This window comes from Dioscorea cayenensis, chromosome 16, assembly GCF_009730915.1.
Source record: "Dioscorea cayenensis subsp. rotundata cultivar TDr96_F1 chromosome 16, TDr96_F1_v2_PseudoChromosome.rev07_lg8_w22 25.fasta, whole genome shotgun sequence".
Taxonomy (NCBI): Eukaryota; Viridiplantae; Streptophyta; class Magnoliopsida; order Dioscoreales; family Dioscoreaceae; genus Dioscorea; species Dioscorea cayenensis.
In genome coordinates this window covers 23,682,608-23,804,503 of record NC_052486.1, presented here as the reverse complement: position 1 = coordinate 23,804,503, position 121,896 = coordinate 23,682,608, and the positions used below count along the sequence as shown (strand labels likewise).

Sequence of the window (121,896 nt, the reverse complement as noted above, 5' to 3'; positions counted from 1 at the left end):
TATATATATATATATATATATATATATATATATATATATATATATGTTTATATTTAAAAATGGAGATAAATGAAATTTTGTTTTGCAATCTTTTTCAAAATAAAATTTTTGGAATATTTTTTTGGATGATTGGTTATACCCATTCACATTTATTAATTATCTACTAAAATTGTTTCCCCATGTAGTCGAAATGCGGATAATACCCATCATTAAATTTATCCATCTAATTAACAAAATTTATACATGCCATTTATTCAAAATTACCATAAATATAGGGATATTAGCGAATCCAATTAATAAAATTGTGGAATCTTAATTGTATAATATTACAAATATTGTAAAAAAACGTAGCTAATCCTGCTTTATTAAGAAAATTTGATCTTAAAGTATGGATCAAAATATTTAGTACAAATCCACACTAACAAAATAAAATGATAAATAAAATAGAAGAATATAAGATGCACTTATAATGTCCTGTATTTTTTTTTGTACCTGTTTGTTCTCTTCTAATAAATCAGGCTCATTCATTTTTATCAAAACAAATAATTAAATAAATAAAAATAATGCACTCATAACCAAACACCAATATAAATTCAATAAATCTGAGGTTTATCAAAAAAATAAAAAACAAAAAACAAAAAAAAAACAAAAAAAAACAAACCAATATGAACACATAAGCTATATTCAACCATGTTGATCGTCCATATTTTGTTGTTGTATCTGCATGGTTATCACCGCCACTTTTCTACGTCGAGTTAACTTGAGAATATCAATATCAGCAGAAGTTGGGATCATTTGATCAAACACGTACTATTAATAATAGTTAATTAATTAATTAGTTAATTTTTTAATATTGCCATGCAAGGGGCACCTATTTGTTTTTCATTGATCTTTTCTTCATATTCCCACAAATGACCAAATCGAAGCCTTCAAGCTAGCAAATCATTCATGCATGCGTTGCGTGCACATTGGGATATCCATATCCGTATATACTACAAACATTGCCTTAACAATTAATGATTCATTGAGAGACATTCGTTGAATCTTCACAAAAGCAGAAACAAATAGCCACCAATATATTCAGTTTCCATATTCTCTTCACCTTCCTATCCCTTCATCTCCCTCTATATGTTTTCTCTATATAAGGACGTACATATATACCTATAGTTCGCCACCGTACCGTTGTATTATATATGTATATCTCTCACTACAACGTAATCCAATTCCAACCATATAGCATGGCTTCTCTCCTTCTCTCCTTGTTAATTCTCTTCTCCATCTTCTCTTTTAATATTGCATACAGTGATAGTTCTGCAGGGATGAGCATGAATCTCATTCACAGAGACTCATCTCGCTCTCCATACTACAACCCATCTCTAACGTCCAAAGATCGTGCCCGTGCCATTATTGACCGTTCTCTCTATCGTGCTCATTATCTCTCGTCCCTCATCTCCAGTTCAACTTCATCACCTTCATCCATAGAAGCAAAGATAATTCCAAACTCCTTTGAATATCTCATGGAGTTCGAGATAGGCACTCCACCATTCAAAGTCCTTGCCATCGCCGACACCGGCAGTGATCTTATATGGCTCCAGTGCAAGCCATGCATCCAGTGCTACCATCAAATCCCACCCATCTTTGATCCCAGAAACTCGTCCACCTTCTCTACTGTTTCTTGCAAGACAGACAGCTGTGAGGCAATCCCCACTGCAGGCTGCGGCAAGGGTTCATTGTGTCAATACCAGTACAGCTACGGCGACCAGTCTTTCACCATCGGCGACCTCGCTCAGGAGACACTTACCTTCTCGTCCAACGCTAGTGGTGGCTCCTCCTCTCTCCCTAAACTCTTCTTCGGCTGTTCCCATAAAAGCAACGGCACTTTTGACAAGCATGGCGGCGGGCTGGTCGGTCTCGGAGGTGGTTCTTTGTCATTGGTGTCCCAGTTAGGCTCATCCATTGGTAAAAAGTTCTCTTACTGTCTGGTTCCATACGGTGAGAACGCTACTTCAACTCTCAACTTCGGCAAGGACGCAACTGTCAATGGCCCAGGCGTTGTATCCACTCCCATCATCCCCGGCTCACAGGACACTTTCTACTTCCTCAGTCTGGAGGAGATCACTGTTGGAAAAGATGATAATAATAGTGTGGTTGCGACTACTACTACTACTCCATCCGGAAGTCGGAAAAAGGATGACGTTGAAGGTAACATCATAATCGACTCTGGCACGACCATCACCTTCATACCTTCCACCATGTTGAAGCCTTTGGTGACCACCTTATTGGATAAAATCAAGCTCACCAGAGTCGATGATCCTGATGGTTTCTTCTCCCTTTGCTTCAAAGACGATGGTTCGTCGGTTTCTGATGACGCATTCCCAGACATCACGTTCAAGTTCACTGATGCGCCGGTGGTGCTCTCGCCGCTGCAAGCGTTCGTACATATAAGTGATGACGTTGTTTGTTTGGGCATGGTTTCTAGCGATGATATGGGAATCTCTATATACGGTAACGTAGCACAGCAGAACTTCCATATTGGCTATGACCTCATCAATAAACGTCTTTCCATTGCTCCTGCTCAATGTTCTAATTACTTATAGCCGCCTTGTTTAATCCGTGTTTCTATAAATTAATTGTCTTATTTCTGTTTCATATAATATTTTTTTTAGTTAAATATGGATAAATCATACATTTATTATGTTTCATATAATATTGTCTAGAATTTTAATATTTTAACATTAATTTTATAAAACTTTTTAATTTAATTTAGAACTGTGTATATCTAAATATTTGTTGATTTCCCCCAAAATAAAAATAAAAATTTAATAATAATAAAAAAATAAACCAAAGAGACCCATGATCTAATTAATCATCTCTAATAATATTTGTTGTACTTAGTTTTGTTCTTCACCTATGATGAGAGGACTGTTCTACTAAATTCTTCGCTATTTCAATAAAACTGTGGTTTATCCATATTTTTTATTTTAAAAAAAAAATCATCTCTAACTAAGAATGTAAAGGACCGCAATCCTATTGATTACGCCACCTTTGGATTTGGATTTGGATTTGGATTCTCCATGCATAACTACTTATCATAATCTCTGTTGTGGTTCCATCTCTTACTCTAACTTCTACAACGTCTCCGTTGGGGAAACCAAAAGGAATAATGCCTCTTCATCTACACCAACTCCATTGAATGACACAAACACACATGTACACATAACGAGTGAGATGGAGAAAACAAAAGAAAATGCTCCAAATTAATAACCAATTAATTAAGAAATTACAGTGCATTCATCATTAAAGATAAAAAGGGAAAATACAAATACTCAGTCAGTCCAGGCTTTGAAGTGGTACTATAGTACTGGTGTTCAGCTTCAGTCAAATCATGAGCCGTTCTCTCTTCTCTTCTCCTCCATTGACAGACACGAATACAAATCCAATGGGCCAACAATCATTATTATACAACATCATGACAACCTGTAAGCCAGCTCCCAGTCACGTGAACCAACCCCCAGCCTCTTAATTTTTAATTGCAATACCACATAACTATCATGGGTAATTTAGTCAATTCACAACATATGAATCATAAATATATATATATACATAAGTAATAACCATGGAGTAGAAGAATATCGGCCCGGTGGGTGCTGAAGAAAATGAAAATGGGAAGCCAGCGTCGGTCACACGCGCGAGTCCCATCATCTTTAACATTAGATCCAGACAATGACACGTCACACACTCACTCTTCTCCTATTGGTTTTACCCGTGGGCCCCCACCGACCGCCTCTTCTTGACTACTACCCATTTCTCTCTCTCTCTTGTCTGCTGCTCTTTCTCTCACTCTCCATCCCGCTCCTCCTCCGGACGATATCTCCTCGCGGACAAATCTAGGGTTTTCTCTCTCTCCAATTACTCCAAAGCCCTCCATAGATCGATCCATTCTTCTAGGTATTGTTCATCATTCTTTTTCTTCGGTTCTTTTTCTCCTCTCTTTTCCATATTCTCACTGTGTTTCTCTGGAATTCCGACTTTCATGACTGTTTTCTTAACTTTAATGGCCATTCAAAGTTGTTCCATTCTTCCATTGGTTGTAGTGCTTTTGGAGCCAATTGACTCCCTTCCTTTCCTTTTTCCTTTTCCAAGTGCTTCTTGCTTGTGTGATATTGTATTTAAAAGGAATTTGTAGATTTTATTTTATTTATTTTATTTTTTTATTTTTGGTTTTTGGGTAAAGAAAGATCTTGCTGATTTGTTAGTTCTATTACTCAAGATTTACTGTTTGTTGATTTTTATTGCTTGGTTTACTCTGCAGATGCTAATTATCAAGTGAGTACATTGTTATGTGTTGATTAGATGGAGATGCTCAGTTGTGGTGGATAACAATGAGCTTGGTTCAGGATTTTGAGAATTTGTTGCATGTATGATTAGCTATATCTAGTATTCTTGTGTGGGAGGAGCATCTCAATGGCTTCAGGTCTGATGAGATGCCAGAGACTGCTCTTGCTTTCCGCTTTGCTTATTTATGCTGCAATGCAGGAGATCAGTGCGATAACTTCAGATGGTAGGGTTTCAAATTTTTTGTGAGAATTATCCTTGAACATGTCTTTTAATCGTATTTCACAAATCTGTGTTCTCTGACAGGTGAAGCACTCCTCAGTTTTAAAACTTCTATTGTTGGTTCCGATGGTATCTTCCAACAATGGAGACAAGAAGATTCTGATCCTTGTATTTGGAGTGGAGTCACTTGTGACAATCACACTAGAAGAGTAATTCGCTTGTAAGTGAAGAAATTATCACAATGGTGTGCGTGTTCTTAGTTCAATGCAATGCTAGTCTCAATTCTGTTTTATATTTATAACTGCATGGATTGTAATTATGACACTTGAGGTTTTTTTTTTTTACCGATACTGGTGTTTGGAACACTGCTAGTGCTTGGTTATGAGATATTCTTAGAAGTCTTCCTCTTAGTTAATATCTGGAACCCTCAAGTAATATAATTTTATCGTCCTAATCACTAGTTAAAAATTGTTGTTTCCATTTTAAAATTTAATATTCAGGATTGTTCTTTTCTATCTATCAGCCACTTGTAACTATGGTGTTTTAAAGTTGCATCATCTTACTTGCCTATTTACTCAGGTCACTTGACAGAACCTTGCTCTATGTAGTATATGTGTTGAATCAATTTGTTATTTTAGGATTTTTATTCTTTTTCTTATTGTAATTTTAAGGTATTGTTTTTAAGTTTTTTAGTGGCCTGATCATTACAAGATGTTAGCTGCTATAATTTCAGATTTTATTTGACTTATAAAGAACTATTTCATTCACCTCTGTATGTTATGTCTTATCTGACCTTTGTTTGGTTCTGACTGTGTTTTTTCTCCATGATATTTTACTCATATTCTATTGTGCATATTCAGGAATCTTTCCTACCACAAGTTGATTGGGTCTATATCACCAGATATAGGGAAGCTAAGTAACCTGAAACTACTGTGAGTGGTTGCCAGATGGAATTTTTCTTCTAATATTTTTATATTTGTAGTCTTTATGCTTTTGCATAAAGGATACTGCATTGATAGCTGTATTTGTTTTATCAATTTTAGAGCTCTGCATGGCAACAGCTTATATGGAAATATTCCACCGGAGATCGGAAATTGCACAGAGTTACAACATGTGTAAGTCTATCTATCGTTGGTATTGTAGATACTTTTTACTGGGTAAACTAGCCATTGTATAATTATGCTCTTGTTCTTGTTAAAGAATGAGTATAGCCTTTTCCCATGGGCAATACTCTAGACGGGTATTGATTTTTTTTTTTTTGTTTCCCTTTAGACATCTGCTTCTCTGTGTTGAAATATTTACATTTAATGCCTGAATGTGTTCATCTCAAATTTAAAACTTCTCATAAACAGCCCTTTCGAAGTTTCTATTTTTCTAAGACATTTAATTTTCTTGGAAGATGAAAAATGAACTCATTGTATGCCTATGTTGTCTTATTCTGTTCGTCTTATGCGGTTATTGTGCTGATAAATGATGCTATGTAGCATCTGGAGTGCATCACTTCTTGACTCCTCTTTCCTCATATTTCTCCTTTTCTCTGTCCCTTTAGTCTTTATGCCTATGTTTTGTTTGTTTTATTGTATCCATGATCTTTTGGTTTGCACAAAGATCTTATGCTTTCCCTTTCTGCAGATATTTGCAAGGAAATTACCTAAGTGAATCTATCCCCCCTGAGTTTGGTAACCTTTGGGAACTTGAGACACTGTGAGTTTTATTCTTCACTATTAATTTCAATATTCATCTTTAATTTCCACAATAACTTCTATTGGGTTATAGACTTCTATTACAAATTCGTTACCACAATAGTATCATTTTTCTTGAATTGTCAGTAGTTTTTGTAACTTCTTTATGCTAGATAACTTTGACATAAGCCAATATTCTCGAGCAACTTGGCTATCACTTATTGTATTTCTTCTTTCTTATAGGGATCTCTCCAGCAATACTTTGAGTGGGTCTATTCCTGTTTCCCTTGGCAGATTGACCAAACTTACTGAATTGTGAGCGTGCAAGTTTTGGTTGAAGTTTAAATCGTAATATCAAGTAGACTATATTTTCTAAGCTGATGTCAAAACTCACTTTTATTTTTTTATTTTTAATTTTTACAGTAATGTATCAACAAACTTCCTGACTGGATTAATACCTACTGATGGCACTCTCTCCAAATTTACTGAAAATTCGTGAGTGTGTTCCTCTGAATTTTTTTATGGTTTATTTGTGTTTTTCTAAGTTTTTTTTTGTCTGCCATTCCACTAGAATATTTACTATCATGATGCTAGACACTATTCTGATCTTATTGAAGACCTGTTCTTGGTATTTTTCTACTTGTTTCCCATAGTCGGAGGTTGTTCTTTTAATTTATAATTATGAAAGTGAGAGCATTCTCTGATTAGAATGCCCAATATCATTTTGGATTTGGATCTTTGGAAGTGAGACCCCATTTTAAATTAACCTTCCGTCTGAATTGCATCTCATATAATAATTTAGTTCAAGGCTTTGGACATCTCTTTCTTTCTTTAATACCTTTCTTTTGCAGTTCCTTGTGTTACATTTGTTATTTCTTTAGTCTGCTTTCTTTAGCCAACATCGGCAATCTTATTTACCTTTTGAAGGTTTTTATTTATTTGCTTCCACAATGATTAAAATGTAGCAAGAAGGAAAAAAAAAAAACTTGTAGCTATATTTGCTGATCCCACTTGGGCATATACCTGCAGCTTTATTGGAAATCGTGGCCTGTGCGGGAAGCAAATTCATGTTGATTGCAAGGATGAATTTGGTTCGGCACCAGGAGGTAGTGGAGCACCCTCCTCAGGTAGCTGGTTCATGGCTTTGCTGTTTCCTGTTATCATTGTTTAACTTCTTTAACATCTATGGACTACTTTTGATTGGAGTAGTGCAGATCAGCAATCTCATGCTGGAAGTATTTTCATTTTAGTTTTTTTTTCCCGAATTTCAAAATTTTTAATATGTATTACCCGGGAAGGGTGATTTGCATCTTTCATAGTTTCAAATAGTTTCTTTTGATGATAACTCTAGTTAGTTCCTGTAACACCAATCATGTTATATTTTCTGTACACATAATAAATATTCCTTCATTCTTGTTTCATATAATTGGAAGGATTGTACTGTCGCAGATAATCCAGGCAATAAGAAGCCTACAAGAAATTCAACTAGGCTTGTTATAAGTGCAGTAGCGACTGTATGTGCTCTGTTACTGGTGGCGCTGATGTGTTTCTGGGGCTGCTTTCTCTACAAGAAATTTGGGAAAAATGAAATTGGAGGTCTTGCAATGGATGTTAGTGGAGGTACAATACCTTTATCTCAGCCTCATGGCCTCTGTAATAATTTTTACCAATTTTGCCATAGTTTTCAAGCCAATGCAAGTTGTTGTACTCCAGAAGTGGGATGATGCCTCACGGTGCCTTTTGTTTCAGGTGCGTCCATTGTTATGTTTCATGGGGACTTGCCTTATACAACAAAGGATATCCTTAAGAAGTTGGAAACTTTAAATGATGAGAACATTATAGGTTCTGGGGGTTTTGGGACTGTATACAAGCTTGCTATGGATGATGGCAATGTATTTGCTTTGAAAAGAATTATTAAGACAAATGAAGGATTAGACCGATTCTTTGATAGGGAACTTGAGATTTTGGGAAGCATCAAACACCGATATCTGGTCAATCTACGTGGTTATTGTAATTCCCCTTCGTCTAAGTTGCTACTCTATGATTTCTTAGCTGGTGGAAGTCTGGATGAAGCTTTACATGGTGAGAGATGTTCCTGTTATTACTTTTTTTGTTTCTCTCAAACATATGATTCTCTAAAATGAAGTGTAATATCTGTTATTTTTTAAAGAAAATATGCGTATGTTCCATTAGCAAATTTTTTTTGTTTAGGTTTTAGAATTAAACAATTTTAGTTTCTTATGTTTTGAATTCATCAAATTCTTAGACGACTTCCTGTTGTGCTTTAGTGCTGTTGATCATCGACACCTTTATTTTTATTTTTATTTTTATGGTGCTATTCTCATGGTTTTGCATATTCAACTTAATGTGTATGTGTATACATGATTAAGCAAACTCTGTGATATTTAACTACAAATGTCAGATGCATTCTCTCATTTTTTAAATTCCTCATAACTTCTTTGTCAAGCATGCACTTGAGTTGAATTTGGTCAATAGTTAACAATTGCCTAGATTTTTTGTGAGTGCAGAACGTTCTGAGCAACTTGACTGGGATGCGCGTCTTAATATAATCATGGGAGCTGCAAAAGGTTTGGCATATTTACATCATGATTGTTCCCCTCGTATCATACATCGTGACATTAAATCAAGCAACATATTACTTGATGGCAATTTGGACGCCCGGGTATCTGATTTTGGACTGGCAAAATTATTGGAGGATGAAGAGTCTCATATCACTACAATTGTTGCTGGGACATTTGGTTATTTGGCTCCAGGTATGGTTTAGGAGTAGATCAATCAATTACATCCAAAGAATGGAGTTTCTCTTATATTTTGTCAAAGCATGTTATCTTGAAGCTTGTAGTGCTCGTGATTGCTTGAATGCTTGTGTTCATGGCCTTCTGGTATGATTTGTTAGAGAAGTTCAATTGAACCAGAAACTTGCATATTTCATGTTCTAAGTACTTGTCAGCCGAATCTAGTAACAACATTAGCCTAGGAAAGCTGTAACATGCTGTTGCTGGGCCTGCCTAGTTCCTCCTGAGTGTACATTTTTGGGATATAGATGTTTGAATATCTACTTGCATGATTGCATCAGTGGGGAAATATTCAATTGTTTCATTCTGGAATGTTGGTTTCTTATGATTGTTATCATTATATTTGCAGAGTACATGCAGAGTGGTAGAGCTACAGAAAAGACTGATGTATACAGCTTTGGAGTACTAGTACTTGAAGTAATAAGTGGAAAGCGCCCCACGGACTCATCCTTCATTGAGAAGGGTTTAAATATAGTGGGATGGGTATGGCTCTATTTTATTATTTAAGTTATCTGCTGTGATATATATATATATATATATATATTTTACTTTCCATGAACTGTGTTTGGATCCTCGGGTGATAATGATGTCTGCCTTAGTTGTTAAAATTGGATGCCTACATTGCATGTTTCATTATTACAGTAGTGCACTAAATCTAAGTTTTATTCATGCCATTGCATCCATTCTGTTCAATATTTGGAGTGATTTGAAGTAAATTGGAACCTTGGTTGCAGCTGAATTTTTTGGTTGTGGAGAACCGGCAAAGGGAAATAATTGATCCACAGTGTGAGGGTGTGCAGCTAGAAAGCCTGGATGCACTACTGTCGGTTGCCATTCAGTGTGTTTCATCCAATCCTGAGGATAGGCCAACTATGCACAGGGTGGTGCAGATACTAGAGTCAGAAGTCATGACCCCATGCCCAAGTGATTTTTATGACTCAAATTCAGAGTGAAGCCAAGTTCCAGTAGGCATTCTTTTGACTTTGTAACAGTGCATGTTCCAAAAGCCATTATTCGGAGCATCCTGTTCAATTATTATTGTTATTATTCTTGTTTGTTTCTGTAAATGGAACTACTTCTAGCCACCATCATTTGTTGTTGTTGTTCCATATCAACATAGATATATGTAATATGTTAGTCAGTGGAAGCTGTTTCTATATATATATTTTTTCTACTTTTCTTTTAAAATCTTGGAAATCTCAATCTGATAATATCTGTCAAAGCTTTGTATTTGAAGGGGGTGAAGTGTATGGCTAAAAAGCCAACGTTTGGATCATTCCAAGATTCACATCAGATGTTAAAAAAGGTGGAAAAAAAGGCCAGTCTTTCAGTTTGTCTGTCTTCAATGTTTCTGCAGTCAATAATCAAGAGTAGTGGGATGTTGTTACCTCAGCCCTCAGCTTGGATCATGCCTGACGGAGGTGTTAACAAGCTTCTCTTCAATTTCATGCAAACAGAAATGAAATACGACTAATTACGTAACTTTGTTTGTATTCGTTGGTCAACAAACTTCTTTTATGGGGATGTGACCGGTTGCGCTTGATTTTGACGTAGTAGATCTTTAATGACTGGCGGCATGGCATGGTCAAAACTCAAAAAATCTACAAAATTATGTAATGTGAATGAACAAATTTACCTTCAATTAGTTATTCTTCTTTTGTAGTATTTTATTGCTAAAGAACAATGTGAATAAACTAAGGTCTCATCTCGCCCGTGCGGAAGTTTCAGAGAATTCTCAATTTCTATGCCCGCTTATTTTGAAAGAAGTTAAGAGCATTAATAAAGACATTTTAAATACCAATCAATATAAAAATAAAATAAAATAAAATAATTGGCCCCATCTAGAACTCCACATGCGACTTGAATTATTTAGACATGGATTCATAACTGATCCATCATTTAACCAATTTAATTATTTAAAGTCAAAAGGAAGAAGATTTCATTCCTGAACTAGGTCCCCAAATCACAACTCTATTGACTTTCTATCAGATTTTGATCAACTCATCATGCATCTAGAACACCAACTGTCACAATGTAGACTTTCCTTTCTTTAACCAAAAAAAATGGAAACCTCATCATGCATGTAGGATTAATTAATTTCAAAACAAAGAAAAAACGAAGCCAAAGTCTTCCAAATTTTTAAAAAAATATATATATATATATAATCTATTTGATGTAATGCTCTTCTTTAACAAAGAAACAAAGAAACAAGAAGGAAAGAAAGCTCATGGAGATCGAGATTGAAAGCCCGGGAGATCCCAGTTGTTCTACTGACACCATGGAGAAGAAGAAGAAGAAGAAACAGCAGCACAACCCTAATACAAAAGAAAAGAACAGTTTGGGTTGGTGTTTTTTTCTAACTGTAATTATTATTATTATTACAATTATTATTGTGAATGGAACTTTCTTTATGGTTTTTGTTCATCTTTTGCTGCATAATTAAATTAAATTAAATTAAATTTATTTAGAGCAACAGAACGGTGAGCATCTGGGAACCAGAGAACATTATGCTAATCCAAACTGCAAACATGCGTCCAATCCTTATCATTCATGTGGTCCATATTGCTCTCCATCTAATAATTCACATCCAACCCAATCTAGAGGTCAGTTTTTATAATTTTATTATGTACCTATCTATTTATTTAAAATTATTCAATATTTTTCAGTTACTAATATGAATGAAGTCCTTGCAAATCAAAGAAGAAAAGAAATAGCAAAAGGAAAAGCCATAAAAGCAGAACCAGGTTTTGCATCCCTTTGTCAAATGATATGTTCTGAAAATTTAATGTCATCTTTCCAATTTTGAATCAAGTTGAATTCTTGCAGGAGGTGTTAATGGTGTTAAACAAGTGATTGTAGACAAGAAGATTGCGAATCCTAATTGCAAAAATGCTTCCAATCCTTACCATGTATGTGCTGAATATTGTTTGTCAAAAGCCTCTAATCAAGGACAAACCAAGGGTGTCACAGTTGGCTCAAAACAACCATCCAAGTATTTGAATATAAAAGGAGGAAATTCAAATCCAAATTCCAATTCCAATTCTAATATCAATTTCAGTGGCAATTCCAAATGCAAAAATGCATCCAATCCATATCATAAATGTGCTGAATATTGCTTCAACACTCCTAACCATGATCAGCAGCCTAAAAAAGGTTGGTCATTGTTGTAGTAGTGTTCTCAGGAAAAACTTTAATGTATTTTTCTCTGTTTTCTTAACATATTTGTGTTGCTTTTCTGTAGAGATAGAGAAAATGAAGAAGAGGAATGGGCATTCTAGCAGTGTTGATGCATTTAATCCTCCAAAGAATCAAGTGAAGGCCATTGAATCAAGTTAGTCTCCCTTTTTTTTTTTTCCTAATTATTAGGATTCTTCTTTTGATATATGAGAGGTATCTTATTAATTGTTATAATGATTTTAGATACAAAGGAAGGTGATGAAAAGTTAATGGACAATGACAACAAGAGGAATTCATGGAGTTTTTATGAGGAAGATCTAATAGAGAGAGGTGGACCACAATTTACAAACACTCTTTGTTTTTGAATTAATTATTTAGTATTACTTGCCATCTTAATAACAATCTGCTTATGTTAATTACAGTCAGCATTTTGAATGGAAGTGAGCATGATTTAGAGGCATCTTATGAGAGGGATTTACACCTTCAAGAAATAGATTCATTTGATTTTCACTCTCAAAGTAAGTTGCATATTTTCATTAATTCAGTTAGTATAAGTTTGTTTTCTGCTTTAATGTTCTTTAATTTATCTAAGTAGCTCTTCATACTGTTTGTAGAGATAAGTAAAGCTGAGGAAAATAAGAAAACAGAGGAGGTGAAGATGGAAGTACTGCAGCAAATGAAGATAAATGCACCAAATTCATACAGTAATAGTGTCCCAAATTTGCTCAAGAAACTTCCTAAAAGTGATAATCAATATAAGAATAGAAAGGCAATCTCATCGCCATGCTCGCCGTTTCACTTTGGTTTGTTGCTCATTTCTGTTTTATATTACATAGCACATGTAATTATCACTGGTGCTGTTTTCCCGGAAGGAAAAACATATGCAAGAATAAAGTACAAAGAATCAGAGGATATCAAAAGAGAAGGTATAGATACATCCAGTTTCTAGTATCACAAATGTAGCACATGAATGTTGAGTTAATGATTGTTTTATGTACAATACCACACTTTTGTTACTACTTGTATCTGTTTAAGTTGTAATAACTTCATTTCTCTTTGTTAGTTAGATCTGTTTCTTTTCTTTGTTTTTAAGATAAAGTAATGTAACTTCCCAGAAAGTAACACATCTTTCTACCACACTATTACAAATTTATTAGTAAGCTTTCTTTATTTTTATACAATTCTCTTCATTATGAAAAAGATTGCCGACTCATCTATACTTTGTAGTGCTAATATAATGGGAACATGATAACTATGTGGTGCACCATGTCATGTATGAATGCACCAAGGCAGCATGGCTTGTGATCAAGCCTTGAGCATCACATTTATTTTTCACATTGTGTTGATAAAACAGTTTCTTTGAAGTGTTGCTTTCCATCAGTTCAAGTCTCAGAACAATTTTCAAACATGACTACTAATGAGAAAAATGAAAAGTATGGTGACTTTATTAGCCACCTTTTCTTACATTTTTATAATCTATTTATCTTTCTAAACAAATAAAACAAGCATTACAAAGACCAATCAAAATAATTTTCTGTTAATCATATTGCACAAGTGACCATCCAAAAGAAAAGGGAATTTCACATTTGCTCTCTCATAAACTATAGTGTTCTTTTACATATCTCTGGAAAATACTTAAGAACAATTACAACACAAGCAAGAGTTTCTAATCTGACCATAAGCAAAACATTATCACAAATTGCTTGGGTGTAAAACTAATCTAACTCACTGATTATTGTTTCTCCTCAGCAGATATACTAAAAGTATTTTTGCAATGTCTGCAAACTATCACTCTGTTTCACTGACTGTTTGATTACTATAGGCCTTCTTGTATGAGTTTGTTCAATAGAGTGGTTAGGAGTACATCCCTCTTCTCGGCTCGGGTCTCCTCCCTGATCCTCCTCTGCTCCTCTCTTTCTCGCCATGCCTGCTCCAGCATCATTCTCTCACGCTCAAGCGTCTGCATTGACTGCCTCCACTCGTTCTCAAGCATTTGACGCTCTTTTGTTCTCCTATCCACCATTGCCTTCCACTGAGCTTCCATGCGCTGTTGTTGCTGTAGGAAATCTTGCAGTATATCATGCACACTATTTGATGCCTTGGACTTGTCTGCTGCTCTCTGCTGCTGTTGTTGTTGCCCTTTGTCTCCCTTCTTCTTTCTGCTTCTGGATAGACGCTCATCGTCAGTATCTTCATCATCCTCATCATCCTCAGACAATTCATCAGATGATCGATCTCCACTAGGCCTTTTCAATCTCTTCTTTGCCTGTGGTGGTCCTGATTCAGACTCGTGGAGGAGCTGCTGCATGCTTCTTGCACGTTCCTGGAAGACAGCATGCAACTCCTCAAAGAAGGGGCATTGCTTGCCATTTTCAGGGTCTGATGTCTCTTTGCCCTGTTCACAAGGAAAATGCCAGACTGACTGTTCAACTCAATGGGGGATATAATCAAACAATTGTTAAACTTGTTTTTGGATTAAAACACCAAAATAAAACAGATAACATTATCCACTAGCATAGTCTCATACTTCAACTAATATTCAGAAATTGAAAACCCACATTAATGAGATAATATTTGCTTCCTCCTAATGTCACTAGCCAACAAGCTCTTTGATCAATAACAGCAAAGACGGTAAACATGGCATAGTTCTAGACTGACTTCCCGTTGATGACTTAAAACTGTAGTCTTCTTGGAAACAAATTAGACTTCTAACTTGTTCTAAACGTCCCAAATGCTAACTCAAAGCAATGACCCTGATATTATTTTCACAAGTGCCATGAACCAACCATAAAATTAAAATCAAGTAAAACTAAAGGACTCACACAATTTTTAATTAATAAAGGTTCCTGTATTAACCTAAATGTTAGACTGTTAGTGCCTGTTGGACCTGTCAACTAAATAATATCCTACTATACGCCATAGTGGAGGACCAGTTCCAGATTCTATTAAAATCTTAAGCTGATTAGATAAAGTTAGGAAGCACCAATAATGAGCCAACCCTGTGTATCATTTGAGTACTTAATCCTTTCAGATCAACGTCTAAGATCATCATAAATCACAGAAGCAAGAAAAACAATAATGAACTGACGAAGGCTTATATTTCTTTGTTTTGATTGTTGATAACAAGTAGCAACATTAAATTTAAATGACAGAAATGTGAACCAATAATATTGAGGTCTGCAAGCATGGTTTAATTTGTTATTCTAGCAAGCTACAATATTACTCAGCTACAATCCGTAGAAGGCTAATAGGTTCTAAGAGCATACCATAATAAACACACCAAAACACATCCCAAAAAAGGGTTCAAAATTCAACTAGAAAACCATAGAAAATTCAGGGAAATAAAAACTAGACTCTGAAATCAACAACAACCAAAGTTATTAACAATTTAGCAAATTTTAGCAAAAGGGATTATAAACGGAGAGATTGAACTGATGCATGCTTATGGAGCTTGAAGAAATCGGCATGAAATGTATGCATTTAAAAATTAATCTTCAAATCTAAACAAATTACAAAGCAATGGAGCATATCAAACATCAGAGAAAGAAGACTCAACCAACAGATTATACCCAACAAATTAAAAAAAAAAATCACAATTAAATAATCTGCAGCTCAATCTATCCACATCCAACTTATCAAAAATTCATCTTCAAAAGAACAAGAATACCAAAATGCAAAACTTGAGAGAGAGAGAGAGAGAGAGAAGAACCTTGTAGCGATTGACGAGGTTCTTCCACTTGCACTTGCACTGCTCGGGACTGCGCCGATACCCTCGCTCACGCATTCTAGCGGAAACCACCTCCCAGAGCGTCTTGTTCCGCTTGGAAACAGTGAAATCCCGCTCGAGCTCCGCTCTTATGGCTATGAACTCCTTCGTCTCCGCATGACTCCACTGTGGCACCCTCTCCCCCTCTTTCCCCCTCTGTTGTTGATGTTGTTGAGATCCCCCTCCGCCGTCCGCCGCCGTCCCCACTACCGCCATTTCCGCAGCGTCAAACTGAAGCGGAATCAGCATCCCTATTCCATCGCCTCCCAGTCCAAGCATCATCTTCGCATCCAATCAAGCACCCTCACCCTCGGATTTCTAGGGTTTTCCCGTGGCTTTTGCTCCGATTGGAAGGAAAAAAAGAGCTCCTTTTGAGGACGATGGGAATTTCACCTGACGGACATTTTATATTTATATATTCTTGTCTCTCTCTTTCCTATTTACCACTGTTTTTTCATTAAATTGCAAAACTGCCACTTTCTTATTGTTCCTAATTATATCATTAAAACATTAAAAAAATGATTAAATTCATTATAAATGTCAATCGTATGATATTAAATTCAAATACATTGGAGTTGGCCATGTATTTTGTGCGGTGAAAAATTCATTAATTGATGGACGTATACGGTAAGTTGATATTAATCTAGATTAATTAAGTTAATGATCTCTATCTTTTGGAAATTGAATGGAAGCATGTATGTATTGCCTTTTATATTACTGTAATTTTTAATAAAAGAATTAGATTAAAAACTAGTTGACGTGTTACACAGAGACAAGAGTTTGTAAGATTGCGGATTCTCAATTTGTTAACTTTTTTTTTTTTAATTATTATTTTAAGTTGCTATTCTTGTCAAAGAAATTGTCATTCTTGCCTTAAATTTCAAATACAAGTCATCAAAGCAGAATTATAAATTATTAAAGAATAAATCGTCAAAAGTGGGTTGTTGTTTAGGCTTCTAAATTCATAGTTATTTGGTTTGTTGTATTAGTTATTGGGACCAATGACAACACCAAAAAGCTCAATAATAAATTAAATTATTTAAGTCTATCAGTGACCAAGTTCAACATTCAATATTGCTCAGCATGAGCAGTATCAATAAATTCAAAAATTAGTTAAACATATATACCTTAATAAATACATAGTGAACCTTAATTTTTGAAAAGATGTTGGGAAATATTCAAGTTAATTATGCTTTGATAAACAGTATGTGGGCATGTGAAACAAGAGGACATTTGTGGAAAGTCACAGACGAGTCTGAAGTCTTAACATCTAATAATGGTTTCTTAGTTTAGCAGGTCTTTTTGATGTAAGACTTTAGAATGTGAATGCATTGTGCCAGTTAGTCAACAAATCCTAATATACTGTTTTATGTATAATTATAAAATCAATTATCAGACTTGTACAATTTAATTAATTAATTAATTATAAGCGTGATTTGAGTGGAAATAAATGAACATTATTAGAATGAGTGAGCATGCTCAGACTCAGAGGCATGTGCTTGGTGCTAACTCCAAGTCTCCAAGATATGAAAGTCTTCGGTTGGGATGTTTGAATGTTTTTATACTACGGTTTAAGGTGGACAAGAAGTCAACAACAAGAAGCATCAAATGGATGGAGCTGCTAACCATTGTCATTGGTTCAAAGTTCAAACATTCTACACTGTAAGATGTGCATGTGCAGGTGCAGGGCTGGGTGGTGGATAATTATGTAGTATTCCAAGGCTCTGATACTGTAGTAAGTTTGGCAGAAATGTTGGACTAAAATTAGTTGACTTGTCTACACAGAAAAAAAAAATTAAACTAAAATAAAATAGAATAAATCCCATTACTTGTTAGTGTCTAACTATTTGTATTACCATTTAAAATTTAAGTATATATATATATATATAGAGAGAGAGAGAGAGAGAGAGAGAGATGGTTATTGGTCTAACATACATTGTACATGATGATCATGCAACATTCCATGTTCCTGACCAATGACCAAATGGTCTATTGGTATACGGGTCGCCGATAGAGCTCTTCACCAAGTGGTGAGAGTTTGATTCTCGGTTGAGGGTACATTTCTGGGAGATGTGAGCAGTGGTTGTGTGCGGGTGGTTTCAGCACCCATGTATGCGCGACTCTGCCCCCACTTGCTCCATCGAAGCTTGTACACGCCCCTGACGGTTTAGCATAGCCTTCGAGCTGTCTGTTCCTCTTGTCAAAAAAAAAAAAATAAATAAAATTTTCCATGTTCCCACCGTCTTGATCTATTTTGAGTGTATGTACCAGCAGATAACTGTTCTCATGGGAACGTGAAATAACTTCAACAAATTTGACTCTCATGTTACACATGAACACAAACACAACGAATGATGGCAGACATGAATCAGATTGATGTAAAGTGGGAACTGATCATCTTCACAAGAAGCATGTTTCAATAAAATGAAGATGGCACATATCTTCATCAGTTGAGTAAAAACCAAATGAAAGGGATTCTGAGAACATAAGTTATTGGAAGTGAAAATAATATCACGTTACAATATACATTCAAGTCCAAAATGAAGACAGAGCTAAGCCTGCAGTGAGAATCCCACAAAGCTATAACCTTATTATTGAATAGACTAAGACAAAATTATTACTTTGTTTACAATGCATTACATAACCCAATTACATAGGCAGACAGTTGCTTTGGATGTTGAACAACACATGTAACTTGCAAAGAAGGTAACCCCCACACTGCAAATAACTTAGCTCCCTGCAGATATAAAGACAATGATTAGTGGAAAGGAAAGTTTTATTGCGTCAAAGCCCAACTTTTTCTATTCTTTGATCCGCCTGTTTTTTATTTTCAATATGCATAAACCCAGCAAAGTAAACAACAGCATTATTTTCAATCAGGATGATGTTTAACAAAAACTACAACAGGGTTTTAGATTCCAAGGTTCAACTTAAGGACGCTAATGAGGATCAGTAGATTAGAGAACAAGACAATTGGTTATGATCAAAAGCCTCTAATGAACAAATAGAGAAATGTGCATATATTAGATCCATGCAGGGGATTTGTCGGGCAGTAAAACAAGCTTATGCGTCTATAGAACAAGATAATCAATTTCATACACGAGAAAATGTGAGAGGTTTATATACTGAAATCAATATTATGCATTGGAAAAAAATGCCGAGCTCACATTCCAACAACACCAGGGAGAGTACTGAGCACAACTTCAAAATACCCATGCTTTCTTTTAACCTTCAAAAGTTGGTTCACACTACCGATTCTTGTGAATGATTTGTGGTAATTCAACAAGTAAAAATTTATTCTAAATAGAAAACAAATATGAAGTCATGAGTTCTGTTAGGGTGATATGTTAGATGTATATTTTTTATGTATGTACATTGTGTATGTATATGTGTACATACATACATATAGTTATATTTATATATTTATTTGTTCTATAAATATGACCCAAAGAGGTCATCTATGGTTATACACTGTGACAACCAGAGTGCCATTAAAATTGCTGCAAATCCAGTCTTTCATGAATGTATGAAGCATCTTGAGATCGCTCTTCACTTTGTTCGTCATCATTATATTGCTAGCAATATTATTCTTCCTTATGTTGCTGTGTATATGTTGCCTCTACACAGCAGCTTGCTGATATTTTCACTAAGACACATACAGTCTTTAGGTTTCAGTTTCTGATTGACAAACTCTCGGTTTATGACCCACCGTGAGTTTGAGGGGGCGTGTTAGAGTGATATGTTAGATGTATATTTTTTATGTATGTACATTGTGTATATATATGTGTATATACATACATATAGTTATATTTGTATATTTATTTGTTCTATAAATATGACCCAAAGAGGTCATCTATGGTTGTGCTGGCTAAATACATATCCTCTTCTTCTATCAAGTTCAAATATATAAATATATACATCAAGGCCCGGTATGGGAACAGCTTGCAAAATGCAATACTTATCTTTGCTGAAAAAACCCAGAAAAACCGGATCATGTGGGTTTTGGTTTTTCAAAGACAAATATGATGGACATGAAATAGTCAAATGGATATATAAATAGTTTTTTTTTAATATATATCTGGTTTCCTTGAGGAAAAGGACCGACAATCATGAGCATCAGCAATGTAATCACAAATGTAAAACGCACAAGTTTCAATACTTTTTTTTTTACTGAATTTCACAAAGAAAGAAATGGTATTTAATTCAACAGAATCAATCGGACAACTAACAACACGTGACTGTTTGGTGTAATTGACACGAAAACTTGAATGTAATCAATAAATAACAGACTTACTGTTGTTTTTTGCATTGAACTTCTCGATGATAGTAAACCAATTCCACTGGAAGCACAGACCTACAAAGCGCATAAAACCTGCACCAAACACCTCAAAAAATGCTGTCAGGTAAGAACTCTGTGGTGACAAACCAGCAGTTGCTATAGCTAGCATGACTCCTTCAAAATTGCATGAAACAATAAATGTTCCAGATTTGATGCCATCAAGGGCCTTCTTAGCAACAGCATCAGCCTTCATTCCGCCTGAAGATGCAACAATCAGGTTGGTAAGCTCTGGTCTTCTCTTCTGCTCTGCAGTCGATACAAGCTACACGTCAGCAGAAAGGTATAACAAACCAATAATAGGCCAAAATTGCATCATCGCTAAATCCATTTCCGAATGGCTGTTCTAAGTTTAGGTGAAATATAAACTCTAGTTATCAATTACAGCAACTGCATCACCATTTATATGTAAATCTTGAATACACCCAGATCATGTGACATATTAAACATAAAATTCCATGATGACAGAATTTGGAAACTCAAATTCAATTGAGTGGAAATCAATAGATAGATAGCAAACTATTTCATTTAAAGAAAACCATCATGAACAATGATAAGAATATTCCTTAGTTGTATCTTTGAACCCACAGTCTTTAGTTTATCAAGCTTAAACTGAAAAAACATACTTACATCTACATAAAGCACAAAAGAACTCTAATAAAATAGTGTTTAATCGCCTTCTAACTCTCACATATGAAACCCACAGGATTTAGAAAAGCTAAATTTAAGATAAAGAGATTCTTGATTTTAACCAACAAAATACAGGCTAAACATAATTTATCAAGAAGACTAAAGGAAACCTATGGGACTAGATTACAGGTGAAATGGAATAGTTAATTCCTGTTCATCTTTCCCTTCAATGGTACCAATTGAACCTAACTCCTTTTTTCTTATGGTGCTTCCCATAATATTTAACAGGTAAAGAAAGAATTTTGAGACAGTATATTTGATATAGAGATGGGACTGTGATTGGCAAGAACACCTCATGTATTTGAGTTTGAATAGATGCCAAGAAAAACTACTATGAAAAATCCAATGACAGGCAAAATTGTCATTCTAAGAAATGACAACTAAATTTTGATCTTGTTAGTAACAGACTTTAGCGAATTAGAAGTTGTAAGCTAATGAAAAATATCGCTACTAATTCAAGGAAGAACATCTATATATAGATAAGTGTCACTTGCATAAAACATAAACACAAAACTACTTTAAGAAAACCCAAATAGAAACACCCAGACTAGACCCGAGACTTAGATAAACCATAAGGTTCAGTTGATAAATCTGCTGTCCATTTACCTTCAGCCAGACCAGGAGTCTCTGTATCAGGAGGAAACACAAGGGAGACATGAATTTTGTCTGAGATAACCTCATGCTGCAAGGCCTCCGCCAAGCCACGAAGAGCAAATTTACTTGCGGAATAAGCTGTGTATCCATAAACACCCACCTACAAGAGTGATTCAAACAAATGACTTTCATTCTCAAACAACCCAATCCCAAAACATGGTTTTCAATAACAGATGCATTCACTTGCTGTGTGCTATGCCAAACTTTTCAACAACTAAACAATTACTTCCAGCAAAATCCAATAAGATGAATAACAAGAAACTGATTCAATTAGGAAAATTTTCCAAATAATTCATGCCACATCCCCAAAAAAAAATGAAGCTCATGGGAAAAAGAGATTCCTGGTAGAGGCTAGAACATAATGTAAGTTATATTGATCCGTATGCTGAATGGTTATGATCAATGGACATGAAGTTTGACCTCCTAGTAATCCTAGGTCCAATGCAATCGAGACCGTCTTAAGAGATCAGATTCTCCACCCCCTCAAAAAAAGGAACAAATTTAAATTTTTAGAAGGATTTTCACGGTTGTATAGGCTTCAATAGACAAATTATTGCAAGATCCATCAATCATCAAGACATCGACCGGAATCAAAACTTGAAAAGAATTTCAGCAGAGCGTACGCTCACCAAAGTAGCAAGAGAAAAGCTCGAAATTTCACCAAAAAAATGCTCAGAGCTAAACAAAACAAAAGCGTAAAAGAAGGTCATACCTGTCCGGCCTGAGATGAGATGATGGCAATGGACGCCGGCAGGCCCGTCTTCCTAGTATTTTGCCTCATCCCAGGAAGTGCCGCCTTGATGAGATGAAACGTGCCCATGAGATTCACCTCAACTTGGAACCTAATTTCCTTCATGTCCTGCAGTTCAAGCTCCTGAGGAATGAAAACGCCTTGGTTGGCAATTAGGATATCAATTGGCCCCGCCTCCTCAATGGCCCTCGCGACAGACTCAGCGTCCCGCACATCAGCACTGAGAATGGTGACCTCCTTTCCAGTGGCGAGCCGAATGGTATCGCGGGCCTCTTCAAGCTTGGCCTGGTTGCGCGCCAAAATAGACACACGAGCCCCCTCCGACGCCGCCTGCAGCGCCATTGCTAGCCCAATCCCCGACGATCCTCCGGTAATGAAGACATGCCGTCCCTTCACCGGAACCTTCGCCGGCCGTGGCCGCGCCAAGAAGGCGAGAACAAGAAGGAATATAAGAGGCAGCACAGGGATCAAGAGGAGGAGAAGGAGATAAGGGGAAGCCATGGAGTGAAGACGAGAAGAGATCGATGAGAAAGCGGAGAAGAGATCTAGGGTTTCGGTGGAGAAGATGGAGAACATCGATGGTTTTCGCGGGTGTGAAATGTGAATTAATAGAGCGCGACGCCTGCCGCACTAGACTTCAGTGTTCACTGAGCGGTTGGCCGTTGACCTTGATCGAGTACAGCCACCGTTGCGGGAAGCAATGGTGCAATGCGGTTAGAAGCATGACACGTGGCTTTGGAAAATTCTATAGATCCTCTTAATTCGTGTATTTTTCTTTACATTTTACTTTCGAAATTGAAAATTTCTAACTTAATAAACACGGTCCATTGAGAATTTCTTACTTAATAAACACGGTTCCAAGTCAATTTTGGAGGGAAAACAGCGCACAAGAGAAAATTTGAGTATGATGGCGAGAATTTATTTATTTTTTTTCTCTTATAAAATAATCATAATTTATTACAAAAGAAAATAAATCCATACATCGAACAAAAATGAATAAAGACAGACTGTAATAGTAAGTGATAAAAAAAGCAAAATGAATAACTATCAAAAAAACTAAATTATGAGAATCACTCTATGGGTTGTTTGGTCTTCAGGAGCAGAACCAAAAGTCTAATAAAATTAAGACTCCTTTTGACCATCAAAGAAACTTCTAATGTAGTTTTTGAGAATTTGAAATTATATTTATCAAAGCAAGAAATATATGGTAAAATTTTTCGTCAAACAATAGAATATATTAGTACTGTTAATCACTTATTAAGATAACTTAAATCACGCAGGTCAAACAAATTAGCTCGTCCATTGCCCGGGTCAAGATATGACAGCCATTGTGTCAAGAGAACCAAAAATTCCATACCTGATTTATGCGATTTCCAAATTGTCAAAATAACTGCAAGGAAAAACTAGTAACATATCTACTTACAGACAAATTGGTGTTCAATGCCAATATATTTAATCGCTTCAATGACGTTGGAGCAAGATCTCATTTGGAAGTTTATATTTGTTAACAATCTAAACGTTGCATTTACAATAGACTGATTTCTGAATTTCCAAAGAGTGATAAACGAGAATGCCAAAATAACATCATGTTGAGAAAACTCTGTCATAATACATTCGAAAAGAATTGCCGAATAAACCGCATTCTCTGCCATGCGTTCATCATCATAGTTTGAGCTTGCCAAAATCAAGTTTTTGAACAGGATATGTGTAGGCTTCATAATTTATCTCCTGGCCAAGGGAGCTTAGCTTTGTGAGGGTTGTTATCAGGTCAACCTGCATGGAAGTAAGAAACACAAGAAATCAACATCAAATAGCTTGACATTAATGGAAGGATTCAAAGCTGCAGCTCTGGACTTTTGCCAAGTGTTTAATCTATGTTCAAACTGTTCTGATGAGAACACCATTGAATATGACCATCTTATTTTATTACATGATTTGTGAGACCAGCATATTAACTTCTCAACTAAGAAAATTAGCATTGAATTTGTTGGCCACTATGAATTTAATCAATAAGAAAGAATTCCCACTTATCACAGAATTTGCCATATTAAAAGAGCAAAGGCACCATTAGCTAAAGTATCACCTCATAATCAGTTTGTGACACAGTTTCTCGGCTTCGCTGGTATTTATCAACCCAGGGGAGAACCTGTGGATCCGATGCCAAGAGTTTCTCTGTTGCCAGTTGATCAGGACCAAGGAATGCGGACATCACAGCTAACTGTAAATGATTTAATCCTTCATCATTTAAATCACATATAATTTCATAAAAGTACTATGTTTGTAGTTCCAAATGAAACTGATTAACAAAATGATGAGAATAACGATTAATTAAGAATGGCTAGCTAACGGGAGAAGCCAGCAATCGTGGTTTGCATGAAAGTACAATAAGTTTAGTAGAGGTATCTGATGTTAGCAATCTGTATCAGATGGAATGACCAAATCATATCCATCATTCAAGTTTTCAGTTTCAATGATAATACTGACCAAGATAAATGAAACAAAAGTTTATTCAGTAACCTTAGCAACTAAATCAATGCTGATACTAAACAATGCAAGAAGTACCTGGCGGGGACCAAATCCGATAGCAGAGAACTTATTTTTCATTTCCTGAACTGTAGCTTTGCCCCACTGGGGGATCCTCCCCTCTGGATCAGGATTTTCAGAATCACTTCGGCCAAATTGTCTATCAAATAAGCCCCACTGATGGCATATAATAACAAAATAACAACCCAAGTCACAATTTTATAACATAACACCAAATTCAGAAAAAAAGAAAAGTAACAAATAAAGCACATGATAACCAGCTTCCAGGCAAAAATACACTTCTTTCTAATGTCTTATGAACAAATTAATAAAACTAACAGCGGAAGTCTACACAGGAAGTATAAAAAACAACAGAAATAGATTTGAATAAAAACTAGTTGGCTAACAAAACCAAAATAGGATTAGTTAACCGTTGACTGGAAACAAAAAGTGCTTGCACTGATTGAAATAGGAAAAGACTAAGAACAAAGTATTACAAAAAGCATAATTAGGTGCCCCGACTAAGCTTATTCTCTACTAGGAGGGTAAAACATTTTATGATAATCTAAAATCCTTGAGGAATCCCATGAACTTGGACAAGTATAGAGCATGACTAAGAATAAGGTGAAAAAGCAGCCCAGACTCACAAACAAAAAGTACTTGCAGATGTTTAATTTCAAAAAGCACCTGACCGTTTGAGCCATATGCTGAATACAATAATCTTCCTTTCTCTTCATTTCCACCACATTTCCTAATAGCAGAATCCAAGAAGGTTTTCTTTACAGCTGCTTGGGCTATTCACAGAAAATAATACTTCGAATCAGAATTATTGAATTGTGTTTAGTTGTTACATTACTCTAAATGAACTCACAGACAAGATACTATACATAGAGACACTGTATTTAAACACTAGAATGAGTTTTTTTTTTCCTTTTATATATTGAAAAATCCTTAGAGGGAAGAAGAAGCTTGGAAATAGGAAGTGAAGGGTTGAAAAGGCAGGGGCTGTGTATGGCAACAATTTACCTACATAGAGCTCAATTCTCAAATCCCCTTCAGCAAAGACTGGGGAAGCTCATCAGAGGTTCCAAAATATAAAGAATGAATGGATTTAGCCCACCATCGTGCCTTAATGTTATTCTTTTCCAAAGAGAGTTGATGTAGGATTCTATTTTCAAACTAAAAGAGATGAGAAAAGGTGGTGGTCCTTGCATCATGAGTCATATGACAAGAGCATAAAATAAGTTACTCACCCGATTTTACCCTTAGATTATTAACAACCACAGGATAACAAATTGTGTGTATCAATATCCATGATAAATTTGTAGGCTTGAAATTATTTTCTGAAATTGAAAAGCTAACTCACCTGCATATTGGATAAGGTCAGAAAATGATATAGGACCTCCCTTAGAATAAGAATCAATTTCCTTTTTCGCTTCCACCAAGAGATCCATTGCAGGAGAAAGCCCGCTATTTTCAGGCCTTCCAATCTCAGACCTTCAACAAGATGCGAAAAAAAAGGGAAAAGAAACCAGTTAAATTACCCGATGCAAGCAATTCTAGAAATACTTAAATGAAGCACTACCCAAAAGACCATAATAACTATCCATGAAGAGATACATGTACCTCAGCCGAATTGATCCATTTGGACCTCCAGATTTTGTAGCCTACAAACTTAGTTCAGAAAGAATCAATTGGCACAAATGATGGTCACTAAGAAGGTCATGTGCTAAAGTTTGGTGCTGACCTTGTCATATGTCATAGCATCATTCAGCGCAAGAGTCAGAATGGATGGAAGGAGCTCTGGGTATCCCTTCATAAGAAACCGTTTCCAATCAAGCATCAGACTAAATACATTTTCTAATATAAAAATGCAACCAATTGAATTTTCATGAACTAGAGTAATTAGCAAGAGTTATACCTTTAAAGCTGTGAAAAGGGTTTCTTTTACTTTTGCTGCATCAAACGATTAAAATTAATGTACAGGCTTATTTAAAGCCAATCAAACATATAAAACATACACTGGAATTCAGAACGCTGTCTTCGCTGAATCAAATCAGCAGCCATAGCTCTTTCTGTAAATGGTCCTGAACTTGATATCACTTCCTGTAAAGATAATCAAAACTGGCAAGAACTCATCACCATATCATTGATCATAATCAAATTATCAAACACATTCCAACCAACAGAGAAGAAACCCAGAGGTAGCTTAGAATGCATCCAAACAACTTAGCCAAACAAAAAAGACAATTTTTTTTTTTTTTTTAAAAAAGTATGTAACATACCACAGTCATAGCGGCACCAAAGCATCCGACCAAATCTCTTCTCTTAATCAGACAACCTCCACTAGAGATTTGGGATTCATCCATTGATTGATGGCAAACAAATGAACCCTGTTTTCAATCAAAGCAATTCAAGATAAGAACACTGTAAGCAAAGATTCATTACCAGTAAACACTCACATTGGTGCGTTTGTGGGGGAGCAGAGGGAAAGAAGGCTGGGGAGGCCAAGCCAGGAGTGATGGAAGGGTTGAGATGAAGGAGATTGGAGCAGCCATTACCGTGATTCAAGCTCCTCTTGCTAGCTTTCTCTCTTCTCCTTCTCCTTCTCCTTCTCCTTCTCCTCGCGCTCTCTGGTGGAAATGGGACTCAAAAGCGACGTTTATCTCCTCAAAGCCTCGATAGCTGATAAGGTGGAAGGCATGATGACCATCCATTTTACTTCGAGATCGTAAACTATCTAGTCATTGGAAATCCAATCTCGAAGCAATATGGACGGTTGATGAAACCATTTGTGATCGGATCGGGTTCTGACCCGCTAAGCTTGGGATCCGATAAGGCTGAAGAAGAGAGAACTGATCCTCCATCGACTGCTCCACGGTCATCACCATCATCATCACCACCGCCTCCGTCGCCGTCCCGGACCCCGATCACAGCGCCGATCATCTCCACAGGTATCCATCTTGCCCCGCCGATCTCTCCTTATTCCTCCGTTTCTCCCCATTTCTCTCACGATTGGTCCATTTTCAGGCTCTTGCCGGGTGCTCATCTAGTCCAAAGATCAACGGATCTAAAGCAGAGAATTTTTTTCGATCGTTTCTCCGACGCTTTTATCGAAGAAGAAGAAGAAGAAGAAGAAGATTGCTCTCGTTGTGAGTTCAGATCTATCGGTTTATTAGTCTTATAGTGATTCCATTAAGCACATAGTTCTTCCCCTTTATCTGTGTTATTCTTAGTTTTGCATTTGCTAGAGCGAATTTGATGATGTTTATTGTTTTATTGTTATTCTCGAGCTATTGATTACATTGATTTGAGGTATTTGTAGTGAATCAGAGGTTTGGTTCTTAATCAGCAGGAATTAAAATGCGATTTATGTGTTTTGTGATCTGTGGACGAGTTTCTGATTCATGTGCTGTCTGTTTAATGTTGTTGTTTCCTTCTTTTTCCAATTGAAGATGAATTGTTGCAAAATGTTTTTATCTTGTTGTTGTTGTTTTAATGTTTATCAGGTTATTAAGGTTTGTTTTTTCACTTTCAAGGTAATGGCGACTACAGCATGTTTCATCATTGTTAGCAGGAATGATATCCCCATATACGAGGCTGAAGTTGGCTCTGCGATTAAAGTAGGTTTCTTTGCCCAGCTTGATTAATCTTATCACTGCTTCAATACTTGTTTTTAGCTTGTTTATCTTTTATCTTGTTTCTTTATATGTGTTTCCTGTTGTTCTGTTGTTGCGTGCCACTCCCACTTCATAGCACCATCAAATGGACTAATCAGTTTTCTCTCGGCTGTATTTCAATAGTTCTTTCTATATGGACAATGTTCAGCTTTCTTTCCCAACCCTAGTTGTTTTCCTTCATTAATTTCTGTTTTTTTTTTTTTCCAATTTTAGTAAGGTTCAAGGACATTCAATAGTAATTAAAAATGTGACAGGCCTAGTCACAGAATGGCTTAATTATTTTTTCACCATGACTTAGAGCTTATTTGTATTCTGACCAAATTTGTATCAGATAATTTCTGATAATTGGATCTAGAAGCACAGAAAAAAGCAGATTGGCCTAAGAACTTTTAACCTAACATACCATTTGGTTGGCATAAAGGTGGAGAGAAAAAAGTGTGTGTAATAATGGAGTGGAATTGAGGAGATTGAAGGGGAAGATGATGTTAGTTACCTACTTCATTTGATTTCAATGAAACTTCTTTATTTTTGGAAAGCTTCAGCATCATATATTAAAAAAATATTCTTTTATCCTATCATGATTAAATGTGATTGTGTTAGCCGCCCAGGTGTTAAAGCGGTTGGTGACCCTTAACATGGTAGTGTAACAACCTAAATCACACTTATATATTCTTGTACATATGGCAGAAAGAAGAAGCAGCTCACCAGCACCAGTTTATACTGCATGCTGCCTTGGATATCGTTCAAGACCTTGCATGGACCACAAGTGCCATGTGAGTTTCAATCTTGTTCATTTTCATGGGTTGATGGTTATGTGATTAACTCTCTGCACTTTTCTTTAATATTAAGAAGATGATTTCAGTGATGACATGATTATGCAGGTTTCTGAAGGCAATGGACAGGTTCAATGATTTGGTGGTGTCAGTTTACGTTACTGCTGGTCATATCCCACCTATGCTTGGATTTTTTTCCTTTTATTGTTGTCATGTTATATGACTGTAGCTTAAGTTTTAAATCATCATAAACTGAAGTCCACAAAATGAGCTATTTGATTGGTCATGGATTAATAAACTTTAATTGAATCGCAAGCCACAAGAATCCCATGTCACAGTAAGATCTATTGAATCTAAAGTAATATATATGCTTCCTTTTCAAAATATGTCAATTCCATCCAGCAGGTCTAGTGTGTGAGTCCAGTAATTTGACATATTCTTGTTTTCCCCAAAGCATTCATAACCTTTTTAATGAGAATTGATTATTCATGTTCTTATAACTCATTATTAAGTCAAGAGTGCAATTTCTGAGAAGTAGGGAACATTTCTCTTAGTTGATGTATGGTTTGTGCTGCATTATTTTTTCTGTTTGAGTCTCCTTTGTTTCCTTAACAAACAGTGTCATACATACTAGATTAATGTTGCTTCATGATTCACGCAATGAAGACGGGATTAAAAGCTTCTTTCAAGAGGTTCACGAACTTTATATAAAGGTAATGTTACTGCTATCCTTTTGATCTTCCAGTTGTGACAGTAATAATTTATTATAGTCCTTTCAACACAAATCATTAGGAGAGAAGCAATGCCACTTATGTTCTTACTTATCTGGAAGTGCAATATTTTCAAAGAGAAGACATTCTTATAGTTTTGACTGTTAACTTTGAATTTCCTATCTAGAAATAGTATTTCTTGTATATTTTCATGACGAGTGCAAATTGTGTTCTTCAACATATGTATCGCTAAATCCGCCTTAGTTTGAAAGCCTTGAATTTACTGATGTGATACCTTTAGCTTTTGCCTTTAAAACAAAGCTAGAGATTGGATGAACCAATAAGGAATATAAAATAATCAGATGCCCAGCTGTACATTTTTTTCTGTATTTGCAGTATTTAGTAGCTACCCAGGTCTGTATATGTTTCCTGTATTCACACCAAGAATGGTCCATGTACCTTGATTTTCCTTATCAAAAGGGTATCTCATTTTCCTTGACTAGAGTTTAGATTATTATTTAGAGAACCTCAGTTGTTAAACTAGATTATGAGTGAACTTGACTAAAAGAAGTTTTAAATAATCAACCTGATTCTCATCTGCTAAACTACTCTATAGGCCTCCATGACTAGCTTGCACAAGACTTAATATATTGATGGTCAACCATAAGATTCCTAACCTTTATTTACTATGCTTACATCTTGCAGCAAATCCCACCACTCGCATTGATTTTTTAGTGCCTGATTCTAGGAAATCAACCAGATGTAAACATACAACATGAGCTGGAAAACAAAAAAAAATAATTCAGTGTGTTTAAAGGACACAGTAAGGCCTCCTTACAGTATATTTTACAAAGTATTTAATTTCTTAATGTGCCATGATAATCATCAAGAAATGTAATTGCGAAAAATATAATATTAGTATTCTTTTGTGGATTACTATTCACTGATTGCATAATGAATATCCCATAAATAATCTAAATCAGAAATATATTTTTTTTAAGGATTTTTAACAGCATCTCCATGTGTTTTTTTCTTATACTGTTTTACTTGAACAGATTCTGTTAAATCCGCTCTACTTGCCTGGATCTCGCATTACATCGTCGCACTTTGACACAAAAGTTCGGGCTCTCGCCAGAAAATATCTGTAGCATTACATTTCATATCTTTACATGATTTTGGTTCATTGGGTTACTGTTCCTGGTGTGGAATATTGATCATAGTTGTATTTTTTTTAAAATTAAATTCTAAATGTTGCGTTTTTTTTTCTTCTTTTAAATAGTCCTTTTTTTAATTGTTTAAATGGCTCTAGGTTTATTTTATTTGTCTAAGGCTGCATCTTGTCCAGGTTCAATTAGCATCTAGGTACTGACTGAACAATTTTATGAACTTAAAAAAAAGTGAAACTTTTTTTTGTTTTTTTAAATACGAAAGTGGTCTGGTTTTGTTAGCTTTTGTTACTTGATCTTTTTTGGAATCATAAATAAATAAATAAATTATTATTGATTTGTCAGTTTACTCTCTTGTTCAAAATTATTAGAAGGGGAAGAGAAATTTACATGTTTGAGTAAATTTTGAAAAAAATTAAAAACAAAGCAGTTGAACAAAAAAATATGTTTTAGAAAAATGTGAAAAAAATGCTTTATATTTTAATAATATTATATTTTTAAAATAAATATGCTTTTTTAACAAATTAAAAAAATTTCAAAAAGCAATAATAAGTTAAAAAAAAAAATTAAGTTAAATAAAGCCAAAAAAAAGGACTACTTCTGTAATTATAAAGAAAACAAAGATATATAAGAGGAAAGAGCCTTTTATGTGCCTCTTTTCACTTGCATTAATCATATAACTTTAGATGCAGAGTGTATTTTATCCCCTTTTTTTTTTTAATAGGAAAATCAACCCAATTAGATATCAAAAGTATTGAGTTGAATATAAATTATTTAGCCCTTGTATATTGGATATTAAGCAATTTGTTTTTTTTTTTCTTTGAATTCTAAAAGAAGATCAGAAGCAACTTCTTCTGATACTTTTTTAGTTAGTAATGGGATTACATGAAAAGGATTAAATAGCAAAGTGGTCCAAGATTGTTTATTTATAATTAAGATGTCAGAATAGAAAGAATGGTGTATCCACATGGTAATCAGCACATTTTCAGGTCACATTATTGGATTAATTAACAAGTTTATATAGTCCATGGACAAAACTTAGGGCCACTTTGATACCAACTCTTGCTTATTATAGCAGTATTTGATATCTGCATTCCATAATATCTTATGCTTTGGTCTAACTTGATCATCTGTGTCACTTTTCGGTTATCTTATGCTTTGCTTTAACTGGATCACTGGTGTCACTTTTCTGTGACCCTTGAAAGGAAATGATAAAACAAGACGTAAGTTATCCACAACTGTCTTTTTAAGCATGTTTACCCCATTTTGGATATTATATATAATTGTAGTTAGTCTGTTTCTTGCTCATTGTTTTCGCTTTAAGGTTGTTGATAATGAAACACTATGTTTCATTCATTTTCCTCTATATCTGATCATTTGGTAGCACCAATAGCTAGTTTTTTGTCTGCATCCTTTCGTTGTATATATATATATATGGTCATCTTATCTTGTTATTAAACAAAACAAGTGGAAATTAATATGGAATTATATATATATATATATATATATATATATATATATTAGCATTTCAGCTTACTATTATGTTATTATTCTTTACCGTATTTCTTGCATCTAATCATGTGACAACATGCTCCAAGGTCAAGTAACACACCATTTAGATCATGTATAACTGCAACCAGAAGTCAGATATCTAGATATAACCATCACAAGTCATGAATAAATTAGAACTCCGCCGTGTCGTGCTTCATGTGCTTAGCTTAAATTTAGTCTCAAATTGAGAACGTCGTAAGCACTACTTTAATTATTAATTTATTATTAGCCTTGACTAATTAATTGGCCAACCTGTTATACATACTTCACATAGAATGCAAAACCAGAGGCCTTACATCTCTCTCTATATATATATAACATCGTCGATCTCCTAGCTTTTAGCTTATAAAGCCAATTCCATATATATAGCAAAAAGAAAAGATGCTCATCTCCTACCTCTTAGCATTCCTTTATGTTTCAAACTACATACATCTAGCCAAGAGTCTAAACCAGCCATTACCTTCCTTGAAGCACACCACCACCATTAATGCCGCCCAAAAAACCTCAGTGAGTCTGCACCAATCTGTAACCTGGAAACAGAATTCATCTGGCCTGCAAACATACATTGTCTTAGTACATCCACCATCAGAAAATACACCCAATGGTTGTGAAAAATGGTATAAATCTTTCTTGCCTGCAACCAATTCAAAACTCATTTACTCCTATACAAATGTTGTTAGTGGTTTCGCCGCTAAATTGACTCATGAAGACGTTGAAGAGATGAAGACGAAGCCGGGTTTCGTTCATGCGTACCCGGACCGTCTTCTGGCGCTGCTAACAACACACACACCTGATTTCTTGGGCATTAGCAGTGCATCTAGCTTGTGGAACGGCTCCAACTTCGGTCAGAGCATCATCATTGGTGTCCTAGATACCGGCGTCTTACCGACACACCCCTCATTCAATGATCAAGGCATGCCTCCTCCCCCGGCAAAATGGAAAGGGGTGTGCCAGTTCAAGAACTGCAACAACAAGCTCATCGGAGCCAGAAACTATGTGCAAGGACAATCGAGCAAAGCACCATTTGATAATGTCGGCCATGGCACGCACACAGCCAGCACGGCAGGCGGCATGTTTGTGAAAAATTCAGACATAATTGGACAAGCAACCGGCACAGCAGCAGGCATGGCTCCGTATGCTCACCTTGCCATGTACAAAGTTTGCACTGATATTGGCTGCTATGATTCGGACATTCTAGCTGGAATGGATGCAGCTGTTAGTGATGGTGTCGATATTCTCTCACTCTCCCTCGGTGGTTCTTCTCGTCCTTTCTACAGTGACAGTATAGCCATCGGTGCATTCGGGGCAGTCGAGAAAGGTGTTATTGTTAGCTGTGCTGCTGGAAACAGTGGCCCATCCTACGGTACATTGTCGAATGAAGCTCCATGGATTCTCACAGTCGGTGCAAGCACGATAAACAGAGTTCTTCGCACAACTGTGAAGCTTGGCAATGGCCAACAGTTCAACGGAGAGTCGGCTTATCAGCCACAAGGCTTCCGGTCCATCCCTCGACCTTTGGTGTATCCTGGTTCGATCAATTCAAGTGCGGCAACTTGCAAAATTGGCTCCCTCAAAGGTATTAATGTTCGAGGAAAAGTTGTGATTTGTGATGATGGTGATGTAGACAGAGTGTTGAAAGGATCAGTTGTCAAGAAAGCCGGAGGAGTAGCTATGATTTTAGCTAATCAAGCCGTCGAAGGATACACAACATTGGCCTCAGTCAATGTGCTACCAGCCTCGCATGTTAGCTATGAAGATGGATTGGAGATCAAAACATACATATCTTCTAATCCAAAACCAATGGCATCCATCTTCTTCCAAGGTACTCTGCTCGGCGTGACTCCGGCTCCGGTCACGGGGTATTTCACATCTAGAGGACCAAATCAAGCAGACCCTAGCATTCTGAAGCCAGATATCATTGGCCCCGGTGTGAACATTTTAGCTGCATGGCCATTTTTAGTCGGAGCAAAATCAAGATTCAACATGATATCCGGAACATCCATGGCTACTCCTCATCTTACCGGGATTGCGGCATTGCTAAAACATTCACATCCGGATTGGTCTCCGGCTGCGATCAAATCGGCGATCATGACATCTTCAGAAATAACAGATAATGATGGGAATGTAATCCTTGATCATACACTGAACACTGCTGATTTCTTCACTGTTGGCGCTGGTCATGTTAATCCTTCTAAGGCCAACTACCCTGGTCTGGTCTATGACATCAAGCCAATTAGTTATGTTAGTTATCTCTGTGGATTGAATTACACGGACAAGCAAGTCAGTGCTATCACACGCCGTCCTATCATATGCTCAACAATACAGAGTATCTCTGGTTCTGAACTGAATTACCCTTCATTTATGGTGTTCCTAACTGCATCAAATAACTACACAACAGTGGTACACAGGACAGTGACAAATGTTGGACTTCCAAAATCAACATACACACTAGAGATTACACCACCACCAATTGGTGTTTCAATGATTGTAAATCCAAAGAGTTTGAAATTTACAAAGGCCAAGCAAGAGCTTCAGTTCTCAGTGACATTCAGCAGCACAAACAACAACACTGGAGGGTTGTCATTCTTTGAAACACTATTGACCTGGGTTTCTTCTGATAAGAGTATAACAGTGAGAAGTCCTGTCATGGTAGGCCTCAGTTGATTCATTAAAGTCAAACATGTGTTATTGAAGTTACTATAAAGGTCATATAATAAAACCAGTGTGTGCCCCATCTGCTATTTATTCAAATTATTATTACATGACTACTAATCACTAATCAGAGTGGACGATTACGTGACTGCTTACATTATCATGCAATGCCTTCTCCTCCACGTCCTCTGCTAACCAATCACGTTCTGCCACATCATTCAAACTCAAACATGCATCACTAAGCGTTTGGACTCTCATGAGTCATGACTGGTCGGCTCAGCACTTTAGCAAGGGTTTCGGATTAAGTATTAAGAACTTTCCTCTTTGTTACTTGCTCGCCAATCCATCATCCCTATCTATATATTAATATTATTAATATTAATATTAATATTAATATTAATATTAATGTATACAGGCATGATCCAAAAAGTCCAAGCATTGACAAATTATTAACCAAAAAACTAGCAAACATGGAAGCTGAAATCCTTATCATCCCGTTCCCTCATCCCGGCCATATCTTCCCGGCGACTGAGCTGGCCAACCACCTCGCCGGACGTAATCTCCGTATAACCCTCCTCCTACCATCCACCTCTTCTTCCGTCTCTCTCCACCCTCTGATCCGCATACATGAGTTCTCTGTTCCCTCTCTAATCCGCTTCCGTCCTGGCCTTCTAGAAGAGATCATCATCCCCCTTCTCACTAAGCTTTCTTCTTCTTCTCGTCCTCTTTGTGCCATCGTTGACGAGATGATGGGCTGGATTTTTGACACATGCCAAGAACTCAAAATCCCAACCGTTAGTTTCTTCACCTCCAGCGCCTGCTCCGCCGCATTGGAACACGCCACGTCGAGGTTTCCCAAGGACGAGGTTAACCCTAGTCGGCTTCTCACTATTCCGGGTCTGCCAGATGATATGGTCTTGACCGCATCCGATATGACTCACCTGGGCCCGCCACCACGTTTTCAGAGAAACACTGGGCCCGGTGGACCGGATGGGCCGTCCCGTAATCATGGGCCGAGGAAGAGGGGCTTAGTGGCCTCAAGCAGCACGGTGGCTTTCCTTATGAACACGTGCGACGAGCTCGAGCGTGTGTTTTTGGATTATTTGGCGGCGGAGGCCGGGAAGCCGGTCTGGTGCGTGGGTCCTTTGCTTCCGGTCCGGTTCTGGGAGACGACGGGGTCTGGTTTGGTTCGAGATGGGGAGGTGCGTGCCAAGCTCGAGTCAAGCGTCAGTGAGAAGGACGTGATCGAGTGGTTGGATGGGAAGCCACGTGGGTCGGTGATCTACGTGTCATTCGGGTCCCTGGTGGCCCCCACGGAGGAGGAGTTGATCGAGCTGGCTGCGGGGCTTGAGGACTCGAACCAGCCTTTCATTTGGGCCGTCCAGGCTGGGACCGAGATCGTGAAAAATGGCTTCTTCTCTCGGGATGAGTTCGCACACCGGACTAAAGGAAAAGGGCTGGTGATCAATGGGTGGGCCCCGCAGCTCCTGATCTTAAGCCACGTGGCGACCGGAGGCTACGTGTGCCACTGTGGCTGGAACTCCACGCTGGAAGCACTCGGTTGTGGGGTCCCAGTGCTGACGTGGCCAGTGCGTGGGGATCAGATACTCAACGCCAAACTGATGACGAACCGTTTAAAGGTGGGATTACCGATCAAAGCCGAAGCCGACGCGGTGGTGACACGTGCTGACGTGGCGAATGGCATCAAGAAGCTGATGGCCGACGACGAGGTCAAGAAACGGACAGCTTCCATCAGATCCATCTTCTCCCAAGGATTTCCCAAGAGCTCCTCTGCTTCTCTAGATGTTTTTGTTAATTTCCTCACTACTAGTACTAAGTACTAATTAAAAAAAGAAAAAAGAAATATGTTTTTTCAAGCTTTTTCTTTTATTTATTAATTACCCAAAAAAATTAAAAAAAAAAGTATATTTACACAAGTAATTCCTTGTTTTTCCTCTATTTATATTAAGTACTAATATTTGTTAGTTTTCTCCGAGTGTGGGACCTACGGAAGCCCAATTTGAGACGTGGCTTGTTACGATTGGCCAGCTTTAGACCAACCGCTCTTCTTTTGAACAACTGCCACCAGTGAGGCTTCTTGCCGGCGTTCCCCAATCGCCTCCACTTGGTCTGGGCCATCCTCCGCTGCTGCGTCCCCCACACGTGCCGCAAAAGCGCATCCAGAAGCACGTGCAAAAAACCCAGCCGCTGCTGCTGACCTGGCATCCTCTCAGCCACACGTTCCCTTCTGGTCCTCGTTGTCACCTTTCTCTTGTCTTCCTTGCTCCTCCGACGCACCATCCGCCGTAGATATCTCCACGTCGAGGCATGATTATTATTATTATTATTATTATTATTATTATTATTATTAGTATTATTCCGATGAACCTCAACCTCTTCATCACGGTGGTTGTGGTGGTAGTGATGGTGGTGATGATGGTGGTGAAATATCACAGCAAGCTTGTCTTTGAATCTCTTCAATCGTCCTCCCTTCTTCTTCTCTTTGCTAGTGCTCCTCCGAGTTGGACTCACCCTCTTGTGCTGACTCAATGTCCTACGTGGCCTCTGCTTTTCACCATGAACAAGCATTGGAACTCTTCTCCGACTAACAGTGTCGTCCGACTCGGAGGTGCTCCGAGTTCCAGTGAACGTTGACTCGGATCTAGACGAGTAGTACTGCCTCATTGGCTTCACCCGTTTTATTTGGTATCTGGACGACGAGTCCTTCTTCTCGGTTTTTGGCTGGAATAGAGCAAGCCTCTTACTCACAAGACTCGGGCTGGTTCCACTCAGCTTTCTTCCACGATCTCTCCGGTGACTCAGTTGACTCTGAACAGAGTTGGTCTTCCCAACTCGGCGATGTCGAGTCAACTCGTCAACAGGGCGGAGCACTTGACGAGTCCGAACCGGCGCGTCAACTCGGGTACGCTTTGAGCTCCTCCCGAGTTGGCTAATATTTCGCATCAAGGAAGAGGAGGACCCACTTGGTCTTAATCGGTTTGGGTCCCCGGATGATGAAGGTTGGTTTCGGGCTCGATGGCGACGAACATCAGGAAGCGGGTGTTCGGATCTTTTGCGCGGTTTGAGATCCGAACCCGTTTTCATCGTCTTACCGGATCTTTGGTGTTGTTTTAGTTCAGCCCGTTTGCATGCCTCCTTTGCCTCTGTTTTTCCTTGTTTCTCTGCTTCTTGGATCCTTCCCTCCAAAGTATTAATTGATGTATTGGTGTTGGCCTCTTCTTGAGTTTTTTCTGGCGGATTTACAAGTTCAAGGGGTTTTGAAATCATCTGAGTATTCATTCAAGAATATATCATAATTCAATTTGTTGTTTTTTTCTCATCACTCACAACAAATAAATAAAATAAAATAAAAGGTCTAATTGCATGTAATTATTTACCTTGGAGTGACATTGAATAGCTTCTTGGGTAGCCACGTCCAACAGCTTCTTCAACAATTGTCTTGATTTCTCATCCATCTGAGAAATTGAAAATCAGTAGTAACATTATTATTATTATTATCAAATCCAGTGCAATGGTAACATAGAAAACAACTCTCTTCTTTGTTTCATTATAAAAAAATAAACTGAGAAAAAAAAAAAGAAGAAATAAAAAACCATATACTTTTCCTTCACACATCACTCTCAATCAAGTGAAATGAACTTACAATGTTAAGGCATTCTTGCTGAGGGGTCATCAAACCATCAGTCCTCTGAAGAAGCCCATAAAGTCTCTTCAATGTATGAAGATCTGACCATACATCCTCAAGTACTTCAATCCCTTCAAGCAATTCAGCATTAAACATTCTTCTTTATAACTTAAAAAAAAAAAAAGGAAAATTCAATTGCAAACTCACCATCTTTGTTCCCAGATACAGAAGAACTCTCCATCCCTCAGTACTTTTTAATAAAACAATATGTCTGAACTGATAGACAAAGCAGGGGTGTGTGTGTTTGTTCCAATGTTTGGGCGGTTACACAAATCTAACCGACGTTATAATGAAATCTAAACCGTCCATCACTCACACCTAATGGTCACATCTTACCATCATGGCTCATGTTAGTTGATCAAGTCCAACCATGAAAGTTCCATTTTATTATTACAATAAACTATTAAATAAATGCTTCTCATGTCTTGTTGTATACCTTCATTTTACAATTAATTTGTAAAGTTTGCATTTTTTTTTTTAACTCATTGCCAAGATAAATTTTGTCGTCTTTCTCAAAATAAGAATAATAATGTTTACAAAATTAATTTAATAAAAATATATATAGATAAATAAAATTTAAAGGAAAAAAAATGAAGTTTTAATAGTTTAACAACTTCCCATTTTAATTAGCTCGAGGATTTAGTACGAGTTTGTTCCGACGCGCTTGTTCTTCTTCGCCAGATCCGACCCGCTTCCTCTCTTCTCTCGTCTCGCTGCTTCGCCGGCGCATCGTGACAAGATCTCCGATCACCTCGCCGCCGACGGCTTCTCTCTTTCCCCTCAGGTGATGCGCCGGCGGGTCGCATGCCGTCGGTATCCTTCGTATAGCCTTTGATCGCCTCCTTGTTTGTTGAATCTCCGGGCGCTGCTTTTAGATTTGGAGAATGGCGACGAGGAATCGGACTCCGCTTTACAGGAAGTACCGCGACGCCCTTCGGAGTGTCCGGATCCCATCGGTGCCGTCTCCTTCTTCATATGCATCCGCTTCATCTTCTTCTAGAAATGGGCCGGTGATCGAGATGGCTACCACTTCGTTGTTGCGCCCCAATCGATCGTATACCCCTCTCAGCACCGAAGACCCGTCGAATTCCAGGTTTTACTTCCTTCGTTCCCAATTCCAATCCATTCTAAGATTATTTTTATTTTCATTTTTATTTTTTTTTTTGGTTCCTTTATTTCTCGTCTGTTGTCAATAGCTAAATTATCCAGCTTTTAGATATAATGGTTAAGATCACTTCACGGACGAAGCTCAGGGGTGAATTTTGATTCGCTGTATATGATGCCCTAGTTTGCAATACTTAGTTTTTTTGATAGGCTGACCTATATCCATAACTTTTGCTATGATTTTTAAGAAAAAAAACATCTGAAAAACTGTGAAAGTTGTTGTTGTTCTTATCTTAATTTTAGACGTTATTGTTATATCAATGGGTTTCAGTAGCAATTTCTTAATAGCAAATCATGATAAGTTTTCAAATATTAATTGTTAAAAAGTTGATTTTTAGGGCACATTCATTCTCATGCTAGAGGTTGTTAGGATGTGCTTGCAAGTGAGAATTTGTTTTCCTGATGTTGTAGAGGCACAGCTGTTGTCGGTTTGCCTCCGGCTTGGGTAGATTTATCTGAGGAAATATCAGGAAACATTCAACTTGTCCGAACAAAAATGTCAGAGTTAATGAAGGCTCATGCTAAGGCTTTGATGCCTTCTTTTGGAGATGGCAAAGAAGATCAACATGCTATTGAGGTTCTTACTCAAGAGATCACAGGCTTGTTGAAAAAATCTGAGAAGCAATTAAAAAGGTTTTCCACGAGTGGACCTTCCGAAGATGTAAATGTTCGAAAAAATGTGCAGGTATGTTTTTGTTTATTATTTCAGAGCAAGATTTTTTGTGTTTTTGGTGAATAACCGGCAATCTAAATGTATGCAGCACTTATTTGTTAACTTCTTATTCATTTAACCGGTTCTTGTCACAGCAGAGATTTGTTTATATTATCTGGTTTTACTTCATTAAAAAAATGAGATGGGTGGGCTTATAAGGTTTTCTTATTTACATATTGCTATATATCTCAAGCCTATTCGACGTCACCACTAATGGTGTTATTATGAATGGGTTTTGTGTAGATATCACTTGCGACTAATCTTCAAAATCTCTCCATGGATCTCCGTAAGAAACAATCTGCATACCTAAAACGCCTTCAACAACAAAAGGAGGTTTGTTGAATTTCCAATTATTGTGATCATTGCTTCTAATTATATACCAGCAAAAAACATGTATTGCACTGATACTCAGGGTCCTGATGGTGTTGATTTGGAAATGAACCTAAATGGGAGCAGTTCTAGATATGAAGATGAAGACTTTGGTGATATCGTAAGTTGTTATCTTCTTTGCAGTAGTTCATATCTATACTTAAATGGACCTAGCGTGGTCATTCTTACTAGAGTTGGTGTATCAACTGGATTCATCTTTCACTACATTTCTGATTTGTAACATGAGGCCAGGAAAAACTTAGATTTCACACTTGTTTATAATTCATCATAAGAAAATATATAGCATCCAAGTGAGATGTATTGAGCTAAAGCAACATGTACAATGACAATATTATTCCAGTAAATTGATTTCCAATTTAGTATTCCTACAAGGACCTCGTCTTTAAAACAGGAGTAGGGTAGTCAACCTGGCCAACTCTCAGGTTAATCCAATATGATAATTGGCGGCTTAGAGATTTGAATCTCGATTACTTTGGACATACCACACATAGCAAATGATATTCATTTTTGTTAGTAAGCAGTTAAATTGGAACATTTGGTGTTGCAAAACGGAAGTCTGATTCAATAGTTTTAACTCCAGCCATGTGACTTGTTGAAAGTGGGAATCTTTTATTTGAATGATAGATATAAGAAGATAAACATAGTTAATGCTTTGTTGCTGAGGCTGGAAACTGATTGCCTGAGCTTAAGTTAGAGAAAATATTCAAGCCTGTGTCTGCCAAATCTAATAAATCTAGCTGCTAATATCTGTGCTGTTGTTGTTTTAGGGATTTGATGAGCTTCAGATGTCCAAGCTGAAAAAAAGTGAAGCTTTCACTAGAGAAAGGGAGAGAGAGATTGCTCAGGTATGACTGTGCGTTCTGATGATAAATATTTTTCTTTCTTTTATAGCAACCTGCCATTCAGAAAATTGAGCCAATCTTTATTTTTAATTAATAACCAATGTGATTGTATAGGTTGTAGAATCAGTTAATGAGCTTGCTCAAATTATGAAGGATTTATCAGTTCTTGTAATAGACCAGGTGAGGCTCACTTCCCATTATAAATAACTTTTCTTGGCATCAGAAATGGCAAACATCTTATGAAACTTTAATCTATGAGCAGGGAACTATCATAGACCGGATCGATTATAATATTCAGAATGTCGCAGCCTCTGTTGAAGAAGGTTATAAGCAGTTACAAAGGGTTTGTTCTCTTGCACCCTCCTCGTCCCTTGAGTTTAAACTTTAAACCCCACTTCCTTATGCTGAATATGTACTCTTTGGTTTTCCTATTGAATTGATATTGCAGGCAGAGCGAACCCAACGGAAAGGAGGGATGGTGATGTGCGCTACCGTTCTTGTGATCATGTGCTTTGTCATGCTGGTCCTTTTGGTTCTCAAGACAATATTGTTTTGATTCAGAAGTACAGCGGTGCCCATCCATGACCATGTTTTTAGTAAAGATCTTCCTCTGATGGCTTCCCCGGAATACTGTACATGTGCATGCCCACAATGTTAAAGACTTCTGGAGCTCGCCAACATGTCACCGCATCCGAATCAAGATGTGTAGTTAACAGTTAAAGTGAAGGATACAGCATTGCTTGGTGCACATCTTCCATGAAGGATTGCAGCTTGCAAGATAACTACTGTCTGGAACTTGCAAAAGTTTTTTGTAATCATTTGTTTTACCATAATAGCCAATTTGTTTCTATAGTTTTCCAAATAAAATACATCATTTAATATACTCTACATTATGTTGTCAGACAGTTCATTGAGGATATACTTTGCTTGGTCTTGTGTGCCTACAGTAAAGAAATTGTTGATGTCTCAATTGGAGGCAAGTGGCCCATGGCCCAATTTTTTTTTGAGTTTAAACAGACCTGATATTTGCTTTCGTCTGGACTTCATGCAGATATTTTACTGCCATAACTGTTAATTTACTATTTAGTTTTTGTCTCTTTAGATTTATATGTTTATTTTAGAATAGAGTCTAAAGAGAAATTTTGAAAATTGACTTTTATTGGAGCAATGGGTTTGGGAGGCAGTATGTTATGTATGATAAAGTGAAGAAGAAGCAAGTTACAACTGGTTTGAAGAGACAGTTCAGTTTGAAAGGATAGAGTTGTTAGTGACTTTGTTAGTAGTCACTAGTCAGACAGTTCTTCAATTCTAACTTGTGACCAAAAACACTAATGTGAATGTGAGTAAATGCAATGTACGGCAAAGACATGGTGCCCACTATTATCATGGAATGAATTGAATGGTCTTTGTAAAATAATAGCAGTGGTCACACACACACACACACACACACCCACCGTTGTAAAACAAAACAAAACAAAACAAAAGAGAGAGTTGAACTTGAATGCATGATACAAGTGTCTCCCCCCACAAGCCAACATCATCAAGTCTCATTCATTTATGGTCATGCATGATCCACATACATCCCCCCCATTTCATCTGGTTACAAGAATTCAGAGAACTGCTAGATATGGAAGACAGCTATATAATCCCTCTCTCCACCATCCATTGGATTTGGACCCCACTCATTCATCACTATTTATTTATTTATTTTTCTCTTAATTTAGATTTCCAATCCACATTGTTATTAACTTGAAATCATACACTATATGATAATTCAAAAACATGTGAAGAATGAGAGTGTAGGTGATGCCTAGGGTGGGGGAGGATTATTAACAAAAAAGAAGAAAAAGAGAGAGACTAATATAGTGAAATGTTATGTGGCTTCATAACAACGGACAGGAAGGTGGGGTCCATTGGAGAAGGGGCGATGTAGGCGGCTTTGGGACGGCCTCAATCCCGGGCATCACGTGCGCCTGCTGTCGGCCATAGCAACAACAGCTAGCTGTGGGCCTCCCCACCTCACGTGCTTCATCTCTTTCCTCTCTTGGGCCGGGCCCATCCATATATCCTCTCCCATTCTCCTCTTTCTTTCTCTGTGTGTGTGTGTGTGTATGTATGTATCTCTCATAAAAGCATGAGTGCATCTTAAGCCTACTACCAACCACATATACTATCAAAACACAAGCTCAAACATAAACACATTTCCACTTGATGATCATGAGGTTTTATATCCACCACACCCCACACTTGACCCCACCCCCACCCACCCCTCATTCAATTCCAAACAAAGCTACACGTACCCCCTCCCACCCAATCATATATATATATATACACACACATAAAACAGGAAACACCATAATATCTATCTCTAATAAATATGACAGTTAACTCTCACAGTTGTTGACACAGAGAGAGAGAGAGAGAGAAGAGAGAGTAAATGGACTAGTTTGTTTGAATGATGGCAAGCAAGCAGGCAAAGTCTCTGTGCTAGTATGTTTAACAAAGGCATCACATGTGAGCAAAAGAAGCCTCATTTGATATCAAACTGAACACAAATGATTGCTCTTGTCTCCAAATCAACCTCTTACTCTCTTCCCACTCTCCCTCCCAACAATTTATTCCCCCTCTTCCCCTTCTTCTCCTACTCCTTCTTGTAAATGGCCGTATATAAATATATATATATATATATATATATATATACTTTGTTTTGTAAAAAAAAAAAATTTTAAAAAAAGAAAAGAAAAAAACAAAAGAAAAGGAGTAATGGTGGGGGACTAATTCAATCAAAGTGAACAAAACGTTGCTTGCTGCTTGTGAAAAGGTTTCCAATTCATTCATTCTGGCATCTATATTATTCAAGCTTGTGCCCCTCCTTCCTTCCATTCTCTTTCTCTTTTCTGTGTTTTTCTTTTGGTCTGGTCTTATAATCAATCACTGTATTATCAACTTTAGAAAGTGCAAAGAATGCACATACACAAACTGTAGACAATTAGCATCTTTAAGTCATTGTTTGATTCCATTTAAAGATATAAATATAAAGAAAAAAAAAACTAAAAACTTATATTTCAATGCACCATGTATATATATATTTATATCTTCACTCATTTTTTTTGTTCATTATTTTAACTTTTAATCATAAAAAATATATATATAAATATATTTATATAATATTGAGTTTGGACCGTTCATAAGTAACTGTGAAATAAATTTCCCAATTTGCAAAAAGGACCCAAATGGTGAGTTTTTCGTTGTAAACGATGGCGGGGTTTCGTTACCAACTTACATGATACTGCTGTCCCATCAAAGACACGTGTCAACAAAGCATTGGCTAGACAACGTCCAACCCTGTCCCATCTCGCTCAGCGAATCCCCTCCCCATGTCCTTTCCGTGATTCTCCGTTTAAAATGTGCCCTCGGTCATAGGGTCACAAAACGATATCCTCGAATTTTTAAAACAATCAATTAATTACCCAAAAAGAAATAAAAGACAAAACAATTACTACTCAAAAATATATATATATATTTATAAAATAATTTAAAAAAAAGCTAATGTCTTATATATATATATCAAACTGAATAAAAGATTTATTGCGTACACTTCAATAGTTAGTATTTTATTGAATACATCTCTTAAAAATATATACTTCCATGTATATCCTGAGTTCGTATGCATTGTCTCTTTCTCTAACAATAATTTTATTATTTTTTAATTTGTTTGCTATGATCTATGATTAATTTATCAATATTCAATAATTGTAGACATTTAAATACATAATTTTTTTTATAAAATAAATACATAAATTTTATAGTGAGTTAATTATTCTTTCTAAGAGTAATTTTATTTGTGTAAAAATATCTGAACTCTTTTTTTTCATTTTAATAAGCTATATAAATATTTATTAAAATTAAAAAATATATAATATATTAAAATAATGGATTCTTTTAAGACCCAATGAAACATGATTAAATAAATAATTGATTTCATTATTTAATTAATTTCAACAAAAATATCTCTGGATAAAAAAAAATAAAAGAAGAAGAGATACTGACGCTTTTCCCAATACACAGAGCGAAACCCAAAAGAGCCATCAGATGGAGACAAAGCAATAGAGACCTAGCACTCTCCCTACTACTCACCTAATTATTTGTTTTTAAAATTTCTTATTTAAATACAAATAAATTTTCAATTTTATTAATAATTATTAATTAGAATAAATAGGGAAGTGAGAAATAAATTCTCACACATCTCTATAAATAACAGTAGCATCGAAAGCCTCAACCAGCCAATTATTTTTATTTTTTTATTTTTTTATTTTTTATTTTTATTTTAGTTAAAAATCTCGCCTTTGAAGTTCCAACCTATAAAAACCACACAGCCCCATTTCTCTCTTCTACTTCTCTCTCTCTCTCTCTCTCTCAAGCTTTGATAATGGCGAGGGGCTACGGAGAGGAGGGTTCATCCGCGGGTGAGCAGACCGGGTATCTCTGCTGCGCTCTGGGTTTTGTCTGAGCTGGGGGAAGCCTACAACACTACTGTCACTGCGCCAGCTTTTCTCCTTCTCTCTCTCTCTCTCTCTCTCTAGAGTTGGGTTTCTCTTGCTCTTTCTCTTTCTCTTTCTCTTTTTTCCCCTCGCTATCTGTCTAGAGAGTAGATGAATACTGGTGGATGGAGGCCGCCGTTCACGGCGGCGCAGTGGCAGGAGCTGGAGCACCAGGCACTAATCTTTAAATACATGATGGCGGGGGTGCCGGTGCCTCAGGAGCTCCTTATCCCAATACGGAGGAGCTTTGAGGCCCTCTCATCTCGTTACTATCAGCATCCTGCCTGTAAGTTTTGCTGCTTTTTTGTTTTTATATTTATTTTTATTTTTGGTTTCTAAATGAGTTGGGTTTCTAGTCTTATCCAATGGGCTAGGGTTTTCTGTTCTTTTTTGGGTGTAAAGCTTCGATCTTGCTTCGTTTTGCGTCGTTTGAAGTGAATGTTTTTGGTCACTTTGTGTGAAAAGTTTTGATTTTATGTGTTTAGTGTTATTTCTGGTGGGTTTGGTTGGGATTTTTCGATCGGTGCGGGCATTATTATGTTGATGTTTGTTGGTCTTCGGTTTTGAAGAAAAATAGATCATGTCGTGGTTGCATCGGAAGTGCCATGTTTTGATCAATGGTGAGGTTTTTTATTTTAATCTCTACCCTTTTTTTTTTATTATGTATATTTTATTGACTATTTTAATGCATTTGTATCTCGGGTTTCTTAATCTATGAGTGCTCACTGAAAGATTTTGTATTTTTTAGGTTTTGACGAAACCAAAGTTGATTTCTTTCAATGCTTTCCGGTGTTAAATAATGAAGGCATTTTGGAGTGATGTTGCTGGTGTCTTTCTTGCTATATATAATCTTTGCAAGCTTTGTGATGTTGCTGTTGTCTTTCTTCTTATAATATATTGCTGATTTATGGCTGTGTATGAGTTCAATGTTTGTCTTCATTCCAGTGGTTTAAGTATTCTTTCTTTGCTCTTGAAAAATATATGAATCTTATTATTTAGTATGCATCTTCCTTGTGGTTGTTGATCTTGCTTTATTGCAATCTAATGCAATGTGCAGTGTTGTTTATATTTGCACTGATCTTCAGCTAATCAATGATGCTAAAATGACTACTTGAGTTTTTGTTGTTCTTTAATGATCAGTGGGGTACTGTTATTATGGTAAGAAGCTAGACCCAGAACCAGGGAGGTGCAGGAGGACTGATGGAAAGAAATGGCGGTGCTCGAAAGACGCCTACCCTGACTCTAAGTACTGCGAGCGCCATATGCACAGGGGCCGCAACCGTTCAAGAAAGCCTGTGGAAACTCAAACCATCTCCCAGTCTCAGTCATCTTCATCAACGGTGACGTCTCTCGCTCCCTCTGGGAGCAGCAGCAGCTTCCAGAGTGCTACTCCTCTGCATGCTGTCACTGGTACCGGCAACAATCCACAGGGCTCGTTCAGTGTTGGCAGCAGTGGTGGCAGTTCCTCCAGGCTTCATGTTGATCCTGGTTCTTACGGCATGGCCAGTAAAGATTACAGGTCTCTTGGTTTGCTCTTTCTACTTCATTTGCACTCATACTAATCCACATTTTGTTGATTTCTTCCCTCTAAAGAACATAGATCTAATTTAAACCAGAGGCGCATGAGAATGATCTCAATTTATGGTTTTGGAAGTAGAACTTTGTTGGAGGTGAAATATTAAAATCTTTGACCGTTTGCTGTCAGAGATTGATTCATTTCTATGGTACATTGCAGAGACTTGGCAGTTTGGAAAAACTTTTCGCTTCCTGCCTTCATGGTCTTTGTCTGGTTAATTAGCTACACCTGTCTGACAAGTTTCTCCCAGTTCCCAGAGGTTATGAGCTCTCAGCTCTGGTCTAGTGTAGGTTTCCACCAGTATTATTGTAAAGATGGATAGACTTAACAACATTCAGGGTCTTTGTCTGGTTAATTAGCTACACCTGTCTGACAAGTTTCTCCCAGTTCCCAGAGGTTATGAGCTCTCAGCTCTGGTCTAGTGTAGGTTTCCACCAGTATTATTGTAAAGATGGATAGACTTAACAACATTCAGGGTGATCGGCAAACTACTGCTAGAACATTTCTCACACATGTTTCTTTGTCTTTCTGCACCTGTTTTGTGACCTTACAGGTGGTTGATTTGATTATTGAAACTATTTGATGGAACTTGTGTTTCATCTTGGGGGTCTTACCAAATTGGTCCATATTATATTTTGATCGAATTAGGCTTTTTATGCAAGAATAATGAAAAGAAAGGGAGTTCTGTCGTTAAGTTGTGAGTGAACTTCTCATGTTCCTATTATGGTTTTGATATCTAGCAAGGTACAATTTTCTAAGTGTATTTATATCAGCATCAACTTATTCAGCACTCTTATCTAATGGAATTTTATTTGCTGGTTTATTTGATTCAAGAAAACTAAAAGGCATAATATAACACTCTCATGTCAGTGACTCAGTCATAGAAAATATTCACTAGTGCTTATGAAGGGAATGATTACATGTGAGAGTTTAGTTAGATACCCTCGGCCTATTAGTGTGGTGCCGTGTGGTCTAGATGAATTATATGCCTTTTTCCCAACATTATCATAGGATTCCATCTTTTGTTTCCTCATCTTCAATGCTGACACTCAAAAGGTGTTTATCTGACATCTATAATGCATGTATAATTTGTTTTAAGAGAATAACATGTGAACTATAATATTTCTTTTGTTTTAAAACTAATCAAACTTTATATTTGTTCATCCTGCAGCTATGGTAAGTCTGTATTACTCAAAATATTTCCTGCCATTTTTAACAAGAAACAATGCCATATTAGTCTCTGATCCTTCTTTAACCTTTTTAGCATTCTGAGCAAAATTATCCATTAGTCATTCTTTTTTCTTGATGTTTAGTTAGCCCATGAATGCATCTCGATTATCACTGTCTTATTTTCTCCTCAGTGATAATGATTTTGGTAAGTTTTTTTTTGCGGCTGTTTAACAATCATGAATCATGATTCGTTAATTTTTACGACCAAAATTTCTTTGTGAGCCATGACAACACATGATCATGATTCCTTGAACTCAAGAAAGTGCATGCAAGGTATCTTCATAAAATAATTCTTTCAAGGAAGAGGTTACTGAGTTCTGGTTGAGAACTCTTCTCTTGCATGTAGCTCTGACCTATGTATTTGATGTCCTAAGTCTTACCACTCAGATTCATGAAACAACAAACTTGATAGAACCTGTTGGCGCTTTGTACTTGTGTGCTAAGTGGCATAAATTGGGTCCATGTGGAGACTATTTTTAAGAATTGTCTGATGCCAAAGGAATAATTTGGCTTCATGCAAAATCATTTTGTAACTGTTACATCCAGTGAGAACACGTTGTCTTCCTTTTTTAAGAAAATTCCTTTTCTATGCTAACTATGATCTCTTTGACAATACCAATTGATACAGGTACCTCCAGGGAGTACTGAAACCTGATGTTGATGAGCATAGTTTCTTTTCTGAAGCATCTGGGAGTGCAAGGGGTATGGGAATGGACTCTTCTCTTGACAGCTCCTGGCGTCTGATGCCATCACAAGTCTCCTCATTCCCCCTGTCGAAAACTGGAAACTCCGGTTCACTTCTGCAGAGCAATTATCCTCCGCCGCTCCATTCACTGCATGATCTTGGGCAGACTTCAATGAGCTCATTATCAATGCAGCACCAGCACCAGCACCAGCACCAGCAGCAGCAGCAGCATTCCTTATTCGGGGCTGAATTTGGTTCATCGGACTCTGTGAAGCATGAAAGCCAATCACTGAGACCTTTCTTCGATGAATGGCCAAAGACGAAGGACTCCTGGTCCGACCTTGAAGATGATAGGTCCAACCGGACATCGTACTCTACAACTCAGCTCTCAATCTCCATACCGATGGCCTCATCGGATTTCTCCACCACTAGTTCAAGGTCACCTAATGGTGAGTCCACTTCCAGAACAAGCACATTCACTTTTTTCAACTAGACACCAATCACCAACCTGACGCTCATGCTATTCATATTCTGAATGCAGATGATTGAAAACCAACCAGACTGGGTGGTAATGTTCTTGGGAATCCACTGTCCTATGAAAAACATACAGTACCTATCTTTCATTCTATGCCTCTCTGATCAGTCTGACTCTGATGGATTGTCTCTGGTTTCAATGACATTCTTTTCTTTATTTCATGTTCTGCATTGCTTGTCTTAACTTCAGAAATCCTTATTTATCAAGGAATAAGAGTTAATGCAGTCAATAGGACCATCTCAGAATGCAAATATATTCCAGGTTTAGATACATATATGTTTTTCAGTATTTACTTGCAGCTTATTTACTTAGTCTGTGCTGCTGCTGCTGCAATGCTGCTTAGTTTTTTACTTCAATCCTGCTTCTTTGTTCCCTGGAATTGGCATTATTTTGATGCCGAGAGAGGGAACCTCTTAGAAAAATACTTGAAATAGTAAAAAGATGACCATATAATCACATGCATAGTGTTTGGTTGGTATTAATGGGGACCAAGACCAATTGGTCTTTGTTGGGTCCCATGATAGAGAGGTCTCCAATGTGACATCCTTTTCATTGGTTTTGTAAAGCTTTTACTTTGGTACTTATTATTGCATGCAAGCTGTCTGAAGTTTGAATGAATGGGTGAGAAATTTATGGTAAAATGTCTGAGCACTCTCTCATTCTAGTTGAAAGTCTATTTCACTGTTTGAGGGAGCATGTGAGTTTAATTTTTGCCAAAAGAGCTTCCAAAGCAGGCAAAAGCAATAGCTGTAAGGCAGGCATGCAAGCAAGCAAGCAAGCAAGCAAGCATCATTCATTCATTGCTCAATGTTTTTTGCACCACCATACTGTTCTATATTACTATTTCATTCATAACATGCTTCTTTTTCATGGTCTCATATCATGTGTCTTTCTTGCTGCTGCTGCTGCTATTTATCCTGATCCTAATGTGACTCACAAATTACTTTATTTATTTATATATATTTACAAGAGTTATTTAATTTACATGGATGTTTATGTTGATTCTTATTAACATATTTTCAATATAAATAATGTAATAAAGAATGTTATGAGAATCACCCACTTCCATAAAGAAAAATGGGGAAAAAATACTTTTAATCTTCCTATCCATAGTAATTAGAATTTTAGAATTTTTTTTAATGTATATATATATTTACTGAAAATGGGACTGGGCTGAAAGGTTTCAGCACAAATCATTTGCCAAATTAGGCTCCGTGCAAGCCCACAATTACTTCTGCCCATACTCCATTTTTTTTTCTTTATTTTATTTTATTTTTTAATAAAAAACAGAAGATATTTAAGAATCAAACCAAGTTAAATAAGGTCTTCTAAGTATCACTAGAAAATAAAAAAAAATAATATTTTTACAAAAAAATCTATAAACAGTGAATAAACAGTGTTTCTACAAGATCCTATATGTGTACGTACTATAACAATACTATCAACACTGACTCAGAAATTTGATTCTAGATTGGCCCATTCACCATTTTTATAATATTTCACCGCACCAAATAGTGTCGTTTTAATAGTTTTTTTTTAAGGTGATATTTTTATTATAAAAATTAAATATTTGTTAATTAATACTGACTTCAACTTTTCTCTGAAAATTAATTAATTAGATATATATATATATATATATATATATATATATATATTATTATTTTTTATCAGAGGTTTGGTCGCACATACTCGAGAGCGTACAAAATTGTCCGGCTGCGCTCGGCCTTCCCACGCTCGCATCACTCATCGAAAGCACTCTGTTTTTCAGGCATTTCATCAAACACTACAAGCGCGTGGCTCCCAAATCACCAGAAAAATCCCAAATAAACCATCAATGGTAGCAAGGAGACTTCGATCTGCAAGCATTTAAGCACAAGAAGGCAAGGGATTGAAGGCTGGCCTTGCGGAGATGGGCTGGGGCTGGGCGATCTATGAAGGCACGGTTGCATCTGGGTCGCTGATCCTTCTTGGATGGGCGGGGCTTTGGTTCTTGAATCGGCAGCTCTACAAAGAGTATGAGGAGAAGCGCGCTCTAGTCCAGATCCTCTTCTCCCTCGTCTTCGCCTTCTCCTGCAACCTCTTCCAGCTCGTCCTCTTCGAGATCCTGCCCGTTCTCTCCAAAGAGTAAGCTTAATTCGAATTTTGGCTCTTTATCCTAGGTTTTTTTAAGCTCCGTGATCTCCTGTGGATTGATTAGATCTCAGTCAGGCGCTGCTTCTTGATTTGATTTTTAGAATTGGGTGGATTGTTTTTGGGAGAGTTTAGTGGTTTTGAATTGGGATTCAATCTTTGTTGCTGTTTGTGGTTCGGTCGCAGGGCGAGATGGATCAACTGGAAAGTGGATCTCTTTTGTTTGATCATGCTTCTGGTCTTCATATTGCCGTATTATCATTGCTATTTGATGCTCCGCAATAGTGGTATGTCGTTGATTATAGCTTTATTACCAGAATATTTTTGAGCAAATACTGCCTTTTTCCTTGTTTTCCTACTTTGTTTTGATTGAAAGGAAAGAGTTGGAAAAAGCCAAAAAGTAAAATTTATTAATACATTCGTTAATTTTCTACTTCTTGCAGTCATGCATACAAAAATAGGATTTCCCCTCTTTTCTCCATCAATTCAAGCATAAGCTTTATTCGTGTTGGTTGTAGTGTTCTTTATGTGCATCCATTAAAAACTAAATGCGTAGAATGATAAGGCTATTATTGGCTTTGGAAGATGCGCAAGCCACTAAGGACTAATGCAACCTAAGAAGACTGTTAAATCTTTGAAATTTTGATCAAGCATTCTCTCTCCTGAATATGGAAAAGCTATCATCTGCCACTTGAAATTGCCCTTTTGTCATAGTTCCACCTATTTAACTTTTAATTGGAGAGAAGATTTATTTATCTATTTATTTTGTTTTTTGGGATTGTGTGTTTGTAATATTGTTGCCTTGTGTATTGTGTGTTTATGTAGCTATTCAGTTATGTGAGTATTGCTAATTGGTTGAAATTCCTTTTATCCATGGTCATGCTGTTGACTGATTATTGTTTGAAATTGATTAGTTTAGATTTTTGGGACACATGATTGACAAAAAATTTCGGTTTTATTATGACAGGGGTGCGGAGGGAACGAGCTGCACTGGGTGCAATATTATTTTTGCTGGCCTTCCTTTATGCCTTTTGGCGCATGGGGATTCATTTCCCAATGCCTTCTCCTGATAAAGGTCTCTGTATGTTTTATGGATAATTTTATCATGTTTTTTGGTCATGATTTCTTTTCGTTGTTGGATTTTCCATTTAGTTGATTATTTTTCTTGTATAGTATCTTATGAAGGCAGATGGGAAAGCCAGTTTTATTTTGTTTCCTTTCAATGTGTTACAGTCTGATTAAATTTCTTTCAGGGTTCTTTACAATGCCTCAGCTAGTTAGCCGAATTGGTGTGATAGGCGTGACTGTAATGGCTGTGCTTTCTGGATTTGGTGCTGTCAATCTCCCTTACAGTTATTTATCCCTGTTCATTAGGTTGGTTTATTATTTCATGTATTTTCCTTATGATAATTTTGCGAAGGGATTTTTTTTTTTTGAACTATTACTATCTGGATAAATTTACAATCAATTCCTTGCATAAATGTTTTTTTTAATGCTAGATGTGTAGCTGCTGAACAATTATAAGGATATAAAAACAAGTTTAAGTTCAATGGACATTTCATCTATGAAAATCTGTCAACAGAAACCAGTGTGTTTGTGTTGACTATCAAGTTTTATGTGCCCAATTCTTTGGGAATTTAATAGAGTATGATTATTTGTTACCAATTTTGTTCTACTTCAATTGCACCATTATTATCATCCAAACTTTCATATTAAAGGCATGTAGGACAGTTCTACAGCTAGAGATACTCATCATTTGTGTGTGTGTGTGTGTGTTAGTTTTGGGTCTTAAAATGCATAAATTGAACTTTTCATCAAATTAGGCCAACTGATATCTTCTATGTGGAGTTTTCAAGGCATGAAAAGAATTGAATCAACCACACAAACTAGCAATTGGCATATTCTTCTCTATAAAGTTCATCACATGGTTTATTTTTGGAAACTTTTAAGGGAGATCGAGGAAACTGATATTAAAACTCTGGAGAGACAGCTGATGCAATCAATCGAGACCTGCATCACAAAGAAAAAGAAAATCATATTGTCCCAAATGGAGATGGAGCGAATTCAAGATTCAGAAGAGGTACCTTTCATTCACAACACCCTTAAATGTACCACTGTTTAATAATTGTGGTTTTTTTTTTTTTGAGTCATTTACTTGTAATTATTCTTTGCAAACTGTTGCCCTTTCAAAATTTAAGCCATATTTTGTTGTTTTGATTGAGTCTGCTTGGTTGAAAATATAGATGCTTATTTGTCACCCATGTGCAGTAATAAATGCATTGTTCAAGACACATGTAATAACAAATTGTCATCATATCGGTCATACTCTAAATGGAAGCTGTACCATATGCTCTTTTTCTTTTCTTTTCGCTGTGAACTAAGAATTCCTTTCTATTATTATATGGTATTCCATGCAACATAATTTTTGTGTATTTAATTGAAAATTCAGACGAAGCATTATTTTCTAAATATTTTTTAATGTATTCAGTTGTATTAAAATTGAATTGTTAGTTATTACTTCATCTGTAATGATGTAGCATCCATGTTCCTATGCAGAAGCTAAAAGCGAGATCTTTCCTGAAACGAATAGTTGGAACAGTTGTCCGTTCTGTGCAGGATGATCAAAAGGAGCAGGGTATAATTTTCCTTAAAGATAATATTGCCTTTAGTTTTATTTTTTGTCACCAGCGGATTAAGCTGCTCCTATAATCAGTTAACATGGCAGTGAAGTACTTGAACTAAAATGCCTGGCTTCAATTTTTTGTTCTTGAACTTCATGAAGTTAACATCTGCGTTTCAAAATTAGTTGCTGCTTTATTTTGTAATAGTTCCTTACATTTGCTTTCTTTTTGGTTTTTGGCCATTTCTGAAGACATCAAAAGCTTGGAAGCAGAGGTGCAGGCGTTGGAAGAGCTCTCAAAGCAGCTTTTTCTAGAAATATATGAACTTCGACAAGCTAAGGTATTTCTTCCTGAATATATAGAATCATTTGTTAAGACACTTTATGTTTCTGCAGGGTTGTGTTTGCACCTGCTTCTATGAATGGTATGAAATCTGTAAAGAAGTTTTGGAATGTATACATATGCGAATATTTTGATAGTAGACTATAAAGTGGATTTTTTTATGAATTTGAGAACATACAGAATTGAGCAATACCTGAAGCAAGTTTTATCCATGTATCTGAATTTACTTTTTCATCCATTTTTTGTCAAAAAAAAAGGTGTTCGTCACATATAAGGTCTTTCATAGGTATCATGGCCCTCTCCCTCCTGGTTACCATAACTAAAACTAAATAATAAAGATTGCATGAAATTGCAAGGTGATGGTACTGGCCCTTTTAATGGTAAGCTGGTGATGTTTTTATTTTGCCAAACAATGCCTTGATAACCATTAATTCTGAGGTTATATTGATATAGTCTCAGTGTCAAGTTCAAGTTGAGTTTGACTTGTACACCATTTTTTGCTTTCAATTTCTTTGCTTACTTGCTTTGCAAGTTGGATTTTAGATGCATCTAGTGATGGCTACCGATACATGGTTATGTGCAATTTTTCTTAATGGCTTTTGTTTATTTGTTAGTTTGAACATTCATGCAGGAAGCCGCTGCATATTCTCGAACATGGAGAGGGCACCTGCAGAATTTGTTAGGCTATGCACTTTCAGTCTACTGTCTCTACAAAATGATCAAGGTATTTCAAAATGATATAGTGCTGCACGTCGTTGAAATTTCTTGAGCTTTGAAATTGTGTTTACCTATACGCTAATTTTAACAGGCAAAGAGTCTGCGTAGTTTAAATTGTTATATACTTTTTTTTTTGTACGTATTTGTATATGATTAACCAGCATGTTCTAAACTTCTAATGGATTTTAGATTCAAGTTGTTTCCTATCTTTAGTGTTTGTCCAATTTTGTTAGATTGTCATTAACTGTTGTTTGTTTTTTTCTTGCAGTCATTGCAGAGTGTGGTTTTCAAGCAGGTAACATTTTTCTTTGTGGACCTTAAGTAAATCAGCATATCTTGGTTAATTTTTGCACTTTAGTTTCAATGTCTGCCGTAAATTGCTTTTGTTATTCTGTGTCATTGAGTGATGATTTTTGTTTTTAATGTGACAGGCTGGTTCTGTTGATCCAGTGACAATGACTATCAGTATATTCCTTCAGTGGTTTGACATTGGCATCAATGCAGCTGTTCTATCGCAGGTAGGATACCATCGCATGTGGATATGGGGTCATTTTGTGTTCCCAATATCATAGTTTTACAGGAAGCATTGACTCAGATTTTGCAGACTTCTGAGGATTTTTGATACTTCTACCTGATTATTAATGGGTGGCATCATACTTCTCAATCCTGCATTGGATATTATTGTTGTGGTTTTTGATATTGTGCTGTTGGGGGCTGTTAGAGCTGGACTGGCTCTTTTTGTCATATTAACTCATTCCTTTTTAAGATGGATCTTGGGCTTCGTTCATGTATGGCCCAGATGGCAGCCTTTTCTCCATGGTGGTTTGTCCATCTTGAATATCTATCTAGATATATCATGAGTGCGCCATTGATGTATTATTGGTTTATCATATGTCCCTTTATGCAGCCTGTGATTTGGTCTATATGATGTTGTCTGCTGACCATCAGGTGTATGCACTCTGCATAAGTTTATACATAATGAATCATCTGTCCTTTGGTGAATTTGCTGATGCTTTTGATTTTGTTTATTGTTTGTCCAGTATATTTCTTTGCTGTTCATCGGGATGCTGATTGTCATGTCTGTTCGAGGCTTTCTAACAAACCTCATGAAGGTAAATATCTTCTTCTTCTATCTGTTGGGCATCATATGATTCATCATGGAATTTAAGAGCTAATACTAATAAATTTATGAAGATATCTGAAATGCTTCAATGTTGTGCTAATAAAGAAAAGTGTAAATGTGGTTTTTGATATTATATTCTTGCCACTGAGTTTATCTATTCTTTTTCTTGTGCAGTTCTTCTTTGCTGTCTCTAGAGTTGGGAGTGGATCATCCACCAATGTAGTTCTTTTCCTGTCTGAGATTATGGGCATGTATTTTGTGTCGACAATCCTACTGATAAGGAAAAGTTTAGCAAACGAATACAGGTAATATACTCGCTTTTGTATTTTTATCTTTTATCGGTTGATTCAAAATCTAGTTCTCAGTCTGAAGCTTTAGACATGGGTTGGTCTCAATCAAATAGAAAAATATAAATGCTCAGGGGTTAAGTGGGTTGCTGAACTACTCTGCAATGCATTGCATATTGATTAATTTTGAATGAAGTTTTGTTTCCATTTCTGATTGAATGTTTCCTTGAATTTACTGAAATTTGGACTCTGTGTTGCAGGTTGATCATCACAGATGTTCTTGGCGGCGACATACAATTCGATTTTTATCATCGTTGGTTTGATGCGATATTTGTCGCAAGTGCCTTCTTGTCTCTCCTCTTGCTTTCTGCACATTACACCTCTCGTCAAGCTGATAAACACCCAATCGATTGATACATTCTCTTTATGTAAATTTATACTGTTTGTATAAATACAGAAATTTTTTTCTTTATTCCATTGTTTGGCAGATTGCCTCTTCAAACATTTAAAATTTCATAGTCAGTCATGATATTCCAAATATTCAATTTCGTCTTTAGAATTATGAAGAAAATTTTGATTTGGAATAAATTTTCTAATCTATAGATTATTCATTTTTTTTTTTTAAATTTTTTTTTTGTTGAGATATTACACAAGGACCAAAAATGAATATAATTATATTACCATATAGTTATGTAAATAATAATTTTGTTTAGAAACTACAATAAATATATAAAAATAAATATATTGGTATATATTGGATACCAAAATAGACATTATAACGCATCAGAAATTAAAACAACATTTTTTTTTTTAATGTCAAAAAATAAATTCAAGACTAAAATCAAGTTAATCAACATCCGAGTATTTTCAAATTTCAAAGATTAGTATCCTTTCACCCTATTAAATGGAATTTAAATTTTAAATTTGAAATCTCTGAGTATCCCGCCACACTATAAATACCCGGGCAAAGGCGGCAAATCTCTCTCTCTTCTCTTCTCTTCTCTTCTCATCTCTCAAACGCGGCTTCGAAGATGAAGAAGAGAGCTCCGAGAGGCGGCGCGAAGGCCGGCGTTCTCCGGTCCCCGCTCCCAATGTCGTCCCCCAGACGCTTCTCCAAGGAGCCTTGTAAGCCCTTCGACTTCGATCTCACCTTCAGAGCCACCTCGTCCAAGAAAACCCTCTCATCCTCGCCCCTGGTCCGCTCTCCTGCTTCCCCGATACCTAAAACCCCAGCCAACATCTCCGATCTGAAAGATCTTGCCAACTCTCGAGCAAATGCCCTGAAGCGACACCTGGATCTCTTCCATTCTGAGGCTCTCAAGGAGATCAACGCCTCCGAGTCCAGGATCTCCAAACGCTTCAAGGTATTCTTGGTGATCTAATGCCGGATTCATCGATTCCTTGTATTTTGTTGTTAGGGTTTGAATGCGATGTTAGATCCAGCATCCGTTTGTCTGCAAATACCTCTCTACAAATATCCCACTGTTATTCGCTTCTGATCTGCCATGTGGTTCTTTATTTGTAGTTATTTTTATTGTTTTAATTTGAATTTTTATAAGCATGGTTTCATTTCCTTATAGTTTGATATTCTTATGAATTTAGCTTCACCCGTGATATGCTATGATCCCATCTTAATCTTTGCTGGTACTTATATGAAAATCATTCTTGGATAGGAGGGATTAATTGTATTATGTTTCTTAAGAATATGGATTGAAATACACTTTATGAATGTGATTCATGGGTGGTTTTCTAGCCTCTGTTTGTCATCATAAAATGCTTATCTGATTGACTGATTGAGATTTTAGCAACTTATTCATTGTCATCAAACCGATTCTAGTATTTCGTATTATATACTCACAATTTCTTGGTCTCATCAGATGCAGGCACAATCATGTACGCAATTGATAGCTGAAGCAGAGGAGGAACACAAGAAGCTGTCTGGGAGGATAGTTGAGAATATGGATTTGTTGAAGGTGGTGTATTTTTTTTTCCTTTTATTGAGTATGCCAAGCATGCACTGTTCTTTAAGAATTTTCTGATCAACAGGTGGTATTAATTTTATAGGCTTCTTATGTGGAGTTTCTCACAGAAGCACAAGCGACCGCAACTCGTGGTATGTGAAGAAGAAACCCTTTAATAAGCTTCACAATTTTCTGGTACTGATGAAAAACTGCCTTGAAATTCCTATTGTTTGACAGTGTGCAAAGAAAAGATTCCTGAGCTTGCTCAATCTGTGGAAAAAGCAATTGATAACCTGCGCAGCCGTTGTAGAATTCCAGCAAGCCCAATCCAGTAATTCACACTCAGGCCTTCAGATTGTAGAAATTCCAAGTGAGAACTCCTGCATGTTCTTTCTTAATTGCTCAGGTTTTCAATGCCTTCAGTGTTCAAGTAGGATAATTGACTGATAGTTTCTTGGTTAATTTAAATTAATGTTCATTAGATTAGTAGTAGTATTCCTGTCATAACATATATTTGAACTCCAGCTTGCAAAGCAAATGTTGACCAAAATAAATGTAATTTATTTACAGGTTGTAATTGCGGAGCAACCCCATCTGGAAGGCTATCAGGGTCAAAATATCATTGAATTTGATGTGGCAATCTATGTAAGTTTTTGATGTTTGTTCTTTTCTACAGCTTTAAGTTTCAGTCGTCTTTGTAGCTGCATGCAATAATGACCTTACACCAAAAAAGGACATAGGATAATCATTGCTCTCGTTATAGTTTCATCACATGTTTGGATGTTCCTCCATGCTGTCAATGCAGTCCTTAGACAAGGTGCAGGTGCTGTAGTTGGAGTTCTAAAACCGTCATACAGAGTGAAGTAGTTTGTGATACAAAACTTATAGCTGTTTTATTGCATCCAATAATAAAGCCAAGCAACTTTGTCTGGCAATGGTCCACCCAATTAGCCAATTTTTCATAAATTAGTTCAGCTCTTATGGATTGGGTTTGGATCATGATTGACCTGGGTTTACATCCCAAATGAGAAAAGAGGATAAGGTGCTTGTTGGCTGCCCGCCATAGGTTAGAAAAACCTCGCCAATGGAATCGCTCTTCCTCCGACCAGCACCTTTCTCCTCTCTCCAAACCCCTCATCGTTCCAAGCCCTCCACCTCTTACCAAATTCTCTTTCCCTCTCGAGTTCTCTCCCTCCCTTCAGCCCTCAAGAGTCCCAAGGGCTTCGGTCCCCCATCCCAAACCAAGAAACCGAAGCAGAAGCGCACCAAACCCGATGAATATGAAGATGACGATGAAGGATATGAAGATGGCGCCAAAGAAGACGACACGATTCCGGAGGTGGTCACTAATCGGATGATGCGCCGAATGGGGCTCTCTATTGGCATTCCGTTAGGTGTGGGTCTTCTCTTCTTTCCATTCTTTTATTACCTCAAAGTAGTGGCCAAGATAGACGTCCCTACTTGGATCCCCTTCATTGTGTCCTTCTTCTTCTTTGGCTCTGCTCTTCTTGGGGTTAGCTATGGCATTGTCTCGGCCAGCTGGGATCCACTCCGAGAGGGATCTCTGCTTGGATGGAACGAAGCGCGCCGGAACTGGCCTGTTTTCTGGGAGTCTCTCTGGGGTCGCGGAAAGAAGTAAGGACCCGGATAAGCTTCTCTTTGTTTTTGTTCTCTGTTTTCCCCCCTTTGGGTTGAGAATCACGTCATGTTTCTTGGTAATTATGTATTATATTCACAGATGAGAGGCTCTTAGATTTTTGCTGCTCCAAAATGCATGGATCCTTATGTATTGTGTGGCTTTTCTTTGTGTGTGAAATACCGATTGTTCTTTGATCCTACCGGTTAATAGCGCGTAGTTCTGTCGATAGGAGTCCTTTACATGTGCGACTCCCACTAAACTCTGCCTGTCATTGCTATATACTTCCTTTTTGGATAGTTATTCAACTTGTTTCTGTTTACTTGGATTATGGTCGCAATTCTTAATGCTGGTAGCTAACCTTGATTTGTTTAGATTCTTGTCACAAATATTAGCTCCTAAATCAGGTATTTGATTCATTGGCATTGTCTTGAAGAATATGGAAATTTAAAGAGTTCAGCAGTAGTGTTGAGGGCAAAGGTACACATTACCTGTATATGAATGTATATTCTGTTCAAACTTAATGGCGGATGTTCTTGTTTCTTTCTATGAATGTATATTCTGTTCAAACTTTGATATCTGTCTGAATTCAGACCTTGATTAAACAAGAAAAAAATCCAGGAAAGGAAGTAATTTATCTAGGATAGGCCCATTTCTGTTCAGGATCATTTGTAAACATGAATTGTTATTAGTAAAATGAGCTCAACAAGGGATGTTAGTGTAGTGTGTTATAGTCATGGTGCGTGGTATTTTTTTGGTTATACTGAATACTCCTATAGGTGGACAGGGCCTTTAATTGTTCTAGGTCTTATTGTTGTACGTAGGATCTGGTCATCACTAAGCCTTTCAGGCTTTTCATGGGAACTCAAAATTCTAATTCAAAACTTAGTCTTACCCAGTCTGGATGTATTTTGTCTGAAAACAAGAATCGGTAGAGATTGTGTGTTTGTGTTTTTATGTCAGTGTTTTTTTTTTTTTTAATCTTCTGTCCTTGGGCTTCAGTTCTGCTAAGGTTGTCATTTTCCAGACGTGGGCCAGCTTTTTTCTCTCATATTGAGTTTGGAGAATAACCTTTCAATTCTTTTAAGGAATGGCAGATGTTTCATACTTAATCATCAAAAGGACATATTGTTCCCTTACGTTAGGATAATGCTCTGAGTCCCCTTGTGATCGTAGTATACATTGCCATGCTGCCTGTAACTATTCTTGATATATGGATCAGTTTTCATCTTCAACATCTTGACTTTCAGTTTTGTTTTGAATCAGAGTATATTATATTGTGTTTCTCTAATTTAAATTAGAACTAGAGATTTAATTTAACTGCAGCATAGGATGAGTTACTTCTCTTTCATGTTGTGTGACTAACATCACTTTGAAAGAATCACTTGAATATTTACTCCAAATGTCTTAAGTTGAACCATGCTCGCAAGTAATGTTTTTTGTTTTCTTGCTGTGCACTGTGAACATATAAATAGAGAGAGACAGGCAATTTTGGCTGGTCATAGTTTTATGTTCTTCTTAAGATAGTGATTTTTGGGCTGCCTGATTTCACTAGTTTGTGGCTGTTCATTATTTTCACCATTTAAACAGAGGCTTGGGTCTCAGATGTCTACATTTGTCAATGAGCCTCTTAGCTTTTGATGTTAATTGTTTGATATACTGTTTGTCATTCTCCAATATAAAGTGTGTTTTTGTTGCAGATTTCCTTTTCATGATTCTCTTTTTCTTTTACCTAACCAGTGATTTTGAATACTTTTATGTGACACTGATGCTCCAAACTACAAGCATGTTTTGATTCTACCTTATGATTGAACTTAATTTATTTATTTTTAACAGATAAGCGAAAATAAAGCTACTTAATTGTTCTTGGTATATGAAGCCCTTTATTGATTTCCTTAGTTGACTAAGTAAGTGGGTGACATATTGCATGACATTCTTTTTTACGCATTTCTTTATAGTTTTTATATATATAAGGTTGTTCTCTTGTAAGTCTCACCACCAATAAGATTCATGCATTTGTACCGGTTTATGTGAAACCATGGCATTATCCATCCATCTTCTTCAAAGTACTAGTCCCAAGTGCTCAACTGATGAGACCTTGGCTCAGTGCACTCAATTCTTTTAGTACAAAAGATAGTCATGTAGTTCTCTTGTCTAGCATCAAAGTTGGGAAACAAAGCAAGCCACATCAAAATCCATCAATCTAATCAACAATTTTGCCTCGCTTTTACCATTCATACAGCATTTGGCAATTGCAAAGCAAATTGTTTTCCAAGCATCACCCTATTGACTCTCTCACTTTTCTCAGTTAAGAAAAACCCGGAAAAACACTTTCTGAATTATAAAAAAAGAAAAAAAGAAAAAGAAAAGCATCCTGTCCTAATTTTGCCATCTGTAAAATGAACTCCATCTCCTGCTTCGCTTTATTATTATTATTATTATTGTTATTGTTATTATTATTGCCTCGCTTTTCTTTAAAAATTATATATATATTTAAAAAAAAAACCTTGGTTTGCCCCGCCAGTCAAGCCTTCTCTTTGTGATCCTACTGAGCAGTGAAATATTTTAACTATATATTTATATATAATATACTTGTAAGGTTTCAAATTTTTTTCAAAAAGAAAAAAAAGAAAAAAAGGATAACTGGCGATGGCCGGTGAAATGTGGTGGAACGGCAGGCGTTCCGTACAATATGCGACGTGCTTCTTCGGTGCGCTGCTCTGACTGACCGTGCACCGGGATGTGTGGCATTAAATTAATGCCATTAATGAGAGTGATTTATTCTTTCTTTGAAGTGTTGTTATTGCTTTAAACCATGATTACAAGAAGAGACAAAAGTTATAAAGATGACATTCTGTCACCTGATCTAATCTTTGCCCATTGTTCTTACTTAATTATGGTTCAAATCCGCATCAATGTCTATGTCAAGCTAGTCTAATAAACTAATAATATAAATAAGCTCATCATCTACATGCTCCCCTCTAATGTACTATGTGATATAATTCAGGACTTATAAATAAATGTAAGTTTGACCCTTCTGTTCCAACAGTAGAAGAAATCCATCCTTATGGTTTTTTCATGTTTTTGTGGTGTTTAGTGGGTCCCACCGTTTTTATTATTCATTAAAACAACAGTTACCCCAGTCTTGGTTGACCTAAACACATGCTCAGGTAGCTCGTACACTGTTCATCTTCTCTGTAATGCCTCCAATAAGTATCTCTTGTTACACTGTAATAATTCATGAAAAACATTTATATATTTATAATAATCTTATGATATTATCAACATTTTTTTTTTTTTTTTATATCTATCAATATTGAGTTATTTACTCCTGTTATTGAATTTCAAAACTTATGTGAAGAGAACACATATGTTTATTAAATTTGTTCTATGTCAGTGTTTGCTTTTGACATGCATTTATCAAGTTCAGTCAAAACATAATAATTTTATAATATTTTGAGACACTATTTTGTTTGTTAACATTAATGATGGATTGAGTGGTGAAATCAATACCGTCAAATAAGTCGTTTATCACCATCTCTCATGCACGCTTAAATGCAGGGCGTACGTATCATGGAATCGATGCCTGGCCTTGTTTCCCGACCCTTCGTTTACGTACATGACAACACGTGCGCCCTTCTTCTCCCTTTTATTTTTATTCTTCCCTTCTTATTATATTTAATATATATATATATATATATATTGTTCATGCATAGAGCTCATCATTCCTTGTTGTTGCAATATAAATAGCAAGTGTTTATATTATTATGGATTAAAATGGGATTAAAGCACCATTGCCTCGTAAGTGTTGGGTGATTATTCATTCATTATGGCTTTCATAACAAAGAATTTTTGTTATAATTCCTTGATCCAATATAATATTGATTAAAAAAAAATCAGTATTATTATATTTAAAAAATGAAATAAAATAAATATTTATTTTTATAATCTTAGGGATTATCAATGACATAATATGCATCCTGAATTATGTTATATTTGACTAGAAAACACTATAAGTTTGTAATGAGTGCCACACTTTATTTCAGTTATTAGACACAATCAATTAATCTATGTATATTTTTATTAAGTTTTTATGTACATATATATACATAATTTTTGTAAGTGTTTATTATTTCAAAAATAATCCCTGTCTGTTTTTTCTTGAATGCTTCATAACATAGTGGTTAGGTTATTTCTCTAAAATGAAAGATTCAGAGTGGCATTACTGTTATTAAAGGGAATTTAAGGGGTTGTTTAATATGGTGCAAAAGAAATACAGTGTTAGAAACGAGGGCCTATAAATTTCGCGGCAGTGGAGATCATACGGGACTATCGCTGCCGGACACTCGATTCCGGATCGGAATCTCGCCCAAACCCTCGCCGAGATCCACGCCGGAATTTCCATTACGGTGGCCGGCGTCGGCGCTGCCGACGTCGTTTCTAGATCTAGGGTTCTTCAGCTCCCTCAGTTCCTCCTCACTCCCCATTCCTCGTCTATTCTTTTCAGAGAGAGAGATAGATTTGTTGTTAGGGTTTGTTATCCGACGAAGGTGAGCGGGGAGCTAATCATGCATTTTGATTTCATTTCTCGATTCTTTCGCTTTGGATTTTCAATTTTTGTTTTTCGTTTTAATTGTTGATCGATGTGATGTGATTTACGATTCATATTTGCAGAGTTTGTAGCTAGTGGGAAAGGAATCATCAAGACGTGTGTGCAGAATCGAAGGTAAGTGTTTCTCTTCTTCTCTGAAATCACAGTACCAAAGAGTTAAATCCGCTCTTCCATCTCTTTCTCTCTGCTCTCTCCTGTGGAGTCTGGCGCTAGGAGACAGGAAGGCATTGCCTGCCATCGAGACCGGCCAGGTCCCCTAATAGCTCCAATTCTAGCCCAAACCGAGCTCCAGATTCCCTTCCTATGGGGTCCCAGCTTCCCTTCTTTGTCCTGCTTGCTTATTCTCTCGGGCATCCCGTGCCCACTGTTCTCATTGCCAGAACCTCCACTCCCTTCACCAACGATCCAATTTAGCCAGATGATCCTCATCTTCAGAATCCCTTCTTTATTATTAATTTTTTATCATTATTATTATTATTATTATTATTTTCCTCTGAAAAATTTGTTCTTTTGTACGTCTCGTGTCACTGATTTCATTCTACTCAAATGACCAAACTACCCCCATTTCCATCTGGTGCTGCAAATCCAAGTCCATAATTTTGGTATTTATCTGTAGAAATTATGGTTTTTGATTGTAGAATCATATTTGTTATGAGTACTAGTATGTTTTTACTAGTGGAAATGCTGTTGTCTCATGCTCTGTTTCATAAGATGTTGGCCTGCATCGCGTGTTCAAAACAACTGGATGATGGCGAGGATGACAGCACCTCGCGTGCTCCCGGTACGAAAGAGCCCGTGAAAAGCCTCACATCTCAGGTTTCTTCTTGTTTCCCCTACCTATACTTGATACTTGCTCTCTCCTGGTTCTACCCTGCTGTTGTAGTAGTTGTGTGTATAGACAGGGACCATTAGATCCAAAAGATAATACCCAACATAACCCTTTTTCTTCTGATACCCTACATGCATAGATTTAGATGTAGATATAGATAGTGATATTGATATACTACTACTGGCAGTCCCAGTCACAGAAACACCTCAGAGCTCTTTATTATAATTGGGATAAATTAAGAGATGGATGTGCAAAAGAAATAAAAGAAGAGAGATGTAAAAAGAAAACAGAGAGTGGTCCGTTGTAGTGTAGGGAGGATTAAAGTTGGTCAAGTGGAGGACGAGGGCATGTCCCTTTCTTTCATTCCCTCGGTTTGGGAGAAGCCCATACTAGTGTTTGTGTGGGCTTTTTGCATGTTCGTCCAAAAAGAGTGGGTTCGTTGCCTGGTGTGTTAATGTTATTGTTCTTCACGCACCGCAGTGACTGCCCTCTCTTTATTTTGTTTCTGATAGTTTACTAGATTTATTTATGTATATATATATTTATATATGTTAATTTTTAAGAGAGACCCAGGTCTTTTTTTAAAAGGAGAGCTCTGTTGTTAGAGAGATACGCTGGTTGGTAGGACGTTAAGAGAGAGAAGAGAGAATTGTTAACTTGTTTGGGGACCATGAGCCTGTAGTAGCGCCCCCACGTAAAAAGAATAAAGCGGTCTTGGTCTTATATATATAGGGACTTGGTTTTGTTTAGGCCCACACTGTTCCTTCTTATGTGATAAAATAACCAAAAAGGACGTTCTTGTGTTTTGCTTTCAAAGCTATTTTTTATGTATATTTTGAACTGAGTTATGAGGTTAAGGAAGGGGTGGTTATTGGCTGATGGATAATAGCATGTACTGTAGAGAGAGATGTAATTTGGACCTACATGATTAAAGAAGCCAACGTGAACTCTATTAGGTATTTAAGATGACTCGTGGGCTGACCCTCCTTATGTTAGATCTTGTCTGACATAAGGCCCTAGTAAAGTTATAGACCTGCTGAACAATATGAACATGTTGCGGAGACAGGGCATTGAAGATTGAACATTGTGTGTGCTTCTTTCTACAGACAATGCCTATTCATCAATGAAGTGACATGATTTCCGGATGATCTATTAGATACTTTCTATATTGTAAGGGTATTGGAGAAAATGAAAATGTTTTACCATTTAAAAATAATAATTAAATTTATTTGAAGATCCGTACTTATTTGTGTTTTATCCATAAATTTTTTTAGAAAAATCTGTGAAGAATTCAATATGAATATTCATTTGGATTTTTAAGGGACCAAATAAATTCTAATGTAGTATGAGAGATTGTTTGTCTGTCATATATACTATGTTAGTTTTTAATTTGATTATATTGCCATGAAAAATTGAATGAAATGCAATCACATTGTTAGTATAAACTGATGGATGATAGTTTTTAATTTGATTATGTTAGTTTTTAATTTTAAGGGACCAAAATTTATGTGGATATGCTGCATTTAAACAGATGGATGATAGTTAGTATAAACTAAAAGATGTAAATATATATAGTTGGTTTTCAATTCAAAGGCCAAAATCAATGCTTTGTTTGGGACTACGGACATAAACTTTGACCTTAAATTTACTCGAATCCCCTTCACAGATAAAAGACCTAGTTTTAAAGATCTCAGGAGGAGGGAACCGGCAATGCAAGGGAGCCAGCTCGTCGAGCAGCTACCGAAGCAAAAGCGTGCGCCAACGAGGCCATCAGCCTCGATACACTGATGGCAGCACATCAGATGGCGGACAGTGCAAGTATGTCCGGTCAGCAAGCTCAAGCTCAATGCCTACTTGGGGCTTCACAACTAATAGTCATAACTCGGATTCAGAAACCAGGCAACGCCGTCAGTGGATCTCTGGTGGCATTGGTTTTCCCCCGGAAGATGATGATAATTATAATGATAATGATGATGATGATGACGACGTAGTGCTGCAGGACAATGGTGAACCAAAGGAGTGGATGGCTCAGGTTGAGCCTGGTGTGCACATCACCTTTGTATCCCTCCCTGGTGGTGCTGGCAACGATCTCAAACGCATTCGTTTCAGGTTTTTAATCTTCTTACAAAGAAAAAGGAAAAGTCAGACCATCATGACATCTAATATCAGTTTTATCTCTCTAATTAATTGTTGTTATTATTGTGTGGTGTCATTTTAGCCGGGAGATGTTTAACAAGTGGCAAGCACAGAGGTGGTGGGGGGAGAACTATGACCGCATTATGGAGCTGTACAATGTGCAGAGATTTAGTAGCCAAGCTCTTCCTACTCCACCAAGGTCCGAAGATGGAGAGGTTAGTTGTTTTTTATCATTGTAGAAATCTCCTCCTAATCAAATAAGAATTGAAGATCATGAGATTGATTGAAAGTGGGAGTTTTGGGGGTGGTTGGGGCAGGCACATATTGGTTTGCAGAGGAACTCATCATACCCAAGAGTAGGATCAGCAAGGGACAGCCCCACTACACAAACCCAACCACATCATCATGTCAGAAGCAAAGAGAGGGTATTTCCAAACACAAGTAGCAGTAGCAGTAGCAGACACAAAACATTATCATTATCCCCAAGAGGAGGAGGTGGAACTAGGTCAGTTCCAGATCCATCAGAGAGCATGTTGCAACAATACTTCCACCCAGCAGCTGTTGCTGCTGCATTTGGTGGTGGTGGTGGTGGTGTTGGTAGTGTGATTGGGGGTTTGTCAGGGATGGGTAAAGGGGAGGCATCATCAGTGGAGGCTTCAAGGACAACTACATCGTCTAGAGATGAAGCAGCCTCTGTTTCCATTAGCAATGCTAGTGATCTTGAGGTGACGGAGTGGGTGGAACAGGATGAACCTGGCGTTTACATAACCATCAGAGAACTTCCTGATGGCACCAGAGAGCTCCGTCGTGTCCGTTTCAGGTAATAATAATAATAATAATAATATCCATCATATCTATATTTATATATCAACATTATTTATCATCTTACATTCATTCGATCATTCATTCATGTGTACAGTCGAGAGAAGTTTGGAGAAGTGCGTGCCAAGCTTTGGTGGGAGGAAAACAGAGAAAGAATACAAGCTCAGTACCTCTAAAACCTCTCTTACTACTCCCCAATCGCATGGTTAATAATAATCTTAAACGTGAAACAAAAGATTAAAGGATAAAAAGAAAATTATTATTTAAAAAAAAAAACTAACAAAGTAAAGAAAGAGATGATATGGAAGGAGAGTTACTGGTTTCATCCAATTTTCTTGTGGCATGATGGTGGTGGTTGTTTTCCTTTTAATTTCAAAAGTGAGGGCAAGCAAATAGGTTGATCTCTTTGTTCAATGTTGTAAAAGGCAAGTTACACATCGCAATGAACTTCAGATAAGTTTTATACCTCAAACAAAAGCTCATCATCCTTATAACATGGTTAAACACAACTAGGTGATAAGTGTTTATCGTCTAATTAATTTATCAGAACTGACACGAAAATTTAAAATTAAAAAAAAAAAAATGGCAAACAACTTGAAGCAGTACATGCACTCACAAAACAAACTACAAATTATGATTTATTTGATATTAATAAAATACCCTCAATGAAATATTTAAACGTTGCCTATATATATATATATAGTACAAAGACTCTCATATCTCACTCACACCCCCCAACAACCCAATAAATTGTTACAACTTTTAACCCCTCCCTCCCTCCCTCTCCTTTTTGTATTCTATGTATGAAGAAAGAATAGTAATGAAAATTCATAAACTAACGAATTGAATTATTCCAGTTAAAACAAACTATTCATATTGCTCTGAACTCAAATTGAGTTACCTGCTTTTGCAGTAGACCCATATTTTGAAACAATCACAAGTCTGCTCTTTAATGAACATTCTCCAACCACCACCAACCACTGAACTTCAGATGCCAGTATTCATGCGGTAGTAAATTAGAGTCTTTTCTCATTACTTGTTCTGTATGATATTCTTCAGTGCTGCCTACTCTTGGAATACCAGAGTTTTTTCTGGCAAATGAGCAGTTTTTCCTTCTCAGTGTTACTATATTCAGTGTCTTGCTTCTGACAATTCCATCTCAAGCCTTTGGCAATAATATCTACAGCATCTACAAAGTAGACGGATTCCCGGATTATCACATGTCCATTTGGTCGTAGGATCCGATCCATCTCAAGAAGCATATACTTTATTTCACACCTGTTGCAATGGAACAACATGCAAAGCGCTCAGTTATCAGCTACTAAGTTTCATCTCAAAGTTTTCACAATAAATAAATACGTGCAACTGTGCCAAAAGCCCATATGTTAAAGTTCTATATACATGTGAAAGTGGACTAGAATATTTTTCTTGATACACAGCAATGTTAACCATAAGGACAGGTAAGTTGCAGTTAAAGGGTTGGTCAAATGCCATAGATGAACTTTTGAAGTTCATCATCAGTTTGTTTGGCTTATCAAAGATTATAAAGAATAGCCCAAAATTTATTCTTTGCCATTTATCAACAAACATTATATCTAAAGAAAGTAGATGTAACAACTATATTCTTCAATTAAGTAAATATTACCTGTGACTTTCAGCAGTAAACAAACCATCAAGGTGCAGTAGATCATAAGTTCGGGGATATGTTGAGAATGCCTCACACCTACAGGAGAACCATGCTTGAGTTATATAGATCAAATGTCAAAAAGAATATAACAAACAAAATCCTAAATGTTGATAGGGAATCTAATAATAAATAGAAAACCACATGCCAACAAACATAAGAGAAAACCTGTTACCTGCTGCATACCATAAGCTTATGTGTTTTGCAAAGTTGTAACACAGCATAGGCAGATACAGGCAGACAACTTATCAACTTAGAAAAGCCAAAGGCTCTCATGTGGCCAGATCAACTAAATTCAGATGAAGGTCTCATGTATAAGAAAACCAGTAGAAGTATTCATCCAGTAATGTTTAATTGCATAGATTTATTTGTTAAACATCATCATTTGTCAGTATCAACTGTAGGATTGGACAGATGCAAAATCATGCTCATTGAATATGAATTAAGAGAAACCCCATATAAAAGTAAGGAAATGCATATTTAAGCAGACAGGCATTGTTGAAGGTACTATAGAATTATTGTGTGTGTGTGTGTGTGTGTGTGTATTTAGACACTTACCAATCATGATAGCTACCAATTAGTCCTCTGTCATACACCACACCCAAGGAATTTGGGCCGTATGAAGAAACAACATTCATGACCCAGACTGGAGAATCGATAAGAGCTGCAGCAAATCCTCCGAACAGGGTGTTCATGTCCATAACATTTCGAATTTGATTGCTTCCAAGAGCAGGAAGCAAGTTCTTGTAGTGCTTAATCCTGACCTTCCATTTGCTATCGTCATGTTTGAATAACCCAGAATTCCCTCCAGGAACAAGGGACACGCGTTCTGGAGCTATATGCAGCCGATCAGGCCATTTGGGGGTAGATTTCAATGCCAACTTCTTCAAGTTTTGGCTTGGGATGGTCAGGCAGGAACGGAACGGCACATACCAAGCAGAGTCGGGATCCACACTGTCATCACATTTCGGTGGATATGAATCCAGACTTAGTTGATCATAGCAGCTGTTATCTGAAGACTTTTGCCACACAGCAAAGTCATCTTTTTTATTATACAGTTTAAAGCACATGCCGCTTAGCAACTTCTTTAACTTGTCAAAATCAGCTTTTTGTTCTTCCACTGTTGTGTTCCACCCGCGCCACCGGTTCTCATAGTTGACGGGTGGCCCAGAAAGCACCCAAAAGCCACCAGGCCTAAGAATGCGGTGAATTTCTGTTAGATAAATACCACCTGCAAGAAATAGGCTTCAGTTACACCACTCTAAAGATTAACATCAATCCAACAAATGCTGCTGGTACACAGCCGAGATTAAAAATGCCACCAAATCTTACATGTGAAGAACATTGCAAATGATTTATTTTTATATTATAAAGAACAAAATGATGATTTTGAAATAACTAGGACAATGAAACATTTGCTCTACTAGAACGTAATGTAAAGTGGAGGTGCAATAAAGGTTTACAAATGCTGTCATTATCATGCAACAACTACCTCGAACTTCATAAAAGTATTTATTTGGTAGAGACACCTAAGTCTAGAACAACTGGTTTTTCAAGAGACTAACATAGAGGAAGGTAACTCACCAAATTCTGTCCATGGGATGAGGCATCTGGAGCAGTGAGCCAGATCAAATGAATTGGCTGGGAAAGGAAGACGTTGAGTGGAAATGATGCCTAAGATTGCTGGAATACCACGTTCAAGGGCAAACTGTACTTGAGCCTCATGATTATCTCTTGGTGCAAGGGAAACAGTTAAGACTCCCCGGTCTAGTAACTCGCCTCCCCAACTTGCTACCTATTAATGGAAATGAGGAAGAATATGTAAAATTGTAACAATTAAGAAAATTATGGATGGTACTCCAAAGCCACAGAGATGGCAGAAGTAATACTCCGAACTCAGGCAATGAAGAAAACATAGGATGGCAATACATAAAAAAATGTGTTTCAAACGCAAAAGGTCATCTTGATATATTGCCAACAAACAAACAGTGTAACAAAATATTGAAACGACTAAAAGTGGTGATGTCAAATTTATCAGGAAGTGCACCCTGGGTAGCACATTCCATGCAAGGGGAACCCAGACACAATATAATGAAATGAATCAACAAATTCAATACAATACAGAGCATCTAAAAAAAGCTCACCCCACATCCAGTGTCTATGGCAGTTCGGACAGTTCCTTCCTTGATTCCAGGAATGAGATCCTCCATCAAATCAACATAAGCACCCACTCCCCTGGGAAACATTGTACCTCCACCAGGAAATATAAATTTTTCTCCTTCTTTCCTCAACCAGTTCTGATTAGATTTCTGATTGTTTATCCAATTATATGGCACATTTCTGAGTCACACACATAAACAGAATAAATGACCTTGCATTAAAATTCGTTCAATGAAAGCATGAACTAAACAATGGGAAATTCAACAAATGGCCTACATAATGAATTGAGTAATACAGATCAAAACAATGATGAGAAACAAATAAGAATAATACTATTAAGTATATAGTACCTGTACCAACATTCATCTCTGCTCTTTGGCCATTTGATTGGACTCTTGTAACCCTCTGGTGGAGGTACTAGACATTCCTTCCTTTCAAACATAGGTGGACAATGCCGTTCCATGAAAGAAAGTCTATAGTTTCCGTACTTTCTCCATCTCTGCAAAATTTAAACATAAACAGTCCAATATCATGAGATTGCTGCATCTCTTATAATGCAGGATGAATAGAACAGACAAATAAAACAATCAATAACCAACAGCAAATGGTAACAAACAACTTGCGCAGAAAAGCCTAGTCAATGCTGCCACGGGTAGAAACACAACCTGCCCTAGCTTATAATGCACACCAATGAAATTTACAAGAAATCATCATACAACCATGTAAAAAATCATAGTGAGAATTGTCAACTATTCAAGGATCAAAGTTAGAACAAAATGAGAAGACTAACTGAACTAGATACTTATTAAGAGGAGGCGCTTACGAGCTCCATGATAAATAGCATATGTGCATCCAACACAATGTACCAAAACCCTGTACCTTTGGATCTGTGCATGGAGTGTAGTCTTGGTAGTCACTGCCACACTCGGGAAATGCAATAGGCTTCATTTGCGACGAGGGAACTGCAATTTCTTTCCGAGACTCAACTTTCGGTTCCACTTCCTTCTTAAAGAATTTGTTCTTCTCTGAGCAGTAAATGCCCCCGAGATAGAAAGAAAATCCACAAAGCACAACAAACATTAAACTCATGGGTACCATCCTTGATGATTTATCAGGATTGCTCCCTGGCTTCATATCCTTACTTTTCATTTTTCCCTTCTTCTAAAAGACCACCTACATAGGAAAACACATTAAAGAAGATATCAGAATATGTTAAGTAGAAAAACCAAAACCATAAAGTTAAACAGAGAAACCCTGTTTTATATGAACTTTTAACATAAATGCAAGAACACATCATATATCATAAAGTTTATATCTAGTGACAGATATTACCCACCAGAGTGATATCCAGAGAAATACTAAAACTTCAAACAATGTCACTGAGACCAGGAAAAAACAAACAACACCCTTTAAAAACAGGAATCTTTGTGCAAGAAGGGAATTGCTGTTGTACAAATATTTCAAAAGTACCAATGATCTGATTGATTCACAAAGGCATTCCTTTTCAAGTAACCTATCATATATGATGGCCATATTCCTATCAAATGAACAACACTTAAATCTGACCATAAAACAATGCATAAAAGCAACAATTAATTTTTAATGGCTCATCAAAATTCTTACATATAAAAAAAAGAAGAAGAAGAAATAATACTTATTATGAAGAAAATAAAATGCTCATTGCAATAATTCAGTCCCATAAAGTTTGAGCCCCGTGATTAAAGGAAAAAAGTATGGGAGTCATGATCAAGTAAAGGATCTGATTTCATAATCAAGATCCAATGCAAGCAACAGTTAAGGACCCCACCAAGACCCTTTTTTTTCTCCTTTTAACTTTGCCCAATTAACCTTCCAGGTACAAAAGCTACAAAACAAAAAGAAAAGCAAGGGCACTAAACCATATACAAAAACAAGGCAATAAAACCATCCACAAGAACAGTAAATTCCCCTATCAAAGCACAGGTATGCATCTATTAATCATATCTTTAGCCACAAGCCAGTCCTCTCTTGTAAGGTTCCCAAAACAAGATCTAAATAAACATCATGCACAAACTAAAGTAGAAAATGTAAGACTAAAAAAATAGAAATCCACCATGCGTGGCAGCCAACGTGACAACAACGAAAACCATTTGGAAATCAAATGAAGATCACTCACTCTGTCAATTGTCAAACAAGCACGACAACTAGCTATTACTTGGAAAAAAAAAAAGCAATAGAACACACAAACCCTCTTCACCCCTTTCGAAAATCAAACTAAGGTAATCAATCAATAACCAATACTACATTTGACAATCAAACCAGAAACTCAAAAGAAACTACAACATGAATTACAACAAAACTCAAAAGCTAAACACCCACATCTTCAACAACAATTCAAGAAAAAAAAAACAACACAAAATTAACTATTCACGAAAACCCAATCAAAACACTTCAAAAAAAAAAAAAGAAAACAAACACAAGATCTAGAAACTCAGAGTAATCAGAACAAGTACAAGAAAGAAACATAGAATTAAAAGCATGATCAAGAGTACGATCCAACTTCGGGGGCGAAGCAAGTACCTCCAAGATCTCAAACCCGTTCTCAGAGAGAGAAGGAAAAGGAGAATTCCTTTCTCTCAGAATGCCGACCCCTCTCTGCTCTCTTGGAGGAGTAGCTGCATTGAATACACTGGTATTTAAAGGGCCCATACCTTTGTCTCTTTTTATTCTTTTCTTTGGCGGTGCTGGTGCCCACTCTCTCTCTTTCTTTCTCTCTCTAGAGATCTACAGAGATAATAGAGATCTAGAGAGAGGGGCGGCCAGAGCTAAAAAACAAGGATTGGGCCTTGAGTTATTTAAAAAATAATAATAATAAATAATAAAAATGAAGAGGTGGTACTATGTACTTTCGTTGGGGTTTTAGCTTAAGCGAGATTGAGTACTGTGCCAAGGCAATGTGATATTCCTGCTAAATATAAATATTTTTTTTTTTTCTTAAAAATAGTAATGAGTTGTTTTGGTAACCTGAGTAATGTAAATGGATTCATGATTATTTAAAACATATTAATAATAATAATAATAATAAACTTTGTTAGCTTTCTATTTTTTTATTTTTTTGTATATGCAAAGTAGTCTGTATTGTAGAAATATGGATAATTTTCTTTCTAATCAGGTTTGGTAATCGGTATTGAAAACATTCTAATCTTTTTTAACATGATCCGTTTTCACTGTGGAGGAAAATTCAAAGAAAGTGGTTTATGAGAAGTGAAATTACGGAAAAGCAGATAATTAAGATTGAAAGAGAACAGGATTCAAAGTCAAAGCGATGTCGGTGGGGAATCACGGAGCATTGTTCTTTTGAGCTTTCTCCGCGTTTGCTTTCTTTTATCTTTCACAGCTGGACCCTTGCTTTTTTCTTAAATTAGAAAACAGGGATTAAGACGTAGTTTTGTTTTGCATGTAGGAGTACTACCCAATGTCAACCGTCAACCAAGATTTATAACAAATCTAATTATTATAATGAAAATTATTTCTGAATATATAATAAACAATAAAAACTGGATTAGTTCAAATCAATAATAATACTTGAAATTTAAAGATGTAATAATATATTTTGTTACATCGAAACATATATATAATTTAAGTCTTATCAAGGCAGACAAAAACATTAATGTAATGATGTTAGTTGCATTAATATATATAATGAAGGACATTGGTAACTGAATGATGGCAATTAACAGCATTAGCATGCTCGGTGTCGGTGCCAAATGGAGCGCCACTACTAATAATAATTAATAAGTCCACACGCATCAAATGCTTCAACACTCCCCCACATGTCATGCATAATGTGACTTCTAATTTAATTCTTCCTTTCTTTATAGGAGTATTTATATATATATATATATGTTTAATTAAAGAACAATACAAGAAGACTACAGTAGTGACAATAGAAATCTTTGTTACTGAATTACTAAAGGACATGACTTAGAAGCAGGCATCTATGAGGGAGTGGGAACCTTTGGTTATGGGAAAACGTGCATGTTAACACATGCACCATGTCCAATTCATGAAAAACGGAACAATTACTTAGGCGACCCATTGTGATGTGTTTGTTTTTTCTGCAACCCAATTATGGTCCTTTTTTTAAAAAAAAAAAAAACCTCTAATTTATTGGACTTTAAATTATTTATATAACTGAAAGCCAAAGATAATGGTTTACCAGGCACTAATCAATAAATAAGGTTAATAAAATTACTATTATATTTTATAATGAAAAATATAACAAAATGTTAAAATTTTAATGTTCAAACTTGCCTTAAACCAATGAACAATACTGGCTCACTTTTAAGAGGTATCACAGATTTTTTTTTAAATCAGTTTAATATATTATTAATTTTATATCAAGATAATTAATTTACTTAATGACTAAAGCCACATGCAAATTTTGTCTTGTTTTCCTATACCAAAAGATAACTATTGCCCCGATAAATGAGTGACAATACCATTAACTCCCATAAAAAATCAAAAGTTCAATTTCCTTAGTATTCCGTATGTGTAAGTATTCCCTATGTACACATAATGGCTTGTCAAATGAAATTTAAAAAAAAAAATTGAAAGAGTAAATAATATGCAAACAAAAAGCAATTTTGCCAGGTAAATCATGTCAGATTGGTTTGGCAATATTATAACTTGACTTTTATTTATCAGCACATCTGTTGATATAAATAAGTATATTTTTTTGTGTCAAAGTTAAAAGTGAACAGCACGATTGATATTATTATAAGAACAGACTTAATTCCTCCCGCATAAATGAATTATTGAACAGGCATATAGCACTTTTGGTTAGATCTACATTGAACAAAATCCCTCAAACAGTAAGCTCATTCCCTACACATCTGCATGTTCCTAGCATGTGGAGTGTTGTTTGGTTACAATTGACAGGCAATGATTGACATGATGGACAACGTCTTATTAAGCAGTTAACATGATTGTGTCCCTTGTTTCAACTATTACCAGTTTCTTATCTCTCCAGCATCTAAATTTCAATCAAATGCGTAAGCAATGGTTGTGATTTATGTATTGCTTGTGGCTGCCTTCATGTGCTCCCATGTGGCGCACTCTATCACAGAATGCATCTATCATGTTCACTGCTTCATGTTTAATGACCTTTATCCTCACATCTAAACTTAGGAACTTGCACTTTAGCACGTCATAAAGGCACAAGCAAGTCGATCATAAATATGAACTATTAAATTTAATAGTTGGAATTTCCTAAAAGAATTTAAATCAGATAGGACTCAATGAATTGACAAAATCAATAATAAAATAGTTAAATTCAACTTAACCTGGCTAAAAACATGTAGATGATGAGAAGCTTACTTACCCGTTCCGCAACTACCGCATTGATTGCTCGCTTTCTTGCTCAAAGTCCTTGTGCATTAACTAGGATAAAATGCATGTTTCCCATGTGGCCCCTCACTTCTAGATATCTATTGACTTCCGGTTCCAGTTTGGTCACCTCACCTCCACAAACTTCACAAAAAATAAAATATCATGAGAGAACAACCAAGACCAAGAACTAAAGAGAATGAATCCATGGAGTTTGCGTCCATAACTGCTTATAACATTGAAAGGAAATAAAACACATAACAAGACCAAACCAGATTATTTTGTCATCCACAACCATCGGAATTGCTGGATCTAACTTTCATTTTAATAGTATCGAAGCCACAAGAATCCTTAAGGAGGTGAAAGGGAGGCAGGAAAAAAAAAATATGAGCTGGAAATAGTTTTATGAGTTTCAAGGAAAAGATGTAATTCCACCAAATACTTCCAATTCAATAACAGGACATGTCTGTCAAATACATACTTACACCAGGAAATTATATGGTTCTTTCCTTGAGATTAGATTCAAATAAAAGTTGTTTCAGGCCAACCATCTTGCTATATTGAATAGTTAGCCACCCCATGGTAGAGATATAAGCAACAAGGAGACAAACCCGCCTAAATCGTGCTGCAAATACTTTGATTTGGAGCTTCCTAGCTGCCCAGTGCCTAGTGACGGTGAGCCACAAGATCCTTAGGCTCTTAATTAAAATGATGAAGCACATCCCAATTACCATTCCAGACACAAGTCCTGCAACTAAGTGTGCCATTTCACGTCCAGAACCAGCCTTGTCAGCGGAAAAGTTCAACTTCATAAACCTGTTGACATATAAAGTTGAATACATTATCAAAATAAAATCCAAAACACTTTCCATATCCTAAGACATTCAAACTATTTAATGGTAATAACTGATGTTGTAAAAAAATGGTTAAAAAAAGTTTAACTCATAAAAGGTGCTATAGGTTAGTGAAGATATGCTCAATACAATCATACATGGCCACGCCCACAACGGGAGAATTGGTATTTATTCTCCTCCCAAGTCAAAAATTGATGGTTCGAATCTAAAAATAATGCAAGCAAATTGTAAAAGCTGAATCAGGGGTCTTGTACATAAAGAAAGAAATGAAATCAGGTTCTGATTTCCAATTCATCATGGAAAGAAACAAAATGCTATATAGCAATTGTAGTCCTAAAATATTTTGCATACATGGCAATACTGATGCATGATATAAGACTTAGAAAATCCTTATCAGAAATAGAAGATGGCTCACAAAATGAAAAATCTTCTGAGCATCTCTATTTTCGATGGCTCTTTGGCTTCGCAATTAAAAAGCTCATCGGGATAGATATCTGCTTTTCCAGTACCCAATGAATACCTGCAGCTATATGTTCCATTGACCTAAAAAATAAGAAAGAGAATGCTGTAATATAAGCAAGTTGAGAACGTTAAATGGAGGGGGAAAAAAAGAAATTAAGATAATTTCAAGAACCAATATTTAACCAATGTTTCCTCATTAATTTATGCCTATGTTTCTCTGTAAATCTAAGAAATAGGAAGATATAAGTGCAAACAATCACACTGCAAAGTTGTTTTAGTGAATCTTCCATAGCCTACAGGTACATTTCATATAATCATTATTTTAAGCAAGATAAAAATTCTATCACAAGTTTTTGTCGTATTATATGTTCAAAAAGAACAACAGCATCTACTCATGTTACGCCAAAACTAGTTTTTTAAGAAATGGTATGAAAAATATTTACCTTGAACTTCATTTTTGTCAGCCATGCAGTGCCAAAACTGGGCCGACAAGCAACAGGAAGGGCTTCTTTGGGAGACTCTGCTATAGCATGGCGTAGATGACCAGAAAAATATTCTTTGTATTCCACCTGGACAAGGAATGCAATGCCAAAATCAGTCTGCCGATAACAAGTGCAGTAGAATCCTTACTCTATATGTAAAGACAAAGAAAAGTTTTATCCTGACAGTGATACATAGAATCCCTAACTAAAGCAGTAAACTAACAGATACTTGATGAGCACAGTACATAATTTTAATTTTTTTCTGTAAAGAAATATATAGACCTCGTCCTACTCAATTAAATTCCATATCAACTATAACACGAGAAGGTGTTTCTAAGTTCGACTCTGATCATAAGCTATTTCATGAATACATTAGAACAAACAACTTTTATGGCACCTACCATTTCCCTTGTATGACAATCCAATGCCGACAGCAGACGCTCAGAAAAAAAAAACCATTGTTTTAACAAAGCCCCAAACTCAAAAAATAATAGAAACAAAACAAAAAGGCAGGCAGGAATGAATGATTACCTCAAAAACTGATGCCCAATAGTAGTCATGACGACATCTGAATCTACTTCTCTCCAAAGGGTAAAAGACATTGTTGGCTTTATAATTTAACAATCCTAGTTCACAAACCTTTGAAAACCTAATATCTACACCTGCAATAGATTCCGCACGAAAACATTCCCAATATAAATGAATCAATCCATAAAACAAATCAACAGAAATTCATCAGCTACTGTGCAGTTTGTCTAGCCATTTAATGAATGAAATCCACAAAAAATAAGGACAGCATTTTTCTTATAGCCGCATCAAATTACAATAAATTCCAACAAATTGGATTTGAGCCGCGATTACCGTGCTCCGAAAGATTGAAATCCCATTTAATCAATCAATTAGGAACGAAGCCCTGATTTCTGAAACGGAGACCAAGCAAAACCTAAAGAGGAAAACATCAGGAAACACTCACTGCTAGAGATGATTCGGCAATTGGCGGGAACCGACACAGGAGGCGAAGCTGATGTACTACCGATCGCAAGGGCAACTAAACCAAACAAAAAGGACAAGGAGAACGAGACCGCGATCACGAAGAACACACTGAAACAGCAGCGAGCCAAGAAGCGAGAACCTTCTCCTCCCCGCTCCGACTCCCGTTCCAAAACCTCTTGAGAATCCATAGCTGCGAAGCTTAGCCGGAATCCATGGCGATCACGAGATCCTCTCCGCGAGCTCCGATCGATAGTGGGGGATCTCGCGGAGAAATTAGGGTTTTGGAAAAGAAAAGGGAAGGTCTAGAGTTGAGAGAAAGGGTCTCGTTTGATTTTTATGACGAATTTATTGAATGCGTGGAAAGTTCCGAGTTTGTTGTCGGGAAGAAACCCACGCGCGCGATGGAGGTTTGTCTTAACGGGTCTCTTTTTGTTATTGGATCCGATATGAAATCTCCTAGCGGCTTAACGGATTTGTGGGTTGGCTCCCTACCCTCAGACCCGTTAACAATTTCTTTTTGAGCATCAGTGCCTCCTGAGGTGATGTTCCTCTCGCCATTGCTAGTGAGCGCTATGTTTGTTAATGTTGATTTTTAAGTGTGTATATATATATATATATATTCGCTAGGAGATCCCAGAATGTAATGCTGTATTCAGATTTTCTAGCGCTCATGAGTTAGTTTAGTTTGGTTTCGATACGTATGCGCCTATTAACGTTATTCTTTCTTTCTTTTGTTGGTCGTCTGTTTATGTTGTGCCACTTCTTATGATTTGTGCGGGTCCCTTAGGTTATTTTGTGTCTTAATTTGTCTGTGTTGTTAAGGTGTGTAGGTCTTTGTACTTGTTCTTTTTCTATTTAGTATTTTTATTTTTATATAATAGAATATGGTTTATTTATTTTTTTAAAAAAAAAAACATAAAATTTAGATGATTTCGTATAAGCATGAAAAAGTTCTATGGTAATAAAATTTTAGTTAAGTATATCTCTGCTTTGGGGAAATAGCTTGAATATGTATTTTACTTCATCTGTAATAAAAATCATATTTATTTAAATACATTGTAATGTTTATATTGTTTGTAATTAATTTCAAGTTACATTAAATTATCTAATTTAAACTATTACAACGGCCGTAATATTATATATGTCTATTCCTTGAACAATTTTTGGTGGAGTTGCTCTGGTTGCCTTACTAAAAAAAAAATAATTCAAATTAAATTGCGTTCTAGTGCTTAAACAAGTTTAGCACCTTAATAACTGCCAAGGGCTATATAGCAATAAGAGGCACGCGGCTTTTAAAATAGCTTTCTTCCAAAATGAAATTAACGAACAAATCATGCACGTGTGTTCAATAAAAAGGCAGGACCATAACATCCACATTAAAATACAAGGTACAAAGAAGCATGCAAACATGCATTAAGCTCATGTTGGCCATCGCAAGGCTTGAAGCTAGTAATTAATTAATGCCTTTATATATTCGCTTGGAAGACAAACAGCTGAAGCATTTGCACTGATGAGTTGAATTACATTATTAATTATAGATGCTCAGTAGAAGATAGAAGAGGACCAGAAACATTTATTAGATTCACAAGTATATATATATATATATTTGCATGAGAAGCTATCTGCAATTAATTAAAGTTCAAGACTTTAATAATATCATTTTTCACAAAGAAATTAACACGTACAAGAGATATATATATATATATATATATATGAACTTCGGTGTGGGATGTCCCTCAGGTGAAAGACTTTGGGCTGTTCTGATACATATATGTCCATGTTTCCACACTAAAATGGTTTATTCACCTTTTTTTTTTTAAATAAAATAAAATAAAATAAAATGTTTCCACACTAACTAATTTCAACATCCTAAGTAGTTATTATTGTATTAGTGAGCTCAACGAACTCTATGACTGACCTGAGACAAAATCCTTTCCATGGCCTGAGAGAGAGAGATAGACAGAACTGCCATGAATTCATTATGCTTCTCACAAGGAACAAAATGCTTTTCATAAGGAGCTGCTTCACTGCTCCGCGACCTCCCTATCCATGGCCATCTCCGGCGGTGAAGGAAGAAGATGAAGATGAGAAAATGATGCGGGTAAATTTTTCATATGATCACTGTGTTATGGCTAATTTTCATTTTGGTTTTCAATTTGTTTTTTTTGTCATTAGATATTAATATGTTTTAACCGATTAGTCACTTAGGGTTTTTCAGGCAAATTTAGTTGACGTGGCGGCAAAAAATGCTACGTCACTTTTTTTTTTAAAAAATGAGTTGAGTCAGCAGCCTTTCTCCAGCTGGGATGAGAGAAAATATTAAAAAAAAATGGCATGGCATTTCCAGCCTCCACGTCATCTAAAATTGACCGAAAAATCCAAGTGACCAATCGGCGAAAACAAATTAATATTTAATGATAAAAAAAATAAATTAAAATACAATGAACTAAATTAATATCTAATGGTTTTTTTTTAATGAATGTATTTTCCCTTGGATTACGGTTCGTCAGATTACCGAACAAATATACTCCCCTGTAAATCTCTTCTTCAACAGTAATTCTGATGAATTTACATCTCTGTTGGAGGTAATCCATGATTGCTCAAGTGGACAAGAAGACTTTTACACTTGGCCTCTGAATAAAAGTGGAACCTTTTCGGTAAAATCTTTTTACAAGTTTATTATCGATGGAGGGATTCGCTGTCCACTTTATAAGCAGTTCTGGAAAATTAGATGCCCAACAAAAATCACCCTATTCTGCTGGCTTGCTTGGGAAGATAAAATCCTCACCCTTACAAATCTCTTCAAAAAAGGTTGCAACTTACAAAATACAACAGATACTTGCGTGCTTTGCCATAGAGCCTCTGAGACAGTAGAACATCTTTTCATAGACTGCTCATACACTTCACGTATATGGTCCTTTTTTTCACAAATTTTTGAAATACACTCCATTCCAACTTCCTTTTCGAAGATTTGGACCACTTGGATCACTTCCATTCAACCTCAATGCCAACCTCCTTGGGACCTTTGTGTTAGAGCTATTATTCGAATATTTTGGCTAGAGCGTAATAATCGATTTTTTTCAATTTTTCTGCAAAGACCGCTCACTCTTTAATGTTTAAAAATTGCTAATATGCTATTTTTCCCGGTTTTTCGAGAACCGATGTTAACCAACAGCAGTCTTTGGCTGTGGCTACTCAGAAAATCAAGCGCTCAATCAACTTCATCAGCGCAAGGGAATCCAACATTTCTGGCGATCCAGATCCTAATCCTGCTCTGGAGTAGAGTTCTCCACTGTCAGTTTTGTTAACATGTACCCCCTATTGGTGGCTTTCGTCTTCATAGCTATTTTATCTTATCGTTCTTCGTTTTCCTTGTTATGTTTCTTGTAGTACTTGTGCCTCAACTCTGGTGAGAGTTTCTGTACTTCCCTTTCTATATATACTGTACTTCTTCGCAGTGTTTCATTTTCAATAAATTTGTGGTTTATCCACTTTTATCAAAAAATAAAAATAAAAATCAGCCATAACACGGTGACCACATAAAAAATTTACTCTCATTGATGCGCGGTGGAAAAAAGCTATGAGAATTTCGTTTTTATAAGATTCTCAAGTACACATCACGGTGAATGTGAACGGCTGTGATCAAAGGACGCGGTGGAAAAAAAAAGTTTTTATACGATTCGCATGTACATATCACGATGAATATGAACGGTTGTGATCAAAGGATAGGAAATGACCGAAAAGCAGCAAACACGTGCACATCACGTGCAAACAATTGATGCAGTTTCGTAATTTCAATTGTCAGCAAAATCATGATCTTATCTCGGCCTTTAAAACTAGGGTTTTGAGAGGTTGGAAGGATTTCTGGCAATTGTGGAAAGGCGCCTCCCTCCAGCAACGGAGTTCCGGTGATCTCTTTTCTCCAATCTACTCCGTTGCATGTTTCCTTTACTTTCTCTGATTCATAAGCCTTTGCTTTAGGATCTTGTACATGGATGGCATTCTTAGCAATCTATGTTCTTCTCTTCGGATTTTTGCCCACTTTTTCTTTGCGTTTAAGGCACTAGGATTCATGTGCGATTGAATCGTTTTGATGTACTTGAGAGTATGTTTGTTTGACGTTGAGGGTTTTTGAGTTTCAATGAGTTCAAGATTTCCATGTTTTTGCACATGATTTTTTAGTACTTTTTACTCTGCATCATCTATGCGCATACACCCAGTTTCCTTGTTTTGCAAAGTTATGATCTTTAAGTACTTTAGTTTTTGCAAATCAGAAATAAATGCAGCATTTTTAATTTTTACAAAAGTTAGCTGTAAATTTGTTCCACTGGTTGTAATCCTAGACAGTTCAAAAAGATCTGTTGAATATGACTTTTTGAAATGAATACTGTTAGAGCAGATGTTCTACTGCCATTTTGGTTAGTAATCAATGTGGTTTATATGAAAGTAATTGTATCCTTTTTCTGTGTTCTAGTTTTGGTTGATATTCGTTGTTTGGACTAAGATGAAGGAGATAATATTTTACTGCCATGTCTTTGTAGATGGATGCTTTATGATTTCGATGGTCTTATAAAGAATGATAGGCAATATTGGACTTCATTTGTTACCACTATATTGTTTGAAAATGTAATTGATAATTGCATCTCTTTGTGATTCTCAAGTTTACACTGATTTTGAACATATTTTAATTATATAGTCAGTATTGAAGATGAAATGATGGTGATGTTGTATTTTCTTTAATTGATCTTGTTAAATATGCATGTTTTTTGCCTTCTCAGATTTATCACATTCTTATGCATTTGCATAATGTTTGTTTCTGGTGATTTATCACAGGCAGGTGAGTAGTCATGGTTAAGCATAACAATGTTGTGCCAAATGGGCACTTCAAGAAGCACTGGCAGAACTTTGTGAAGACGTGGTTTAATCAGCCTGCACGCAAGACCAGGAGACGCATTGGTAGGAAACCCACTGTCTTCCTCTTTCGAATGCCAATTAATAGATCCATATTCTAATTCCTTTAATGCCTTTCCTTCTGTTTGTTTAGTATTTTCCTTATTTGCGTGACTTGTACTCTCGACTAACGGGGTTTTTCATATGTTGGCTTTCCAGCAAGACAGAAGAAAGCTGTGAAGATCTTCCCACGGCCCACTGCTGGACCACTTCGCCCTATTGTTCAATGTCAGACTCTGAAGTACAATATGAAACCTAGGGCTGGTAGAGGTTTTAGTCTTGAAGAGCTCAAGGTGAATTTTTGGAAAACTCTTTTATTTCTGATTTTTATGGAATTCTTGCGTGGAAATGCTTTTCTTTAATAGTACTGTGTTTGTGTTTGATGGGAATGTTATATTTATGTGCTGTTGAATGTCCATGGTCCAAACCCATAAAGCCAACGTGAAATAATGGAATTGTAATATCTGGTTGGGTGGGGAAAGATGTTAAATTTATTAGGTCTGAACCTCTTTTTTCATTGAAGTCAGCTTTCTGTATTTTGGTCAGGCTACATTTCTTGATTTCATCCATATAATCTGCATATGCATGACCTTGGAACATCAGGACCAATTTAGAGTAGTAGTTTCAGGGCAAAGTATTTTTAATATTTTTTTACACTTACGATAAATGTAGGTTAATTACTTTACTTCTTTATGCTGATCTGAGTTAATATGTGATTTAGCATGGTTAATCTATATACTGGAAATTTTACCTTTTTCTTGTTCAATGATAATTGAGGTCATTCATACAATTTCATGCTCTCTGAACTTCCTCTTTCAGGCAGCGGGAATACCAAAAAAACTTGCACCAACTATTGGCATTGCAGTTGATCACCGCCGGAAGAACCGCTCACTGGAGGGTCTCCAATCCAATGTCCAGAGGCTGAAGACTTACAAGGCAAAACTTGTGATCTTCCCAAGACGGGCACGCAAGTTCAAGGTAATATTATCTAAAAATTGAAATGATTAAACAGAATTCTAACTGTATCATCAATTGTCATAAGTAGTTTGACAAAACTTCGCTAATGACCTGTTGTCTTGGTTTCAGTCTGGAGATTCTGCTCCAGAGGAACTTGCTACTGCTACTCAGGTGCAAGGCACATACATGCCTATTGTTCGTGAGCAGCCTTCCGTGGAGCTTGTGAAGGTGACCGATGAGATGAAGTCATTCAGTGCCTATGGTAAGCTTCGTGTTGAACGAATGAACCAACGACAAGTGGGTGCCAGGTTGAAGAAGGCTGCTGAAGCAGAGAAGGATGAGAAGAAATAACTTGTTCTTAGATTGTCATCCTGCATGGTTTCTACCTTTTTCAATTTTCTCAATGTTTTTAGCAATTGATCGGTTTTGTTGTAATTCAAGACTTGCAAAGCGACAAAGACTGTTTTGTGCTACTGGATCATTCGAGTTTGTATTTTGGCTGCAATTTATATTTGATTATCTGAACCAATGGATCATTCTTATGCCAAACTCTTAATTTATATCCTTTGGTTTGATCATGATATACTTTTGTTTCATATTCAGTTCACCAAGTTTCAGACTTGTCATTTTCATGGTTTGATCATGATACTTTCCAATGATTAATTTAATGTTTATGTTGCCACATCAGCGCCAGTAAACGTCTGTCAAAATGGGGACCAAAAAGTAAAAGTCCGTCAGAATGGGGATCAAAAAGTTAAACATGTGCAAGTAAAAAGAGACTAAAAGATCAAAATAGTAAAATACAGGATCAATTTGATATATTGACCTTTAAAAAACAACTGTAACTTGTGTTTAAATAGGTTTTTTTTTATTACAGTGAAAACCATTACAGTTCTGTACTATCTTATATATATATATTTGGTCTCTCCTTTTCTAAGATTCCACATTAATGATATTTCCTTTGTCTCCTTTTCTTTATATATATATATATTTTTAATTCCTATTTAGTATTGAGCCAAAGAAGGACCACCATTAAATATTATTCCCTCCTCCATTATACAGATGGATGTGGGACCAGAAACTAGCCCCTCATCCATGGCTTATTCTTAGCATCTTCTCATTTGCAACTTCTTCAAAAAAGGAAAAGTTTTAAAATTATAATTTTAGAATAAAATATCAATTTACACCTTCCAAAAAAATTATCTTAAAAAAAGTCTAAAAAACATGATTCTCTATAGATTCGGATTCCTTTATAATTTAATTTTAGTGGATGATTTGCGCTGTTTCGTGTGCGGGTTAACCACAGAAGCAGAGTACTTTACGGATCTTAAGATAAAAACAAATAAATAAATAAATAAATAAATAAATAAATGGCAATATCAGTAATTAATATAAAATCAATGGCTAAAATATATATGAAGCTATCTATATATCCATGAGACCATTGTTCTTAGCAATTGATCAAATCAAAGCAAACAAGGGAGCCATCAGAGAGAAATCCTTGAGAACAAGATATGGGTTTGAAGGTATTGAAAAATTTCCTTTTTATGGAATTCATTTGATGATATTTCTTTGTTTATTTACTCTGATTTTAATGATTTAGTCGCAGATCTATTGTTTCGATGAGAACCAGATTGGAATTGTAGTTTTTAAAATCTGTTTATATATATATATATATATATTGCTTTTGTTGTTGATTTGATTGTGTTTTTCTCTTGAGTGATCGATCTGATTGTTTGATCTGCAAGTCAATAATGTTTGATTTGTAGATTTTTCACACTTTTTTTATCCCTTTTGTTTATCTCTTTTTTCAATTAGGCTGTGATAAATCAAATGGTTGTTGTTCATGTTATTCAAAGTTTATTTTTCTAAGAAAATTAAATCAGAGATGACCTTATCAAAGTATTGATTTGAGGAATTCTGAAAAATTTGTTCTTTGATGTTTATAATATTTACTATCATTAGGAGGATTTTGAAGAGCATGCTGAGAAAGCCAAAACTCTGCCTGAGAATACCACTAATGAGAACAAGCTGATCCTTTATGGACTGTATAAACAAGCCACTGTTGGTTCTGTGAATACCAGTATGTATTAAACTTCACTTCTTTTGTCATTAATGCTTTTAGTCCATTATATTGTTAATTCTATTTTTATACATCAATTATTTTGTTTAATTTGTTATCAGTACTTCTCATGACTTTTAAATCTTTTAACTAGCTGGTGTACACATGAGATCATGTGGTATTCTCTGTTAAGATTAAGAATGGCTTAATGCCTATACTGTACATCATGTGTTACATAGACTTGGTAAGATATTTACCATCCATGATGGTTATTTTTTTTTTTCATAAAGTAAAGAGTTCTGTAAGAGTACTAGTATAGTAGTATATATGTATACATATACTTTGTACATGCTATGTTTATACATACTACCTACTCTTGTATCTATACTAATTGTATCTATTTATTGGCCTCTTGCCTTAATGAAAGCCATTCATTCCTTATCAACCTCTATCAAGTTCTAACAAGTCTTGGTAGTAATTTATATGTTTGAAAAAGTATTGGTATCAAATGCTATAGCAGAGAACTGATTATAACCCACTTTGATTTCAGCTAACTGATTTAGTCATGACAAGCATATATATATCTACAGTAGATTGGTAGCATAAAGATGTGAACTTTTAGATGAATATATTGATATATCTGATAGTTTTCAACCTTTGAAACTAGAAGATGTAAAGTAAGCGACATTAGCTTAATACCTCAATTATCTTAAAGTTAGCAACTACAGCTGCTATTTCCTTTTTGCCTGTTTTAACCCATTCCAGGACTTCCAAATTTTCTCAACCAAATTACCATTCATATTTTCAAATCTAGCATTCACTTATCCTTCACTATCATAGTATATACATGCACACTCATACACACAGTAGATTGGTCATATAAACATGTGAACTTTTACTTATGTATATTGATATAGCTGATAGTTTTCTCTTTGAAACCAAAAGACATAAAATTAAGCTAATTTTTATGGCCAAAAACTTAAGCTGCTATTTTCTTTTTAATTGTTTTAACCAATTCCAGGACTTTCAAATTTTCTTAGCCAAATTATCATCCTCACTATCAATCATTATATCATCCTAGGCTAGAAGAACATAACTCATTCAGTTCAGCCAAAGACATGCTTCCTCTGTTGAACCAGCAGCACATCCAGATGGATTTAGTTATTGGCAGGATTTATTTCATTGTGCCATGTACTGTAATTTATCAACTTCAAGTTAATTATTTGACATTAAATGTACTTTCACTTTCTTCTTCTTGAGGTCGCCCTGGTTTATTTAGTCCAAAGGAGAGAGCCAAATGGGATGCCTGGAAAGCTGTTGAAGGTTTATTATGTTCATTTTTTTTGCTTAATTTGATGTATATATTCATCAAGCAAGTTCCTTTGTAAATTTACATGCATGGTGCATTGCTTGACAGGCAAATCACAGGAGGAAGCAATGAATGACTACATCACCAAGGTTAAGCAGCTTCATGAAGAGGCTGCTACTGCTGCTGCCTAAACCTTGCCATTAGATATTGTTCATCTCCTTCAATTCTATCATATTTCCCTTCTACTTTTAAGTTCCAATGTTATATCTATCTACTTTTATGACTTGTGACTTCCTTTCTATCATTGGATTATTATCTATTAAGTGACAACAACATTGGACTCTAAACAAAGATGAACATTGCTTACTGTGCATGCTCTGGAGACGCATCATGAAGTTCATACTCTCTTCTTTCTCTATTATTATTATTATTATTATTATTATTATTATTATTATTATTATTATTATTATGTAATAAGGTTATCAAGTCTCATCATCATCATCATTGATTAACAAACAACAATCTTACCATTCTTCTACATAATTATTGATTTTCACTGCAAAAGTTTGGTAAGTTTAGAGGGCAATCACACTGTATTATTTCTTCTTCTTCTTTTTTTTAAACAAAATAAATAAATAAATAAAATAGATAAACGACAATTTTGTTTAAAACATTGAAAACTACTTTAACACTCAAACAAAGTCATACATGGTATTCGAAATAAATAGATTTAAATATCTACTGATATCATCCCTAATCAATGGTATTATTCCTCATGTTAGGGAAAAAAAAACACTATACACCATGTTTTACATGGGCCTTAGTCCATTAAAGCCTATTTTCTGTTGAATGTTGGGCTCATTCGTGGCCCATGGGTGGTAATTTTGTAAATTCATCAATTAAACCTGTCACACGTGTGTCTCTGTGTGTGTGTGTGTGTGACACGCTCTTGACTAGTCAACTACGCGGCCCTATAAATTACCCAAACTTGCTCTCCAAGAAACACCAAATTAGGCCTAGAAAACTCTGGTTTATCATATGAAATGACGGATCCACCCTTCAAATTCCGTCTCTAAAATAAAAATATTTTTAATTCTATTTAAAATTATTTTCACAATAATTATATATATATTTTTTTGCCTTAACTCTTGTTTTAAAATTATTATTATTATATTAATTTATATCTTTAAAAAAAAAGGACGAAGGGTAAAATGGTCATTCTCACGTTTCATTTTAATAACGCATCGCCATCATTCAGCAACCGCTACATAAAGCCTCTTCTCTCACGATAAAACCGCCAAAAAGGAAAAAAAACAGCTTCGATTCTCCGGCGATCTCCTCGTTCTCTCTCCGTGGCAATGAGCTCTCTTATGGCATCACCGGCGATGAGAAAGCTTGGCCCTTGCTTCATCTCCTCCACGCCGGCGATTGGGTCCGCGATGATCTCTATGCCGCTTTTGATGTTGCAATCACGGAATGCCAGCACGAAGGCCTCGCCCAGCGTTGTTGAAAGTGGTAATGAATCGGATGAGAAGTTACAAGCGGCCGATGGATCTAGGAAGGACGATAAGGGCATTGCTAGCTATTGGGGTGTTTCTACGCCGAAGATCAAGAACGCCGATGGTACTGAATGGAAATGGTCATGCTTTAAGGTGTTTAATTTATTTGTTTATTTTTTTCTGATTTCGATCTTCTTAGTTTCTTCAATGTTTTTCTTTTTCTCTGATTTTTGATTTTTGATTTTTGATTTTTGGTAGCCTGGAGATACATATTCGTCGAATTTGTCGATTGATCTGAAGAAACATCATGTGCCGATTACTTGGGGAGACAAGCTAGCGCTGTGGACTGTGAAATCGCTGCGCCTTCCCACTGATATCTTCTTCAAGGTATTCAAACCCTAATTATCTTTTTTATTGATGATTTTTTTTTTTCTCCATTTTGTTTCCGAAGTTCAACATGGTTTTTCAATTAGACCCGATATTATTTTTTAATGAGGATGAGGATGAGGATGAGGATGATTGAAGGAAATTATGGTTGATTTTTTTTATTTTTTTTTGTAATAGTAATTATTGGAATGCATGTTTGATTTATTATGATTTAGGATTGAAGAGACATCATCATTCTTGTGAATTTGATCTGTAATTTTCACTGATGTTAGAATATCATTTGTATTGATTGGTTTATAATTTTTTTTTTTTGGAAATAAATTGGTTTATAATTTGATTTGAATAGAGTGCATGTAATATTAAATTCATTTGGGAAATTATTTTGTTTAAAATCTCATTTGGGTTCTTACTTTATTCCTTTGTTTTTTTTCATAGAAGTAATATAATTTATAAGCGGTTTTTTTTTGGAGTAACAATAAATAAATTGTGTTATTGATTTCATTAAAAAAAAAACACAATTGAAAAACAACTTTTAGTAATCTCATGCATAATTGAGATTAAAAAAATTAAATTGTTGGTAAAATTAGAGATCAAGATTGAACATAGTAAGACATGTAATACATAAAAATATCATGTTATAATTAAGGTAATAAAAAGTGAATATTCTCATGTAGCTAATAATTTTGTGTGTGTATATATATATATATATTTCAAAACAAATATTTTGGCACTACTCATGGCTCAACTATGGAATTTCTCTTTTTTATATATTTAATACAAGAAAAGTAAATGATATAGTAAATTACTGGTTTGTTTTGACCATTTTATCTAATATAACCTGACTCAAATTTATCATATACTAATTCACATCAAACCACTACAGTGGATAAATAGACCAAAACATGTATGTACAATGAAAAGCTAGTTAAAGTTATTTATTTATTCACAACTGAGTATCAACACTAACTACTCTTCACAAATTTTAGGAGCACTAGCATATTCCATTATATATAAATATATATATGCATTTTTGTTTGATCTGCTATATTTTTTCTGGGAGTACATCACTGCTAATGATGTCTTTTTAGTTTAATTGGATTAGGACTTACATCTTTCTTCTTCTTTTTTTCAGTTCTCAGTCTTTTTATATGTACTTATTTATGTTGTTGAATAAAAGTGTGGTTTATCCACTCATTTAAAATATTTATATAGATTAAATAGAAATGATTTATCTATAATAATAATAATAATAATAATAATAATAATAAAAATAAAAACGCAAACTAGTAGTAGCAAGTAACAATATACATGCAAATGTTTGTGCAGAAGAGGTATGGATGCCGTGCCATGATGCTAGAGACGGTTGCAGCCGTACCAGGCATGGTGGGCGGCTTGCTTCTCCACTGCAAATCCCTGCGCAGGTTTGAGCAAAGTGGAGGGTGGATCCGGGCACTGTTGGAAGAGGCTGAGAATGAGAGAATGCATCTCATGACCTTCATGGAGGTATCTCAGCCCAAGTGGTACGAGCGTGCCTTGGTCTTTGCCGTTCAAGGGCTCTTCTTTAATGCATACTTCATAGCTTACCTTGCTTCTCCCAAGCTGGCACATAGAATGGTTGGTTATCTTGAAGAGGAGGCCATTTACTCTTATACTCAGTTCTTGAAGGAGTTGGATCAGGGCAACATTGAGAATGCACCAGCTCCTGCCATCGCTATTGATTACTGGCGCTTGTCCCCTAATGCTACGCTGCGTGATGTCGTTATGGTTGTTAGGGCTGATGAAGCTCACCACCGTGATGTCAACCATTTTGCTTCGGTACTATCACTCCTAGATCTCACTCTCTCTTTTTTTCATATTCTCTTGCTTTCTCATTCACTGCCACTTGCACATTAAAAATTACTTGCAGCCTTCATTTGATTGTTGTGATTGTTTGTTTTGTATGATAGCATAACAATATATATATAAATATATATATATAACAACCAATCATCTATGCATGTCTATAGATAAAAAAAAATATCCATATCAGCCGTTGAATCGAGATTCATTAACGGCTAACATTGATGAATATCAGTTATTACAGTAACTTCTGTTTTGAAACAGTACAATAAACAGAAATACTATTTATCAATGTTAGTTTTGGATAATTGAACGTTCATAGATTTTAGTTTAGTTATATTTATTTAAAGATATAAGTTGGTTTATAGTTTAGCTCTTGTATTGAAAACCTTTGTTTATAAACGAGTGGTGTTATAAGCTGCAACTCAGTGTTTAGATACAATGGATCCACTAGTTTAAAATTTATTTTATATTACAAACTTTTATTTTAGTTTAATGTGAATTTGCCACATTAGTGTTTTAATTTTTACTTATTAATTATAATTTGTTAATATATACATTGTGCAAGTTAAAAATTATGTCAAACATCAACGCCAGCATTAGGGTAGCCAGCATTAAGTTGACTTACCTTTTAGGATAAAATTCTTTTATTTAATCTATTGACTGTATGTCCTAAAATATAATCAGACATAAATTAGTTTGCTAATTATGAATTTTAGCTTGATTTTGTCACTTGTCATGCATTTTAATGTTTACCTATTGAATTGATGAATTCTGAATTGTTGCATTGCATATATTTGATTTATAAAAAATGTATGAGGAACTTTTTTTTGTTTGAGTTGGCATGGCGCTTGACATTAAATTTTTTTTTTAAAAATAAATAAACCACTTTAATTAATAAAATAAAATAATAAAAAAAGAGGCTTGACATTAAACTAATCATTTAATAAGGTTTCTAGTAAAGTATTCAGTTTTTGGTACATTTTGTTTTTGATTTTTTTTTTTTTGCAAAATTATCTAATTTAGTTCATTGCTTGGAGTATGGTTAACAATGATTTTGTCTTGTGTAGTAAAAATTAAAAAAAAAAATGATAAATCATGACTGGACACTATAGTTCAAGTTTAATGAAATAATAATATAAAATATGATTAAGATGGATAGTTGCAATATGGAGAGGAAAAATGCTGATGATGTATCAAGAGATGAAGGTCGATCTGCATATATAGTCACTGCTTTCTTTCTCTATGTTTGTAAATGATAATTATGAAGCTATTATGTTTAAGTGTTCTAATGGAGTGAAATATTTGTAGGACATACATGCTCAAGGGCATCAGCTGAGGGAGCTTCCTGCACCTGTTGGCTACCACTGATTTGCTCTTTTCATTTTCATTTACCTCAAGCTTTGGCACTACTACTGCGTCACCATTCTTATTTCCTTGGATTGAATAAAAGATGTTAATAAGAACGAAAGCTATTGGCATGATGTGTGTTTGTATTCAATCTATTCAACAACTTTGTATAAAGATCTAAAAACCACTATATATATTCTGCTACTTTTTCATGTTGTGAATTCCTGACAATACTTAATGAGCTGTTGGTGTCTTGTAGTTTCAATCTAGTTAAGTGGCATCAGACTGTTTGGTTATCACTGTGATACTGCTTCAATAGTTTGGGTTTTTTGCACATTAGGTAAAATATTATTTAGCTTTGAGGGAGGCAGCATTAGGTATTATTTATTATTGTACTATGCTATATTTTTGCAGATGCATCCAAAGGTGGAAATAGCTGATACTGTTTGTGGTGCAATTCATGTCTTTTTTACTGAAAAGAAGGGGAGATTTTCAACTGCAACTGTGAAAAGAGACGGTAGAAATCCAGAAGTCAATATGTTGCAGTGGTGGAAATTTCATGGAGGAGATACAAAAGAGTTGAGAGACGTTGAATTCGAAGTACTCACACAACGTAACCATCAATGGTTTATACACAACAGGAAGCAAAACAAACTGAATGTTAACTTTGCTGATGATGATCTGATTTCATTCTGTATTTTCGCTTAAGTTATACATACTTGGTTGTTTAATAATTTTGTTGACAGATTCAATGCAGAATATAAGAACGAAGCAAATAGCGAATGGTTGGGATTTAAATCCAGAAGATGCATGGAATTGGGAGGATATGAGGTTTGCAGGGTTGGATCATGAAAGCTCAATGCAGAAACAAACTTCGCAATCTTATAATCCAATTCAAGAGTTATTGTGGTTCCCATTGGAAGTAATCAATCTGGAGAGCAGAATCATGCAAATGGTGCTGCTGTTTGTTCATTCCAGAGGCCGCCGAGGTTATGGTGGCAGAAGTGTTAATAGGAGTGATCCGAAAGAGAAGACATCGAAGAGATTTCTTTGATGGCTTTTCTTGTTTTTTTTAGGGGGGTGAACTAGAGCAGAAGATTTCTGCACATCCATGCAAGTTGCTAATGTACCAATTACAATTTTGCATAACCATGTAAAATGGATTTTCCCCCCTTAGATTGTAGAATTGTGCTAATTATAGAGGTTGTCAGTGTTACAAGAGGTATACAAATAAGTATACAGATGTAAATATGCACTACTTTCATAGAGAAATACATGATGCACACATTCAAACAAAAAAAAAAAGAGATTTTTCATGATTTGCGACTTCTTCATCTCAGAGTAATTTAAGTGTTGTTTTTCAGTTGTTGCTTAGCTTTCCATACATTTTTTTTTTGTTGCCAAAATGAACGGTAGACCGCTGAGAAAGCCAGAGGCGTGTACAAGCCTCAACGGAGCAAGTGAGGGTGGAACCCGCGCACACATGAGCGTGGGATCACCGGCACACACCCACTACTCACACTCCCAAAAATATGCCCTCACCTAAGATTCGAACTCTCACCACTTATGAAGGATTCTAATGGAGACCCGACTACCAATAGACCACTTGGTCGTTGATGCTTTCCATACATGTTTTAGATGGAACTTCAAAGTAAAAGCACAATACAAAGGTTCCAAGTTTTTTCAAACAAGAACTAAGATTAGTTTTAAGAAATTCCTAACAAGGACACTTTGAAAAAAAAAAACATTGAGAAAATGGTGCTTGCTTCCTCCTACTTAATATTTACATTCTAAGGAGTCAGTAACTAGCAATCTGACATTATTACTAGAGCACCCTAAGTTGTGCCAAGAACAGCGCGCACAAGTCGAGGAAGAGAAGCTGCGGCCCATACACTCTCTGTAGATCAAGAAGATACTTCTCTTCCTTCGTCTTATAAAGCTGCAAAGAATGTCGTGAGGATGGATCAGCAGAGAGAGCTTTGATGCATCAATTTCACGTAAAAACATATCACCGAAAGAGTGGTCATGGTTATACAAAATCAGTTTAAATGCAACATTTGCAATAGAAATTTGCAGAACATTAGGTGGTACTTCTATAGCCTCTGCATCTTCTAAGTCTCATGTCCTCAAAATTTCAACAATTTTATCTAGGGAATAGTTTACCCGATGAATCAAGAATGATTATGAAATAAAACAAGGAACTTTAGGGGATTGCCAACTTTGATATGATGATTAAAAATGCCCTATAAGATTAACATGAAGATGAGAATGTGCGAAAGAGAAGGAAAAGGAGAATCCACACCTGAAGTTCAAACTTGACTACATTGGGAGAGTTTGCAGCCACATTATCACTCTCTACAATTGAAGGTTCATCGTCAAAGCCACCAGTAGCATGCAGATGTTTATTATCCATGCTTTCTGAATCAAGAAAGCCAGGAAACCATCGGCATTTCATGTTGTAATGCCCAATCTTTTTCCAGCGCACATTCAATTCTTGCAGAGCCTTGAGTACCTCAGTCATAATTTCACGAGGATGGGCTCGAGACTGCAAATTCATGGTGGTTATTGTTCTTTACATGAGAGGAGCATAACGGAAGGACAAAAGGTTGAAGAAAATACTGGGTTAAACCTACAGACCTGAAGCCCGAGAGCCCATTTTCTTTCAGCAGGGATATGAGGCCTAACACCAGTAGTTGGAGGATCAATATAACTTGCTATACGGTGTGTCATTGCTAGATTTGCATTTTCTAACGGATAAGAACGAGAGAACCCACATTCCTAGAGTAGCACGAGTTTACAGTTGTTTCATATATATAACATGCAAGACCAAATAAATCATCAAATCAAATGAAGACAAAAACAAACTATTAACCAGAAGACCTCATCAAACCATACCATAGTTTCCTGGAAATCTGATCCAAGATAGCCACTGTTGGCGCGGAAACGATTGTCAAACAAAAGGTAGTATGTAACAGTTGCCTGTTTAAGAATTAAGAGATGCATGATACTTACAAAATTAAAAAAAGCTCATTCAATAGAAGATTCAGTTTCATGAGGTACCTCATCCTGTTTTCTGTTACGGAGAGATTCAATCAAACGATTCTTGTCAAACCCCAATTTAACTACCTCCTGAAGAATGTCCTCATCAATCTAGAAAAAGAACAGCACATCAATTTCCATTCTTGGGTGAAAGTCACATAACTCATGGCTAAGAATCAATATCAAGACAAGTATTGCCTCAATAAACAGATATAATATTATGATCCCATATTATAAATCTAATCTCAAACATTCTGACAAAGTGCTACATTAAATATCAATGGAATAATTATCACTAAACATCATAACTTACAATCCCATAAAATCATGAATAAGCATCTGAACGCAAAGGATATGAAAAAAAAACACTAAAGAACATCTGGTAGATGCAAACCAAATATATTAATTGGACATGATTCAACCCAAAACAAACCAAGCATATCATCTAGACTCAATTCAACCCAAAAGCTTAAGATCTAAGCTTTATATATTCAAATTCATATTTACCAGATTAACCAACATGGAACTATTAGTTACTTTAATACATGCATGACACAATCTTGAAAATTCTGGTTAGCAAACAAAAAATTTGGGCAACAAAAAGAAAGTTAGAAATGTTAAAATTTCTTGGTGTCTGAGAATCAATAATAGTTGGGAAGCAATGATATAAAGCCATTCAATCCTTATTGTGCATGTAAAATTTTATTTTATTTTATTTTTAATTTGTGTAAAACCATCTAAATATAGCAAGCTTTCATTTTCGTGCTTATCCCAATTGTTGGTTTAGTTTATGCATGGCGAAAAGGAGCATTGGAATGGTCTTAGCTGAATATTCAGACAATCAAAATAAAAAAGAAAAAAAAGATTACATTGAGACAGTTATGAATTTGATTGAGTTTACGTTACTTGACCAAACGACCCCCAATTCAGTTATCTCAACTACATCGAATGATCTTTCGAATTGGTCAAGACTATCCAGTTTATGGCCACTTCTCTATGGTACCAGTTGTTGTTTCATTGAATTTGCTTCATTAATAGGTTCGCGATTCGAAGGTTTCACATAGTACTTTTGATCAAAAAATCAATGGGTCAGATTCTACAGGATTAACAAACCTATGGAACTTAAGGAATGATGGAAGGGAATAAAAATAGAGGGAAAGAAAATCGAAATGAAATAAAGAATAAAACAAAAAATATAAGTAAATATAAATAAATTAAGTAGATTAAGTAGAAGATAGAAGAGCCCAGATTCCAAATGAACTGAAACATCTTTCTGATTCTCCTCCCACTGCTTGGGAGCTCACGGTTTCATGTTCTATTTCACTCCCCGATGGGGGTTCTTTTCACCTTTCCCTCACGGTACTACTTCGCTATCGGTCACCCAGGAGTATTTAGCCTTGCAAGGTGGTCCTTGCTGATTCACACGGGATTCCACGTGCCTCATGCTACTCGGGTCAGAGCGTAAGCTAGTAATGCTTTCGGCTACTGGACTCTCGCCATTTAGTGTGCAGCACTCCACCGCTTCGCCTAGCAGCAAGACGCTTGTATTGCTCTCCCACAACCCCGTTTTCACGGTTTAGGCTGTTCCCATTTCGCTCGCCGCTACTACGGGAATCGCTTTTGCTTTCTTTTCCTCTGGCTACTAAGATGTTTCAGTTCGCCAGGTTGTCTCTTGCCTGCCCATGGATTCGGCAGCAGTTCGAAAGGTTGACCTATTCGGGAATCTCCGGATCTATGCTTATTTTCAACTCCCCGAAGCATTTCATCGCTTGCTACGCCCTTCCTCGTCTCTGGGTGCCTAGGTATCCACCGTAAGCCTTTCCTCGTTTGAACCTCGCCATTAACGTTAAGGCTATGCCATCCTAAGGTGCTGCTAAATGGAAGGATCTTATCAACGTCCATGAATGAGAAATCATAGATCGAACTACCGAATCGGAAAAATTGGGTGCTATCATAGTATCAGCTAAGTTCACGGGCTGGAGATAAGCGGACTCGAACCGCTGACATCCGCCACAGGGTAAACCACCGCCTCTCAGGCCTCCCCGACTAATTCTACCATAGAGGCCAACGATAGACAATGACTCCCCCCCGAACACAGCTTACAACTTTCATTGTACTGTGCTCTCCAAAGAGCAACTCTTCCCAAAAGGTGCTGAGTTGGAATCCCATTCTAAGGATTCTTGTGGTTCTGGAGAATCCAGCTACGGGAGAACAGGAACAGAGAGCTCTCCCCCTTTTTCCGCCCGACTTTTTGGTCTTAAGAATGCTGGTCTTAAGAACGAGTGATTGCCCTTCTCCGACCCTTACTACCCAACTGGAGAGCGGACAGTTAATGCGTTCCACTTATTGAACAGGGTCTATGGTCGGTCCGTGACCCCTGGATGCCCAAGGCGTCCTTGGGGTGATCTCGTAGTTCCTACGGGTGGAGACGATGGGGTCGGTCTATGGATTTTCCTTCCTTTTGCCACATTTCGCTCAAAGGGTATGTTTGTAATCCTCCAAGCTACCAACAAATGAACTATAAACTATACCATTTCATTTCATCCCTTATTTTGATTGTCTGAATATACCAACAAATGAACTATAAACTATACCATTTCATTTCATCCCTTATTTTGATTGTCTGAATATAGCAAGCTTTCATTTTCGTGCTTATCCCAATTGTTGGTTTAGTTTATGCATGGCGAAAAGGAGCATTGGAATGGTCTTAGCTGAATATTCAGACAATCAAAATAAAAAAGAAAAAAAAGATTACATTGAGACAGTTATGAATTTGATTGAGTTTACGTTACTTGACCAAACGACCCCCAATTCAGTTATCTCAACTACATCGAATGATCTTTCGAATTGGTCAAGACTATCCAGTTTATGGCCACTTCTCTATGGTACCAGTTGTTGTTTCATTGAATTTGCTTCATTAATAGGTTCGCGATTCGAAGGTTTCACATAGTACTTTTGAACGAAAAATCAATGGGTCAGATTCTACAGGATTAACAAACCTATGGAACTTAAGGAATGATGGAAGGGAATAAAAATAGAGGGAAAGAAAATCGAAATGAAATAAAGAATAAAACAAAAAATATAAGTAAATATAAATAAATTAAGTAGATTAAGTAGAAGATAGAAGAGCCCAGATTCCAAATGAACAAATTCAAACTCGAAAAGAATCTTTCTGATTCTCGAAGAATGAGGGGCAAGGGGATTGATCAAGAAAGATCTCTTCTTCTTATTATAAGTTATAAGATCTCTGCATTATTTTAGCTATCACTAAAATAATGCAGGAGAATGCTAACTTGGTTAAACATTCCACTTGAAATTATAAACTCAGGCTTACCATGCTGTAAGGGCCATGGCAAATGCTTGTTTGGAAAAACAATATAAAGATAAAGACCAGGGAGGAACATACCTTTTTAGCTTGCTGCAGTGTATCTGGTGGAGGCACAGCGAGATAGCGAGGAAGGTGAGCTTGGAACCAAGGATGCAGACGAATTTCAGGGATGGTCATCCGCTTCATAGGATCAACTACTAGCAACCTGGGAATCAAGTCCCTTGCTCCAGTAGATAGGTGACTTGGGAGAGTATAGATACCGCTCTAGAAAACAAAAGTTAAATCCATGTGAGCGGTTGCAAATAAATTCGAAAGAATTGCTTCTAGATCAGCACTTGATTATGATTAAAAAAAAAGTTGTTTATGGTTCACAGGCCTTTATTTTCTTGAACAGATTGGGAATATTCTCATCATCGAAGGGCAGTGTGCCACAGAGCAGGGCATATAGGATAACCCCACAACTCCAAACATCAACCTCAGGCCCAGCATATAGCCTACCAGATATCACCTGCAAAAGGAAATATTACCACAACACCATGAAGATATAAAAATTCTCTTCACCACAATTTACAATCCATGAACTATTCCATTACACAAGGTTCAGGCTGAGAAGCTATTATTCAACCCCAGATAATGTATCTAGATTGCCAGCAATTTTAAAGATTTATGAATGCGATGAAGCCAACTTCATACCTCAGGCGCTGCATAGTTTGGGCTCCCACAGCTAGTCTTCAAAAAATGGCCATCTCGCATTACATTGCTCAGACCAAAATCAGCAATTTTAACATTGTCTTTTGTATCTAGTAAAAGGTTCTCTGGCTTTAGGTCCCGATGGACTACCATGTTCCGATGACAATATTCCACGCCAGATATAATCTGCATAATACTTAACATCGTTCAATATAACATCACCATGAATTAAAAAAAAGGAAAAAATAAAATAATTTCCACATTTTTGCTGACTGTTTGACTGTGGTTCATACTTCTACCACAAAAACATTTGGCAGGCACAAAACCAAATCTAAGAAAACACAAGCACAAGCTTGATGGTGGTTCACTCACACACACTCAAAAGTTTGGTATATGACTTTATTCTACACTGCATTCCTGGATACACACGCACACACAAACACACACAAGCCTGGTATATATGACTTCATTCTAAACTATGTTCCTTGGTACATTGACACACACACACACACATGCATATAAGGCTTTAGGCAACACTAGGGAAAAAAATATGGGAATAAAGATTTTATGGCAAAAATACACCTCCCCAAAAAAAGAGTACCTGCTGAAAGAAATGACGTGCCTCATCCTCCTGTAACCTACCTTTCTCCACGATATAATCAAATAGCTCCCCCGATTTAACATACTCCATGACAACATAAATATCCATATTTGTCTCTACAACCTCATAGAGTCGTATAATATGTGGATGCATGAACAGCCTTAAAATTTTTATCTCTCGTCGCACTGCATTATCAAAAACATTATATATTGCAAATTTAAAAAGGTAATTAGTAAAAAGCAAAAGCATGGTAGTAACATATGACAAAACTCAACCTACATTGATGAAGAATTATATCAATGTTGATGAAAACAAGCACTTGTAGAGTTGAGGCAAATAGCAGTAATTCAATTCCAAGACTAGTTAGTACAGAAGTAAAATTACACGATAATCATCTGGTGATGAAACTTCAATATTCAAACAACATAATAGATGTCTACATATAAGGCAAAAGAAAATGTTCTCTGATATAACACTTTTCTAGCATCATTAAATACCTCCACCTACTGTAAAATTAGTACCTTTTTCTTCCATTTCCATGTTCTTTATTTTCCGGCGATTAAGTATCTTGACAGCAACTTTGTGTCCTGTCAAAGTATGCTCTGCAATTTTCACTTTGCCAAAAGAACCAATGCCCAAAGTTTTTCCAAGCTTATAATTTGTCAAGAAGGCATCTGCAGTCGTGCCTCCTCTATTGCCAGGACCCTCCATTTGCACTGTTAAATAAAATAAATGTAAAACCCACTTCAATATATTGTAGGAGACAGCAAGGGCAGGAGATTCCCAGCAAAAAAAAACTGAAAGGTCAAAACATGTGATCACTAATTGTTTATGTGAAGAACTCAGTATATTTTCCTTCTCCATTCTCTGCTTGGATGATCGCCGCTTGTGTGAATGGAAAGCTCAATTCAATTCATCAAACCATAAACCACCAGGAAGAAGAAAGTGCAATATGATGCAAGACACGTCCTCTCGTAAGTGTTGCTTGATGCAAGTTCACCTTATAATTATTGCAAAGGAAAAAAAAACAAGGATACAGTAGCCAGAGAAACATATTTGATTGTGACAACCAAAAAAGAAGCTCATCAAACAAAACAATCAAAATAAACCATCAATGATTCAATAGTGAAGAACAAACAAAGCCCAGAAGTGCCAAAGCCTAGATAGCAGCTTCCATGACTTTAAATCTCAAATATAATTCAAAACTTCTACACCAAACATCAAAATCTAGCTCACTTTCAAAGCAATAACAATCATCAGCTAATGATTTTGGAAAAAGTAACCCCTAGTGGATGCTAGATCGTCACAAGAACAAACTCAATTCCAAATCATGCAGCTCAAAAGATAAAAGAAAAGAAAAACACAAATACTTGAAAATTCACCCTACTTTCCCAATTTTTTTCTAGGATTCCAATCTTCAGACAGGTCAATCGATTCTAATGAAGAAACAAACACAAACGGATTTCCATCCTCAATATCTAGGGTTTCAACGAGATCTGGAAAGCAAAAACTAGGGATGCAAGAAGATATACCTCGACGACGGCGGAGCCGTTGAATTCAGAGACACACGAGAAAGACAGAATGAAACAGACCAAGTCCAAAATTTTATAGAGGTTTTTAATTTCCTAATTTTTTTTAAAAAAATAATATATATATATATATAATAATATATAACAAATAAGGTTAGAATAAAATTTCTATTTAATTCAGAAAAGCTACAATTCTATCAAGAAAAATATTTATATAACAAATAAGGTATTAATTTTTCAAAGGATTGTTTTTTTTTTTTTAATTAGAGATGAAAAACAATTTTATCCAAAAAAAAAATATGGAAGGATTGTGTTTCTATTTTTATAATTTCCTTTTAATTTTCAGAATTGCACAATTCTTTTAATGTATTGAATTTTCAATGGATATTTTCCTTTCATAATACACACAGCAAAGAATAAGGCAGCATATTTTTTACGTGGAAAAACCCTTTAAAATCAAAGGGTAAAAAAAACCACGGGCCAATATAATTATTCCTTAATAATAATATAAGGCAGCTTTACAAAATACAGCATTTGACTCTCCAATCTCCAAATAAGTTATCCGCTGATTGAGAGAAATTTCCAAAAAAGCAAGGCTGATTAAGCTACTAATCAGGGAATTCATTCTCAGTGGGCCCACTCTGTAACCAAAGAAAGAACAATTTGAATTAGAATTGAGTAACCTCAATAATATTCAAAACGTCAAAGAAATAATTACCTAGAAAAGAAAAGATTTGATCCAATCACAATAAAATTGGGCCGTCAAAAAATAGAACAGCTGCAAAATAAATAAAAGTATTCACCACTAAACAAAAGCAAGAAGAGGTGAAACCTTATCAAAAAGAACATGCAAGTAATATATACCTTAACAACATTGTTGATGAGGATTTTGTCATCAATTTCCTTCACATGCATTGAAGAGGAACATATAACTCTTCTTATTAACAACTGTTTGAACTCATCACCTAATGTGGTTGAAACTGGAGAAAGGACCAGTATGTGCTGTCTTGGCAGCTGCTGGTTTGGTTGCTTCAGGAGACCCAAATACATTCCAGAATCTGAGTGTTTCATCCCCAGCTGCAGATGCAACAGTGCAACCATCCGGGCTCTAAACAACAAGATAGATAAACAGAAAAGAAGAGCATTAGAAAACCAAACAAACAAGAGTCCCTTTTGTTTCTTTTTTAACCTTATCAAATGGGGGAAACTCATGTATACCTGAGCCATGAAAAGAACGCGAGAAGTGTGGCCAGTTAGCTCTGCAATTTTAACCATTGAAGGATACTTCCATAGAGTCAGTTGGTTCTGTGTGAATCCATGAGAGCTCAGCAACTCCCTCTCGTTCTTGTTCCAGAGTAAGGAGCATACTTGAGAGCCAGTGTCCACTGAATTCAGGCAAGCACCTGTGTGGGTGTTCCAGAACTTGATGCATCGATCACTCCCTCCGCCACCAGATGCAAGCAAGTTGCTCTGGAAGGGGCACCAAGCAACGGCCTTCACAGCTGCCATGTGGTCGTCAAACCTATGAAGCCATTGGTTTTGGTTTGGAGCTGAGTTTGATGAGGATGCCATTGAAAGGTCCCATATGTGAAGAAGGTTGTCATTGCCTCCACTAGCCAGTTGCTGGCCCGTGCCTGACCACTTCAGTCCGCAGACTTCTTGCTGGTGTCCTCGATAGGTCTGAACAATGTGAGACCTTACTCTCACATCATTGTTGACAATCATGCCGTCCATTCCACCTGTGGTTAGAAGATTGTTGTTCCAAGCTAGAGATCCGACACGAGATTGATGAACACCCCTCAAAGTTCTTAACTGCACAAGTTTTTCATAAACAAGGAAAAGACACTGAAATCAGATTTCATTGGTTGGAGCATAACCCTTAAGTATTGAAATGAACAAAAGTTTGGCATGGTAGGCTACTTGAAAACCATTTCAACGGCCACAATCAAATCAATTCAGTACCAGAAGAGATTATTTAAATTCATATCATCTAAAGATGTGCTTAAATGGGCAAGATATAGATGTAACAAAATATTTGAAGCATTGAAATGAACAAGAGGTAGGCAATGCAATGAACTAGAAGAGATGCAAAATCATATATCCTCACAAGGCATGCATGATTTGAAAAGATAAGAAAACCAAAATAATGACTAACCAGGCGATTGGAGCTTGAGTCCCAGAGCTGCACATCAGAGGAGTTCAACCCAATCGCAATATGCCGACCATCAGGAGCCCAACTAACACTGGTCACAGGGCCATAGTCTTCTTCTACTGTTGTAAGTTCAGAGGTCGAACCATCGGTTGCATTCCACAAGTATACTGTGTTCCCCAGGGCGATTGACAACACATTGCCGCTTCCCCAATCTAACAGATTCAAATAGTAGTCATCCACTAGCTCCGGTGCATCTAATGTCCTCTCAGCAGACTAGGGTATCAATGAACAACGAGTATGTGAGCACAGAAAATGGCGAAAAAGGGGCAGTCAAACAACATAAGCTGAGTATTAAAAAAAATAAAATGGAATTGACATCAACAACCTACAGCAGTGTAAGCATATTCTTCTATAACTAGTTGGGCAAATATGGCTTACAAAGTGATTCCAAGTAATTCCAAGTAATATTTGCATCTGTGATCCTAAAATTACAAAGTGAGCAAGAGTAGTAGATGTTTGAAGTCAAATACATCACAGCCAAGTCCAAAAACAACTAGACGATCCACTAAAAATCCATTGAACTTAAAAAAAAATCCAAGTCAGTCCAAATCCATAAATGCATTATCATAACTATGATTCCATCGCTTTGCTCCAATCTCAGGTCATAAACTAGGTTATTCAACTTCACATGTTTCCTAAAATACTCAATCAAGCAATTCTAAGGATAAATCTTTTGAATGAAGACCTTGCAAACCAACAAGGGCACCCTTCTGGGTAACTATTGGTCGCCAGCCCTCCACTAGAACTAAGCTCCTGATATGATAACATACAAGGACATCAGCACTGACTTAAAACTAATAGGGCTTGAAGACTAGGCACAACCAATAAGATCCCTACTTACTGTCACTATTTTTCACAGGAACATAATGATAGATTCTAGACAAGACAGCAAATCCAACAAAAACCTCCCAAAAGAAACACTTGAGATTGTAAAGGAAAGAGCAACCTTCTTGGAATACACTTTCAACAGCCACAGGAAAGAAAATAGCAAAGCCCTGAGATTTAAAAGGAATACTCACTTGTGGAATATATCTCCGGTGCTTGGCTGTCTTGGCCTGATGAGAAGTGTTATCAGAGCAAACTTCTTGGAATACACTTTCAACCTGCGCTGGTGGCTTGCTCTTGAATGCTAGGATTCTGGTCCTGTTCTGCATCAGGGCCTCTGCAAGGTGCTTCCGGTATGCCTCTTTTGAAGGAGAAGCCACAGCTGTGTTCTCCTTCTCCTTCCTTGATTCAGTGAGGAGAGAATGCGCCAGATCAAAATCCATTGCTGATCTGTCTGGAATGAACCTATCACACTGAACACCAACAGAATCCTGTTAGTATCACAATTGGAATAGAGATTTACCAAGAAAAGCACAAGCTTTGCATTGAGATGAGATGAATGGACCGTAAACTAAAACAAGAAGACTTGGATAATGTTCAATCCCATAAAATCAATATTGTGGATAGACCAACACATTTGCATCAGCGCATAAACAATCATGTCACAAGCATAAACCCAAATCATCACTACTGCTGTAGATAAATTCATAAAATATACTCTCAATAGATGCCTGTTAGAACTCAAAAGACAGGGATGATTACTGAGTATCAGGGCGTTGAATCAAGAAAAGCAGGGAAATGTGATGCTTGAACATAACATGAGAAAATGGCATTTGAACATTAATTTCCAAAGATCACCACTAAAACTCCAAAAACTAAGATCAAGAATTGAATCGAGAACCAGGTGGGAAAATGTCAAATCAGGTGTGAAAATTCCATTATCACATGCTACGAACCTAGAGCGCGAACCAAAAGCAAAAGATCACAAACCCTAAAATTCATGGACACTATACAAAAGAAAGAACCCAAACTCTCAACATTTACAAAAGGGATCGATAAAAAAGAGAAAATTGCTCACATTCTGATTTTGACGAGAAGACGAACTGCGCGTGAAGCAAGTGGTGCTGCGCATGGAGGGCATGTATGGCTTCGGAGCGGCGACTTCTTGAAGCGGCCGGCGCGACCTAGACCTTACCTTCTCCGATGACGAGAAAAATCCTGCATCCATTTGGTCAGAAAAGAAAACAAGAACTCCAAAAGCCGAAAAAAATAAAATTTTAAAATAAATTATACGAACAAAAAAAAAAATCTAACCAAAACCCTGCAAAAAACGAAAAATTAGCAAAATCTAAACAAAAAAAATCGCAAGAAATAAACAAAATCAGATGATTAGTATAAAGAGAAATAATCGTAGATTGATCGAGATCGTTGCCGAGAGAGCGAGCACGGTTTCTCCCCCTTCGCGCGTTGGCTGGCAGAGAAGAGAGTGAGCGAGAGAGAGATCCAGAGAGCGTTTGATCGAGCGAAGAATGAATGGAATGGATGAGTGATGGGATTTATATAACGTTCGAGCTGGGGGCTAGGGTTTGGGCTTTTATTGATAATTTTTTCAAAGGTTTGAAAAGGATAACGGCTATATTTTCCCGGTCGGAAATATAGCCGTTGAAAGGACTCCGAGAAGCGTGCGGATCACCGGCACGGTGTCCGAACCCAGTGTTGCTAACTGAATCCACCGAAATGACAGACATACCCTTTGCTTATAGTCTAGTGTAAATTAATTTAAAATATTATTGTAAATAATTGAAAGTGGAAATTGCCAAAAAAACCCTTTAAGTTTGTAAAATTGCCAAAAACACCCCGTTAGTTTTGCGATCACAAAACCCCTCGCTTTTTAAAAGTCATGTTTTTCAAACCCCGAAACCCCTATAACGGATGTGAGCGGAGTAAGTTTGATTTTTTTGGATGAAAATGCCCTTGCATGGGGAGTCGTGGTAGCTGACCATCTCGTCGATTTGAGAGGAAGTGGGCGGTTTTCAGTAGGGTAACTCAGGAGGCAATTTATTGGGCTAGTTTAATTGCTTTTCTCGACTCGCGTCTTGACTTTTCAGTTTCAGTACATCTCGAAGTTGTCTCTACCGTGAAGCCTCAGTAATTAGCATTTCATCGACTTTTTCCCTTTCCACCGGTATCTCGAAGGAGAAGTCCCCCATGTGACTAGTTGGCATTTTCATCGAGTTCTGATCTAAGGTATTGAGTATGGTTTTATGTTAGCTGATTACATTCTAAAAGAAAGATTTTTTTCGGTTTTTTGTTTTTGTGCTCCTGTTTTTGTTGGAAGATATTGAAGTCTGCGAGGGATTTCTCATTTGGGGGTTTTTGTTAGTCTGCGAGGGAGATTTCTCGGCTAGGGTTTTGTTTTGTTTTGCGTTTTCGTTTGTATACACTATCGAAATAGTTTTTTCGATTGTTATGATTTATGTAATATTTATAATGTCACATTTCCGTTTCGTTTGATATGGTTGCGATTTCTACAAATGAGGGTTGACGTTTAAGAAATGAGATATTCTGAGTTTAACATTTGTTGTCTCTGTTTAAAGTATTCTCGTCTCTGTTTAACAAAATGGGTCTCTGTTTAACATTTTTATATCTACGTTTAATAAGCGAGAGTTCTAGTTTAAAACCTTATATTTCAGCTTAAACTTTTGTCGATCTTGCGTGTTGAATGTGTTGTTATTATTGCGAGGCTTGTGATTATGGCGGTCGACCCTAGTTAATGGGCGTTGCTATTTGGCAGGTTGTGGAGACCTTAGGTGAATTGAAAGTTAACATGACCCCTCGACATGGGGAGATTATTCGAAGGACACCGTTTGCGGCGTTGATTTGGTGGAAGCCGTATACCAAGAGGGCCCTTCTTGATTCTCTTTTTGCAAAGATGCGATGGTCGCGCGATAAATTCGGGGATCGGGGAAAAGCTGCTTTGAGTTTGGAGACCTCGAGATGTGGCCCTCGTTCTTGAGTACTGCGTTGCGATGGCGGCCCAGCGATGGTCTTTCGGAAGAAGAAAACCGGTCGGCGTTCGAAGGCGGTATCTATCAAGACCTACGAGGACAGCGGAGACTCCGTCGAGGCACTCCGGTGCAGACTTGTTCGACGGAGGGAGAAGAAGATAATTTTTGTCGAAACTCGATGGTGTACCTCGTGGGGGACGATCCTCTTCCCAAATACATCATGCTCGGTTCGAGCTGGATCGTTGATTACGTCGATGATCTACCGGCCAGTGGGGGCGTCTGCAGCGTGGTGCGAGGCGGCGCTGAGTGGCTTATGGAGGATATTCCTGGCGGCCGCCCGAGTGCGAGATAGATCTTGTAGGGAAGAGACCAGACCAGGAGTGCGTTAAAGGGTTGCTCGGTCGCGCTTAACGTCGGTTTCTGGTGGCGGAATGGGGAAGAAAGTCCGTTTGGCGAGATCCCAAGGATGTTGTGCTCACGGTGAAAGTACTTCAGGAAGCGAGCGGCGGTAGAAGCGAGACTTGTCGTCGCTCGATGGAAAAGAGGTAATAAATCATGACATGATGTTTAACATAAGTCTTTAATGTTTAAACATTTTTATTTAGCGTTTAACTTTAGTATTCTACGTTTAACTATTATTAAATACAGGTTTAAATATTTTTGTTCTCCGTTTAATTATATTCTATAACGTTTTAAATATATAAACACTACGATTAAAATTTGAAATTGTTTGGTTTACGATATGTTAGTTTCACGAAAGTTGGATTCGTGAATCTTTGAAGAAAGAAATATTTGTTAGGGGCCAGAAGCCCGGATGGATGTCATTGCTCCGGAACCACTTGCTCGAAGGCGGGGATGAGAGAGGCGACCTCTATCGTGCTTGTGGCAGGGCCCGTTCTCCTACTTCCGACCCATGCGCACGCGCGTTCCTCGGCCAGCGGAGAAGCCCTCCCCTACCCGGCGGTTCGCAACCCCCTTACCACGGCAGCAGCGGTCCCCGACCATGGCGGCCCTCCCAGAGCCGTGGCGGCCCGCACGGTGACATTGGGCGAAGATGTCCACGCAACTCTTATCTGAGCGTGCGAGATATTGATGGCCAGAGTTTCCTCGACATGCCGCTCGTGTGGAAGCTGGAAGGGCGTTACTGGCCATTGCGCCATCCCTCGAAAAAGCTGAAGCCCGGAGACGAGCAGGCGTCGGGATTTGGCGAGCGGCGACGTCATCGGGAAGGTCGTTTCAAAAGGCGACCCATTCGAAGAGACTTGCGAAAAAGAGGAGAACAATCTTGCCTCATCTCCATGGCGGTGACGATGAAAGCAATAGCATGACACCATGCTGGTGATCTTTATTCTTGAGTGCATCGTCGTTGATGACATGGCCGTGACGATTGGAGGGGACATCGTGAGATGATGTGGCCGTTCTGCAGTTGAGAAGGTCGTTGACTCTCTTCTCGAGTGAAAATCGTCGACCCGGTGGAGCACATTTGCTAGAGATGCGGCGTCAGATGGAACAGCGATCCACGAAGGTCGAGAACAAGTTAAGGGTGTGTCTCCCGATGATCTTGTTGTCATGGCCCGCGAGTTGAGAAGATCGTCGAATCCGTTCTAGTGGTCGTGGTAAACCGTGGACCAGCGATCTGCATGACCAAGCCGGGACACAATCCCATGACAAGAACAACCATGTAAGGATGTGTGCGGGTTGATCTTTGTCGCCATCGTCCCCAGCGTCGAAGGAAGATCTTGATGAAGACCCCAGGCCAGAGCAGCGAGGAGAGATGATCGAGGCCCGATCAAAAAGTGGACCAAGCGGCTCGGAAAGCTTTTATTCGAAGAAGAAGAAATGGGTTGGCATGAGTTGTCTTAACAAATCTGACGGGGAGTTGATGAGGATCTTCCTCAGTGCTCTCATGGGACGGAGTGAAGTGTAACGTTTTTATGTTATTGTTTAAAGGGTTTCTTATAGTGTTTAACTATTTCCTAATAGTGTTTAATACCTTTATGTTATCATTTAAGTTTTCTACTTATCGTTTAATTATATATAATATCATTTAAATACTTACAATATGGTCTTATTATATACATTGTCGTTTAACCTCGACCTTTGTCGTGTGGAAGAATAGTATTGTCGGCTCTGCATGACAGTTATACCTATTGCCTTGAGGGGAAGGAGATGGTCGGCTGATGATGTGATGGGCGGCTTTCGTATGCATCATACAAAAGTCGGCTGAGCGAAAGCCATATCCTTACGAAGCGCGCCTCAATCACGAGACCCAGCTTACTTGTTGTTTATGTCAAAGCGAGACGGCGCTCATGACACGATTATGGCTATGGCCAGGGGATCTTGTCTCGTGACTGCGTGAAAGTTGATTGTCATCCTCCAGATAATCATGAATGGCCACTTCCATATAAATCAGTCACGGACTGATGATAAACAAGAATCCGAGGCGTTATTCTTCGTATCAGAGTGCGATAAGGGACAGCGTTGGACATGGTAAGTTCTTTAATTATGTCAGATTAATATCATTTGGTATTTAAATCGGTATTCTAATCTCGACTTGCATATCTCGGCAGTGGAATCTATTCGACCTTTGTGTCGATATGGAGTTCGCGAGTCGGCTGACGAAAAAGTACCCGCTCGTGCGCGACCACGAAACCCACGCCAAAAACAGAGGCGTCGATTGCGCGTCTCGTCGTCGCGGTTTATCGAGCGAGTGCGTGGGGGTGAGAGATTCACGACTACTGCGAGACGGGCGTTCCTTACCTCGGATTACGGTATGTTACCCGCATACTTAAGGAGGAGGCGTGGGCGTCCGTGACAAAGGGGGTACGTCGCTGGCGGGTTAAATTTTGTTTTTTGAATAACATGTCTGTATGTCAGTTGTCGATTTTTTAAATGTAAATGCTGGACAAATTCAATTCATTGTTTTTCGTGTTCGAAGAACATGACTTATATATCTTAATGTAAATTTTTTGTTTGTTTTTGAATTGTAAAGCGAGGGTTAAATTCCATTCGGTTTTATTTCGATTTGTTTAATTTACGTTGTAATTGTGTACATTTCACTTTCATTGTTTAAATATACTATATATCGTTTAAACATCGGTTTTAAATATTTCAAAATCTGAGTGTGCCGTTTAAAAATAACATTGTCTGTTTAAATAAATGCACTCATTGTTTAAACATCGGTTGAAATATTTCAAAATTACTATATGTCCGTTTAAAATAACAATGTCTCGTGTAAATACATTCGATTCGTTGTAAAGAGTAAGAGTTTAAATGTAGAAAGGTTCCCATCAATACACTATGTTTCCACTGTCATCGTCGGTTTATTAACAATGCCCTGAGTCGGCGGCAGTTTCATTTTGCTAAAGATCGTCGATTGTGGCCGGATCCTTGGCGGTAGGCTGCAATGTAACTTCGCGGACATCAACGCTGCGACTCGATCCTCTTTCGATCTAGAGCCACTGTGCTGCCTTCTAATCGCGGTGATCGCATAAGCGAAAGCTCACGATTTCCGTCCCGAAGGCTAGTCATCGTCGGGTATGGGAATATAGCTTCCTTATGCCCTGGGTTTGTAATTATCGACGGTGAAGTACCGCTAATAAATCGATGTACGTTGGTGTGCATGCTGCATTATTCTTCGCAAAGCATGTTTGCGAGGATACCATAAACTTGCCACCTAGCCGACATGAACAAGTTACGAGTGGCGAGATCCAGCGAGATTCTTTGCGTTGGTCGATCAGCCCAGTAACGATCATCGACACTGACGACCGACACGAAGACTTGGTTGTCCTCGACGATGATCTCTAACCCGAGATGTATATGCAGGCGTAAGTAGCTCTCCCGTTTTGATTACGCTTGCTCGCATGGGATTACATAACATGCGCATCAACTTGAACGGCGAAATAATGTTAAACAAAGGCGGGTGATGGTTAAATAATTCGTTAACATGTTTAAACATTATTGTAATTATTTAAAGCGAAATGATTAATATTTAAAAGTCGAGACAAGTGTAATGAAACAAAAGATTGAGAATGTTTAAAGGGTAATACTAAATGTTGAAAGTGTAAACCAACATTCGCGAGACCTTATGGAGTCGACCATTTTAGATCGCGGTAAATGGCGAGCTTCCTTGATCAAGCATTGAGCGACTCAGCGATGTTCGAGATACATCTCACCCTCGATGATCACCTCCGAGCGGATAATTCGACCGATGTGCCATATCGGGTTATTAATCGACGTTGATGAGCTTGGGTGATATGGCTGCGGTTCGTTCACGGTATCGTCGAAATCTTTAGCGGTGGATGCCCGCGCAATGCGGAAGCATATGAGACCGGCGCTCCTCACTCGATGCCTTCCCAGAGTCGACGTTTGGCTTTCGTAGGAAATTGGCCTCCAAATGTCGAAGGCGATGCAGCGTGTGGCGAAGAAGGGAAGACTCTGCAGTGCACTCCCGAGGCCCTTGGACCTATCCAGACACGAAGGTAATTATCTCATGATAATCTCCACCCTCGTATAAGGCGTCGCTAACGTAGATATGAACCAAGTCAATTGGCGTCGGTCCTGGGTTGTCGACTATCTGAGAAAGCGACGTGGAAAAACCATTGTTACCATCTTTCCACATGGCGCCGGTGGTGTACCCAGATATTTTTCCAAGGAGGTGGGTACCATCAAGAAAGCAGCGATGACACGCAAGCCCTCTTGAATCCCACATGCCCTGACGAAAGAAAGAATGCACGTTTAAAAGCGATCACAGATCTCTCTCCGCGATCGCAGTGACTGCAAAGGTTGTCTCGACCGCCTTATCCAGCATACCAAAGCAAGCGATCATGGCTGGAGATGTCGCTTGCAGTCGAGGACCACCGGGCGTGCTCTTTTCCCGACCAAGCACCTTGCTATGGTATGTGGACACCATGTTCCCAGCAACATGTCGCTACGAATGTCGATGGCCTTGTCTGAGGGGCGGTCGCGAGCTACAGAATCACTCGATCTGGCTAACCCATTTTTGGGCGTTTTTCGGATGTGGCGCCTGAACCTATGCCACCACCTCAAGTGTGTGGCGGGTTGATTGTCTTGATTCGAAAGTAGTTTTGTTATACTCTTTTTGATGCGTGAAGGCTGCCCAGACAACCATCGGCTAGCATTCCACGATCGCTCCGATGTTTTTCGTTCTTTATGAATTTGAAGTCAAAAATTCCTTTTGATTGCATGATTTCGAAAGTACATCCACGAAATGTTCGACACCAGTCAAAAGCGTTGTCAATATCCAGCGACAACACTTCGAATGATCGGCGAGGATAGAAGACATCCCAGCAGCTTGAGGGTGCGCATGGGGATGAATGGGAGCACTCGCGAGAATACGAATTCCCGCTGACACTTGATCGAATGAAAAGATCAATATGTTAAGCGGAGAGTATAATGTTTTAAGCGATAATGACAATAGTTAAAGCGTTAAATTAAATACTTAAGCAATTAACTAATAACGTAAAGGACTAGTATAATATGTTAACCCAGTGACTGGACGTATTTAAACAATAATGACCCCGGACAACTGGAATAATTAAAAAGAAAAGGAACTTCTGACGAGTAAACCTCGTTTTTCATTAGGATTCGACGATGGCACATTTTTACGTCTCGACGACAAGATCAACTCTGACACATTTGAAGATGGAATGGGACGTGACACATCCAGTTTGGAAGTCAACATCGTTTTCGATTAGGGCAAACCGTTTTATATCCATACGGTGTGATGAACTTAACCCTGACAAGAGAAACTTGAGACCCCATCGCTCACATATCTCGCTAACACCAACTCCCAAAAGTGCGAGGCTAGTGAACATTAGCACTCTTTCCCTCCCGTTGAATCTAGCAATACCACAAAAACTCTCCATAATATATCGACGAAAACCAAATCGTACAAAACCAAATGAAATGAAGAACAAAAAAAGAAGGCGAAGAAGAAGAAGTAGAAGATGTAAAAAGAACAAGCAGAGTCGAGAAAGGCAAACAAAAAAAGTGCAGGTTGTATGCATAGAGGTTAGACTAGGCGTGATGTGATTGGGCGGTATTTTTCCCTCCATCCCAAGGGCAAAAAGGGAAATATATGTCACTTGTCGCGAGGAAGACATATTGTCATCGTTCGAATGAAAGTTCTCGACTCAACATGAGTCTACGTGTAAAGCGTCGAGCTTTTTATGTTTAAGCAGATACATATAGTGTTTAAAAAAAGCGGTTAATTGTTTAACTAAAGTCTATATCATTTTAAATAATATGTTATTGTTTAAATTGAATGCTTTTCACCGACATCGCGTTGAAGATGGGTACCTCACTGGGTCATTTGTTTAAACATCTTTACGTATTTTTCTTAAACACCGTTGTCGTTGTTTAAAGAGTAACTTGAGTAATGTTTAACTTTTTCTATTGTTTACACCGTTGTCATTGTTTAAAGAGTAACTTTTTCTTAAACACCGTTGTCATTGTTTAAAACATATTTACGTATTTTCTATTGTTTACAATGAGCGTTCTTTTGTTTCCCACATTGTTTGTTTTTACTAGGTCTATGTTTAAATTTCGGGAAGTTCACGGTCGAAATAAGCTTGTTTCGTTTTATTTATAAAAGATTTACAACATTTACTAACATTTACAACGTCCGCTCGGACTTTAGACACTCACGACTCGACCCTCATATACTGAAACAAGTGTCCGTACATTCGAATGCTTTCACAGCGGTTGCATAACATGCGCATCAACTTGAACCTGCACGTACGACATTAAAAAGGTTAAACAACACACATTCATGAAAAAGCGACTATTGGGCGTGTGTCGTGGTCGGGACTTAAAGCGAAGATCTCGATGGTTAAACACGAGCGTAATAGTTGTACACTGACGTAATGTTCTTAAATGGTAACGAAAGTCTCAGTGATAAATATCAACCCCGTCTTAAAGGATGTTTCACGATCTCCCTCCTCTGAGAATCCTCGCATGATCACGAAATACGTGAAAAAAATTTCTTTTTCTTACCCAAGTCGAAATGCTCAGCTAATTGCTTGCCCGTCGTCCACTTTGAAGAATCCTCTGCATTCGAGGCGATTATGAGAGCATTTCGACTTAAGCGAAAAAGATAGTTTAACTGTTGCGTGATTGCGGCTAAACGATTCTCAAGATAAGGAAGAAGGTTCACGAAACATCCTTTCGGATAGAGTGGTTGTCCGTAGGGAAGAGGAGGAGGAGGAGGAGGAGGAGGATGATGAGGGGCGACGAGGAGTGGTTGTCCATCGGGAGGGTTCTTTACGGTTATTTATGGTGTGAATTCCACAAGCGGTGACTCTTCGTATCCGAGGAAAAAGTTAAGCATGCGATGGTCGACATTCTTGATGAGAGCGAGCGGGTGTTCGGAAAATTATGTTACTGCGTGCATAAATTTTAATGCCGTCATTAATTCTTATGCACGGGATACCATAACCCTTGCCACACCGCCACGTGCCACTGCCAGAATTCGGATCAAGCGAAAAAGATCACCGTTTCTGCGAGACTTTTGAGAATTTACGCGTTAATATGAATAGTTATACATGTAAAAGACAACGTTAAAAGGAGATGGGAAGTATTACACGGATATGATAATTATTAAACATGTTAGTAAAATATTTAAACGTTAAACCAAGCAGAAAGCCCTTCAAAAGGTTGAACATGATGTGATTTGGCGCTTTCCTTTCCCACCATTTTCGAGGGCCAAAAAAATGGGATTTCACAACATGGACCCATTTGAAGTGAGCGGTGAGGGGTAAAAGGGAAGTTAAACACTAACGGAAGGGTCAGTCCGGGTGTGCAAAAAGTAGGAGGGGTTTTTGGGAAGTTTTGAAAATTACGAGGGTGAGCATGTAATTTTTCCCTAATTGAAAGTATTTATATTTAAATAAAATTTCGTTTATTTCGGAATTCTTATTTTAATCACTCAATTAATAAAAATTTTAATTGGTTCTTTTATGTTTTTTTTTTATTTACTTTTAATCAAGTCAGTATCAGTGACGGAGTTATATTTTTTTTTAGAATAAGAGCTACAAGCTAAAAAAAAGAAAATAGAAAGAACACAAAAGGAAACTAAGAAGATTAGAAAGAGAGGTTTCTCTAGTGACAGTCTGACAGAGATCTTTTAGCCAAGAAGGACGATCCATTCCTTGGAAAAACAAGGAGAGCTGCGGATTAATTCTCTTAAAAGTAGCAAGTTCATCGGCTATGATGTTATTTTCTTTAGGAACGGTGGAAATTGAAGTGTCTGGAAAGTGATTCAGCAACAAACGGTTTTGGATTTCAGAGTTGAATCTCCTCATCAAACTGGGATGGTGATTTGCGATTAAGTGAGCAACTTCAGGACAATCACAGTAGATTTTATCCGCGTACCAGTCTTGGTCCTTGCAGATCTAAAGGACATGAACAACAACAGCGATCAATGGGCTGAGTGAGAAACAATCCTGTTAATTTTGCCTAAAGCTCTGAGGATATCATCATAAATGAGGAGAGCTTTCAGAATAATAAAGTCTAGACGGGGTTTAGAATTTTTTAAAATGCAATTGCTTCTTTCCTTCCGAATTAGCCAAGCTACAATAGCAGTCATAGCCTTGGCTTTGGTTGCCTCAGATCGAGTGGCTCCAGTGAAAACAAACCACCTGCCTATAGAGAGAAAGGAGATATTATTTGAATTCATTTGAAACAAGGTAAGAATGAAATTTCAATAGTGGCGGGCTTTGAGGCAATTCCAAATGAGATGCTCCATTGTTTCTTCAAACAAACCACAAAAAGGGCATAATGTGAAAGGGCCAAAGTTGAGACAGCAGAGGACCCCCATGGTAAGTTTTCTGTGGGCAAGCTTCCAAATGAAGACCTTGGTTCTAGAAAGGACATTGAGTTTCCATATTTGATCCCAACTATTGCAAGCAAAAGTGTCATTGTCATTCCGATGAAGATGGTCATATACAGTATACAACAGTTAGGATGCTAGTTTTTTGAATATGAGGAGTCCAAACCCAAGTCCTGTCCGCAGAAGAGTCAATTTGCGTCTTACTAATCCAGTCCAAATCCAGACAAAGTTACATTGATGTGGATCACCATGTCATCACCTACGTATCACTGTTTTGATGATATAACGTGTCACTTCATTGTGAAAAATATGGTGGAAAAATGTACAATTAATTTAATTTATGTAAATTAAAATAAAATTGATTGTGATTTATTTAATATATGTATATGGTGAAAATTAATAAATAATGGCATAGCCCCGAAGTTAATCCTTTATTATCCAACTATGTATTTTAAATGGTCTTCTTTCTATTGTAACCATTAAAAATTTAATGGTGAAATGTACCCCTAAATTGAATATTTGAATGTGCTCATATGTTATATAGACAATTTATTATTTTTATTATTATTAAATATTTTACCGCTAGACTATTGCCACGGTGGCAATAATTCATCCATATTCATTTATTTTTTTTAATGATTCGATGTAATGTATTCCAGATGTGAACGATATATAAGAATGCCTTTTCTTTCTCATGCAATTAACTTACACTCATTGTAAATAAAACCACCAAATGTAGCATTTAACAAATTAGCTTATTTTTTTTATTAAAATTATTTATTAAACTTATTAATTTAGTGCAATCAATACTAAAAACTACCCTCTTTCCATAATCCATGAAATTCCATTACCTAATTGGCTTTGTCCTAATTTATCAAACACAAAACTTGAAGAAAATAAAATAATAATTTCAGCTTGTTTAAATATATATTTTTAACCATATTTAGAAGAGGAAGTAGTAAATTATTTCTATCTAATTTATCCATATATTTTTAATTAAAAAAACAAATCATAATATATTAAAGACAAATAAATTCGTACAAAATTTAAAACAATAACAAAACAGAAATAACAAATTAAACAAAAGATCCATAAGAGCGAAGCGGATAACTTATTAATAAAAACCACTAAAACAACATTAACAAATTATTATTATTATTATTATTATTATTATTATTATTATTATTATTATTTGTTTTGTCATGATCAATATATATTAAACAATTTTTTTAATAAAAAATTTAAAAATCACACACATATATATATATATATATATATTATTTATTTATATATTTATATACAAGGTAGTCAGAACCGGACCGGATCGACCGGTCCAACCGGGTTGGACCGGACCCGGGCACTAGGCCGGTCCGGTTC

General features: G+C 36.8%; 23 protein-coding genes across 29 annotated transcripts; 15 read left to right on the top strand and 8 right to left on the bottom strand.

Annotated features, from left to right (window-relative positions):
* Positions 1-1,192: 1,192 nt before the first annotated feature.
* LOC120279535 (aspartic proteinase CDR1-like) lies at positions 1,193-2,621 on the top strand. The gene has a single exon (XM_039286458.1). The coding sequence runs from the start codon at positions 1,194-1,196 to the stop codon at positions 2,595-2,597; it is 1,404 nt and encodes a 467-aa protein (XP_039142392.1). The 5' UTR covers position 1,193; the 3' UTR covers positions 2,598-2,621.
* A 1,088-nt stretch (positions 2,622-3,709) lies between these two features.
* Positions 3,710-10,218, top strand: LOC120279233 (LRR receptor-like serine/threonine-protein kinase FEI 1). 2 transcript variants are annotated; one of them, XM_039286107.1, is made up of 14 exons: positions 3,710-3,948; positions 4,429-4,561; positions 4,642-4,777; positions 5,418-5,489; positions 5,601-5,672; positions 6,190-6,261; positions 6,483-6,554; positions 6,663-6,734; positions 7,269-7,366; positions 7,689-7,859; positions 7,989-8,321; positions 8,768-9,013; positions 9,405-9,538; positions 9,790-10,218. In XM_039286107.1, the coding sequence occupies exons 2-14, from the start codon at positions 4,465-4,467 to the stop codon at positions 10,006-10,008; spliced, it is 1,794 nt and encodes a 597-aa protein (XP_039142041.1). In that variant the 5' UTR covers positions 3,710-3,948; positions 4,429-4,464; the 3' UTR covers positions 10,009-10,218. The 2 variants fall into 2 exon arrangements, with proteins under 2 accessions (XP_039142041.1, XP_039142040.1); XM_039286106.1 differs by having other exon boundaries at positions 3,711-3,948; positions 4,313-4,561.
* Positions 10,219-11,230: 1,012 nt separating this feature from the next.
* LOC120279408 (myb-like protein I) lies at positions 11,231-13,358 on the top strand. Its single transcript, XM_039286336.1, has 8 exons — positions 11,231-11,397; positions 11,524-11,658; positions 11,722-11,799; positions 11,882-12,208; positions 12,297-12,386; positions 12,476-12,562; positions 12,655-12,750; positions 12,847-13,358. The coding sequence occupies exons 1-8, from the start codon at positions 11,283-11,285 to the stop codon at positions 13,179-13,181; spliced, it is 1,263 nt and encodes a 420-aa protein (XP_039142270.1). The 5' UTR covers positions 11,231-11,282; the 3' UTR covers positions 13,182-13,358.
* Positions 13,359-13,793: 435 nt separating this feature from the next.
* On the bottom strand, positions 13,794-16,365 carry LOC120278735 (trihelix transcription factor GT-3b-like). The gene is made up of 2 exons (XM_039285462.1): positions 15,942-16,365; positions 13,794-14,627 (listed from the first exon to the last, which is right to left on the bottom strand). The coding sequence occupies exons 1-2, from the start codon at positions 16,278-16,280 to the stop codon at positions 14,049-14,051; spliced, it is 918 nt and encodes a 305-aa protein (XP_039141396.1). The 5' UTR covers positions 16,281-16,365; the 3' UTR covers positions 13,794-14,048.
* A 2,108-nt stretch (positions 16,366-18,473) lies between these two features.
* LOC120279515 (3-dehydrosphinganine reductase TSC10A) lies at positions 18,474-23,037 on the bottom strand. Its single transcript, XM_039286445.1, has 4 exons — positions 22,391-23,037; positions 21,631-21,778; positions 20,293-20,583; positions 18,474-18,735 (listed from the first exon to the last, which is right to left on the bottom strand). The coding sequence occupies exons 1-4, from the start codon at positions 23,003-23,005 to the stop codon at positions 18,728-18,730; spliced, it is 1,062 nt and encodes a 353-aa protein (XP_039142379.1). The 5' UTR covers positions 23,006-23,037; the 3' UTR covers positions 18,474-18,727.
* Positions 23,038-23,859: 822 nt separating this feature from the next.
* On the bottom strand, positions 23,860-27,593 carry LOC120279635 (thylakoid lumenal 29 kDa protein, chloroplastic). Its single transcript, XM_039286560.1, has 11 exons — positions 27,415-27,593; positions 27,238-27,345; positions 26,974-27,058; positions 26,874-26,908; positions 26,700-26,765; positions 26,579-26,619; positions 26,319-26,449; positions 25,640-25,746; positions 24,992-25,129; positions 24,513-24,647; positions 23,860-24,202 (listed from the first exon to the last, which is right to left on the bottom strand). Exons 1-11 carry the CDS (start codon positions 27,508-27,510, stop codon positions 24,092-24,094), a joined length of 1,053 nt encoding a protein of 350 aa, XP_039142494.1. The 5' UTR covers positions 27,511-27,593; the 3' UTR covers positions 23,860-24,091.
* Positions 27,594-27,783: 190 nt separating this feature from the next.
* LOC120278765 (trafficking protein particle complex subunit 2) lies at positions 27,784-31,384 on the top strand. Its single transcript, XM_039285494.1, has 7 exons — positions 27,784-27,906; positions 27,983-28,104; positions 28,492-28,575; positions 29,320-29,405; positions 29,514-29,575; positions 30,033-30,118; positions 31,171-31,384. The coding sequence occupies exons 3-7, from the start codon at positions 28,495-28,497 to the stop codon at positions 31,261-31,263; spliced, it is 408 nt and encodes a 135-aa protein (XP_039141428.1). The 5' UTR covers positions 27,784-27,906; positions 27,983-28,104; positions 28,492-28,494; the 3' UTR covers positions 31,264-31,384.
* Positions 31,385-33,213: 1,829 nt separating this feature from the next.
* Positions 33,214-35,552, top strand: LOC120278685 (subtilisin-like protease 3). The gene has a single exon (XM_039285414.1). It carries the CDS (start codon positions 33,214-33,216, stop codon positions 35,494-35,496), a length of 2,283 nt encoding a protein of 760 aa, XP_039141348.1. The 3' UTR covers positions 35,497-35,552.
* Positions 35,553-35,954: 402 nt separating this feature from the next.
* On the top strand, positions 35,955-37,328 carry LOC120278684 (UDP-glucose flavonoid 3-O-glucosyltransferase 7-like). The gene has a single exon (XM_039285413.1). The coding sequence runs from the start codon at positions 35,955-35,957 to the stop codon at positions 37,326-37,328; it is 1,374 nt and encodes a 457-aa protein (XP_039141347.1).
* A 58-nt stretch (positions 37,329-37,386) lies between these two features.
* LOC120278683 (transcription initiation factor TFIID subunit 1) lies at positions 37,387-39,371 on the bottom strand. Its single transcript, XM_039285412.1, has 4 exons — positions 39,338-39,371; positions 39,149-39,261; positions 38,883-38,960; positions 37,387-38,784 (listed from the first exon to the last, which is right to left on the bottom strand). Exons 1-4 carry the CDS (start codon positions 39,369-39,371, stop codon positions 37,450-37,452), a joined length of 1,560 nt encoding a protein of 519 aa, XP_039141346.1. The 3' UTR covers positions 37,387-37,449.
* Positions 39,372-39,809: 438 nt separating this feature from the next.
* LOC120279590 (syntaxin-43-like) lies at positions 39,810-43,217 on the top strand. The gene is made up of 8 exons (XM_039286517.1): positions 39,810-40,283; positions 40,766-41,039; positions 41,310-41,399; positions 41,479-41,556; positions 42,224-42,301; positions 42,413-42,478; positions 42,561-42,641; positions 42,747-43,217. The coding sequence occupies exons 1-8, from the start codon at positions 40,075-40,077 to the stop codon at positions 42,852-42,854; spliced, it is 984 nt and encodes a 327-aa protein (XP_039142451.1). The 5' UTR covers positions 39,810-40,074; the 3' UTR covers positions 42,855-43,217.
* A 3,469-nt stretch (positions 43,218-46,686) lies between these two features.
* LOC120279361 (growth-regulating factor 4-like) lies at positions 46,687-51,392 on the top strand. Its single transcript, XM_039286287.1, has 4 exons — positions 46,687-47,125; positions 47,980-48,358; positions 50,274-50,779; positions 50,872-51,392. Exons 1-4 carry the CDS (start codon positions 46,951-46,953, stop codon positions 50,877-50,879), a joined length of 1,068 nt encoding a protein of 355 aa, XP_039142221.1. The 5' UTR covers positions 46,687-46,950; the 3' UTR covers positions 50,880-51,392.
* Positions 51,393-52,549: 1,157 nt separating this feature from the next.
* LOC120279358 (GPCR-type G protein COLD1) lies at positions 52,550-58,596 on the top strand. The gene is made up of 13 exons (XM_039286285.1): positions 52,550-52,989; positions 53,182-53,282; positions 53,963-54,070; positions 54,249-54,369; positions 54,946-55,075; positions 55,552-55,630; positions 55,868-55,956; positions 56,590-56,682; positions 56,944-56,970; positions 57,107-57,193; positions 57,716-57,787; positions 57,973-58,103; positions 58,346-58,596. Exons 1-13 carry the CDS (start codon positions 52,775-52,777, stop codon positions 58,497-58,499), a joined length of 1,407 nt encoding a protein of 468 aa, XP_039142219.1. The 5' UTR covers positions 52,550-52,774; the 3' UTR covers positions 58,500-58,596.
* Positions 58,597-59,095: 499 nt separating this feature from the next.
* LOC120279538 lies at positions 59,096-60,885 on the top strand. Its single transcript, XM_039286461.1, has 5 exons — positions 59,096-59,449; positions 59,963-60,058; positions 60,150-60,198; positions 60,284-60,416; positions 60,617-60,885. Exons 1-4 carry the CDS (start codon positions 59,117-59,119, stop codon positions 60,379-60,381), a joined length of 576 nt encoding a protein of 191 aa, XP_039142395.1. The 5' UTR covers positions 59,096-59,116; the 3' UTR covers positions 60,382-60,416; positions 60,617-60,885.
* Positions 60,886-61,043: 158 nt separating this feature from the next.
* LOC120278865 (protein PAM68, chloroplastic) lies at positions 61,044-62,004 on the top strand. Its single transcript, XM_039285609.1, has one exon. The coding sequence runs from the start codon at positions 61,131-61,133 to the stop codon at positions 61,683-61,685; it is 555 nt and encodes a 184-aa protein (XP_039141543.1). The 5' UTR covers positions 61,044-61,130; the 3' UTR covers positions 61,686-62,004.
* A 4,021-nt stretch (positions 62,005-66,025) lies between these two features.
* Positions 66,026-70,853, top strand: LOC120279226 (protein Brevis radix-like 1). Of its 2 annotated transcripts, none has more exons than XM_039286098.1 (7): positions 66,026-66,232; positions 66,357-66,408; positions 67,006-67,110; positions 68,790-69,232; positions 69,342-69,474; positions 69,577-70,079; positions 70,179-70,853. In XM_039286098.1, the coding sequence occupies exons 3-7, from the start codon at positions 67,006-67,008 to the stop codon at positions 70,255-70,257; spliced, it is 1,263 nt and encodes a 420-aa protein (XP_039142032.1). In that variant the 5' UTR covers positions 66,026-66,232; positions 66,357-66,408; the 3' UTR covers positions 70,258-70,853. The 2 variants fall into 2 exon arrangements, with proteins under 2 accessions (XP_039142032.1, XP_039142033.1); XM_039286099.1 differs by having other exon boundaries at positions 66,357-66,896.
* Positions 70,854-70,885: 32 nt separating this feature from the next.
* LOC120279225 (probable methyltransferase PMT21) lies at positions 70,886-76,601 on the bottom strand. The gene is made up of 8 exons (XM_039286096.1): positions 76,485-76,601; positions 74,805-75,098; positions 74,276-74,424; positions 73,910-74,105; positions 73,350-73,560; positions 72,324-72,996; positions 71,727-71,804; positions 70,886-71,359 (listed from the first exon to the last, which is right to left on the bottom strand). Exons 2-8 carry the CDS (start codon positions 75,072-75,074, stop codon positions 71,137-71,139), a joined length of 1,800 nt encoding a protein of 599 aa, XP_039142030.1. The 5' UTR covers positions 75,075-75,098; positions 76,485-76,601; the 3' UTR covers positions 70,886-71,136.
* Positions 76,602-78,771: 2,170 nt separating this feature from the next.
* On the bottom strand, positions 78,772-82,449 carry LOC120279227. 5 transcript variants are annotated; one of them, XR_005541843.1, is made up of 8 exons: positions 82,064-82,449; positions 81,622-81,752; positions 81,492-81,530; positions 81,052-81,177; positions 80,562-80,689; positions 79,904-80,108; positions 79,288-79,436; positions 78,772-79,175 (listed from the first exon to the last, which is right to left on the bottom strand). XR_005541843.1 is itself a non-coding variant. In XM_039286102.1 (7 exons), the coding sequence occupies exons 1-7, from the start codon at positions 82,269-82,271 to the stop codon at positions 79,419-79,421; spliced, it is 855 nt and encodes a 284-aa protein (XP_039142036.1). In that variant the 5' UTR covers positions 82,272-82,449; the 3' UTR covers positions 78,772-79,418. The 5 variants fall into 5 exon arrangements, 3 of the variants coding, with proteins under 3 accessions (XP_039142036.1, XP_039142034.1, XP_039142035.1); XR_005541844.1 differs by having other exon boundaries at positions 78,772-79,103; XM_039286102.1 differs by having other exon boundaries at positions 78,772-79,436.
* Positions 82,450-85,896: 3,447 nt separating this feature from the next.
* Positions 85,897-88,550, top strand: LOC120278420 (60S ribosomal protein L13-1-like). The gene is made up of 5 exons (XM_039285207.1): positions 85,897-85,991; positions 86,917-87,039; positions 87,193-87,326; positions 87,853-88,011; positions 88,120-88,550. The coding sequence occupies exons 2-5, from the start codon at positions 86,931-86,933 to the stop codon at positions 88,339-88,341; spliced, it is 624 nt and encodes a 207-aa protein (XP_039141141.1). The 5' UTR covers positions 85,897-85,991; positions 86,917-86,930; the 3' UTR covers positions 88,342-88,550.
* An 879-nt stretch (positions 88,551-89,429) lies between these two features.
* On the top strand, positions 89,430-91,734 carry LOC120278831 (acyl-CoA-binding protein-like). The gene is made up of 4 exons (XM_039285568.1): positions 89,430-89,516; positions 89,956-90,073; positions 91,313-91,375; positions 91,470-91,734. Exons 1-4 carry the CDS (start codon positions 89,505-89,507, stop codon positions 91,550-91,552), a joined length of 276 nt encoding a protein of 91 aa, XP_039141502.1. The 5' UTR covers positions 89,430-89,504; the 3' UTR covers positions 91,553-91,734.
* Positions 91,735-92,645: 911 nt separating this feature from the next.
* LOC120279610 (ubiquinol oxidase 2, mitochondrial-like) lies at positions 92,646-96,701 on the top strand. Its single transcript, XM_039286536.1, has 4 exons — positions 92,646-93,013; positions 93,119-93,247; positions 94,574-95,062; positions 96,398-96,701. Exons 1-4 carry the CDS (start codon positions 92,720-92,722, stop codon positions 96,455-96,457), a joined length of 972 nt encoding a protein of 323 aa, XP_039142470.1. The 5' UTR covers positions 92,646-92,719; the 3' UTR covers positions 96,458-96,701.
* Positions 96,702-98,016: 1,315 nt separating this feature from the next.
* Positions 98,017-105,701, bottom strand: LOC120279609 (SNF1-related protein kinase catalytic subunit alpha KIN10-like). Its single transcript, XM_039286535.1, has 11 exons — positions 105,627-105,701; positions 104,616-104,810; positions 104,095-104,279; positions 103,497-103,679; positions 103,180-103,311; positions 102,882-103,067; positions 99,497-99,586; positions 99,332-99,415; positions 99,074-99,214; positions 98,739-98,981; positions 98,017-98,375 (listed from the first exon to the last, which is right to left on the bottom strand). Exons 2-11 carry the CDS (start codon positions 104,803-104,805, stop codon positions 98,262-98,264), a joined length of 1,548 nt encoding a protein of 515 aa, XP_039142469.1. The 5' UTR covers positions 104,806-104,810; positions 105,627-105,701; the 3' UTR covers positions 98,017-98,261.
* Positions 105,702-106,035: 334 nt separating this feature from the next.
* LOC120279583 (cell division cycle 20.2, cofactor of APC complex-like) lies at positions 106,036-110,383 on the bottom strand. The gene is made up of 7 exons (XM_039286511.1): positions 109,739-110,383; positions 108,855-109,133; positions 107,779-108,048; positions 106,842-107,435; positions 106,488-106,731; positions 106,342-106,401; positions 106,036-106,264 (listed from the first exon to the last, which is right to left on the bottom strand). The coding sequence occupies exons 1-5, from the start codon at positions 109,886-109,888 to the stop codon at positions 106,585-106,587; spliced, it is 1,440 nt and encodes a 479-aa protein (XP_039142445.1). The 5' UTR covers positions 109,889-110,383; the 3' UTR covers positions 106,036-106,264; positions 106,342-106,401; positions 106,488-106,584.
* Positions 110,384-121,896: the final 11,513 nt, after the last annotated feature.

What these genes read in the sequence shown, in the direction of transcription:
- LOC120279535 (XM_039286458.1), top strand. Translation starts at nt 1,194, where the DNA reads ATGTATATCTCTCACTACAACGTAATCCAATTCCAACCATATAGCATG.
- LOC120279233 (XM_039286107.1), top strand. Translation starts at nt 4,465, where the DNA reads ATGGCTTCAGGTCTGATGAGATGCCAGAGACTGCTCTTGCTTTCCGCT. An exon ending in CAGTGCGATAACTTCAGATG is followed by an intron (nt 4,562 to 4,641) that starts GTAGGGTTTCAA and finishes GTTCTCTGACAG; the next exon opens with GTGAAGCACTCCTCAGTTTT. An exon ending in CTAAGTAACCTGAAACTACT is followed by an intron (nt 5,490 to 5,600) that starts GTGAGTGGTTGC and finishes TATCAATTTTAG; the next exon opens with AGCTCTGCATGGCAACAGCT.
- LOC120279408 (XM_039286336.1), top strand. Translation starts at nt 11,283, where the DNA reads ATGGAGATCGAGATTGAAAGCCCGGGAGATCCCAGTTGTTCTACTGAC. An exon ending in ACATCCAACCCAATCTAGAG is followed by an intron (nt 11,659 to 11,721) that starts GTCAGTTTTTAT and finishes AATATTTTTCAG; the next exon opens with TTACTAATATGAATGAAGTC. An exon ending in ATTTGATTTTCACTCTCAAA is followed by an intron (nt 12,751 to 12,846) that starts GTAAGTTGCATA and finishes TACTGTTTGTAG; the next exon opens with AGATAAGTAAAGCTGAGGAA.
- LOC120278735 (XM_039285462.1), bottom strand. Translation starts at nt 16,280, where the DNA reads ATGATGCTTGGACTGGGAGGCGATGGAATAGGGATGCTGATTCCGCTT. An exon ending in ACCTCGTCAATCGCTACAAG is followed by an intron (nt 14,628 to 15,941) that starts GTTCTTCTCTCT and finishes CCTTGTGAACAG; the next exon opens with GGCAAAGAGACATCAGACCC.
- LOC120279515 (XM_039286445.1), bottom strand. Translation starts at nt 23,005, where the DNA reads ATGTTCTCCATCTTCTCCACCGAAACCCTAGATCTCTTCTCCGCTTTC. An exon ending in TCTCATCTCAGGCCGGACAG is followed by an intron (nt 21,779 to 22,390) that starts GTATGACCTTCT and finishes TCACTCTTGTAG; the next exon opens with GTGGGTGTTTATGGATACAC. An exon ending in GACTCCTGGTCTGGCTGAAG is followed by an intron (nt 20,584 to 21,630) that starts GTAAATGGACAG and finishes TATCGACTGCAG; the next exon opens with AGCAGAAGAGAAGACCAGAG.
- LOC120279635 (XM_039286560.1), bottom strand. Translation starts at nt 27,510, where the DNA reads ATGGCTGCTCCAATCTCCTTCATCTCAACCCTTCCATCACTCCTGGCT. An exon ending in TTGGTGCCGCTATGACTGTG is followed by an intron (nt 27,059 to 27,237) that starts GTATGTTACATA and finishes TTATCTTTACAG; the next exon opens with GAAGTGATATCAAGTTCAGG. An exon ending in TGTCACAAACTGATTATGAG is followed by an intron (nt 24,203 to 24,512) that starts GTGATACTTTAG and finishes ACTTCCATGCAG; the next exon opens with GTTGACCTGATAACAACCCT.
- LOC120278765 (XM_039285494.1), top strand. Translation starts at nt 28,495, where the DNA reads ATGGCGACTACAGCATGTTTCATCATTGTTAGCAGGAATGATATCCCC. An exon ending in AAGTTGGCTCTGCGATTAAA is followed by an intron (nt 28,576 to 29,319) that starts GTAGGTTTCTTT and finishes TACATATGGCAG; the next exon opens with AAAGAAGAAGCAGCTCACCA. An exon ending in TTCACGAACTTTATATAAAG is followed by an intron (nt 30,119 to 31,170) that starts GTAATGTTACTG and finishes TTACTTGAACAG; the next exon opens with ATTCTGTTAAATCCGCTCTA.
- LOC120278685 (XM_039285414.1), top strand. Translation starts at nt 33,214, where the DNA reads ATGCTCATCTCCTACCTCTTAGCATTCCTTTATGTTTCAAACTACATA.
- LOC120278684 (XM_039285413.1), top strand. Translation starts at nt 35,955, where the DNA reads ATGGAAGCTGAAATCCTTATCATCCCGTTCCCTCATCCCGGCCATATC.
- LOC120278683 (XM_039285412.1), bottom strand. Translation starts at nt 39,371, where the DNA reads ATGGAGAGTTCTTCTGTATCTGGGAACAAAGATG. An exon ending in TGTATCTGGGAACAAAGATG is followed by an intron (nt 39,262 to 39,337) that starts GTGAGTTTGCAA and finishes AATTGCTTGAAG; the next exon opens with GGATTGAAGTACTTGAGGAT. An exon ending in AGCAAGAATGCCTTAACATT is followed by an intron (nt 38,961 to 39,148) that starts GTAAGTTCATTT and finishes TCAATTTCTCAG; the next exon opens with ATGGATGAGAAATCAAGACA.
- LOC120279590 (XM_039286517.1), top strand. Translation starts at nt 40,075, where the DNA reads ATGGCGACGAGGAATCGGACTCCGCTTTACAGGAAGTACCGCGACGCC. An exon ending in ATGTTCGAAAAAATGTGCAG is followed by an intron (nt 41,040 to 41,309) that starts GTATGTTTTTGT and finishes GGTTTTGTGTAG; the next exon opens with ATATCACTTGCGACTAATCT. An exon ending in GCCTTCAACAACAAAAGGAG is followed by an intron (nt 41,400 to 41,478) that starts GTTTGTTGAATT and finishes ACTGATACTCAG; the next exon opens with GGTCCTGATGGTGTTGATTT.
- LOC120279361 (XM_039286287.1), top strand. Translation starts at nt 46,951, where the DNA reads ATGAATACTGGTGGATGGAGGCCGCCGTTCACGGCGGCGCAGTGGCAG. An exon ending in TTACTATCAGCATCCTGCCT is followed by an intron (nt 47,126 to 47,979) that starts GTAAGTTTTGCT and finishes TTTAATGATCAG; the next exon opens with TGGGGTACTGTTATTATGGT. An exon ending in ATGGCCAGTAAAGATTACAG is followed by an intron (nt 48,359 to 50,273) that starts GTCTCTTGGTTT and finishes CAATTGATACAG; the next exon opens with GTACCTCCAGGGAGTACTGA.
- LOC120279358 (XM_039286285.1), top strand. Translation starts at nt 52,775, where the DNA reads ATGGGCTGGGGCTGGGCGATCTATGAAGGCACGGTTGCATCTGGGTCG. An exon ending in ATGCAGCTGTTCTATCGCAG is followed by an intron (nt 57,194 to 57,715) that starts GTAGGATACCAT and finishes TTGTTTGTCCAG; the next exon opens with TATATTTCTTTGCTGTTCAT. An exon ending in TTCTAACAAACCTCATGAAG is followed by an intron (nt 57,788 to 57,972) that starts GTAAATATCTTC and finishes TTTCTTGTGCAG; the next exon opens with TTCTTCTTTGCTGTCTCTAG.
- LOC120279538 (XM_039286461.1), top strand. Translation starts at nt 59,117, where the DNA reads ATGAAGAAGAGAGCTCCGAGAGGCGGCGCGAAGGCCGGCGTTCTCCGG. An exon ending in AGAATATGGATTTGTTGAAG is followed by an intron (nt 60,059 to 60,149) that starts GTGGTGTATTTT and finishes TTAATTTTATAG; the next exon opens with GCTTCTTATGTGGAGTTTCT. An exon ending in ACAAGCGACCGCAACTCGTG is followed by an intron (nt 60,199 to 60,283) that starts GTATGTGAAGAA and finishes ATTGTTTGACAG; the next exon opens with TGTGCAAAGAAAAGATTCCT.
- LOC120278865 (XM_039285609.1), top strand. Translation starts at nt 61,131, where the DNA reads ATGGAATCGCTCTTCCTCCGACCAGCACCTTTCTCCTCTCTCCAAACC.
- LOC120279226 (XM_039286098.1), top strand. Translation starts at nt 67,006, where the DNA reads ATGTTGGCCTGCATCGCGTGTTCAAAACAACTGGATGATGGCGAGGAT. An exon ending in TGAAAAGCCTCACATCTCAG is followed by an intron (nt 67,111 to 68,789) that starts GTTTCTTCTTGT and finishes TCCCCTTCACAG; the next exon opens with ATAAAAGACCTAGTTTTAAA. An exon ending in CTCAAACGCATTCGTTTCAG is followed by an intron (nt 69,233 to 69,341) that starts GTTTTTAATCTT and finishes GTGTCATTTTAG; the next exon opens with CCGGGAGATGTTTAACAAGT.
- LOC120279225 (XM_039286096.1), bottom strand. Translation starts at nt 75,074, where the DNA reads ATGAAAAGTAAGGATATGAAGCCAGGGAGCAATCCTGATAAATCATCA. An exon ending in AGAGATGAATGTTGGTACAG is followed by an intron (nt 74,106 to 74,275) that starts GTACTATATACT and finishes TGTGTGACTCAG; the next exon opens with AAATGTGCCATATAATTGGA. An exon ending in CCATAGACACTGGATGTGGG is followed by an intron (nt 73,561 to 73,909) that starts GTGAGCTTTTTT and finishes TTCCATTAATAG; the next exon opens with GTAGCAAGTTGGGGAGGCGA.
- LOC120279227 (XM_039286100.1), bottom strand. Translation starts at nt 82,271, where the DNA reads ATGGATTCTCAAGAGGTTTTGGAACGGGAGTCGGAGCGGGGAGGAGAA. An exon ending in TTGCCGAATCATCTCTAGCA is followed by an intron (nt 81,753 to 82,063) that starts GTGAGTGTTTCC and finishes AATCTATTGCAG; the next exon opens with GTGTAGATATTAGGTTTTCA. An exon ending in ATTGTCATACAAGGGAAATG is followed by an intron (nt 81,178 to 81,491) that starts GTAGGTGCCATA and finishes TTCCTTGTCCAG; the next exon opens with GTGGAATACAAAGAATATTT.
- LOC120278420 (XM_039285207.1), top strand. Translation starts at nt 86,931, where the DNA reads ATGGTTAAGCATAACAATGTTGTGCCAAATGGGCACTTCAAGAAGCAC. An exon ending in TTAGTCTTGAAGAGCTCAAG is followed by an intron (nt 87,327 to 87,852) that starts GTGAATTTTTGG and finishes TTCCTCTTTCAG; the next exon opens with GCAGCGGGAATACCAAAAAA. An exon ending in GACGGGCACGCAAGTTCAAG is followed by an intron (nt 88,012 to 88,119) that starts GTAATATTATCT and finishes TCTTGGTTTCAG; the next exon opens with TCTGGAGATTCTGCTCCAGA.
- LOC120278831 (XM_039285568.1), top strand. An exon ending in TGTTGGTTCTGTGAATACCA is followed by an intron (nt 90,074 to 91,312) that starts GTATGTATTAAA and finishes CTTCTTCTTGAG; the next exon opens with GTCGCCCTGGTTTATTTAGT. An exon ending in TGCCTGGAAAGCTGTTGAAG is followed by an intron (nt 91,376 to 91,469) that starts GTTTATTATGTT and finishes ATTGCTTGACAG; the next exon opens with GCAAATCACAGGAGGAAGCA.
- LOC120279610 (XM_039286536.1), top strand. Translation starts at nt 92,720, where the DNA reads ATGAGCTCTCTTATGGCATCACCGGCGATGAGAAAGCTTGGCCCTTGC. An exon ending in GGAAATGGTCATGCTTTAAG is followed by an intron (nt 93,014 to 93,118) that starts GTGTTTAATTTA and finishes GATTTTTGGTAG; the next exon opens with CCTGGAGATACATATTCGTC. An exon ending in CCACTGATATCTTCTTCAAG is followed by an intron (nt 93,248 to 94,573) that starts GTATTCAAACCC and finishes ATGTTTGTGCAG; the next exon opens with AAGAGGTATGGATGCCGTGC.
- LOC120279609 (XM_039286535.1), bottom strand. Translation starts at nt 104,805, where the DNA reads ATGGAGGGTCCTGGCAATAGAGGAGGCACGACTGCAGATGCCTTCTTG. An exon ending in CACGTCATTTCTTTCAGCAG is followed by an intron (nt 103,680 to 104,094) that starts GTACTCTTTTTT and finishes AGTATTATGCAG; the next exon opens with ATTATATCTGGCGTGGAATA. An exon ending in CACTGCAGCAAGCTAAAAAG is followed by an intron (nt 99,587 to 102,881) that starts GTATGTTCCTCC and finishes TTCTTTTTCTAG; the next exon opens with ATTGATGAGGACATTCTTCA.
- LOC120279583 (XM_039286511.1), bottom strand. Translation starts at nt 109,888, where the DNA reads ATGGATGCAGGATTTTTCTCGTCATCGGAGAAGGTAAGGTCTAGGTCG. An exon ending in CTTCTCGTCAAAATCAGAAT is followed by an intron (nt 109,134 to 109,738) that starts GTGAGCAATTTT and finishes GTTGGTGTTCAG; the next exon opens with TGTGATAGGTTCATTCCAGA. An exon ending in ACTCAAGCTCCAATCGCCTG is followed by an intron (nt 107,436 to 107,778) that starts GTTAGTCATTAT and finishes AAACTTGTGCAG; the next exon opens with TTAAGAACTTTGAGGGGTGT.